Consider the following 119,145-nt stretch of genomic DNA (forward strand, 5'->3'; position numbering starts at 1 on the left):
CATGATGCACAAAAGATTAGGCCAAGCTTACCTGGGGACCTCAGCCGGCTCTTGCAGATTGGTGGCTTTGACGAAGGTAGAGAGCATTTTCAAGTCTCTATTTTGTTCTCATCTATCAAATCAGTTCATAACAATTAAACCATTTGAAATTGTAACCAGTTTGACTGTAACTTGACAATTTCAAAAGTCCATTAAACTAACAAGGATCTGGTGGCTCATGCCTATATCTGAGCTACTCAGGAGGCTGAGATCTGAGGATGGCCGTTTGAAGCCAGCTTGGGCAGAAAAGTCCCCATGAGACTTTGATCTCCAGCTGACCACTCAAAAACTGGAAGTGATGCTGTGGCTCAAGTGGTAGAGCACTAGACTTGAACACAAAGAGGCTCAGGGACAGTGCCCAAGGCCTGAGTTTGAGCCCCACAACTGACAAAAAATAAATAAAAATATAAAACAACCAACCAAACAAAAGCCCAAGGAAAAAGCTGGAAATGGAACTGTGGCTCAAGTGGTAGAGTACCAGGGTTGAGCAAAAAAGGCTAAGGGATAGTTTCAGGGCCTGCATTCAAGCCCCAATAGTAACAATCCCCCCCCCCCCCCACACACACACACACACAGTAACAATTTCTTATGGGTCAGTGCCCAACATCCAATGATTTGGTGTCAATTAAAATTAATCTACACCAAGTACATCACTATTCAGACATTCAAATGTGGTATTATGGAGAGTAATAATAGGAGTATCTTTATGCCTAAAAGAAGTCTATATCTCAAGATAAGAGGCTGTGAAGTGATTTCAGTCATCCATGCTTACCTAGAGCTAATAATTAATTAATCAACTGGGAAGGTATCAAGGACTTTGATGGGTCCAATAAGCCTCAGGTCCCATTGACTAATAGTCTAAAAAGTTATCCCAGTAATGTTTGGTCTGAGTATTCCTGAGAAATATGTGGTAACCAGCTTCTCATGCCTGGAAGGCCACCAAGTAGAAAACAGATTCATATCTCTTTGTTTGGCTATGAAAGACAGATATAGAAATACAGAGATAGAAATTACATGGAGAGGGGCTGGGAAGATGGCTCAGTGGTAGAGCGCTTGCTTGCTCTAGCTAGCATTCCACTACTTTAGCTGATTGCAGGCATCAGCCACCACTGCCTGGCTCCCAATATATTCTTAAAGAGCTATTTTGAGGTCACAGCTAGAATTTTTTTATATCTCAGCAAGCTTTTCTAAGAATAGGCCACTGGAATTTATATTGCTAATAGGGAAAGAAATAATTTTCCTAAAAGACAAGATTAAAAAGAAGCAAGAACCATTTGAGGGAGAGTGATGACCATTTCACTCACAGGTGGATTGAACAGAAATGAAATGGAAGAAGATGAGTACTGGTATTTAGATGATTTCTGTCCAGGTTCAGTACAGCAAGTTGTAAAACAAAAGAAATATTCCCCTTTAAAAGAGAAAATAAGGGCCTGGGAAGGTGGCTCAGTGGTAGAGTGCTTGCCTCGCATGCATGAGGACCTGGGATCAATTCCTCAGCACCACATAAGCAGAAGAAGCCAGAAGTGGCACCATGGCTCTAGTGGTAGAGCGCTAGCCTTAAGCTGAAGAGCTGAGGGACAGTGCCCAGGCCCAGAGTTCAGGCCCCACAACTGACAGAAAGAGAGAGAGAGAGAGACAGAGACAGAGAGAGACAGAGAGAGACAGAGAAGGAGAATAGGAAACTTGGCAAATAACAGAAGTTTTTAAGTTACCAGAAGTGATAAGACTTACTCATCCCAAGTAAATGATAGTAGAGAATGATTGAAATTCCTTCAGTTTCCAGATCCCTGCATTGAGGAGTTTTGTGCTCCAATCAGGTACTAAAATAGACAGGTTTCATGAGACTTTTGTCCCATGGCCTTTCTCTTCAGTGACCTTGGACAGGTTACCTAAGCATCTGAACCTGATAATGATACTGACTGGGTCTAACTGACGCCATCTTGGCAACATGATGGATGATAGGGAATTGGGTCTACTTGGCTCCATTTTGGCTTCTTTGGTGGGTGAAGGTGAAGTCCCGCCACCAGGTGATGAGTGTGTCTGAATTCCTACAGTCAAGGGCAGGGGCTCGGACAATAGGCTACTGGACCTGCTAAACTGTTACCATGAACTCAAAAGACTATTTGGACTCTCAAGCTACCTGTGACCTTGCCCAGGCCATAACCCTATTTAGGCTGAGACCAGCTCAGCCATGCCTCCTGTCTCCTGATCTCCTTAGGTCACCTTGCTGTCTCTCTTCATCTCTCCATTAGGGTTGATCTGGTTTGTTGAGACTGTTTTCTGCTCTCTCTTTACTATCCTCATGGCTCAGTTTCCTAACAGTATTCAGTGTATTCAAGGCTGCAAGTGTTTGGGGGACATATGCCCACACACAGTTGCTGGCTTTCCAATAAAGACTCCTGATTTGACCTCTCAAAATGTGGCTTCTCTGCATCTTATGATCAAATTCCTGTATAACAGTATCTCACTCATAAGTAGAGATCATACAATACTGGATTTTTCCTGGGCAATATTATTCCAGTATTTAAGAAACCTTAAGGGCAAGTCAAGAAGAATTAAATTTCTGGTTGCAGAATATACTAGAAATGACTCTGTGTGTGTGTGTGTGTGTGTGTGTGTGTGTGTGTGTGTGTGTGTGTGTGTGTGTGTGTGTGTTTGCCAGTCGTGGGACTTGAATTCTGGGCCTGGGTACTTGTACCTCAGCATTCTTGCTCAAAACTAGCACTCTACCCCTTGAGCCACAGCTCTACCTCCAGCTTTGTGTGGTTAACTGGAGTCTTACAGACTCTTCCTGCCCAAGCTGGCTTCAAACCTCAATCTTTAGATCTCAGCTTCCTGAGTAACAAGAACTATGGGCATGAGCCAGAAATAGAGATTACTATTTCTAGAATCCCACGGTCAGAAAGTCAGGGAACCAAGCAAAAGGGAAAGGGTGACTATGAAGGGACTTTCCAGCATCCTCTTGTCAGGAATGTAGCCCCGCCCAATTGCTGAATATGGCCCAGTGGGGCTATGGCTGGAATGCACTAGGCAGAGCCATCTGAGTGGATAGAAGGAAGCTCACACGGCATTATTTTTTTTCAGTAATTCAGAAGGGGTAGTAACAGTTGTGTCATAATTTTTGCACAACTGCCTACCTGGCCAAAGTTGATATCAACTTTCCTGACCTTTTGTATTATCTGATTAATGACTATTTTTTATACGTAACCAGTTTGCATAAAAACTCTGGGTTTCCCCCCCTCAGAATCCAAACTTGTTTCCGGCACTAGCCTAGTTCAGATCACCAGCAATAAACTCTTTGAAAGCCAGGTGCCAGTGTTTCATGCTTGAACTCCTAGCTACTCAGGAGGCTGAGATGTAAGGATCGCAGTTCAGAGTGAGCCCAGGAAGAAGAGCCCATGAGGATCTTTTCTCCAATTGATCACAAGAAAAAGCCAGAAGTAGTGCTGCAGCTCAAGTGGTAAGTGCTAGCCTTGAGCAAAAAGGAATAGCACTGCAGACAGAGTTCAAGGCCCAAGACAGGCAAAAAAATAAAAATTAATGATATACTCCTGTATCCTCTCTAAAAAATGGTCTTGATCTTTGCTGGTCTGCATTGTCATAACAAGACAACAAATTTGAAGGCTTTCTCTTTTATGACAAGGCAGGGAGAGGGAAGGGAACCACCAAAAGCTAAGAGCTTGCAAACAATACATAAGAATAAGAGAAAGGAGCAAAACAAGGAGAGACTCCTAAGTAAAGCTTCCTTCTGAAAATTGCCTCCTGAGAGAATCAGGATAGAATTCAACACATCACAAGAAGGCCCAGCTCCTGCAAAGCATCACAAAACAAGCATGTTGTTGTGAAGAAGAAATTCAATGGAATTAAACCTCAAGGCGAGATGTAGACATAATAAGATGGGTACATATGTGAAAATGGAACCACATAACTTGAGGGTATGGATGGGATTGAGAAAGATGGAGGAGACAGATAGATGAGGTATCATTGACCAAGATGCCTTGTACTCATAATCTCTGACTTGTTGAATTGAAACCCTGTGGACAACTCCGTAACAACAATATTAATAATAAAAAATTATTTAAAATCTATAAAGATAATACATAAACTCAAATAAAATAATGAGATGGCTCTATGGAGGCTGATGATAAGCCACAGGAAAATTAAAGGTTGGTAGCAATAAATAAAAGCCAATAAGAGGCAGATATTACCATGATAAATGCAATGCATCATGTGGAGAGCAAATATCAGAAATTCTGAAAGAAAGAAAAAAGACAAAGATGTAGTAAGCAAGATATAGAAGGGGGATTTGGAAAAGTGTTTAATTAATATAATGTCTTCCTCAAGAGAATGTTGAAATAATTAGAAACATTACCAATAATTAGAATAATGAGTCAATAAAATGTTTTTGAAAGCCAGGCACCAGTGGCTCACATCTGTAATCCTAGCTACTCAGGAGTCTGAGATCTGAGGACCAGGGTTCGAAGCCAGCTTGGACAGAAAAGTCCCCATGAGACTCATCTCCAATTAATCACCCAAAAACCAGAAGTGGCACTGTGGCCACTTCTAAGGTGCTAGCCTTGAGCACAAAGAGTCTCAGGGATAGTGCCTAGGCCCTGAGTTCAAGACCCACAACCATTACAAAATAATAATAATAATAATAATGTTTTGTGAACCAAAGAATCCATAGTATATAAACAAAAAAGCATTCCCCATCATTCATAAAATCAATAAATGAATGTATAATCATTCATAGAGCATTCTGAAATTATTTTTTAACTAGAAATGCAAAATCATAGTAGAGACACTGACTCAGAGTGACTTCATATACTTATTTATAATGGTTATATCTCTTCCATTCTTTTAAGAAGAAAAACTTAGAGCCTAAGAATTTTCACCCAAGCAACAGGAAAAACATGTTTTAATATCTAAAGTATAATCTTACTTCTTATAATAGCTTCCTTTAAAAAAACATAATTCAACAAAGCAAATTATAATCACAAACCCGACAACATATTGGAAAATAAATAGTATCAAGAACTAAAATCATCTCAGTAGAAATGCACTCTCAGTCATTACGAAGACAAATGATACAAATCTGAAAGCAAAATATAAAATACAAATTCTTTACAAAAGTTTAAGAATAGTTAAGTAGGTTCGATTATTAATATAGACGCTAAGATGTAATAAATATATCACGTTAGTTTTATTAGAAGCAATGATTGAATTTTCTACGTAATTATAGAAAAATATGCTAAAGACAATATCTTTAAAATGTAAGGCAGTCACTCCTGTAAGGAGACACAGGATGTACAACTCTCAAGTCAAAAACAAAAAGGGAGCAAACAAAATACTTCAAAGTAAGACTATATGAGACAACCAAAATAGATGAATAACCATAATATGATGAATTAGTTTAGGTCAACTATCTAAATGGTGGCATTAAAACATATGGTTTTGTTTGCTTATCTAAAAAGTCAAGACGTTGACAATTTGTGCAAACCTGGTTCTCTGCTTTATTATTCTAAAGACTCCTGATCAAGGCACAGGGTCTGCTCCAGTTTTCTGCTGAGTTCCAGGTTACCTGGGGTAGTCCAGCTCCAAATATCAAATCTTTGTTCTACTCAGAACAGAGGGAAAAGGTACATGATCCCTATCTTTCTACCCCCTCCTTTTCCAGAAGTTATACCTATTTCTTCAGCTTTCCTCTCTGTAACTCAGCCATGTGCCAAACTTTCCCCACAGTGAAGGATGGAAAGTGAATGAAGAGGATTCACTGTGGCCCCTCGGCCTTTGCCCAGATCAAAACTGGGATGTGCCAGGTGCTGAAGGCTCACTCTTGCAATGCCAGTTACTCAAGAGGCTGAGATCTGAGGCTCATGGTTCAGTGCTAGCCCAGGTAGGAAAGTTCATGAGACTTTTATCTCCAATTAATCACCAAAAAGCTGGAAGTAGAGCTATAGCTCAAGGGTAAGAGCATTAGTCTTGAGCATAAAAGCTCAGGGACAGCATCCAGACCCTGAATTCAAGCCCAAATACCAGCAACAAGAAGAAAAAGAAAAAAAATGGAATGCTAAAATGATGTTAGCAATCAAGAAAGAAAAAAAAAGTACAAAGATCAGTGTTGGACAAGCAAACTACTTAGAAAAACCAATTAGCCTGGGTTTCCACTTCACATTAACACCAAAATCAATTTTAACCATGAAATGAAAACAAATAGGCATTAGGAGTGAATCATAGAAGTAAAATTATGAATTAATTAATGAATAATGCTTCTGTATAAGAAGTTTTAAATTAGACAATTTGATGTTAGAAAAATTAAATATATAATTTTAGTGCCTGCAACAAAGATAACAAAAATTTTTAAGTAAATAGAAGGTTAAGGATGTAGCTTATGGTAAAGCATCTGCCCACAATGTGCAAGGCTCTGGATATGAGTCCAGAACCTAAAAGTAAATAAATAAATAAATTAGATAGATTGATCGATCGATAGATCGATAGATAGAGTAAACAGCAATCTGGAAAAATGATATCTTGACTATTTGTGATGACTTTATTTTCTCAATAGATAAAGGTATGTTGTAAATGAAAAGGAAAATATGAGTACCTCAATTTAAATATAAATTAAAAATACATCTAAAAACAAACGCTAAATGACAGAAGTATTTTATTTCAGTAAAAATACAGTAATAGGAGACCCTATCTTTCTCATATTCAACTGAAAACTTCTCATCCTAGGTATTTTGACATATACCTGTAAACCCTTCATTTGGAAAGCTGAGGAGGAGGATGACAAGTTCAAGGCCAGCCTGGCCCACATAGCAAGACCTTGCCACAGAACCAAAATGAAAATGTCAGATTTTTGAATATGATAATACTGATGATAACAAAAAGTTTTAAAGAGGGGACCCATGCTCGGTATTGAAAAACTGTGCTCAAAATAGAGTCATTTGGCAATAAAATTCAAATTCTCTAAAAGTACTCATTTCCAACTGACCCAACAACTCCTCATCCAAAAACCTATTCTAGGGAATATATCTTATTTTATATATATAGTCCGTCTACAAGAATATATAAAGTAGCAAGAAACTGGCAATAATGCCAGCCATTATGGTACACTCTTGTAATCCAAGCCCATGGGAGGCTGAGGATCATGAAATTGAGATTAGCCTGGGCTACATTGTGACACTTTCTCTGTTAGTCTTTGTTAATACGTTTTATCTTCCATGTTTACTTTTCTTTCCTCAAAACCTAGCAAAATGTTTGACATAGTTTAGCTATTCAAGAAATAATTATTTTAAGAAACAAAGTAGCTGGGTGCTCACACCTATAATCCTAGCTTCTCTAGAGGCTGAGCTCTGAGGATCACAGTTCAAAGCCAGCCTAGGCAGGAAAATTCAAGAGACTCTTACCTTCAATTAAACAGCAAAAAAAGCCAGAAGTAGAGCTATAAAACACCACTCTTGAGCCAAAGAAGCTCATGGACAGTGCCCAGACTGTGAGTTCAATACCTAGGACCACCCTCAAAACATAAAATATAAAATAAAATAAATTTTTAAAAGCTTGTCAAGTAAGAGTGAATTTCCCTTTCGTTTGATCAAAAAGTACCTCATACTTTTTTGGATTAATCATACTGTATGATTTTGAATTACATTGCACAAAAGCACTGCTCATGTTGTGTTTTTCTAACATGCACATATAAACACTCAATAGATGCAAACACCTTGTAAACAGGAACATTTTTTTTGTTTAACAATAAGCTCCTATGAGCTCTTTTATTGATTCTGTGACCACTAAGAATTTTAAGACATAGTCATCATAAAAAGTACACCCATTAAAAGCAATAATGTAGAATTCTTTTGCTCACACAACAAATAATTCTAAGAACAAACTATGTGCAAGCTACTGAGCTAAGGCACTGAGATCCAAACAAGGTATTCTCTATGTCATGAAGATTACACCCAGTGTGGACAACAAAATAAACATATAAGTATTTCTTAAGTGCCAAAATGACTACCAATATAATCATCATCAAGATAAAATATAAAGCAACTAAGAGAGAACCACTTTAGCTACAAAGATCAGAAAATGCATCAACAGGACAATATTTAAGCCCATCTCTAATGAATAAGTAGTCCTCAATGCATACATTGTATCTTTATCTTGTTTATCTCTTCCTCATCCCCCATTCTCCCTCCCCCTTTTTATAACAATTTCAATGGGTTTCATTGTTCTTTTTTCTTATGTGTGTATGTAATACTTTGACCATATTCACTAGTATCTTCTCCTTTTGTCACACACACACACACACACACACACACACACACACACACACACACACACACAGAGCACAGGACAGCATAGCATATACACCCTTCCCAAAGAGAATCTGTTTAACATTCCTGTATTTCATTTGTTAGAGTAAGATTCCATATTTGAGAAAGAACACAATTTTTTTAAATTTCTCAGTCTGCTTATTTCACTTAACATGATGATTTCCAATTCCACCTGTTTTCCTGGAAATGATGTGATTGCATTCTTCATGGCTGAATAGTACTTCATTGTGTACATATGCCTCAGTTTCTTATCCGTTCATCTGTTTATGGATACTTAGGTTGATTATGTGTTTTGATTACTATGGATAGTGCTGTTATAAATGTGGGCGTGCAGGCTTCTTGACTGTATGCTGACAACATCCTTCAGATGTATGCCCAGGAATGGTATAGCAGGATCATATGATAGTCCTAGCTTCAGTTTTTTTAACTCAATGTTCTATTAACATCTCTGTCTTGAGCCCTAAGGATCTTAAAGCCCTTTCAGAAGCTTACACCATCTGCCATTTTGCATGACATGAGAACAATCCCAGAATCAATGTGTGTTGTTATTCTCCTGAACTAACATTTGCCTTTTTCCAGGGTAAGTTCTAACATGTATAATTATATGAGCCTTCCAGAAACCTGTGAGGAGCTTTTTACCTCTACCATTTGGCAGAGAAGAGAACAGCTTATTAGAATTGCTAAAGTACCGCTTCAGCCCTGGTCTTTAAGTAGATAATTGGCTATAATCAGATTATGATTCATACCCAATGACTTCATAGCCAGCAACACAACCAAGTGATCCACCACCCAGCTTCCTTAAGATAAAATGGAAAAACAAGGAAACCTAGGTAGAGAGTACCAGTGTGCACTGAGATGTATGAACATTTACTGAGCTTATGGCACCACCACATGCAGTGGAAGCATGTCACCTGAGAGCATAGCATGGAGACATGTGTGAGGCTGCCATGTGGTGCCTGAGCAGGCCTATGGGGGGATCAAACCATCCGTGATTTCACTTGGTAGAAAATGGGAGATGCACTGAGTGGTGGAGATACATCAAATTTTCAGTTCCTTCCTTCCCTGCTCATTTACACCTTTGGGGCTAGGATTATTCCAAAACTTCTGTGCTCTCTCACCATAATCTACACCCACAAGCTTTCCTAGCTAGGTCTTATCCTGGTTAAATCATGCCCCCCACCCCCACTACACATACACACAGAGTTGAATTCTTGTTACCATGCACACAGTTCAATAGCAGAAGATCTGAAAGTACGGACCTAAGACCATCAGAATGAGCATTCCCCAGAGAACTTACATAAACAAACTCAGGCCCATTTCAGAATCAGAAACTTGGAATAAGAGTTAACACTCCATGTTCATCCAGGCCACCAAGCGATGTTGAGGGGAAAAATAGATGAGACTCATGCCTACAAAAAGAAGAGTTGATTTCAGGAAATACAACCAACTCCTTTTTTAAAATTAAATATATATGTTTTATTGTAAAGATACTGTACAGAGGGGTTACAGTGTAGATGAACAAGGTAATGAGTTCATTTTCTATAGAGCATTGTTACCCCCTCCTTTGTTTTTCCCCTACCATCCCTTCCCTCCTACCTCCCCAACTCCTCCCTCCCCCACAAAGTTGTAAAGTTCTTTCAACATAGTGTCTTGCACATCTCATTGTTACAATGGGTCATCCTGTATCCATATTTCAGCATTTTATTTCCCCTCTCCAAATTAGAAAATTGTATATACAAGATGCAGGACCCCAACCAACTCCTTTAAACCCTTAAAACCTAGGATCAGATAAATTATGAAATAATATTATTTATATAAGAAGGAAAGAGAATGATTTTAAAAGGTAAGATAGGTAGTTACCATGAATTAGCTATAGAAAAAGAGCGAAGGAGCCAGGCACTGGTGGCTCAGGCCTACAATCCTAGCTAATCAGGAGGCTGAGATCTGAGGCTGGTGGTTCAAAGCCAGCTCAGGCAGGAAAGTGGTGCTGTGGCTCAAAGTGGTAGAGAGTGCTGGCCTTGAGTGAAAAAACTCAGAGACAGCGCCCAGGCCCGAGTTCAAGCCCCACAATCAACATTTTAAAAAAGAAGAAAAGAAAAGGAGGGAAGAGATGGGTCGGATCATAAAAATAAATGTTAAATAATTGTCATTTCAGCACATTCGTTGTGTCTAACATAAAATTGCTTCCCATATAATCAATTTGCTGGTAAGTATTCATTGACCACCTTGGATAACAACTTCTTCAATATATGCCAATCCGTGGTGACACTGAGAAAGGGTGTGGGTAGCTCAGGGGAATTCTCAAAAGGATTAATTTAAAAAATCATAGCTTAATTAACTGATACTATAATGGACTCTAAAGTGAGGCCTACAAAGTTAAGAAGCATACCACTCTCCACAACATTCTCTCTTCTACCTCTCTGTCTGGAATAAAGAATACTATTTCTAGTTGCAGAAAGATAAATGAAAAATATGTTCAAAGGCTATGAACTTCCAGTATCCATGTCAGTTCAAAAATGAAGTAAATTGTTACCAAATTCGGATTCAAACCAGGTATGTATCTTTGAGGGCTTTGTATTTCCATGGTACTGTTGAGAGGGGCAGGCTAAAGTCCATTTCTTTGGAGTGTCTCCAAGGAGAGAAAGTTCTAGAATGAGGATTCTTGAGAAGGAGTGTGTGTATAATATTACCCATTTCCCAGAATACATACAATTTCACATAACTAAAATGCTCACGTTTTTTCTCTTTTACTTTGATTTCTATTAGGTTATAAAACTACTGGGATAATTATTCATGTTAAAAAGAATTATTTTCAGGATTTAAGCTATCACCATATTTCAAATTCTGTTCATATTATCTTAATTATGGAGAGAGTGTGGAATATTTATAAATGTAGAATAAAGTCACCCAGATGATAATATTTCAAATACTCCCCACATTCTTTTTAATTAATAAACCTCCAAGCCATCATCTTTGCAGAAATAACTGCCTTAAGCTCAAAAAAACAATTTTTCAACTTGAAAGTTAATGAAGTTCAACATTTTAAAGCAAAATGTTTTATTACAAATTTCTGTGGTAACAAGAAAATTAGAAAGGTGACCCATGGGAAAAGAGTCCAAACAGCCTGAAGAGAAGAATCCTTCTTAAACTTTAACCCAAATATAAAAGAGGCTTCTTTTTCTGTCTGTACTGCCAGTTAACTGAGGCCCTCTGCTATTATTTATATTATCTGTATAGAACTAAGTGGATTTCTGTGGATACAAATGAAGATGCACCAAAGGAGAATAGTACGAGCCATTACCAGGGTTTTGGTAGAGACAAAAGCAGGATAGGTGTGGGGAAGTTGAGTGGAAATGGGTAGGGATCTCGTGTGCTCTGATTGGAGCTGACTGACGCACTGGGAAACTGGAGGCAAACTAAGTAGATGCTGGACTTCCCATTGGGCACGTGGCCTTCTTTGGTCCTTAGGTGGAAAACAGGTACAAAAAAATTTAAGCTTCTAGTTATTAATCAAGTCCTGACCAATTATTACAGAAGTTACTGTTAACCTTATGGATTATGAGCAGAGGCAGCAATGTGACTTGCTACAAATCTGCTAATTAGAAATTAGAGGTTGGATCAGGTGCCAGCAGCTCATGCCAGAAACTCTAGCTCCTCAGGAGGCTGAGATCTGAGGATCTCAGTTCGAGGTCAGCCCAAGCAGACAAATTTGAGAGCTTTCCATCTCCACTTAACTAGGAAACATCAAAAATGGAGTTGTGGCTCAAGTGGTAGAGTGCTAGCATTAGGCAGGAAAGTTCAGGGAGAATGCCTTGGTCCTGAGTTTAAGCCCCATTACCGGCAAGGCAGGAGAGAAGGAAGAAAAGGGAGGAAGGGAGGATGGGAGGAAGGGAAGAAGGGAAGAAGGGAGGGAAGGGAGGGAATGGATGGATGGGAGGGAAGGGAGGAAGGAAGAGAGGAAGAAAGGAAGGAAGGAAGGAAGAAAGGAAGGAAGGAAGGAAGGAAGGAAGGAAGGAAGGAAGGAAGGAAGGAAGGAAGGAAGGAACTCACCAAACTCCTAGAAAAATAAAATTCGTCCTGACAGTAATACAGTATGGATTTTTTCATGTTACTTGTATTGGCCAAGAAAGAATTACAAACAAAATGTCATTGCTGGTTCTGGAAAAGGGGAGTTCCAGTTCTTTTATTGTGCAACTTTCATTCCTCTTTGAAAATCTGAAAAATATCCACTAGGAGGCAGTATTGCGACTGTAATATGGACTAGCTACCCTCTCCTGGGCATCCACCTTGCCCAGTCACAATGCTTCTCTGGAGATGAGATACCCTATCTTGTCAGTGTACCCAACCATGTCCACCCATACTTCAGTTCCAGAACCTTCTGACTTAACTCTTCAAGTATGAATCCCTGCACAATCCTATCTGCAGTTGAGGGTTTGCTGTCATCATTACTTGTGGCCTTAAAATCAGTGAGCAGAACCTAAAATAGATTGCAAAGCTATGCGCAGAACACCAGCAAGTGAAGGCCATCAACTCCTGGAGGATAGCTTCATGGGTTGGACATACACAGCTCTATTCCTCTCCCTCATCCTCATCTCCCAACCCTCTACAAGCCGAAGATCAGGAAAGGGGGCAGGGGACAGATGTTAGTCGTGCGCCATCACTGAACCATAGACAGCTTCAGCATTCTCCATGGAGGAAGACAGGGGATCACTCGCAGCCCTTGGAAGTGAGAGACAGCTTCTGGGCTCACAGCCGTACAGCTAACAGACAGACCAAGCCTGGGCCCAACCCCTGTGGTACGTCACTGACCCTGGTCTTGCCTAATCATCAGGTGACAACGTGACCGTGAGTTGGTGGTTGGCAGCCCCACTCCCCCACTCCCCATCTGATCCATCTTGTAATATGTCTGAAACTAATTCATCACAAGAACAGCTTGAGGGAATGAGGATCTTGGTGCCTGCGTTTGGCAGAATTGGGCATACTGCACGAAGAAGAGATTAAGATTAGTTCTGTGTCACATGGGCAAGAGCCTCCCCGTAGAGAAAGCACTCACCAGTCTGCGATCAACTAGAAATGGCCACTAAGTCAGCCTCTGAGCCACCTTCTCGTTATCTATCTTATCAACATGAAGTTCCCTCGTGGCCTTGAATGGGCCTAGCCTGTGTACAGCATCCGTGGACCATTCAGTTAGGGAGTAGACATGTTGATCTACCCATTGGCTCGGCCTTTCCAAGGCAGGGAGCTGAGAACTACGATGACAGCGAGGCCCCTATGGAAGGAGACCAGCGATGGTAGGAGGGAAAGCCAGTCCTCTTCACACTTAGCATTCCAAGGAAGCCCGAATTTCACGGGCTTAGGGGGATACTGAATAGAAAGCAGCTCAGGTTGCTCTATCTTGTTCCTGAAACAAGGACATCGCCCTCCAGGGTGGGAGTCCTCAACCACAGAACACAGCAGGCTGCAGCATTGATAGCGAGACATGTCTTGGCTATTGTAAATGATGTCACCATGTACCTGGGGTATCAATGTTCTTGAAAAATGAACACCCATACTGGGGATTTCGCACACAGTCTCCTATTTTCTAGACAAGCTCTCAGCTACTTTGTGAGTCAAATCCTGAAATCATGTCATCTCACAAAACAAGATTCACGATGGCACATGGATCTTTTCATTGTCTTCTCTCGTTTTCTCTTGGAGTATACATGCAAGGTCTTGGCTCAGTTGGGGTACACCACCAAGGGTATGGGTATCAGGAGCTGACCTCCGGGTTTGCTAGTGTAGAGTGAAGGAGACAGCCTCAAGTTGCACACAAATCCAGTGTGAATTAGAAGGTGGGGGATGCATAATCGTTTTTTATACTCCACCAGAGGGCGCCATTCTCACAAAATTCATTATCAGTGGTCCCTTGCCCCCAGGGATTACCCAAAGGGATGCTCCTGAAACTAAGTCATGACTAAAACCAAACCATATACCGGAACTATCCAATTCCTGAGGAAACATTTAAATTGTATTAATATTTAAAGCTTTACTTGGTGTCTGGAGAAGTCAAGGACATTGTCCTTGCTTCTGAATGGGATTAGCTGCATTTTCTGTCCCATTATTTAGTGTGTGTATTCATCACCACTGGATAGGCAATCTCTCTTTAGATGATTTGTTTTGCTGTTAGGATTTATTGCCAACTCTTCCTAGGTGTCTGCAGATAAGAGATCTCATTCCCGTGAATGTTGATTTGGGTGTCCAGCTCAGCTCCCTGAGCTCTTCTCCATGCAGTGGTATAGTTCCCAAGACCCAGGGCTCATCTCCTGGAACTTATTAAAAATACCAATTCTTAGGCCCCAACATTGGCCTACTGAGTCAGAAATTCTAGCAGCAGGACTAGAAGTCTGCTTTTACTACTCTTACAGTTCATTCCATTCCCTTCCAGCTCATTCCATTCCAAGTACCACTCTGGGAGTCACCTTCTTACAATACACAGTTTGTGACCCACTCAAACTCAGTTCTGCTTTCAATCATAACATATTTTTTTGCAATTCCTGGGGCTTGAACTCTGGGCCTGGGCACTGTCCCTCAGCTCTTCAGCTCAAGGCTAGCACTCTACCACTTGAGCCACAGCATCACTTCCAGCCTTTTCTGCTTATGTGGTACTGAGGAATTGAACCCAGGGCTTCATGCATGCTAGGCAAGCACTCTACCACAAAGCCACCTTCTCAGCCCCAGTCACAGAACTTTCTAAACTATAGGTAGCCTGGTTTCCAGGAGCCACAGAGTATTAAAAAAAAAAAAAGGAATCACATAGAACTGGTTGAAGTTCTAGCTTTATAACTTCCAGTCATGTGCCTTCTGACTGTATTGTCTTCTGCAAAGGGAGAGGACCAGGACCTGACTTACAAAACAGCAAAGTAGCAGGTTACCCCTACAGAGAGGCATACAGCAAGTCTTCGTCCTAGTCTCCGCCACAACTGGAATCATTTTCCCAGACTGTGAATATTCAGCTCTTTTCTTACTCCAGTACCATAAGACAAGCCTACATTGTTAGAACTTGCTTTCTGAATGCTCACAAATAGCTCAACATCTTCACGGCAGCAGAGGTATGGGGTTTTGCCATGAATCAGTGGGAACAGCACAGCCCTGAGATCTGACAACTATTTCAAAATCTAGATTGATGAGTATGGGAATTCCTATAAAGCAATAGGTACCAGCTGAGAGCATTTCACTTGTTAAAGTAGCTTCTCTGAGACAGGAGTAGATACTCACTGACACCAGGAAAGCCAAGAATGACAACAGTTGCCTGGAAATTTTAAAGGAAGCTCTTCAAGTTACCTGCCACACACAGGTTTTGTTTTTCTTTAATTATCTGGGTAACTGCTTTGGTTTTTCCACTTGCCTTACCAAGAGACAGAAGAATGAGGGAATTAAAGTACAAGTACTCGTGGAGGCTGCCTGTCAAGTACAGCTTCAGGCTGCCTGTCTCTCACAGCAACTCCCCAATGATACATCAGTAGGTCATTCCTGTCAACACACAAGTCACTGCAAACTAATGAGGCCTTTCTAATTAAGCTGGGTTCCAGCACTTGTGGAATTGGGAGGATTGTTTTTAATGTAATTTAAATGGTCAATCCACACTCAAATTCTCTCACCTAATATATTCAGATCAGATTCCTAATATAAAAATGGGGGAGTGGTTAAAATCAAGACCTTCATATGTGCCAAGGGTACAACTGTTATCTCCAAGATAGTTTTTGACAAGTAGGTGCAAATTCAACCAGAGTTCATCAAACATACTCTGAAATCTTCTGGATGCAGTATTCACAGACAACTATCACTAGAGTTCCTGACAATGGTGAAGAAACTTCAGAGGCAAAAGTCGAGATTAAAGCTGTTGAGAAGTTACAGAAACACCTGGATTTGGAGGAAATGGTGCTTCAGAGGAGGGTGAATATACATAAAGGTCCAAGTCCAAGAACCCAGAGGGTTCACAGACCTTCAGTGTACAGAAACTCTCCACTGGATAACAACAGTGAGTTCAGTCTCCCATTCTACCTCTTTTGTTTCTATGAAAAATCCCAGTATATAAGCTAGTATAGGTCAGATTATGCTACAGTAACAATGCCTAAGTAACTTGTGTGTTTTACAAAACACACAACTTTACTGCTTTCTTAGGATTGTCTCGAGAAATAAAACCACCGGAGATGGTTATCTTAATCTGATGGAAAGACCTGAAAATCAGGGGAATGAGTAGCATACATCTCGAGAGGAGACCACTATCGCAGGTCATTCAGACAGACAGGAGTGAATTCACCTTCTTCTACCTTTTGTTCTACTCAGCCCCCAACTAATCGATGCTATCCATTCAACTGGGCTTCTGTTTTTATCAAGGCCACTAACTCAAATACTAAGATCATCTTTATCCACAGACACAACTAGAAATAAAGTTTAGTCAAACATCTAAGCACTCCATAATCCATGTTCTCAAATAAAGTTAACCACTACATTCACATAATATGATGATGAACAGAGGCTATGGATATGACATTCCTCTCATCTGAACTCCAGGACCGAGGGTGAGAGATGAGCAATGTGGACAGTTATGAACACTTCTGCCTAGAAGTGATGCACGTCTGCCTTGCTCACATTTCCTTGTCCACTTCAAGTTAAATGGCCACACCAGTGTTTACCACCATAGGAAACTCTTCCATAATCACAGATGAAGGAAAAGTAGAATGTCTGGCGAACAGAAATACAGTCTAGGCTAGGCACCGATGGCTCATGCCTGTAATCCAAGCTACTCAGGAGGCTGAAATCTGAGGATTGTGGTTCAAAGCCAGCCTGGGCAGGAAAGTCTCTGCGACTCTTATCTCCAATTAACTACCTGAAAACCGGAATTAGTGCCATGGCTCCAAGTGATAGAGTACTAGTCTTGAGCAAAAAAGAACTCACGGACAGCACCCAGGTCCCTTGATCAAGCCCACAACTGACAAAGAAAGAAATACAGTCTATCATACCAATGTAATTCTAACATAGTCCACAAATCCTCCTCATTCTGCACCTCTGCTCCAGAGATGTCATTGCTCATCTGGCCACCTTTCCACCCCAGCCAGGCAACTTGTCTTCTCCAAGGAGAGTTGGGGAACGTTCTCCTAATTCCCAAAAGTACAGAAAATACCTGGATGGACATTCATGGAAGCCATGAGAACAATAAGGAAAATTATAATGGAGAATAAAAACAATACAGTATCAGATATGAATAACCACATCTCCTGAAGTATGTCTGTAATTCAAACCCCTCCACTGGCATTCTCTCCATGGCTACACCAGACCCCACAGCATTTTTCCCAGCTCTTTCCTAGTCTACCACTTTCTCACCCAGGGACATGTCATCATAATCCTACAATGAAGTAATTCTACCTATAATAATTTCAGCTCGAGGTAATTTTAGTACATGTGGTTCAAGCGTCTTGGGTCTAAATCTACTCAAATAAGAACTCAGTCATGAATGTTTCCTATTTATGTAAGCGAAAACTGTAAGTAGGTGCAACATATTTTCTTCTATTGCGCACAAAAAAAATACATCCATGTGGCATGTCTAGTAAGAATGCATACCTTTAGGGAGTAATCATATAATTAGTTGGGATTTTTATGTAAGTACTTTTTTTGTCATGTCATAAGCAGATTACTTAATCTTTTTGTTGATGGTGGTGATGGTAGTGGTCGTGGGGCTTGAACTTGGGGTCTGAACTGTCCCTTAGCTTTTTTGCTCAAGACTCTTCCTGTAAGCCACAGTACCACTTATTGTTTTCTGGCAGTTAATTGGAGATAAGAGTGTCACAGACTTTCCTGCCTGAGCTGGCTTTGAACTGACATCCTCAGATCTCAGCTTCTTGGGTAGCTAGCCTGCCATTACTTAACGTAGTTATAAAGTACATCTGGGTAAAGTGAAATAGTTGGTTACAGCATTCCTCTTTATTTAGATGTAACTCATTATAAATGAGTGAAGTTATCCTAAAGCACTCATGTATATGGATCTTTGCTTCTGCAAATTTATTTATATAAATAAATCCCTAGTGATAAAATGTCTGGGTTAAAATGATGAATATTATCACCTTGTGCTAAGTGATTTTAGATGTCTATCCCAATTCACCACAAATCCTCTATAATTTTTGCTACAAATTAGGTAATGGTCTTATTTGATACTCATACAGTCCAGTTTAATAAACTAATAATCTGTGAGATATAGGTAATGATGCTTTCTTCTAGGATATGAAAAAAATATGTATTTCCACAAAAAATATTCATGAAAAACTTGACATTGGGATGGGGAAAGCATCTTTTGATATAAAGTCTCTATGTTCCAGAAAGACAGTACATATGCATCATAACACTCTGGTGGCAAGCAATGGAGACGTTTATACTAATGCACACAACAGAGGGGAGATGGCGGGGTCGAGATTAGCCTGATCTCAGAATAAGGAAACCTAACCAAGCAAACCAACCAAATCTCAGAAGCACAGCACTCTAAGCAGCAAAGATGCAGCTTGCAAGTGGAATATTATCCATATCTTCCCATCCGCTCCACCATTTGCTTCCCTCTCCCCTCTGGCTTTGGTTTCTCCTGCTGTTTTCAGTGTCTTTACATAGAGCTCATTTCTAACACCTCTAAAGAGGGATGCTGGAGGACTCGTTTCAGTGTTTTATTCTACCCTGCTGTAGTCACCCTATGGGTGGTGTTCACTTTAGCGTTGTTGGTTCTGAATGTCTGTCATTCGCTTTACCAGTGTATCACCTCAGAGCCAAGTCTATGTGAGCTTGCAAGTTCTCACCTGTCTCTTTTGGAATTCACCCCAACTAGTCTGCTGGAGGGGGGAAGACACGCGCCTTCGATGTACAAACCTCCCATGGATGGCAGACACACAGCCTCTACCGCCCAAATTGATCAGCCTCCTTCTACTCTGAAGACACAAGAGCAGGTGAAGCTCAAGTCAGCTAAGCTCAGCCACAAGACCTGGGGATGTGTGCACTGATACATGTTTACTTAACAAAGAACATGTGGTTCTTTGTTAAGTAGTAATAACTAACAAATAACAAGGATGTTTCTCTTCTATCCTTAGTTTGATGACTCAAAGAATGGTCTGGCCCAACGCATGTCAGGGTCCCATGTATGTCATAAAGTAATCAGATATCTTTTGAGAGAGAGAAAGAGAAAGAGAGAGAGAGAGAGAGAGAGAGAGAGAGAGAGAGAGAGAGAGAGAGAGAAATAGTGTTAGTTTCAGAGGGAAAAACAAAGACTTTTTTGTCTGTTTGTTTTTTGGTGCCAGTCCTGGGGCTTAAACTTGGGACCTGAGTGCTGTCCCTGAGCTTTTTTTGCTCATGGCTAGCACTCTACCAATTGAACCACAGTCAACTCCTGGCCTTTTTTTTTTTTGGTGTGTGGTAGGTTAGTGGATGTAAGAGTCTCGTAGACTTTTCCTGTCTAGGCTGGCTTTGAAATGCCATCCTCAGACTTCAACTTCCTGAGTAGCTAGGGTTACAGGCTTGAGCCACCAGCACCTGGCTAAGACTTTTCTACTTTATAATACACCATGATTTTTTTTCCCAAGAGGCAAATGCTCAGCTTAATTGCAATCTAAAATGGCTTATTTTTCCTAAGCCAAGAATTGAGTTGCTGTAAGGATAACACGGTCTTGTGAGCCACAGTCTCTCTGTGAAGCTCAGGCCAGCCTCTAACTCACAACTCTCCTGTCTCGGCTGCCCAAGAGTTGAAATTGCAGTCATAAACTACCACAGCCAGTTGGTTCTTTATTTTATTTAATAGACAAATTTAAGATACTAGAGTCATCCATCTTTCTGAACCAACATAGAAAGTGAGTTTTGTTAATACTGTAAATAATAAAATCATATGCATAATTTAAATATATGGCATGCCTAGAGAGTAATGTAAGACACAGGGAGAGAAGAGCAAATAAAAAGCAATATTTGTCAAAACTCTGAGAAGCAGCAATATTTCTTTGGATAAACCATATTAAAAAAAGGATATTTGCTATGGAAAAAAATTGCAAAAATTCACCCAAGTACAAGAGTCATAGAACTTTTTCCAAGCATTCAACCCCATCTGAGAAAAGTATCGCCTGTCTTCCCAGGATAGTAAAATCCATTGTCTCACTTCACACATCTAAATGCTGCCCTTAGTCTCTTCCTATCACCATCTGCTTACCTGCACCCGCTCCCGAGTAAAAGATTGGAATAAGTTATCATATGATGCTAACGCAGAGAGTTCAGGCAAACAGTTAGTTGGAGAAAATGTAAAAGAAAATGAACTAGAAGAAAGTAACGTAAAGGACAACAAAACAGTGAGGTGAGAACAGAGAGGGTAAATCCCAGCCGAGAAGTAGTGTCGTTCTCACCGACTTCAAATGCGTAGGAAGAGCCCTGGCAGGAGCAAGTAGCATGGGGGAATACCAATGAATCTATCCCAGGTTGTTATTGTTTGGATATAAAATGGCCCCAAAGCTTTAGGGGTTGAAGACTTCATCTCAGCCATTGGTGCTGCTGAGATGTGATTAGATCATAAGTGCACAGCTGAGCTGTTAGGTAGTCTGGTTGTAGGATACAGGTCACAAAGAGCATGACTTTGAAGATTATATTCTCTCTCTCTCTCTCTTTCTCTCTCTTTCTCTCTTTCTCTCTCTTTCTCTCTCCTCTCTTTCTTCTCTTTCCCTCTGCTCCCCCCTAGAAGGGAGTTGAAACAAAATGAAGAGTTAAATCTGGGGACTCTACAATTTTGCTGCAAATACTTGTTTATTTGTTTTGGTCAGTCCTGGGCTTGAACTCAGGGCCTGGGTGCTGTGCCTGAACTGTTTTGTTCAAGGTTGGCACTCTACCACTTTGAGCCGAAGTGCCACTTTCAGTTTTCTGGTGGTTAACTGGAGACAAGAGTCTCACACATTTTGGGGGGGAGGGAGGCTGGGCTGGTTTTGAACCTCAATCCTCAGATCTCAGCCTCCCAAGTAGATAGGTTTACAGGTATGAGTCACCAGCACCAGGCTGTTAAAGATGTTTACAAGTAATGTCTTTATTAACTATCAAAATACGTTAATCCAACTTTTGATATTTAAAGTAGAAAATGATAGTAAGCACAACAATCTCCTCCCTTCTTTCTCCTTGCTGTAGTTCTTTTTATGTTTTTGGTGGTACTGCTTACACCTAGGAGCTTAGGCATTCAGAGTTCATGCTCCAGTCTCAGCTCTTCATTCCACTGTTGAGTACTCACTCTGCCGAGTCAAATACCCAAAATGCTGTTCTCACATGGGTCATGACTTCAGGCTCTCAGTCAGCACTTGGCATCAGCAATTCTAGCTGGTGGACAATGCTACATTCATTAGAGATACCAAGCAGGCTGGCTTTCTCCTGCTTAGGAGAAGCCCACTTCATGCTCCATATGATTGAAATACGTCAATTATGGGTATGCTTTGAAAGAAGATACAATCCGATTCCATGAGAGAGCTGGAAGGCGAACTACAGGCAAGCCAAAAAAAGGAAATGTAGGAGAATGAGAAGAGACTTAAAGAAAATGGAGCTGTAGTGTTGTGTGAAAGGAGAGAAGGCTAGCACTCCTCTTGACAAGGACGGATGGAAGAGGCCCTTGGGCCGGACGCCATGCATACTGTGAAGGCATTGCCACCTACTTCCTGGCATCCAACCATTGTTTTTGTAAGCCAGTCCTAAAGAAACATAGGCCCCATGGTTTCCCTTATTTGCAATAATTAGTATACATCTAGGATAATCTTGTCAGAAAAGCTCAAAAGCTATGTACATATGACCATAGAAGATGCTGCTAAGTGAAATGAACCCCGAAATATGGACACAAGAGGTTTTTCTTTGTTGTTTTTAACATACTATGTGATTTTTTTTCCTTGTGTCTTTTGTATGTTCTTCCTCCTATGGTATATCCCTGTTGTCACTGTATTTGATGTGGTACCCTGCATCTTGTATACACATTTATCTAATTGGGGAATAACAAAATGTTGAAACAAGGACACAGGATGATGCACTGCAACAATGAGACTCACAAGACACTATGTTGGAGATGAACCTTACAACTTTGGGGAGGGGATGTGGGAGAGGAAGGGGAGGAACGGATAGTGGGAAAAAAAGCAGGGGGTAACAATGCCCACAAGAAACGTACTCATTACCTTACTGATGTAACTGTAACCTCTTTGTACAGCATCTTTACAAGAAAATAATTTTTTTAATCACAGAAGAGAAAAGAGAGCTGTACAGTTGCAAGGACAGGAAGTCACCTACCCAACAAGTTTTCTAAGTGCTACTGTGACAAAGTATCACATGTTGGGAGGCTTAACCAACAGAAATTCATTGTTTCCTATTTCTGGGGATTGAAAGTCCAGAATCAAGATGTCCACAGCCCTGATTCCTTCAGAAGGAGACGCTAGTCCAGGACAATCCCTTAACTTCTGGCAATCTTAGCCATTCCTTGCTTGGCTTGTAGATGTAGCATTATACTACCTGCTTTCATATACATTTAGTGTTCTCCTATGTGAGTGATTTTGCCTCCAAACTTCCCCAATTTTGTAAGGAGACCAGTTATATTTGAAGATGAATTTGAAGATGACATAATACACCTCTAACAGATACAAAATCCCTAGAGATGTCTAGGTCCTATAGTGGCCTCTGGCCACACATAGCTTCTGATTACTTACTTAAGATGAGTTTTAACCAAGATGATCCATGAGTATAAAACACATAGCAGATTTCACACACTAACCAAAAAGATCGCTCAGTAGCTCCATCATTTGTAATATGATGCTAAAAAGTGTTAGGGCTATATTAGGCTAAGAAAAACATATACCTATGCTCAGATAACTTCACTCCATTGTTGTTGTTTTACTTTTGAAAGTGTAGTGTCTAATAATATTTCACACGTGTGTTATCAATTTTCCTTGCGGTGACAAGTATCAGAGGCGAACAGAAGGAGGAACGGGATTGGGGGCTGGCAGCTGCAGCTGCTACCGGTTTCAGAGGTGCACACATCCATGATTCCTTGGCCACCTCAATGCCTTGGGGCCTGTGGTGAGGCAGAGCACCATGGGAGAGCGCTGTGTGGAAGAAACCTGCACATCTCATGCATCCCAGAAGCAGACAGAGAGGAGGAAGGACCATCATCCCAATATCCCCTTCCAGAACTCATCCCCCAGCACCTAACTTCTTCCCACTAAGCCCCACCTACCCAAGGTCCAGATACCTCTTAATAGCACACCACACTGGTGACTAAGGCTTTGACATACGGCTTCTGGGGACCATTCATTATAACACACAACTTACACATGTGGCTCACTTTATGTGAGTATTGGACAACATTCATCTAGAACTGGGAATTTACTGAGGCCCTTGACTCCTGAACGCTTTGTGAGAACAGTTTCTGAAGGTGCAACCTGTGTGAGCTACTCAAAACATTAAAGACATTAAATAAGTAGCAAATAGATTTGACGGATAAAAATCACACTTCATGAGATCTGAGGATCGTGGTTCAAAGCCAACCCCAGGCTGGAATGCTCATGAGACTCTTATCTCCAATTAACCACCAGAAAACCATAAATGGTGCTGTGGCTCAAAGTAGTATAGCACTAGCCTTGAGCTGAAGAGCTTGGGACAGCGCCCAGGCCCAGAGTTCAAGCCCCACAACCAACAACAACAAGAACAACAACAACAACAAAATCACACTTCATTTCTATTACTAAGAATTCAGCTTAGAATTCGGTATCCTATTACAAGATGGGTTTCTATTTAAAGCAATCACTTTGCCACTTACCTCGTATGGGAAAAATGAGGGGATGAATCCTTACAATTTCTATTAACAATTACATTTGGATAATACCAGCACCAATGTTTTCCAAATGAGGTTTTGCACATGCCTCATACAGACCAGAAGCGAGAAACCTTTTTACTTCTACCAACAGTCATTTGGATATTATTAATACCACTGATAGGCCATCTACATTATCCATTTTAATGAACTCACCTCTGTTGTGCAGACTGGGATTCCTCCTCTCTGGTGAGGTGTGTGGCGTTCGCAGGTCTCCATAGTTGACTCCTCGCACTGGTAAGTTTTGTAGAGAACTGTTTGGAGCAGCAAGTTGTTCAAAACATAGATGCACATTTTATTTCATATCTCCTCAGAGTGAGACATTCATCGCTACTAATGTAATGCTTATAGTTTTCAGGCAGGGTTGTTGTACCTGGCTTTCAGCTCCTCGTTGCTTTGCAGTTGAATGATTTCACATTGTAGGTGAGCAGACGTATCAGCTGGCTCCACATTGAAGAGTGTTCAATTCTATTTGTTTACTTTTCCGATCCTTGCCTCATTAAATGTCTCAGTTACTGTCACACATTCACACTCGAGTGTTGTAGAAGGCTTTTGTCCTTCCCCGGCTAAGTCTGAGTTGCACTTTCCATGGCTCTAATTTACCTTCAAATGATTTCACATTTGAAAGCAAGGAGCTGAGACGCAAGTTAAGCCCTACAGCTTGACGTTCAGTTCTGAAAGGGGTTGGAATTGGCCACCATCAACACCAAATCTCATGGAATTCCCAGACTGGTCTCCTTCATCTCTATAAACTGCTTGACTCCATTCCATCGTTCATAAAACCTCAAGAGCCAACGTCCTGCCACTCAGCCTCTACCCTTCATGGTGGTAAACAAGATCACCGTGCTCAGAGTCAAGATCACTCAGTAACTCCTTAAACCAGCGGCTATTAAAATCGCCTGCTTTTGACAAGATTTATGCATACTGTTATCACATTGTTGAGCACACTGCCTGTAGTGACATTTTCAGTGTGTAATGCAGTGGCAAATAATAAAATCCGTCAGATCAAAACTTAGATCATTTAGTTCTTTCTCGATGAGTGCAAGTCACACTTTTTGCAAGCCAATCAGTGCTAAAGCCCCATCTGCAGTAAGATCATTTAGCTTTTCCCATGCTAGCTCAACTGTTTTCCCTGTAAAGTCTCCAAACAAGTTCTCACCCATTCTTGTGCTATGGTGTCCAGTGACAGCAGTCCCTCTCTCCTGTCAAACTCGGAAGTATCCCAGGAATGAAAGCCGCCAGTTGGGCAGTATATGAAACTGGGAGGCGGGATGGGGATTGGGGCAGGGTGGGCGGAGGGAGAAGGGATTTCCTGTCGAATCCTTCCAGGTTCTTTTCATTATGGTGCTGATCAGCTCTGAGACGGCACTCTGAAACAAGCTAACACTCAGACCCTTGTAATTTTTGGCTAACAACTCTGTAGTAACCACCACGCAGCTTTGCAAAGTCTCCTTCTGCGTGAGGCCTCCGCTTCTGTGTGATGAGCTCACTCCCTACACAACTCACCTGTGGAACATTGCCTCTGTCACGAGGTCTGGTGAAAGCAGCTGAACATCACTGACTTTTACCCAGACACACGTGCTTCCCAGTTCACAGAGCTTGCTTAGCATACTTGGAGCTGTAGGGATGCTCCGGCGTGGCTTTTTCTGTTACTGCTAATGCATGACCACAGATGGCACACACGGGTTTGCCCGTGGCTTTTATCCATTTCTATTGAAATGATCCACACTCTACATCAATCTTTCTTCTCTTTGTGTCAGCCCTTGGTAGGATGTCCCACCTCTTCAGTTTTAACAATGATCCTGTGTGTGTGTGTGTGTAGTTATTTTGCTTTGATGGCCACTGCAAATGCCACTTGTGGATATGGAACATAGTCAATGTTGTACCAGGGACTCTTGAGGTCTTTTGTGTGTACTGTAATTTCCTTAATCTGAGAATCTGTTTTCACAATGATTGTTGATAGGGAACATGTGGCTAAAAGGTGGTTGGAGTTATCATTTGAATCAGTAAAGTGGACAACAGAATCATCCATTTTGAGAAGCAAGGTTGGCAGCATCCCAAAGAATCATCTCCCTGGCCCTGGCTCCACCCTGGTTCCACTAGACCATTGTGCATTCACCATGTTGTGTGAACACTTCTGCAACATGGACATGACCAGCCTTCCCTGGCACCCTCCCAAATCACTACAACACAGGAAGACAAGCCGCGGGGCAGCTGACAAGAAACACACACTTCCAGCCTGTCAGGTACTCATCTGGATGTCCTGTCTATCCCATAAGAGACTCTTGTCCCTCAAAATGCACACACTTTCTCATTTATTTCACATACATCTGTGTTGTTATGATAAATCTTCCAGGTTTATTGATTTTTGAGTGGTTACATTGGCAGGGCCAGGCCAAATGATTTTGAGTGTCTTACATACAAGGCTGGACCTTTCCCAGCCCTGACACTGCTAAATCCTGTACGCTCCAGTGAAATCACACAAATATGGGTGTGTTGTGCTTTGTGAGATGCACTGGATATAAATGCTCTGACCTTGTTTACAATGGTGACATTAATCTGCCATTCCATTTGGACTGATGACTCATTAGCTGCCCTTCCCCTCACCAACAGCTCTGACTTACAGCTGGAGCCTCTGGATGTGATCGTAGGCAGTGGTGTGCTGCCATCTACGGACAGAAAGAAATAAATAAGATGCTGTGCCCAGCAAGGTCCCACAACACTGTTAACTATCGGGAGAATTCCAGTGCAAAATCCTATCAATCATGATAATGATCATAATTAGTAATTGAGGAAAAAAAGTACATTTCCAGGGATGCAACTCTGGCCCTTTCCTCTTATTAAAATTATTGCAAGTCATTGATTCATGTGCAAGAAAAAGAAAAGCTAAATGAACCAAGCTATAAACCAATCAGCTACAAAGCCTTAACCTACTTATTCTTGATGGGACACATGCGAAAATTTCCACGATACTGGTAATGCAAATATTGCAAGATCTTTTCTCAATGAGCTCTTCGATTACATTTTGTCAAATTCACATTAGAATTCTCTCTCTCTCTCTCTCTCTCTTTCTCTCTCTCTCTCTCTCTCTTTTCCTCTCTGCCTCTGGCAATCTTTCTCTTGTCTATAAGTCTATGGTGTGTTGTAATCGCATCCTCAGTCTACCCAATCCAAAGATGCTTTCTCATCAATAAATAGGTTTTCAAGTTCTAGCCATTTCCCAACAGAATTGTTTCCAGAAATGGCTGAGTATTTTTGTCATGATATATGAGGATACAGATATATATTTCATCCAGATATTTTGTGATTATTCCTTATAAATAGAAGACTGTTCATTATATGTGTGTTTTATATATTTATGTGTATATAAAATGACATTTTCTATTCATTAGAAATATATATTCATCAGATAGAGAGAGAGAGATCAGTAATATATATGGGCAGTTTTTTTAAAGTAGTATGTGATAAATTAATGCAAAAAAATAAAGATTAACCAGAAAGTAAACTTAAAGTCAGTTGAAATCATGTAAAACCACATTGTTGCCAGTACTACTGGTTCATCCCAATAATCAGCTATTCAGGACACTGAGATCTGAAGATCATAGTTCAAAGCCTGCTGGAGCAAGAAAGTCCATGAGACTCTTTACCAAAAAGCTGGAAGTGGAGCTGGGACCCAAGTGGTAGAGAATTAGCCTTGAGCAAAAAAAAGCTCAGGAACAGTGTGCAGGTCCTGAGTTCAAATCCCAGGACCTACATACACACACACACACATACACACAAAACCTACCACATTGCTCTCTAAAGTCCAAGTAGTGAGAAATGGATCTCAAATCTCTGTGCTCATGGAAGCAGTAACAGGAGAAGCATTGCAGTCCCCAGCAGCTGACGCTAGGGATTCACTCCTCCTACTTCTCAGGCCTTTCCTCCTTCTCAATGGCTTTTCTCCTACAATCTCATAAAGAGGACTCAGATTACTACAAAGAGGCTACTGTGATCTTCACTAGACCATGACCTAAACAATCTGACCCTTCAAACAAAAGCACTGCAGTATCTGTTTTCCAGTCTTGGAGTAGGGGGGTGGGGGACTGGACTCAATCTTTTTTTTTTTTTTTTTCTGCAATAGCACGTTTTCTACAACTTGGATTTACAAATAGCTTACTTGGTCCCTGAGGGGGCGGGAGGGATTCTAGAAATCTCAGCTAATTAGCCCACAAGATGAACTTGTCTATAACCCAGTCTCTTTCTCCTGTGGTCATGAACTTCATGATCAATTCTCCTCAGCCCCTAAAAGACCAAACCATACCCCTTCCTTTTCACAAAAGGGAGAACTCAAGCTTGTATATATTCTGATCATCACCTGGAATCCTTCTGCATTCTCAGGAGGTGTTTCCATGGAGACAGGAAGCAGGCAGGTGCAGTTAGTCTTCCTACAGAGACTTCTCAAGGTGTGTACCAGGTGTGCCGCCTACAAATGGACATAAACCTCTCCCTGAAAGAACATAGTAGCTAATGGACAATGGGCACTGATGATGCTTGCAGAACATTGCAGTATACTTAATGTCAATGAATTGTATACTTAAAGGATGGAAACGGTAAATAACCGACGTCTGACAATGCTGCTGCTCCACCCAGACTCACGCTCTCCAGTGTACAAACATAGACTTTGTTCCTTGCCCTGAAGTCAGGTGCTTTTATAGCTTTGGATTAACTGACCCCTGTAGCATTCACACAAGTGGCACCAATATGGCGTCCCCTGGGGTGCCACGACTTGCAAGACAGGCTCTCTGCCCGGCCACTCTCCCACCTCAGTCTCCCTCACTGACAACTCTACCATTTTGATTCTTCCAATAGGAAGCAAGATTTCAAGCTTTCTACAGAGCCACATTCCAAATTGTTCCAAAAGCACATCCCTTTCACCAGGAGCGGTTTTCTTCTCGTCTCTCAGAGCAGCAGTGGGGGACTTACTAGTTTCTGCTGGACAGGCACGTTCAGCCAGGATTAAGATGTTGGCAGCCCCTTACACAACCCCATCCTCATGAGGGGTTCTCTTGGGGTTCCATTACTGGATATATAGGAACAGAAGTCCCCTCTCCTGCCTGTCCAGGTCTCTACTCATACTCTTTGAAAGAATGTAGACTTTCAGGGCCAGGAGGGTGGCTCCATGGTAGAGCATTTGCCTTGCATGCATGAGACCCTGGGTTCGATTCCTCAGCAACACATAAGCAGAAAAAGCTGGAAGTGGCACAGTGGCTCATGTGGTAGAGTGCTAGCCTCGAGCTGCAGAGCTGAGGAACAGCACCCAGGCCCAGAGTTCAGGCCCCATAACAGACAAAACAAACAAACAAACAAAGATTGTAGACTTTCAATGAATTGTGAACTTTCTCATATATAGGCTAGATTAATCTAGCTTAAAGAGTAATTTGCAAATCCTATATATGTGGGGAGAGGGGCTAAGTATGGGGGTGTCTTTGTTGATATCTCTCTTTAATATGTGAGATACTTGTCTCCCATTGTCCTAAGTGTGAGGTTTGAACTGAAAAAAATCCAAGACAGCAAAACCCCTTTACAATATACAGTTATACAATAACATTCTCTTTGATGTATCAGTGGTAGACATTCTGTTTCCCACTCTCCAGTAGAACATTCTACAATAATGGAGTGTTCTATATGTCCTGTAGAAAAACTGCCACTTCGTCACAGAGTAGGCTAGTGATACTGAGAAATGATGTTTGTAATATCAAATTATCATGATGGAAATGGAAATAGCTCCATGTGTCTGTCCAGTTTGGACTATACTGAATGTCACTGTTCCACATAATAAGATGAATACACACTCTTGGCGTGTAGTACCGTGCAGGCCTTCTGAAAGGAACTCTTCCACACATTCATTCTTCCATGATTACATTACATCAGATTGATATTTTTTCCTGTTTTCATTTGATTTGGTCAGAAATGCTTTTCAACATTTAATTGTCAGACCAAAACTCTCTTCAAATCCCAGCTTCCCAGTGAGCCCTTGCGTGGACACGTTTGCTTGCAGCTGCAGCCACCGTTCCTCCTGAGTGCTCATTCCTTCTGTCACTTTTGACCATCTGCAATACCACGTGTTTTATGGTTCTATTAATTGCCCATTGATCCCAATTAAAACATAAAACAGGGAAGGCAGATGTTCCTGTCTCCCTTTCTCTAAAGATAAAACGCAGTACGCAGTTCCTCCTGAGATTTTTTTTTATGAATTAACGAACGAGTAGCTCTCTGTAGGGGGTCAGAATCTGTCCATGGAAAGCCCTTCTGGCCTTATGAATTTTATAGAGTGAAGGGTGGCTCAGAGGCTGAGTCTGAACTCTAATCCAGAAAGAAAAAAAAAAAAAGGAGTAGGGAGAAGGGAGAAGAGGTGGTGAGCTGGATGCAGCATGTGTTGGGTGGCCTGGAGAATTTCCCCATGGGAAAGGAAGCTCTTCACACAGGTCTTCACCTGAAATTCTCTATAGTACTGTGACATCAATATAGTATTTTCCAAATGTTCAACAAAGTATAATAGACTCATAAAACCCTAGGGCCAAGGTACATTCTTACAGCCTTGACACTAGTTGGGTTGAATGGTTCCATCAACAAGGTAATAAACCCAAAGCAACACAAGCTATCCACTGGGCAAATTTGACAGAGGCAGACCCCACAGATAGAATGGCCAGGAGATGCTAAGCTAGTCATGCCACACTAATCAGTATGTTTATACGCCTGCTGCCAGCACGTATTAAGTGTGTGTGTGTGTGTGTGTGTGTGTGTGTGTGTGTGTGTGTGTGTGCGCGCGTGCATACCTATGTTGGATTTTCACAGGGCAGGAATAGAAATTTGGGCTGGTCTTCTGTTTGCTCTCAAGGGCCAGAAGAAACAATATGAAAAAAAAAAAGACATGTAAGGCTAGGCAACAGTAGCTCAGGCCTGTAATCCTAGCTACTCAGGATGCTGAGAGCTGAAGATCATGGTTCAAAGCCAGTCCAGTCAGGAAAGTCTGTGAAACTTTTATCTTCAATAAACTACTCACTTTCTGAGCTGTGCCTCAAGTGGAACAGAGTGCTAGCCTTGAGCAAAAGAAGCTCAGGGATAGCATCTAGGCCCTGAGTTCCAGGACTGCCCCTCCTCCCCTCCCAAAAAGACATGTAAGGAAACTATGTGTGAGAAAATAGTTTTCTATGATCCATACTGTCATTAAGTATCAAAACAAACCTTCAAAATTAAGTCTGTCGATAAAGTCAGATCCATGAACTTTCTTTTTAGCACATAGTAATTGTATAGATACGGTTTTATCATGTTTTCATACATGTAAATAATGTAATTTGGTCATGTTTATAGCCCCATCTCCCCCTCTCCGTGCCCCTTATAACCTGTTGATCTCTTTCACATTTTCAAATAGTCCCTCTTTTACTTTCATTCCATTTTTAGTTTTCATATAGGAGTAAAAAAAATATGGTATTTGTCTTTTCCAGTCTGGCTTTTGTTCAGTTAACATGCTGAGCTCCATTCCATCCATTTTCCCACAAATGGCATAATTTCATTTTTCTTTATGGCTCAATACGTCTCCACTGTGTATAAAACACTTATCTATTGATCCACTGATTCTGAAACTTGGCTACTGTGAATATTTTACAACAAACATGAGTGTGCAGGTCACTCTACACTCACAAATGACACACTAGATCACCTGCCTTTTTTTTTACAGTAAGTTTTTTATTGTGAAAATACTGTACAGAGGGGTTACAGTTACGTGAGCAAGGTAAGGAGTACATTTCTTATCAAGCATTGTTGTCTCCTCCTTTGTTTTTCCCCTACCATCCCTTCCCTCCCACCTCAACTATACTCCCCCCACCCCTCCACCCCACCCCTCTGCGTAAATTGTAAAGTTCATTTTTCAACATGGCGTCCTGTACATCTCATTGTTGCAATGGGTCAACAATGAGAAGAGCCCGGGTGAAATCACATACCTTTTATAGTTGCTGTTTTGAAAGTACGTGGACTAATTTACATTCCCCCCAGCAATGTAGGAGAGTTCTCTCTTACCTCCTTACCGGCATCTGTTGCTTCTTGATGATGGCTACTCTGGCTGGAATGAGATGGAATCTGTCATTTTGATTTGCATTTCCTTCGTGGCTAAGGATGTGGAACATGTCTTCACACACTTATCGGTCATGTGTTCATTCCTCCTCTAATAAAAGGCCTTAGATTTGTGACTGGGTCATTGCCTCTCCAATTCTTTAGTTCTTACTCTTACTTATTCAAGTATGCTACCACTAACTGCCCTCCTAAATCCTGATGGACATAAGACCTGTCTATTAAATAATATGATCCAGCCAATTTCTCCTGCCTTATCTTAACCCCATGCTCCAATCCGCAGTGTTGTCAAATTTCAAACTCTACCTTGACTCCACATTAAGCCTCGATTCCTCATGCTACTTATCTGTTCCGCCAAAGCAAAACACCCTGAGCTGGTCTTCTAGGAATGTTCTAGATTTCTCATCAGATTAAATTTTCTACAGATTGCAGAAACGGGTCCCTCAAACATCAGAGATGTTCTAAAAACCAGAGGAAAAGCTCAAGACAAGGCCAAAGCATGTGGAAGAAAAAAAAAAAAAAAACTTTTTTAAAGAAAACATGCTAGGGGCTGGGAAGGTGGCTCGGTGGTAGAGCGCTTGCCTTGTATGCATGATGGCCTGGGTTCGATTCCTCAGCACCACATAAACAGAAAAAGCCAGCAGTGAGGCTGTGGCTCAAGTGGAAAAGTGCTAGCCTTGAGATGAAGAGCTGAGGGACAGCACCCAGGCCCAGAGTTCAGGCCCCATGACCGACAAAAAGAAAGAAAGAAAGAAAGAAAGAAAGAAAGAAAGAAAGAAAGAAAGAAAGAAAGAAAGAAAGAAAGAAAGAAAGAAAGAAAGAAAGAAAGAAAGAAAGAAAGAAAGGAAGAAAGAGAGAAAGAAAGAAAGAAAGAAAACATGCTAAAGATACTAACATAGTCCTGTATATTTAAAGCTGCCATTTAAATTAGAGTAACTAATGTATAAGCAAGCTTTTTTCACAAAGGAAAATTGAGATGAAAGCAGTCAATAGCAAAAAAAAAAAAAAAAAAGCTATTTTCTTAGGTAGATCAAAGAAGTCTTTCTTTAGAAAGATCAAACTACAGTGGATATTTTAATATTTAATCATGTTCTAGTACAAGTAACAGGCCCTCCTTGAACCAAATCAATATCACATCAGCAACTTACATATCAAAATGTTAATTAGATATTTACGTCCTGTCTCTTGAAGTGGGAAATTAACTGTTTAGGAAACAGCTGACTTTCTAAACTGTGATGAAATTGAAATTAAGAAGGAAAAAAGTAGAAAAGATCAAAATGTTTAAATGAAAATGTGCTCTACTCAATTATTAAAATCTTATGTCTCATCTCTTCATCTGTGTCTGAAGAACAATATTGTTGGAGATGGAGAAAAACAAATATTCTCAGATAATAGTTTTAAAGTTGAACCTATGCTCCCTCAAGGTGGAATGTGAAGATGGAGGACTAGACCATACCTTTCACAGGGACTAGTAACTGTCCCCCCCCCCCCCAGCCCCCCCCACCCCGCTGCCAGTCTTAGGGCTTGAGGCCAGGGCTTAGGCGCTGTCCCTGAGCTTTTAGCTCAAGGTTAGTGCTCTACTACTTAAGCCACAGCTCTACTTCCAGGTTTTGGGTGGTTAACTGGAGATACAAGTCTCACAAACTTTCCGGCCTGTTGCTGGCTTGGAATTATGGTCCTCAAATCTCAGCCTCCTGAGTAGACAGGATTACAGGAGTGAGCTACCATGACCAGCTGGGACAAGCAAGTTTTGTTGTTTCACTTGCAAACTTCTTAAATGTAGCAGATTCATCGCCTCCACGAAATTCCTGTCCACATGGATCCCTAACACTGTAGGCAGAGTTCTTCCCTTAACGCCATCACTTTATATGACTGACACTGCCTTGCCGTAATTCTCTCTCCCTCCCTCTCTCTTTCTCGGCATTCTCTACCCTCATGCTACTGAGTAGAAGGGGAAGGCTAGGCAGTGCTATGCTGCTTACGGGAAACTCTCTGTGGAAACCAGGAATAGGGCAAATTATTTCTGTCCTGCAACAGGAAGCAAACTGTTCTAATTGGTCAACTGGCCTACTGTGGAATTTGCCAATTGGCTCTCACCTTAAGCATCAGCAAATGAAGGGATTTTTTTGTTTTGTTTCATTTTCCATTACTTCATTTCTCTTAATTGTTCATCATGTAGGGAGCACTTTTGGGCAGGTTGAAGATTAAGAACAGAATCTGAAAGGAACAGATGTGATTAGGAATCATGCTGTCTCAGGATGATTCAGACACTGGGTGACATTAGGCCCAGTGTCAAGTCTAAAGTAACTCAGCATTAATGATTACCACAGCATTTGTTCCACCTGTTTTGTAAACATGCCTATGTTCAGCCATTAAAAAAGTCCTCTCAGGGACATTTATGTTCCCAGAACATGGGGCCTGTGGTAGAAGCTCAATGGTACCAGAGGGAAGGAAATGACACAGATAATACCTGCCAATGTCTCCTCTGTGCAATCTATTACCTACGACCTTCAAACCCATCCGGCATAAGTACCACTTCTTCTTTCCCACCTCTGTGGAAAACAAGTTGTTTTTTAAAGTGCAGACAACCACACACTGAATCACTGCTCAAAACACTGAATCACTGCTCAAAACACTGAATCACTGCTCATAGCTTTAACACGAGCCTTGAGGAGACTGGAATGTAACCTGACAGTTGACTCCACAGACATACCTTTAAAAAATCAGTGGCTGACAGAAATGCCGTCACTTAAAACTCCCTCAATCCAAAGACAAAAATTAAGCAAATAAGGTGAAAGGCTATAATCTGTACATCCTAAAACACTGGGGAATACTGAGTGGGGGAGGGGTGATAATCAAAGTTTCTCCCTTATCAATGTCCTAGTCTGACTTCTGAGAATTGATCACACGGCTAGAATTAGCAAATGTATGAGGTGGTAAATGGAATACATAACTCTAGCTGATTAGAAGCAATTTAAGAAAAATTTTATTTAAGTGACAACTTATCATCAACATTTAATAGTTTCGATACATTTGATAAGCAGATTAGGAAATGTGTAAATTAAATACTATGAAAGTAATTTTCGTGAAACATGATTTTAATCAGACATGGATATATAAGTTTAGTGGTTTTATTGCAGTAACAAAATATTATGAAAGGTACAAAAACATTAATGTTATTTATTTTACAATCAGGATGACATCTTTTTGCCATTATGGCTTTCAATTTCATTCTCTCCAACAAGTTTCAAGGAAATAGTTTATTACATGCCTTAATAAAGCATTTAAAATATTTACAAGTTCAAAATAGATGTTTTTCATAACTGAAAAAGTTCACCTGAGAATTCTTTGTCACATTGCCATTTGTTTCTGGGTTGTTTTTTTTTTTTTTCCAAGTTGTTGATGTGCTGAGTGTCCGGACACAATCTATATCATCCACTTCCTCAAATATATTTCATCTTTATCCTAAATTAGCTAAGCTATGATAACTTGTTACAAAACTTATAGATGGAGATCCAATATTATAATATGCATTTGTTTTGCCTATCACAACTTAACAAATTATTTGCTGCAACTTTGATCTTCAAGTAAGGGAAAGTTTCAAAGTAAAGTTATTTTACTGAGTCAGACATATCAGCTTCATAAATGTCATCACACACTGAGAAGACTGAAGTTCATAGGACAAAGGACAATGATCATGTCAATATGAGATACACAAGCTGAAACTTCAAATTTCTGCATGAAGGAAAGGCATACATTGTATACACAGAATCCTATCATTTGTCTTCAGCAGCCTCAAAAAAAATATTACCTGGGAGCACATTTTCTTAGAAAAAAAGAACTTCTTTAGAAGTTAATGTTAAAATAGGCATAAATGTAATGCTATGCAATATATAAAAGATGTCCCTGCCTTATGGTCAAGAGACAAACTTTCTTTTGTCCATCTATATTACAACTTGAAAGTCATGAAGGTATGAGGTAGTGTAGTTACTTGTATTACATGCTGGCTATTAAAACTAATGCTAAATTTTAAGCAATATTACACTTGGCCAATGATCAGATGCCATTAAACCCTTAATGCTAATGTTTGTAGGTAGAGAGACATTTTAAACCAAGTGCTTTAAAAACTATGGACTGTGGAAACAGCTAGATTTATCACAAAATAGTCACTTTTCAAAGCAAATATTTACACTTGCAATTAAAGCAAAAGCTTTGACACTTGTACATACACAAACTGATGACAGACAGTTGAGTGTCCTCTGAGGTAGGAAATTAAGAATTCCATTGGTTTGGAGATTTTACAGTTTGTAAACCACAGAAGTTTTTGTTGTTGTTGTTGAATATTATTTCATATTGTGAAGGTGAAATTTACATGAAAGAAGTAACTGGGGGGTGGGAGGGACATGACAACAACTCTTCCGTAATTCAGGATGCATCTCACAGAAAGATCAGTCTCCCTGAAAAAACAACGAACGTAGTGGTGAAAGCTTCTAGAAAAGAATCACAATGAATTTCCCCTTCCACCAAAGTCAGCAATGAAGATGACACACAAACAGCGGAAATAAACAAGTACAGTCTTCCCTCCGGCCCGCCGTGCACCCCAAAGCAAAGGACAGACAACATGTGACACGCTATGTTGAAAGACAGTCTGGTCCCCAAAGGTCTCAAAGCGAAGGTCTACTTGCTTCCCACTGGCTCCCACACTGTGACGGGCGGTGCCTCCAGAGCCAGACCCTGCACTACGGATGCAGTCTCTTCCCAGCACTGGACCGGATTAAGTGAAGTACTTCCTATTCAGAATACCATCAAGCACTCCTTTGTACCATTCAAAACTGGGTTCCTTCGACATGCATACAGGCTGAGTTGCCCTAATCTGAAATGCTTAGGACCAGAAGGTTTTTGGAGATTTCCATATACACAATGAAATATCTTAGAGCTGACACCTAAGTCTCTTAACATCAAGTTCATCTAAATGGGTTTCATATGTCACTTGCCCATGTACCTAAAGTAATTCAAATATTTTTAGGGGGTGCCTGTGTTTGGGCTACAGCCTGTCACCTGATCATGTGACCTATGGTCACTTGGGGTGATTTGTCAGTACTCCAAAAGTTTCAGATTATGAAGCATTTCAGATTTGTCTACTAGGGATACTGAACCTGTATTTATAGTTTCTTCTTCTTCTTCTTTTTTCTTCTTCTTTTTTAGAATTGCTGTAGTCCAATAGCTTTTCCTTGCCTCTCGATTATGTCGTGTTTCAGCAGCTAGAGTCACTGCCATGCATTATTGGGTAAGTACTCAGATTATAAATACATCTTTCAAGAGGATCAAATAAACACAAAGACTGATTTTTTAAATGCCCAAGTCAAAATATGCTGTGTGTACCTTTACATCACTCTAAATTGGGGCAAGAAAGCAAGAATGAAACTTGGCTCTCTGATGTAAACCTTAATGGAAGAAGACCCCCAAGTTTCATCCTTTTTCAAAACTCTGCAGAGTTGTTATAAATACATTTTTTAAAAATCCACAATAGTGCCTTTTGTAGTTTAAAAATAGGATTTAAAAAATGAGCTGCACTCCTGTTATTTAAAAAAAAAAAGTTCATTTCCTCAATCTCTGGCACCTGTGACCAGCATGAGGAGGAAGCCATGCATGCTGGGAGGCGTTCCCAAGGCCCAGGCAGGGGAGTAGGGTGGGGGAGGGGGGGTAGGACAGTGACAGTGCCCAGTGCCATCAGCGTGTGTGCTCGGCCCCCTACATCCTGAGGCCAGGAAACTGAAGTAAGAGGCCAAGATGGGCCTGAGACTGAAGAAGGAAAATGCTTTCACTAGCTACTATTCAGCTAGAAATTCTAGAGGCAATACTGAGAAGCCACTGAAGCCTCCACTGGAGGCCATCCCTGCCCATTCACAAAATGCAGCCAGGCGCGTGGCCAGGAGTCACAGGAAGTCTCTTGGATGACTGGCTGTGGTAGGAGCTGAAGAGCAAAGCTCTAGGATTTGGGAAAAATAACTGATGTTTTTCATACCGCAGCTCTATGCAGCGATTCCCAGTGTAGACACACTCTCCTGAGTAGACAGGATCAATACAGCTTGGGGAGGAACTGGCTGTTAAATCCATAGATGGAAAGCAGGTAGATCATTCATCCTCTCCTGTCCGGATGATACGCGGCGGTTCAAGCTTTTCAGATTGTTTGACAGGTTGTAGTCATTCTTGTCGTTGCTTTAAATACTGGAAAGTGATTACTGACAGTGATTCATAAAAGCACAAGTTCTGGCTACATTTTTCACATGTGCTTTTTTTTTTTTTTCTGGTACCCAGGAGATAAATCATCTTGGTGTTTTCTTGTAGGAGCCAAGAACCAAGTCAGGGTTGGCTTAAAGAGGATTTCCCTGAACAGAAGGCTGTGTATTAATAAGCAGGAGACGGCCACGAGGCTTTCAAGATAATGCCAAATCTTCAGTAGCAGATTGCATGGCAGGCGGGCGGGCGGGCGCGAGAGAGCAGAGTCTACTCGTCAGTAGTGCATTTGTCCGTCATCTGCTGGCAGAACTCGGAGATGGCGCCACTCTGCCGCCCCTGCTCCCCTAGCTGCTGCTCCCGGGGGTCCACGGAGCTGGGGGGGGCCTCGCAGACACCCCGCTCACAGCTGGCCACCCCACTTCCCCGTCCGCTGGAAGGCAGCACTGAAGACACATGGGCTAAATTGAAAATGGACGGGAGTGTCAGTTCACCTTCAGTGGCACTTTTTCCTTTTTCTGAAAGTAAGAAGGAAAGGGGGCAATCTGAAGCTGAGTACTTGGCGAGTATCTGGATTTGCTCTTGACTCAAGGCAGCTTCTTTACAGACTTGCTGGCAAAGTCCAGTTAGGTTCTGCTTTGTTTCCCCCAGAGTGGACAAAATGTGATCTCGCTCCTTCAGCAAACTCTCCTTTTCATTTTGCTGTGAGGAGAGAGAGAACATGATGACTGGTGTTAATTTAGTGCAATCAATGTGTAGGAGATGATCAACATTCAGTATCTTGGGTGCGATCTCATTAGATGAGAGTGTGTGGCATTCTCCAAAATATAGGGAAACTACCAAAGGTCCAAAACTCTTACAATCCAGACGTTCCCACTTTAGAAAGCTAGTTCTGGTAAACACGCAAATCTTCCAGCAGGTCTGGGGCCAAGCCTCCACTCTGAAACATTGCACACTCCGTGGGAAACACTGAATATCAAATATGCAAAGTAGGAAAGGAAACTATATAGTCACTTTAGGGGACAACCTGGCAATTTTCCAGAGTCTAGATTTACAGATTGCAGAGAAATGAGTATGAACTAGACATGTGGGGTGGATTACAAAAAAAAAAGTTACAACAGTACACATAGCTTAATTACTGAGACTCACTCTGTTGCTAGATTTAATTAAGGCCACTTTCAAGGCCCAGTACCACGACTTGAATTCAGGGCCTCCAAGGGCTGAAGCCACACACACCCAGCCTGTCTGGCTTAAGATTATCTTTCCGATAGGGTCTGCAGTCCTCCTGTCTCCACGAAGATCACAAAGATGTGACGACTACTTTTCTGGAGCAGTTACTTTGTGCCAGCTCTGAACTAAATGTTTTCAATATGTCATCTCAGTTTTATAATCTACACAATGACTGTTGATCTACGTCAGATTAAACCCACAGAACAGAATGAAGAATTTAACATGTTCAGAGATTACAAAGCTAGTAAATAAGTTAGTAAAACTATGAAGAATGTGAGGTTAGCCCGGTTTTTATTTTTTTATTACTCCAACTTAATGATGTTGCCCCTTTAAGAAAGCCTACCTCAGAATTTTTCCCCAAAGTTGTCCCGATCCTTCTCTTCCTCCCCTGTCACACATCACAGCTAAGGGTGCGCTGGCTTCTTGCCTCGCCTGCCCCATCCTTCCAGTTCTACTGTTTCATTGCTCCCAACCTACCATGAGCTAGGAAGCTTAATAAGCTGTTTATAAGGTTAAGAGTTAATAAATGCTGATAGGAAGCCCAAGGCTTCTGTTTGTTCTCTTGCTTTCTGCTTGCTAACAGGTCAAGGTTACATTGAAAAGGATTATTTCACAGAGCTAATCTCTGTCAGGCTTTTAGACTCTCTTCTTGGCATCAAAGTAGCTAAAAAGTAATATGAACTTTGATCTGTACAAATGCTGTTATAATCTTATAAAAATATTTCTACAAAATTAGGTGATAATCTAATGTTTGGTGGCTTTCTGGATTATTTTTAGGCCAGATAACAACTTGAGGAGATACACAATAAATAGTTTATTTTATCATGTATACAATATAGGCTTTTATTGCAAAGTGTTTCTCAGATTTGTTTAGGTTTCTAGAAAAATCATTCTGTTCTAAACAGTAATAAGTACAGGTCAAGAATGAACACATATGTATGTAGGATGTGTGTGTGTGTGTGTGTGTGTGTGTAGACCCACAATCATTGTTCAGTCTATATGTTTGTTCTGACACAGAGTTTGTCAGTAACAGTCTTCAGATGCACTAGACTAGATCCACAGGCTCCCAGTGGACAAGACTAGTAACTGCTGTTACCTCCTAGGTATACATTAATATGATGTGTGCCCTTTCTTTTCTGTGGACTCTCAGAAACCAATCCAAATGAAGATGCAAAAAAAGCTCCCAGGAGAAAGTGGAAAGGCCCTTCCTTCAGTCACAGCAATATTCAATCATGAATTCTGGTACCATAGTTGAAAGAATCTCTTCTAAATAGCCTTTGACAAAATGTCAACTGCTGGTTGGTCTCTTAAATTAAATATGAATAAGGAAAATAATGAATATTTTATTTCTTGCAAATCGCTTACAGATGGTATGAGGACTAGAAATACTTTGTAATTTCTGCTCTTCATGTAAATATGCATGATCAGCAGACAGTCCTACTCCACCCACCCCATACTACATGAGGGATGACTTCATTCTTTAAGGAGATTTGCTTCTTCACAATAACTGAAACAAACAAACAGCCAAGGTTCCCCACCACACCACTTCCACACATTCAAATGCTCCCACCTGCTCCTCTACACTGCAAGCTGACTCCAGCTGACTCCTACAGGGCCAAGGTTCTGAGCAGTTAGCTGATTGCTATTTCCATTTCACTCTATTTTTCTTGTTTTTGATGCTGGTCCTGGGACCTGAACTCAAAACCTGGGCATTGCTCCTGAGCTTTTGTACTCAAGGCTAGCATTCTACCACTTGAGACCACTTCTGGCTTTTTGGTGGGAGAATAGTCATCTTATTGGTTTTGAGCTGCAATCCTCAGATTGCAGCCTCCTCAGTAGATAGGATTACAGGCATGAGCCACTGGTACCCAGCCATTTTACAAATTTACTATGGTAGTACTCAGAGAAACAGCTATTCTGCACTTCATGACAACAAAAATACTCTACAGCCCTCCTTTGAATAGCTGGCATATGATATTCATTCAAATGTAAGGTTGTTCTTTTTTTAAAATTTAAATTGTTTTTTAAAATTTAAATATGACTCAGCCAATAAAGATAGTAGCCCACAGATCTAGGACCAAAAGAGCTAGGTAAGAAGCCTGTTTGTTTTTTGTTTGTTTTTTGTTGTTGTTGTTTTTAATGGCAATTTTAAATGCTAGTTTTTACTTACTGGTAATTGTGCAAAAACACCAATTTAAAACTGCACAGTAAAACAGTCATGTAAATCAAAAATTAAGCAGTAAATATGGAATAAATTTTAAGCCAAGAACCATGTTCCTTCAAAACTAATATCACAGAATACAACCCCAATCATTTAATTAAAATAAATCCGGAGAACTCTCTCAGTTAGTATTTAGTACCTAGAATCAAAGGCTTTCTCTGCCTTGATACTTTACTTTCCAGGAAAGTGTAAATAATTCTAATTTTGAGCAGTTTACTAAGCTCAAAATAACAAAGGAAATAATTGGTATAATTTATTCCATTTTTCAACTGGCATCATCAACTAATACAATGTTAACAAGCTCTCTGCTAGAAAATGGTCACTCAAGAAACAGTTCAGAGAAATCTACAAGTGGTCATTGCAAACAAAAATCACTCAATTTTACTCATAAAAGATAAAATGAAGCTACCAGGAGAAACCACTTCTCATTATGAGACTGAGTAAAATCCAGAGGTGGACAGTAACTTTTGGCAATGAACAAAGACGGGCTCACTGCTGGAGGGAAGGCAAAGCAGTTCCCCGCTCTTGACGGGTCCATTAGTATTTCACAGCCTTACACCGGTGCTTGTCACACATCCAACAATCCAATTTTAAACCTCTCTCTCTCTGTGCATCACACTACCCAAGGAAACAGTATGAAAAAAGAAGAGCCAGTAAGAGACTGGACTGACCACTGCATGACAGAGCAGGAGACCACGGGGGAAACTGGTCCCCACAAACTTCTGAAGAATAAGTGTGCACTCAGTGTATATAAAATACTTCACATGGCAGCAAGGGAACTCTGTGTACACACAAAATCTCAACTTGTTTCTAGGAAGCCAAATTCAGAGACAAATGTGCACTTCCAGCTTAGTATATGTAAAAATTAAATAGAAGGAGTAAATACACAGAGAAATAAACTAAAAAGGTGTCAGACCAATTTAAATTAAAAGAATAAGCTTAATGCCAAACGCTGGTGGATCACACCTGTAATCCTAGTTAGTCAGGAGGCTGAGGTCTGAGGATCACAGTGCCAAGCCGGCCTGGGCAGGAAAGTCTGAGAGACTCTTATCTCCAAGTAATCCTCAAAAAGTGGAAGGTGGCACTGTGGTTCAAGCAGTAGAATACCTTGAGCAAAAGAAGCTCAGAGACAGGCCTGAGGCCCTGAGTTCAAGCCCCAGGACAAAAAAGAAAGTAGAGAGGTTTGGAGAAATGGGCAAGTCCAAATCTTGGGAGAAAATAATCAAAGATAAGCCACAGGGTAATGTGCTAGATGGCATAGAAACTCTAACATGGTCTGTCAAAAAGAAAGCGAGGGCTACAAGGGGTCCCCCTAGCCAAAAGGGTTTTGGAGGCAAAATCGAACAGACTAATGACTACTATTAATTATAAGAAATGGATTGAGGCAAGCACTGGTTGCTCATACCTGTAATCTTAGCTATTCAGGAGGCTGAGATATAAGGATCACAGTTCAAAGCTAGCCTGGGCAGAAAAGTCCCTGTGAGACTCTTATCTCCAATTAACCACTCAAAAAACAAAAGTGGTGCTGTGGCTCTAGCCTTGAGCACAAAAAGCCTCAGGGACAGCACCTGGGCCCAGAGTTCAAGTCCCAAAACTGCCGGAAGGAAGTGAAGGAGGGAGGGAAGGAGGGAGGGAGGGAGGGAGAGAAAGGAAGGAAGGAAGGAAGGAAGGAAGGAGGAAAGAAAGAAGGAAAGAGAAAGAAAGGGATTAGAAAAAAATTATCCAGGAGTCAACAGGGCAGTAAATGGAAAAGTAAAAAAGGGGGGACACAATAACAAAGATAAAAAGAGGAATTCAAGAACAAAGATAAATGACGTGAAAGAATTAGAAAAATCATTATTCTATAACCCTCATTATTCTATAATCCTCATTCATGCAAGCTAATAAGAGGTGGAAAGCCAGATTTTCACAAAGTATCTGAGAAACAATTCACAGCTCGCTGAGCAATGAGAAGAGCAAACAAATAACTGAAGAAACCTGGCAGGTCCCACCCCTGCCTGGAGACCCTGTGACACCATATGTCCCTGGTGACATCACATGAAGGACAGAACACCAAGGAATTCAGATAACTCAATTCAGGTAACTCAAACAGCTCCACCATCCATAGAATTAGAGGATGGAGGAACGAGCTAAAGTCATGCAGAAGCAATCGGACAATGCTAAAAATAAGACAAAAATCTGATCTAGGGTCTTTCAAAACTATTACCATTTTAAAAATCGGGAAGGGGTAGGGAGGAGTTAGGGAGGGAAAAATTGGGAGAAAATGAGGGAAGAAGTTAACACTGTTCAAAAAGTAATGTACTCATTACCTGATCTGTGTAACTGCAATCCCTCTGTACATCACCTTTACAATAAAAATTGATTAAAAAAACTGATTTAAGAGGGCTGGGAAGGTGGCTCAGTGGTAGAGTGCTTGCCTTGCACGCATGGGACCCTCAGTTCGATTCCTCAGCACCACATAAGCAGAAAAAGCAGAAAATGGCACTGTAGCTCAAGTGGTAGAGCACTAGCCTTGAGCTGAAGAGTTGAGGGACAGTGTCCAGGCTTAAGAGTTCAGGCCCCATGACCCATCAAAAAAAAATTGATTTTAAACTGACAAAGCATTAATTATGTGATGCTTGGATTTTAATGTGGAAAAAATAAAACAGTTATCTTTATTTAGGATAACTTAAATAAGGACTTTATCCTTAGTTTATATAATACCAAGCATTTGTACATTTCCTCAAACATGATAAAAATTTTATGCATAGGTATGAATGTCTATTTTCAGAAAATGCACACTTAAGCATTCAGGGATGAAGTATCATAATGTGGTAGTTTTCAAACAGTTCCTGAAATAAAAATGAAAGAAAGAGTCAGAGAAGACAGACAGCAAGTGGCAGAACAAGACTGACAGTGAGACACATCGGGCTTCTGTTTTCACCAAAATAGCCGAGAAACCAATTACCTTGTGATGGAAAGCCACAAGCAAGTGTTCTGTTGGCTTTTATTAAAGTGAGAGAGGCAGAATTTTCAGTTTAGGCAGAGACACTAGGAAGGAAGCCAGCAGAGGGAGAAAAATCTCAACAAAAATTAATAATATGGTTATAAGAAATGCATAGTAAAAGGTGTGCACTGGTGGGTCATAATTATAATCCTAGCTATTCAGGAGGCTGAGGTCTGAGGATCCTGGTTCAAAGCCAGCCAGGGCAGGAAAGTCTGTGAGACTCTCACCTCCAATCAACTACCAGAAAACCAGAAGTGGAGCTATGGCTCAATGTGCTCAATGTAGCATTGAGCAAAAGATCTCAAAGACAGCACCCAGACCCTGAGTTCAAGCACCACAGCCAAAAGAAAAAGGAAGAGAGGAAGAGAGAGGAGGGGAGGGGAGGAGAGATGCATGGTATTTGCTATTTTAAGTTCTTTAGACATATGAACTCATTTATTCTTCCTAAATGAGCACCCTGTCTGTAAGGAAGGAAACATCGTCCACTTACAGATGAGAAATCAAGTAGCCATTCCAAAGGGACTCTGTGCCCCATCCCAAAAATTCCACACGTTTAACCATGCCAACTTCCACCTTTTCTCTTTAGCAAAGGTAGCAAAGCCTTTTCATCCTAGATGTACACATGAAATTTATGAACTATACCCAAGCAATCTTATGTCTACCTTCAATCAAGAAACATAAATGAGCCTTGGAACTAGGGAATATAGTAATGGTAAGAGATAATACAAGTAGAGCTGTGGCTCAAATGAGAGTGCCAGCCTCAAGCTGGAGAGTGAAGTCCTGAGTTCAAGCCCTGGTACCAGCGTATGAGAGAGAGAAAGAGAGAGAGAGAGAGAGAGAGAGAGGAAAAGAGAGAGGGAGAGAGGGAGGAAGAGAGAGAGGGGGGAAGCAGAAGAGGAAGAGGAAGAGAGAAGAGAGAAGATAATAGTTATTCTCAAATAGAACCACATAGAATTCATGTATAAAATGGAACAAAACTGGATGTTCTTCTTTTTTTTTTTAAGAAGAGTAAGAGACACAGATATATTGTACTGACAACTATAAACTGTATCTAGGAAAATCAAGGGAATATAAGAAGTTGAACTCAGCACAACTTCAAACTGCTCCATGCAACACAGCAGCAGGCACGCACGTGTGTGCTACAACACAAGCTCTGAATGTCTATGTCATGCTAGGCCCCATCTAAAGGCGGTGTGAAGGTGCCAGAGTGACAGTGTGCATTACAACATGGCTACCACATCTTCTTTGATCCTAACTTCAATTCCTCAGTATTATCAGATCGATTTTTTTTTTGTTTTTCTGCCAGCATGTGGGCTTGAACTCAAGACCTGAGTGCCGTCCCTTAGCTTTTCTCCTCAAGGCTGGCACTCTGCCACTTGAGCCACAGCTCAACTTGTGGCTTTTTGGTGGTCCACTGGAGATAAGAATCTCATTCTTTCTTTCCCTGAGCTGGTTTTGAACTGTAATCCTCAGATCTCAGCCTCCTAAGAAGCTAGGATTACAGCTGTGAAACACAAGCTCAGATCAGCTTCCCTGAATCTCTCTCCTGCCTCCATCTTTTTGTTTGAGACTCCAACTTGGTACCTGATGCTTTCGCTCACTGGCTAGTGCTCTACCAATTGAGCCATGCCTCTACCCTCATCTTTCATCTTTTTCCTAACTGAACATACATGATATACATATATATATAATAAAATCTAAAACTTTTCTTGAAAGCTTTAGCTAAAGGGACACTTCTGAATTGTACTATATAACTGCCCCTCTCCTAGAATGTTTACAGCTGGAGACTCGTTACCATCACAACCTGAAGTCTGCACCACTAAGAAAGAAAGACACAAAGCTGAACCCTGGAGAATGTGTTCTCTGCTCCAAGGCTGTCCTGGGCTCCATGTGGACACTGCCCTGAGCTGGCTGTCCTATCACCGTTCTCTTCTAATACGACCTGCCTTCCTTTCACTAATCGTGAGGACAAGGAGAAAAGGGAGCAAATTAACTGACGTTTTAGTTCCTTCGGGTATTAATGGAAGGTACAGTAAGTGTTGATAAGCAAGCACTGTTCTCACTTGATCTCAGTCTATCCTCAAATTTTCTATTTAGACCACCATCATCTCAGACTTGTTTTTGTTTTTGTTTTTCCCTCAGAAGAAAGAAACTGGCTAGGTTGGTCTGTTTTTTTTTTTTTTTTTGGTACCCACCAAAAAATGCAATGCAAGTGTATTAAACTACTGAGCTAGAAATTTTAGCTTTTACAGATGCCAAATACATCATAGAGACAATAAATTTTTTTAATCAGGCTGTAGTGAACCACTAACAATTGGACAGTAAAAAGTCATTCTTAATTTGAAAATCTTTCTTTAAAAAAAACTACTCAGAAATACTTCTCGAGTTACCAATCATAGTGTATCACTTTAACAATGTAGAAGAGTCACAAGTGAAATAGCCCACGAAATCCTCACTTTCTTACTTGCTCATCTTCCTTGGAAATGTCATATCAAGTTTCTGAAGATTATAAATTTCACAAGAACATGAAACTGAGTGTTATGTCTTACCTAAGAATCTAGCAATTTCCACAAAAGAGGTTGGGGGCGGGGGACGGGGGAGGAGTCTCCTCCGCAAAGAAAGGAAGTGTTGGAATTCTAATGACCATGACAAGAAGAAAGCCCGGCGCTCACCAGCTTCTCGATCTCAGATTCGAGGTTCTGGATGCAGTCCAGCTTCCTCTTGCGGCAGCGCTGGGCAGCAATCCTGTTCTTACTCCTTCTGCGGATATCGTGAATGCAGTCCAGTTGTTCCGGGGTCAACTTGTGCATCTTCAGCAGGGACTGGAAGTCATTCCTCGAGAGGGAGATGATTCGCTGTGCGTTAAACGGAAGTTTTACCTGGAATGTGCAATAAACCTTAGTATTCATAGTGGTGTTTTGTGGTGATATTCTGGGAAGATAAAAATTATACATCTAGATATCTTAGAGATCTTAACGTGGGATTTCTAAAAGTAAAAAGAGGACTCAATTTTCCAACTGCCATATAGAGAGTACAAATTTCTATTTCTAGTCACCAAGAGAGAATTCGGAGACAAATTGAGAAGTAATTACTTTTTTTCATGCAACTAGACATATCCGTCCAAATATTAATGGGTTCAAAATGGAAAGATGGAATTTAAGTTATTTAATACCTCAGAGATTTAAGCTTCTTTCTAAAGTATTTTTAATATGCTCCTTCTTAACCCAAATGTAAGATCTATTTCATTCTCTGAATAGTGTTACTACATAGCACTGATTTAATAGGATATAATTATCCTAGAACCTTCTAAAGCATTTGGAAATTTTATTTTTGTGTCTCAAAAAAATGACAGTTTCATATTATTCATTTTAAAAACTATACTTCTTACTTGCCAGGTAGAAAAGGCTTGAGAAGTCATTTTTAACTTACTTAAATTTGAAAAGAGAAGACAACCTTTCTTTTTCAATAACAAAAATATTGGTCAGTCTGGCAGTATACTACACTTACCCTTCAAGACCACAGAAATTAGTCATGCAAAAAAGTCTAAAAATTTTACCATCTTATGGTACCTAATGTGAAATGCTTAAATGTCATATATATCTACACATACCACCCGTGTTATACATATGATTTTTTTTTTTTTTTTTTTGGTCAGTCCTGAGGCCTGAACTCTGGGCCTGGGCGCTGTCCCTCAGCTCTTTAGCTCAAGGTTAGCACTCTACCACTTGAGCCACAGCGCCACTTCCAGCTTTTTTTCTGCTTATGTGGTTCTGAGGATTGAACCCAGGGCCTCATGCATGCAAGGCAAGCACTCTACCACTGAGCCACCTTCCCAGCCCCCAATTTGCCTGCTTCCAAAGCCAAGAAAGTAGCATCCTCTTTCAAACTTATTGTAAAGGCCGCTCCAGGATGGCGAGCAGACTCCACCCTCCTCTCAGCAAAGTTTCCGCCCAGTACCTAGGCAACTGGCACCTGGAAGAGGTCATAGCTAAGTTCAAGTCTCAGAACTGGCAAAGAAAGAAAGAAAGAAAGAAAGAAAGAAAGAAAGAAAGAAAGAAAGAAAGAAAGAAAGAAAGAAAGAAAGAAAGAAAGAAAGAAAGAAAGAAAGAAAGAAAGAAAGAAAGAAAGAAAGAGAGAGAGAGAAAGAAAGAGAAAGAAAGAAAGAAAGAAAGAAAGGAAGGAAGGAAGGAAGGAAAGAAAGAGAAAGGAAGGAAAGAAAGAAGGAAGGAAGGAAGGAAGGAAGGAAGGTAGGTAGGAGAAAAGAGAAAAGGAGGGAAATTCTTTATTTGCTACAACATGGGCAAACTTGGAGGACATTATGCTAAGTAAAATAATCCAAATACTGGTGAGCCAAGCCCATATGATCTTTCCTCCTTTATGAGGTAAGTAAACTAGTTAAACCTACAGAACCTGGGTATGGGGGTATTTACTAGAAGGAAAGAAAGCAGATAGTTGTTGTTCAGTGGATATTTGCTAAAATATTGTGTAGTTAACAATACTGCATGATGCCCTTCAATTGTTACAGAGGTAGAACTCACGTCACCACAGTTTTATGAAAAGTCAATAAAATGCAAGAAAGGGGAAAATACAGGCTAGGACAAAATAATCCATAAAACAAAATTACAGCTGGGCATCGGTAGGCCATCCATGCCTGCAATCCTAGCTACTTGGGAGGCTTAGTTTATGAGGATCCACTGTTCAAGGCCACGCTGGGTTGAAAAGTTCACGTAAGTCTTTCTCAACAGAGAGCTGGAGTTGACCATGCCTGTTTCCCCTGTTCAGCAGGAAAAGTAACATAGATGGGTCACACCTAGACAGAAAGCTAGACTCCACCTCAACAACGAAACAGCAAAATCAGGGCTACAGGTACAGCTTGACAGTAAGACCTGCCTTGCAAATATCAGGACCCAACTAAAAATCAAAACATTAAATTATGTAACTGTGACTCCTCTGTACATCACCTTTACAATAAAAATTAAATAGCAAGCAAAATACGAATTCCAATGATAAAAGAAATTCAGTGTCTGAAAAACATGAACCCTGACTTCTGATTTTTTTTTTAAAGAAAGAACTGGCTCTGGTCACTACTAAATATTAACCTTTTACAAGGAGTAGCTGCTAGAGACATACCCGTGCACACTCAGGGTACACAGGTCAGCCTGGCAGGAATAACGGGACACCAGCCATCCGCGTGTTGGCTTCAAGCTAGCACAGGACATTCATTCAACCAGTGCCTGAGAAGGCTAAGGGGGATTTTAAACACCAACGAAAGACTTGACATCAGAAGCCACATTCCCACAGCCAGCAGCTGCGAAGCCTCGGTTCTGGAACCAGACCATGGGGGGGGGGGGGGGGGGTGTCCGAGGCCTGGGGCGGAGAGGCCGCGCGGCCCGAGCCTCCTGGGACCGACACCTCACAGCCCAGCCGCGTGCGCTCTCCCCCGAGCTTGGCCTGACTACCACTACTTGAAATGTTGGGACATCCACGTCTCTCCAACTCAGGTGGAAGAGAAAAACCAACGACAACAACGACAACACCGGGTTCCGGTGCCTCCCAGCTACTCGGGAGGCTGAGATCTGAGGATCGCGGTTCAAAGCCAGCCCGGGCTGGAAAGTCCGTGAGACTCTTATGTCCAATAAACCACCAGAAAACCGGAAGTGACCCTGTGGTTCAAGCGGTAGAGCGCTCGGCCTTGAGCTGAAGAGCACAGGGGCAGCGCCCAGGCCCGGAGTTCAAGCCCCACCTCCGACCAAAGCAAATAAATAAGAAGGCAGAAAATGAAAAAAGCTACCATGCCGGGCGCTCGCCCTCGGCATGTGTCCCGGTGTCCGGGTATCCCGGTGACCGGGTATCCCGGTGACCGGGTGTCCCTGTGACCAGGTATCCGAGTGTCCCGGTGACCGGGTGCCCAGGTGTCCGGGTGCCCCGGTGTCCCGGTGTCCCTGTGTCCCGGTGTCCGGGTGCCCCGGTGTCCCTGTGTCCCGGTGTCCGGGTGCCCCGGTGTCCCGGTGTCCCAGTGTCCCTGTGTCCAGGTGCCCCGGTGTCCCTGTGTCCCGGTGTCCGGGTGCCCCGGTGTCCCTGTGTCCCGGTGTCCCGGTGTACCGGTGTCACGGTGTCCAGGTGTCCCGGTGTCCGGGTGCCCCGGTGTCCCTGTGTCCCTGTGTCCAGGTGCCCCGGTGTCCCTGTGTCCCGGTGTCCGGGTGCCCCGGTGTCCCTGTGTCCCGGTGTCCCGGTGTACCGGTGTCACGGTGTCCGGGTGTCCCGGTGTCCGGGTGCTCCGGTGTCCCGGTGGCCCGGTGTCCCTGTGTCCCGGTGTCCGGGTGCCCCGGTGTCCCTGTGTCCCGGTGTCCCAGTGTCCCTGTGTCCCGGTGTCCGGGTGCTCCGGTGTCCCTGTGTCCCGGTGTCCGGGTGCTCCGGTGTCCCTGTGTCCCGGTGTCCGGGTGCCCCGGTGTCCCTGTGTCCCGGTGTCCCAGTGTCCCTGTGTCCCGGTGTCCGGGTGCTCCGGTGTCCCTGTGTCCCGGTGTCCGGGTGCTCTGGTGTCCCGGTGTCCCAGTGTCCCTGTGTCCCGGTGTCCGGGTGTCCCTGTGTCCCTGTGTCCCGGTGCTCCGGTGTCCCGGTGTCCCTGTGTCCCTGTGTCCCGGTGTCCCGGTGTACCGGTGTACCGGTGTCACGGTGTCCGGGTGCCCCGGTGTCCGGGTGCCCCGGTGTCCGGGTGCCCGGGTGCCCCGGTGTCCGGGTGCCCCGGTGTCCCCGTGCCCCGGTGTCCCCGTGCCTCGGTGTCCCCGTGCCCAGGCGTTCCGAGGACCCCCGCCGCGGCGCTCACCTCGCACTCCTGCTCTCTGGCCGAGCAGGACTCGCTGTCGCCCTCCGTGTCCGTCTCCGAGTCGTCGCCCAGGCTGATCACGCAGGCGTAGGGGCAGGGCTCCTGCTGGGGCTCGGACGCGTAGCCGTCGTTCCCCGCCTCCAAGCCGCCGGCGCAGCCCTCGGCACCCAGGGTGCTGATGAAGGGGCAGTGGACGGAGCTCAGCGTGGCGAAGGTCCGCGGGCCCGGCTCCGGGCTCTCGCTGATCCGGATGCCCAGCCAGGGGCACTCGGGGCGCTTCTGGGCGTGGCTGGGCTCGGGGCCCTCCCCGGCCGGCGCCGGGGACGGCCGCGTGTGGCCAGGCGGCTCCGGGGGGCACACGTCGCTCCAGAAGCCCTTGGCCAGGTGCTCGGCCACCTCCCGCTCCACGCTGCTGCGGTCGCCGGGCGCCAGGCCGCCCTCGTCCTGCGGGGCGCCCAGGTCCGGCTCCGGGTAGGGTTCCTGCGGGTCGCGGTCCGCGCCCGCCCCAGGCGCCTCTGCCTTCACCGCGGGGCCCTGCGGGCCGGCGAAGTTCGAGTCGCAGGGTGGGTCGTACGGGGGGTGCAGGAGGGACAGGGCGAAGAGCCCGGGCGCCCCCTCCGCCGGGCCGTCGCTCCCGGCCGCGGGGCCGCCGCGGGGGAGGGCGGCCCCCTGCGCATGCGCGGGCTCCGCGGCGGGCGTCCGCCCATCCGGGGCCGCCGCCCGCGGGCACCCGTTCTCGGGCAGCTCGTTTGGCTGACCGGCGCCGGCTTCCACCACCCGGCCTCGGTCCGTTCCGAAGGCTTTCTGGAATTTTCTGTACTTAGGGCATAAGGACGGCAGGCCCGGGGCGGCCGCGGCGTCCTGGTCCGGGCACGGGGATTCGAAGGCGTGGCCGGCGCCGTCCTCCGCGCTCCCGGGGCACCTCTGGAGTGCGCACGGCGGGGTCTGGGCACTGTTCGTCTCCAGGAGTTCGTGGCCGTCGTCAGCAGCCAGGTCTTTGGGGTCGGTGTGGGGGTCGTGCGGTGCGCAGCCGGGGCTGGGCGGGCTCGGGGGCCGCTGGGCGGCGTTGGCGGGGGCGGAGGCGGCGTGGGGGGCGGCGGAGGCGGAGGCGGAGGCGGCGGCGGCCGAGTCCATGAACTTGAACCTGAGGAACTGGAAGCAGGACTCCTCCACGTCGTGCACGCGGAGCAGAGCCACGCACCTGCAGACCTCCTCCACGTTGTCCCCGCTCAGGACCAGCTTGGCCGTGTAGGCGAACTGGATCAGGGGTTCAAAGCCCTTGACCGTCACCTGGGAACGCACAGGACAAGGACAGACCTGTGAGGGGGAAGGGCGGCCATTCCTTGGTGCAATAACAACACTAACAGGAATAACAACAGCGGAGACCTTGGGTTTCCGTGCAGCCGCATGTGACCGTCCGTGGACGGCTTGCAGTCACCCTCGGGGTCCTCCTGCCTCCCTCCTAGGATGCTGTCAGGATGGGATTCGAGGTCCACCGCCCAGTGACTAAAGCTAAGGTTCCGGGAGGTGACGAGCCAGCGCCGGGCCGCGTGCCCAGACCGAGATGATAAACCAGAGTCCGGCGCCTGTGTGTAGCTGTCGGTCCCGGGGCTTGAACCCGGGGCCTCGGCGCCGTCCCCGAGCTCTTCAGCTCGAGGCCAGCGCCTGAGTGGTTTCTTGGCGATCAGGGGCTCACGGCCTTTCCTGCCCGGGCTGGCTTTGAACCGCGATCCTCAGAGCCCTCCGCCCTCCCGAGTGGCCTGGAACCCCCACGGGCGCCAGGGGTGGGCGGAGGGGCGCTCACCTCCTCGGGCAGCGTGATGCTCAGCTCGGCCTCGGCGTGGCCCACGACCCGCGCGTGGAAGTAGCTGCTGCAGGCCGCCAGCACGGCGCGGTGCGCGCGGAAGCGCCGGCCCTGCACCAGCACCGTGAGGTCGCACAGCACGTCCTTCTGGCGCTGCTCGTTGAGGCCGAGCAGCACGTGGGTGCTGTGCACCGACGACTCGTAGGCGAACACCGCGCTCTCGCTCACCGACATCCTGCACGACACACGGCCTTGGGACGGGCAGCGAGGTGCATGCTTCAACCGTCATTCGCCTGCAAGACACCGCGGGGGGTGGGGGGGAAGGGGCTGTAGTCTTGTCATTCGCCTGCAAGACACCGCGGGGGGTGGGGGGGAAGGGGCTGTAGTCTTGCTTTCAAGGGTGCAGGAGACATTGCAACCAAGCACCAGCACCACGGCCTCCAGAGACGCCACTGGGGTCCTATGTGTGCACGTGCTGGCTCTGGGGCTTGAGCTCAGGGCCCTGCACTGTCCCCGGCACCCACCCAGGTCAAAGCTTGTGCCCTGCCACCCCTCCACTTCCAGCTTTTTGCTGGGTAAGCAGTGTTTCATGAATGTGTTCCTGCCCAGACTGGCTTCAGTCCTCAGCCTCCTGAAAAGCTAGGCTTAGAGGCTTTTTTTAACCCCCCCCCCCCCAGTATTATGCCTGTGGGGTTACCATATATTGGGGTTTTTTGTTTTTTGTCGGCTATGGGGCTTGAACTCAGGGCTGGGGCACTGTCCCTGAGCTCTTTGAACTGGGCTGGCTTTGAACCAAACTGATTCTCAGATCTCAGCCTCTTGAGTAGCTCAAATTACAGGCAATGAGCCACCAGTGCCCAACTGGTATGTATTTTTTGGCTAAACATTTCTGATAACTCCTATGTTTCAACAGTTTGAGAAAGCAAGAGTTTGCCTGTGTGATGAATGATAAAGGGTGTTTTGATGACGAGGCAGTTTTGCTTGTGGCCTGTCTCTATAGCGTGGTCAGCCCTGGTGTGTAGAAAGGCTCGTGACTGCTAAGCAAGTGTGTGCTTGTTTCTTCTGTATTGCAGGAACTTGGGACTGAGATGTAGCTCACTGGCAAAGCACTTGCCTAGCAAAGGAAATGTCCTGGGTTTGATTCTCAGTACCAAATAGGAAAAAAAAAAAAAAAAAACAGCTAAAAAAAAAATAGGAAGTTGACTGTGCAGAACTGCGCTCCAGAGTAAAGCAGTAAACTTCCTGTCAGTTGTTGGGAGTAGGAATGGAGGGTGTGGGTGGCCATAAACTCAGCAAAGGAGCAAATGTCACTGCAGAGGGATCTGCTCCATTCCACACGAAAGTGAAAGGAGAAAGGAGGTAATGAAAGTTCTGGAAGACCAGTCTCTGATCAGGCTGAGTCAAAACACATGAAATCCATCTAGTTTACTTACTACTTACTTTTAATGTGTGTGTGTGTGTGTCCTGAGGCTTGAACTAAGTGCTTGGGCACTGTTCCTGAGCTTTTTTGTGCTCTACCACTTGAGCCACAGTGCCACTTCTGGCATGTCAGTAGTTTATTGAAGGTAAGAGGCTCACAACTTTCCTGCCCAGGCTGCTTCAAACCACAATCCTCAGATCTCAAGCTCCTGAGCAGCCGAGATTACAGGTGTCAGCCACTGTCACCAACACGACCTATTTTTAAAGATCTCAAAACAGCTGAAATATTAAGCTCTTCCAAAGCAGGCCATGAGAACACACTCTCTCCCTGGGTGGTGAACTTGCCCTCAGGTGAATTGGTCTGCACACATCTTCCACTGGTTCTGCATGCCACATGACATCATAGGTCACTTCAAAAAAACGTTTATTATGTTTTTAAGTATTTGTACAACAAAGGGGTAGTTACTTCAAAATTAAATACGAGAATGAATACAACATCTTGAGTTGTGTGTACTCTTACAAAGCAAGAATAAGGTCCTTTTTGAGATTCCCTCTCACTTTTAACTTGTCAGCCAAAGGAATGCCTGTTAGGAATAGGAGAGGCACCTTCACTAAAAGAAATACCCCCAGCCCCACCCCATCTTCTGCAGGAAGAACCATAGGCCCATCTTCTCCAGGGTGCTCAACCACAAGGGTCTTAGTCCCCAAGCCTCCTTATGCTTTCCTGGCATTGGCTTGGAAATCCTTCAAAGCATGCTAGTTTTGTGTTAAAGGCTGCCACTGCTGGAACTGTCACAGGCAGGAAGAGCCATGCAAGCATGCAGAGCAGGATGGCTCAACGTGTATGGCAAGGCACCCAAGCCAGGCTCGGACTGCCAAGTTCCACGCCAGTCCTGTGGCCTCTCTCTGCACAGGTCTTCTGTCTGCACTGCCACAGTGCTGACCTATACCACCATCAATCAGCCCCTGCCTGCAGACACGCTCTTTGACCTTTGCAATGGTTGCATTCACACATGTACAAATATGTTTATCAAATGCATTCCACACATCATTATTTAGCCTTACGACGTGAAAAGTTCTCTGGGTATTTTCTACTCTATTAAAAAAAAAATAATTGACCCTATCCCCACCTCCAAACAGTGTGATTCAGTTACTATTTTCTATCACTTGGCCTGTTTGTTTCTGGATTTTGTTTGGTTTGTCTGTTTTGCTTATATCAGACAATGCTTGAGTTAAATTTAATTTGGCCAAGGAAAGGTTAATGAGATGGACCCCAGAAGCTCAGAATCCTGCCTTCCTGTGTCATTTGCTTTGGATACCTGTGTCCTCACCAGGACAGGAGAATAACAGAATGGGGGTGTGGCCAGTCCATCTCCAAGTGATGGCCAGTTGAAGACAGGGGGCGGGTCTAACAGAATCACTTCGCAGCCTGCATTCCTCAAAAGCGCTGGTTTAGCTCCGTGCTGGTGTCTCACGCCTGTAATCCTAACTACTCAGGAGGCTGTGATCTAAGGATCATGTTTAAAGCCAGCCTGGGCTGGGAAGTCCAGGAGAATTATCTTCAATTAACCACCAAAAACAAAAGCTGGAAGTGGAACTACGGCACAAGTGGTAGAACATTAGCCTTGAACATAAAAAGCTCAGAAACAGCACCAAGGTCCTGAGTTCAAGCTCCAAGACCAGCGCATGTGTGTGCACGCGCGCACACACACAGCACTGGATTGATTTGAAAGAAAATTACCTGGTATTGCTTTGTTACGAAAAAGAAAAAAATCCCGGTCATGATCCACTCAACGGTTAGAGCAGTCACCATCCACCACCATTGAACACAGGTGTGGCGGATCCACGGATTCAGGTTTGGAACCTGTACTGTCTGGGTTCACATCTCAGCTCTGCCATTTCCTTGGCCAAGCCCGTCAGCCCCACTGCGGGTTCCCGCACACAGGTGCAGCAAAACCGCCGCACAGGCATGGTGTGAAGCTGACAGGATGAGGGAGAAGGGCACAGCACAGTGTCCAGCCCATGGCAAGCAAACACCAAACAGGAGCTGCTACTTCCTACGGTGACAATATTCACCAAAGCCTTCCACCTGGCAGGCGCTCTCAGATCTCCAAATGACTGGCTCCCTATGCAAGTCATTTCTCTGATCAACTTTTCATCTATTTACTCTAGACTCCTCTCATCTGTCTCCCTCGCTTGCTACTCTCTGGCCCCACCATCTCTTCCTCCCTGCCCCTGGCCAACACACTTCCTACAGATCTCAGGGCCTTTGCACACACTCTGCCCTGCTGCCTGGACTTCTCCCCAGCTGAAGCTGGCTAGCTAACTCCTCACCTTTTTAGGTCCTTGGCATACATGTTCCAGTCTTGTGTGGCTTGTTCCCTGCCAGAATCCAAGTAAAACAGAGTACTTGGCCCAGTTCCAGGCACTTGTGCTGAATGAATGACTACAAAGCCAGATCGTCGAGATCTTCCAAACACACAGTCCAGTTGGTTACTCCAATATAAACGGAAATGCCACAGAGCCAAGCATGCAGAAAGAAGCTTGTGAATGACTTTTTCAGGACTACAGAGGGCACATGGGAGCCTGGCCCACTTCTTTGGGCGCTACACACATTCCTACAAGACAACTGGCCAAAGACCCAGTGCTGGCTGCTACACACTGAGCAGGCACAAAGGCCACACAGGAAGGAAAGCATCTGGCCTTACTGCCCAGCACTAGGCAACACCTAAATTCTAAGGTGTTCCGGCTGGGCACTGGTAACTCATGCCTGCAATCCTAGCTACTCAGAAGGCTGAGATCCGAGGATCGAGGTTCGAAGCCAAACAGAACAGGAAAGTGTGAGACTATTACACCCAAAAAGGCAGAAGTGGAGCTGTGGTTCAAGTGGTAGCAAAAAAAAAAGCAGCTCAGGGACAGCGCTCAGGCCCTCAGGGACAGCGCTCAGGCCCTGAGTTCAAACCCTAGGATGGGCACCAAAAATTAAATAAATAAAAAGAGAAAAGGAAAATGTTCTAAAACCCCATTTTCCTAGTTATTGAAGTGAGGTGGCTATAAGGAGCCCATTTTCACCCACTAACCTAATTAAGAGATGACCACACAGTTCCTACCACCAGCAATATGGCACCAAGACACCACTCAGCCCTGAAAAGTAGAACAAAACACCCCAGCCCTCTACACCTAAAACTGCTTTTGACTCAGGAATGTCAAGATTAGCTTCTTTGTTACACCTGATTCTCCCCCCTTTATTGTTAAGTGTTCGTACTGTTATTATACTTCAAAAGGAAAGTGTGGTGCCCAGGCCAGATAGCATTCACCAATGCGTTTTTAGGTCTCCCTGCCTGAATTTGGAAATAATGTCAGCTATTTTTTCTTTCTCTCTTTTTTTAAGTATTATAGATTGAACTCGGGATCTTTGGCTCACTAGGTGAGTGCTCTGCCACTTAACCATAACTCTACCACCTTTTTTTCTTTAAGTTTGTTTTGAATAGGATCTTGTACTTCTGCCTGGCATTTGAGGAGCTGGGATTACAGGAGCTTACTACCACACTAGGCCCTGCTAAGTATATTGGCCTTTATAAAAAGGTAGTGTCTTAGAGATAGGAAGCCTGGTTAACTCCTCAGAAGCTGCCTTCCTCTCCTTCTACTGTCAGTGCATTTCTGTGACTTTCTTCTGGATACTGAAGTCAGCACCCTGTCTGCTACTCCTGCATCACCCTGACAGAGGGCGGCGTCTTTAAAGGCACAAAACTCAGGCAAATTCCTCTCATCACATTTTCCCTTAGTTCTCACCAAAGTTTCAAATCCTCTAAGTCACTTCCTGTTACAACACATTCAAGATACCCAGAATTTGAGTGTTCTTCTGAAATTAGTGAACCCTTTATCTTCAATATTTCAAGATGATGATGCTGGGGGCCAGTGGCTCAGCCTGTCATCCTGGATACCCAGGAGGCTGAGATCTGAGGATCACAATTCAAAGCCAGCCCAGGCAGGAAAAGTCCATGAGACTCTTATCTCCAATAAACCACTCAGAAAACCGCAAGTGGTGTTGTGGCTCAAGTGGTAGAGCACTAGCCTTGAGCTAAAGAGCTGAGGGACAGCATCCAAGCCCAGAGTTCAAGCCTCCCTATGGACAAAAAAAAAAAAGATGATGGCAAAGACCTAACATTATCATGTGTGTACACCTTTGGTCTCCTTTAGTCCTTTTAAGATCTTATATTTAAAAAGAAAAAATGTAAATTTCAGGTAGAAATGCCCATGAAAGAATCTTCTCAAAGCCATAGTTATTCTTTACATGACATTCAATTGTTAAAGAAACTCTCCTTGAAACATCAAAAATTCTTTGGAGGGCTGGGAATGTGGCTCAGTGGTAGAATTGTTGCCTGGCTTGCATGAAGTTCGATTCCTCAGTACTATATAAACAGAAAAAGCTAGAAGTGTTACTGCGGCTCAAGTGGTAGAGTGCTAGCCTTGAGCAAAAAAGCATTCAGGGAAAGTGACCAGGCCCTGAGTTCAAGCCCCAGGACTGGAAGAAAAGGAGAATGTTTAAGATAGTATTCTTGGGCTGGGAAGGTGGCTCAGTGGTAGAGTGCTTGCCTTGCATGCATGAGGCCCTGGGTTCAATTACTCAGCACCACATAAACAGAAAAAGCCAGAAGTGGCGCTGTGGCTCAAGTGATAGAGTGCTAGCCTTGAGTTCAACCCCTACAACCAACCAAAAAAGATAGTATTCTTCCCTAAAACCTAAAATTGGAATCACCTGCTGGGAAACAGAAATAGAGGAGTAACTTGCCATACTCCAGTGACTCATGCCTTAATCCTAGCTCCTTTGGAGGTTAAAATCTGAGGATCATGATTCAAATCTAGCCCAGGCAAAAAAAACCTGTGAGACTCGTATCTTCAATAAACTATCAAAAGGCTGGAAGTGGAGCTGTGGCACACGTGGTAGAGTGCTAGCCTTGAACAAAAGACAGCTCAGGGACAATGCCTAGGCCCTGAGTTCAAGTACCAGAAAAGGCGCGCATGCGCACACACACACACGCACGCACGCACGCACGCACGCACGCACGCACGCACAAATTATAGTAACTTAAGGACCAAGAGTTTCTATTTTCTTGAACTTCTTGAAGGTTTGAAGACCACAATTGTTTAAACATCCATAGTAAAATCATTTCTTTTAACCTTAAGCAAATCTTTAGATAAGATTGAATAAGATACACTGACAGATCTGGCCTCTTAACAGTGATCCTAAGATCTCAGCCTCCTGAGTAGCTAGAATTACAGATATGAGCCACTGGTGCCCGGCTGGTTTTTTATTGTTGTTGTGTTTTTGTTTTTCTTAATGCAGTCATGGTATTCAGTGTATACTATGTGAAAAATGATCTATGCAACCTGTGGACAAGAGGAGAACTGGGGGAAAATGAAGGGTGACAATGTTCAAGAAGAACCGTGCTCATAACATGACTTATGAAATGATAGCCTTTCTGTACAACACCTTAATAATAACAATAAAATTGTATTTTTTTAATCTACTATTTTACAACAGTGGATGAGAAAAAACATGACCTGGTAACTTTGCTTAATACAATACAAGGAAATACAATAGTACACTTTTTAAAACTAGAAGAAAAGAAATTTTTGCAGCTTGGAGTGATTTCAGAACCACAGAGGTGCCACCGAGGTAAAGTCGGTATGTTTTCTACTTTTCCACAAGTGAAGGCCTTGCTATTTCCCTTGTGATATAGTTACTACTACATCTAATTCCGTATCTGAGAGCTGACAACACATTAAGCTTCGAGGGGGAAGATTTTGAATTGTTAGCAGTTTCTAACACGTTTACTTCTCAACCAATCCAACTTTGAAAATTCTGGGTCATAGTTTGAAAAGGCTTAGAATTCCGGAATGAAGATGAGAAAACTCCAAACTTTGTAAGCTTGGAAATCCAAACTCCAGAGCCAAAACAAGAGGAAGGAACCTACTTCTCACTAAGAGGAATCTAACAATGAGGTCTTTCACTCTCCCAACCTTGGCAGTGAGTTCATTTTTTTTTAAAGATTGTTACAGCTCTATGATATGAAAATATGAACTGCAACTCTAACTGGATCACATCAACAATACTGATTTACTGCTTTGCTGAAGCTGTCTTGGCTTCTGTCTGTTTTATCAACGTGGGGGTATGTTTTCTGGAGTGTGAACAGCAGGTGTGTAATGTGCACAATTGTATATGCATATGAAACCATGGCCACTATAACCAGTGTATATGAACTCCCATCATAGCTTAAAGCTCCCTGGCCTTTAAGATCACTTCTTCCTGGTTGCCCGGGCCAATATTTTGCTTTATGACACTTGAAATTTTATGTAAATAGTCACAATGTGTGCTCTTGTTTGGGGTTTCTTTTCACAGCAGAATGCTTTCGATGTCCCTTTGTGTTGTATTTCACAGATGTTTCTTCCTTTTAATTGCTAAATAATATTCCATCATACAGATATGCTATAATTGGTGTGTCCATTTAACTTTATTGTAGTAACTGCATTGCTATCAGTTTGGAGGTATTACAATAAAGCCTCAACAAAATGTCTGCAGAAGACATATTCTTGTAGGAGTCCAAGATCTAGGCAATACACTGGGTGCCATGTTCAACTATCTAGAGATTGCTAAGTACTTTTCCTCTAAAGAATCGTGTCATTTTACATTGCTACCAGCAGTGCACGACAATTCCAGCTACTGGGCGCTGCCGTCAACCCTCGCATCTTATCTCTCCTAATCCACGTGTAATGGTATTTCACTGTGGTTTTAGTTCGTACTTCCTGGTGATAGTTTTGTATGAGCTCACGTTCATTTTGTGTTCGTTCTCTTGTGAAATGGCTGCTTCGCTCTTTGATGCTCCCGGGCCCTGCTTTATTCAGCCGAACTTTACCATGCACCCCGTCCCTTTCCTCCTCCATCCTCTGCCTCCCTTTCTCCCCTGCCAGCAGGGACTAGGCAGGGCAGGCAGGGACCAAGGGTCCTTGTCCCACTTCCATGCAAGGAAGTGTTCAGACTTTCCCCCCAAACGGGGTGGAACGGTAAGTTTGCTGAGATGAACGGACGAGATGCCACAGTGGGTTGGAGGCTGGACGGGTGAGGCCCAGCCCCAGCCCAGGCCACCCTCGCCTCGGGGCGGCATGCAGCAGCACTTTTTGCCTGGTTTCCAGGTATCACCCACCTGAGGTCCCCCACACCTACCTGAGGGCCAAGCAAGCAACCCATGCCAGTGTCCCTCCCTCCCTCCCAGACCGCCAGAGGCTCTCCTTCTGGAGGAGCATCACAGGGCATCCAGGGGTGGGAGATAATTCCTAATCTCACAGCGCTGGTTAGTGCTGATGAGTGTCTCATCAGGGTGACCTGCTTCGGCTATAGATAAGGAGACTGAGCTCTGACAGGGGCAGAAACTCAAAGGTTAACCGAGATCCAAAGGGGGGATTTCAGTCCTGCCACAGGACTCCAGGGCTATGAGTGCCCAGGGCAGGAGAAAGGAGAGGAGGATTGCGGAGCCTTAAATTAGCACTTTTGGCCAGGCACTGCAATCCCAGCTGCTCAAGAGGCTGAGCTCAGGAGATGGAGGTTCAAAGTCAACCCAGGCAGGAAAGCCTCTGAGACTCCTATCTCCAATTAACCACCAGAAAACCAGAAGTGGAGCTGGGGCTCAAGTGGTAGAGTGCTAGCCTTGAGCTGAAATGCTGAGGGACAGCGCCCAGGCCCAGAGTTCAAGCCTCACGACCGACAAAAATAAATAAATAAATATAAAATACTAGTCCAAGGGTTGGGAATGTGGCTTAGTGGTAGAGTGCTTGCTTGCCTTGCATGCATGAAGCCCTGGGTTCGATCCCTCAGTACCCCATAATCAGAAAAAGGGGGAAGTAGCACTGTGACTCAAGTGGTAGTGTGCTAGCCTTGAACAAATGAAGCTCAGGGAGAGTTCTCAGCCCTGAGTTCAAGCCCTAGGACTAGAAGGGGAAAAAAAAAAACTACTCTAGCCAGGCACTGTGGGCTCAGGCCCATAATCTGAGCTACTCAGGAAGATGAGATCCAAAGGATCAAGGATCCAAACCAATCTGAGCAGAAAAGTCTTCAAGACTCTCATCTCCAATTAAACAGCAAAAACACTAGCCGGAATTGGTCACTCAAGTGGCCCGTGCTAACACTCATGGCAGGGCACCAGCCATGGGCACAACAGCCAAGAAAGAGCTGGAGGCCCTGAGTGCAAGCCCCAGTACTGGCATCAAAAAAACAAAAACAAAAACACAACCACAAAACCGCTAGCCAAAGACAACAGCCATCACTGCCAATGGGCTCTTTCTACAGAGCTAACACCAAAACATTGAGGTCCATATTTCATGATTTATGTCAACTTGGGAGCTGAAATAATCATCTCTATGAGCTTTCTAAGCTACAGGTTTGTCCAACAGCCTCAACTCATTTTACTGAATGATAATCACAAATCATAGTTGATAAATAATTTCTGGCATGTTCATAAAGCTGGACTAGCCGGGCACCGGTGGCTCACACCTGGAATCCCATTTTCTCAGGAGGCTGAGATCTGAGGATCACTGTTAAGAGGCCAGATCTGGCAGGAAAGTCCATAAGACTCTTATCTCTAATTAACTACCCCCAAAAAAGCTGGATGTGGAGCTGTAGCTCACATGGTAGAAGCTTGAGCACCAAAGCTCAGGACAGGACCCAGGCCCTGAGCTCTAGAACTGGCACTAAATCAATAAACAAACAAATAAAAAGCTGGAAATACAACTGGGTAGGTAAACATTACAGCAACAACTATCTTAGGCAACATTGGTCTTTATTTAATCAAGGTTAAAACTACTTCAGAAGCCTGCACTGTTCATTTCTCAGTGTCTTGGTCCTCTCAAACAGATTCAAATATTAGTGATTAATGTCTATATTGTGAGTTTAGAGCATTTATGCATTTAGCTATACGTTTGCTTTTTACACTGCAAACACAATGCCAAGATCTGTGACACTGAAGGAGGACAAAGAATGACGTATAAAAGTTGAGCTACTCAGGAGCTGTGAAGGTGGCTCAGTGGTAAGAGCGCTTGCCTTGCATGCATGAGGCCCTGGGTTCGATTCCTCAGCACCACATAAGCAGAAAAAGCCGGAAGTGCTGCTGTGGCTCAAATGGTAGAGCACTCACCTTGAGCTGAAGAGATGAGGGACAGCGCCCAGGCCCAGAGTTAAGGCCTCACAACCGGCAAAACAAAGGCAGACAGGAGAAGGATTCGAGGCTAGCCCAGGCACAAGGCTACTAAGACCCTCTCTCTCAACAAATATGCTAGGCTGGTGGTACAAAGCTATAATCCGAGATAGGTAGAAGGCATAGGTAGGAGGACTGTACTCTAAGGTTGGCTCCCAAGGGGAAAACTTGAGACCCTATATAAAAAATAACTAAAGCAAAAGAGGGATATGGCAGAGAAGGAGTCACAACAAGAGAAGGGACAACCTCACTCTACCTTCAGCCCCCGAGTTCGGCTTCTGAAGAGTCTGGACCCATAAGCCAAAACGGAACCAAACACTGCTGCAGCGGCCGCGTTGCAGGCCGGAGCCTTCCAGATCACAAGGGAGCTGGGGCCCCCTCCACAGACCTGACCACAGCTACCTGAGTGACAGAGACACAGCTGTTCACTGTGCTGGAGGACACATATTCCTACTCTCTAAGTTTTTTGGGTTTTTTGTTGTTTATTGTGTTTTGTTTGTTTGTTTGGCAGAAAGGGCAGTTTCCACTTGTAACTAATTTATTTGACCTGGCTGCTAAAGTACTACTTGATTATAGTAGGACAGAGGATCAAGATCAAGTTGCAAACAAGCCACTGAACATTCCAGAAGCAAACACGAGTGTGCACCTGTCACCTGGCCTACATGGACAAGGGTGACGTGGTACCCACCAGCACCACTCACCCATTGTTCTAACCAAACACTCACTGTGCTCAAGAATCTACTTGGTTTGTCAAATCTCACCATGTAGCCCAAGTTGCCCTTGAACTCACTACATTTAGCCCACACTGTTCCAGAACTTTCTATCCTTCCCAGTGCTGGATTACAGGCATGTGCCACCATACCTAGCTGCTTACCCACTTCTGACTTGACACTATGTGCTCCTGGGGAAGTAGCCTCCAGGCCCAATCCAAGGGGAACTGTGACGCATTTCAGCCAATCCGGAGCGGTCTCCTTGACTGCTAGAGACTGGGGTTGCATGCATGCGTGTGCACCCTAAATAGAAACAGGAGGGACAGGGTAGGAAAAGTTTCACCCACTGGTAAGGAAACCACTGGGGTGGGGAGGGTGGAGTCCTCTTTTTAGAAGACGTAATCCTTTTTTACTTGAAACACATGATGAACTTGTGGCTGCCATCTTCTAAGCTTAAGGACAGAAAAAGAATGTTGCCTTCCTCATCAACTCTCCAGATTCTTACACACACACACACACACACACACACACACACACACACACACACACACACACACACACACACACACACACACACACACACACACACACCCTTTCTGACAACTTTCCCCCTATCAAAACCTGTTTCCTTCTACTCTAGTCTTCTTTACTGTTAATAGCTTTTCAACAGAGATGTCAGAAACTAAAAATAGACCTACCTTATGACCTGCTCGTGCCATTATGGGCACACGTGCAAAGGAGATGAAGTGAATGCCCAAGAAAGATGCCTGCATGCCCATGTTTAGTGCAGTTCTGTTCAATGATCCAACAGTGGAATTAGCCTATGTGCCCAATAACAAACAAAGGGATCTGTAAAATACAGTACATATATATATATATATATATGTATATATATATATATATATGTACACACACACACATATATATGTACATATACACATATAAACCAAGGACTATTACACCAACAAAAAGAAAAATGAAATCATGTCATTTGCAGGAAAAAAAAAGATGAAACTAGAGATCATGTTGAGTGGGATAAGTAAAGCTCAAAATGCAAAGTATTTTGTATTTTTGCTCATTTATGGAAGCTAGTCTTTAAAAAACACTCAGGTTGGAGGCATAGCTCATGTAGTAGAGTGCCAGCCAATGAGCGAAACTGAAAGCATAGCAAATCTTGGTCTTGGACAAAAAAAAAAAAGAAAATAGAAGAGAAAATAACCTTTATGGGTTGGAGCTCAGGTGGTAGAGCACCAGCCAGTGAGTGTAATTGTAAGTCAGACACTGAGTTGAAGTCCTTGTCTCACAAAATAAACAAATACGCTCATACATATGCACATCTATACATATATTTACACAAAGTTGACTTAACTATAGGACTGTTTAGGGGACGAGAGTAAGGGAGAAGAGGGAAAAGAGGACCTGAATAAAAAGAGAAGGTGACTAGTATTGAAATATATTGCATCTGTGTGAACATGAATAACTGCCAACACAAGTTGTTCCCCCACTAAACTACACAACCATTTCAACATCTGAGGCTTTGGCAACTTTCTAGAGCTTAGGCTCCCCAACATGTAACTTAGGAAAAGTTCTGTACTTCTAGCACCTAAAGAATTCCCAGTCTAAAGACATTACAGATAAATAATTGTTTTGTATGTTAAAAATAAACCCATTTCCTAAAAAACAGGCATGCCACAAATGTTGAAATGAACTTGGCCTACTTATCTACATCAAGCAAACATTGGGGGTGAGGGTTTGGGGCGAGGAGAGCAGAAAGCATAAGAAGATAAGAGAGCTCTGAGCCAGGAAAGGTGAAACACAATGAGTCCTCACTCTTCAAGCTGACCAGCAGTTCTGAGCATGCTCAGGAAGAGAGGAGAGGGCTAGGGCTGGGCAGGAGAACATACTGCTTAGTATCTGAACTTCTGTGCCACGAATGATGGCTGCTCCAGAGAATGAAAGGTGGGTGGGCCCCCGAGGGCCTTGAACAGACAACCTAGGTAGGGGATGCCCACAGAGGCAAACACCTTTTTACACAACCTGACAAATTACATGTAGCACTTAGAAGGTAATTTGCTGGGTACCAGTGGCTTGTGCCTGTAATTCTAGCTACTCAGGAAGCTGAGACATGAGGATCAAGGTTCAAAGCCAGCCCAGGCAGGTAAATATGTGAGACTCTTATCTAAAATTGACCACTTAATAGTTTGGAAGTAGAGTTGTGGCTCAAGTGATAGAGCATCAGCCTTGAGGAAAAAATGCTCAGGGACAGTACCTATGCCCTGAGTTCAAGCCCCAGAACTAATGTGTGCACGCGTGTGCACATATACATATACATACACACACACACACACACACACACACACACACACACGCACGCACGCACGCACGCACGCAAAAAGGAAAGCTGATAGTAGCAGCCAGATTCAGTCTAACCAGCATCACTTTGATTTCTCTGAACAGCTAGAACTGAAGGTAGGGAACAGGGAAGAATGCTTTCTACTTATGTGTCTTGTTCATGTGAAAAAGAATTAACAGATTCAATAGATACATGGTCTAGGAATATGGCTCAGTGGCAGAGTGCTTGACTTGCATACATGAAGCCCTGGGTTTGATTCCTCAGTACCATATAAACAGAAAAAGCCAGAAGTGGCGCTGTGGCTCAAGTGGTAGAGTGCTAGCCTTGAGCACAAAGAGGCTCAGGGACAGCACCCAGGCCCTGAGTTCAAGCCCCAGTACAGGCAAAAAATAAAAAATAAAAAAAGATACAGGCATACTGGATCACACCTGTTCTGGAGGAAGCAATCAGGAGAACTGAGGTTTAAGATTAGCTCCAAAGTCATGAAGATTCTATCTCAACGTATGATGGTATATATCTTTAATCCCAGATATCATATTAGAAAGCATAGCTAAGAAAATCAAAGTTCAAGGATGGCCAGCCAAGACACTGAAAAATAACTACAGAAAAAGGGGCTAGATGCATAGCTCTGTGGAAAGCCCTGCCTTCAAATCCCAACACCAACCAAATAGAAAAACAAACAAACAATTGGCTCATTCTCCTCTTTTAAATTCTTATATAGGACAGAATCACGAGCCATGCAGAAAACACTCCACAGAAACCACAGTAATTAAAAGAGGCTTCAGGTTCCTTGCAAATGAAGACACCTGGTCTAGATATGATGACAGCTTTTCATTTCTAAAAGTAATCTCTAAATATATAATATGCACTAATAAAATCACTGATCTTACCAAAAACAACTGACTCTGAAATGACAGACCTCATAAATGTATTAAAAAAATGTTAATCAGTCTTTTACAGCTACATATTTTTATGGCCAGTTCCATAACAGATGAATGAGAAGTCACTGCACTGAATTAACTTCAGAATACCCTAGTCCTTGCAAAGGAGACAGAGGCAGGAGAAAATGATAGCAGAAAATCAGGGGGTCAGGGCTGGGAAGGTGACTCAGTGGTAGAGTGTTTGCCTCACATGCATGAGGCCCTCAGCACCATATCAACAGAAAAAGCCAGAAGTGGCTCTGTGGCTCAAGTGGGAGAGCACTAGGCCTGAGCAAAAGAAGCTCAGGAACAGGGCCCAACCCCGAATTCAAGCCCCAGGACCGGGAGGGGGGGGGGGGGAGTGAGAAAAAGGAAGGAAGAAGAAAGGGTGGGTGGGAAGGAAGGAGGGAGGGAGGGAGGAAGGAAATCAGGGGGTCAGAGGTGTGCATCCCCATGTCTTCATCTGGACGCTGAAAGCTTGACCTCCTTTGGCCAAAAATACCAACAGTCTCTTATGGCTGATTAACCAAACAACTGACCCGAGAATGACTCTACCAAGTAGAAACTGCAAAGAATTACTTTATTTAAAAAGTAACCACTCTCTAGGACACTTTTCACAGGGAAATCTTAAGAGAAAGAGACTTTCAGGGCTGAATTTAATCTAAGTACGTTATATGCATGTATGGCAATATAGCAATGAAAGTCCTTCATGTAACTCATATATGCCAATAAAAATTGACAATTTAAAAGAAACAAAAAGGCTTTGAGTTCACTTTCTTGAAAGAATGGATGCAGGGTTGGGAAGGTGGCTCAGTGGTAGAGTGCTTGCCTAGCATGCACGAAGCCCTGGGTTCCATTCCTCAGTACCGCATAGGCAGAAAAAGGCAGACATGGTGTATGGTTCAAGTGGCAGTGTGCTAGCCTTGAGCAAAAAAGAAACTCAGGGATAATGCCCCAGCCCCTGAGTTCAAGCCCAGGCCAGAAAGGAAGGAAGGAAGGAAGGAAGGAAGGGAGGAAGGGAGGAAGGGAGGAAGGGAGGAAGGGAGGAAGGGAGGAAGGGAAGAAGGAAGGGAGGAAGGGAGGAAGGGAGGGAGGGAGGGAGGGAGGGAGGGAGGGAGGGCAGGCACAGCTTTAGCTGCATTAATTTTAAACTTCAGCAAATGCTGAGAGAGGACTCCAGAGCCACAAAACTCCAGGCACACCCAGCAGTCACCAGCAACCACCAACTATTTTTATTAGGGTTTCCTATGACAATTTTTATTATCCTATTAACATTTCTAAAGTCATCTTGACTGGAAATTAAACTAGGGATCTGCTCTGTAGGAAGAACAGCATGAAAAGTAGAAGAAAGTCAACATCTAAACAACCTGAACTGCATTTGCTCCATCCAATCTAAGTCAACTACTGGTAAAAATAGGTCACCAAGCCTGTAATCCTAGCTACTCAGGAGGCTGAAATCTGAGGATCAAAGTTCAAAGCCAGCTCAGGCAGGAAAGTCCATGAGACTCTTATCTCCAATTAACCACCAGAAAACTGGAAGTGACACTGTGGCTCAAAGTGGTAGAGTACTAGCCTTGAGCAAAAGATCTCAGGAACAGTGCCTGGATTCTGAGTTCAAGCCCCACCACGCGCGCGCGCGCACACACACACACACACACACACACACACACACACACACACACACACACACACACACACACACACACACACACACACACACACACACACACACACACACACTTCAATTAATTGGCATTGCCTGGGAACAATCTGCTGGGGGAGGGGAGGGGAGGGAAACTCTTTTGAGACTGATAGACCACTTCACATAAAAGCTGTTCCTGAGTTCCTTGCCCCTCAGAAGCCAAGTGTATGGGACATGGTACTAATTTATCAGTTCAGCACTCACTTCAGTTTTCCCAGTAGCAGGGATCTGCTGCCTGGAACTCCTCATTCTAATTTGTCAATGGCCAAATGCTCCAAAATGAGTAAGTGAGCGATTTCCTCATTGTGGACAACAGAAAATAACACCAAACATTTAGCAATAATTCAAATAAAGCCTGCACTCTTCAGTTTATCACCTTAGTTAACACATTGAATCCTCACAGCTGTCTAGGATGACCCAGCCAGAACTTGACCTTCAGAGGTCTGGTTCCTACTTCAAACCACTTAGCTCACTGCTTCTGTCAAGTGTATAAGAACCAAGCCACAGTTTCAGTTCTGTTACTTCTGTACTCCGAGTAAGACTGGCACCCAGGCCTAGTGGGGATGTAAACCAATATTTTATCTGTCATCCTGAAATGTTCACTCTCTCCAAGGAGCCCAGATTCTGGCAAATAGTACTCAAATTACCCATACCTTGGACATTGGTAGATTACCATATTTGGCATCATACTTAACCAAAATAGCCTCATAAATCTTTTTTTTTTTCCTCACACACAGCATAAGCCCTCCATTCTGTAGAAGCATTAGGAGAAGCAATTCTCCCTCAAGTAGAATATCCTGGGAAAACTGAAGGGAGGAGGATGTTCCTAAAACGTAAGTCCTGTCATTTACAAAGACACCTGGTCATTGTACATAGTTTTGCAATTGGTATTTTAAGTGTCACTTTTTTTCCCCAGTCCTAGGGCTTGAACTCAAGGGCTTGTTTTGCTCAAGGCTAGCTCTCTACCACTTGGGCCCAGCACCACTTCTGGCTTTTCTGCTTATGTGGTATACTGAGGAATCGAACCCAGGGCTTTATGCATGCTAGGCAAGCACTCTACCACTGAGCCACCTTCCCAGTTCTGTCACCTCTTTATTAGGGGTATGGAGGCAGGCCTCAGCACAGAGGTGCTGGGCACAGGAGATTTGGCTGCATGGTAAATACCACCAGCACTCCTGGGAAATCGTTTTTTCTAATAAATGCTACCTCCTAAGAAAACTGTTGACGTCCTAGTCTTATTAGTTGTCATTAGAATATATACGCATGGATAAAAGGAAAAGGAAGGAAGGGAAAGAAGAGAAGAGGGAGGGTTGAGGGCGTAAGGGAGGCAACAGGCTGTCAAGAAGTAACAAGAAGTATGTATCTTAGGAAGATGCATCATATTACATGCAATGTGTAAATTGTCTTCAAATGTTCCAATTACACCTTCTCTGCCACACTTCAAATCACATACATTAAGTAAGCCTGCTGCTAAGTTTATCCCAAATTCAAAATAGCATAGTATCAAATGTAACTAAATGAATATTTTTTACTTTCTATTCCTACTTTCCAAAATATAATAGAGGAGCTGGGAAGGTGGCTCAGTGGTAGAGCGCTTGCCTTGAATGTATGAGGCCCTGGGTTCGATTCCTCAGCACCACATAAGCAGAAAAAGCTACAAGTGGCACCGTGGCTCAAGTAGTAGAGCACTAGCCTTGAGCTAAAGAGCTGAGGGACAGCGCCCAGGCCCAGAGTTCAGGCCCCATGATCACCACCACCACCAACAACAACAAGAAGACATGTATACATATTTATATATATATAATATATATAATAGAGTGGGAGAAGAGGTGACATTGTCCAAAAACAAACTACTCTTCCCCTGACATGTAACTATGTACATCACCTTCATAATAACAATAAAAACTTTAACGGTAATAGGAAATGTAGTTATAGTGAAGGTTCTAATCTTTAAAATACAGTAATCTTTTTTTTGTTTTGTGTTTTGTGTTTTGTTTTTGTTTTTTTTTTTGCCAGTCATGGGACCTGAGCTCTGGGCCTGGGCGCTGTCCCTCAGCTCTTCAGCTCAAGGCTAGCACTCTACCACTTGAGCCGCAGTGCCACTTCTGGCTTTTTCTGCTTATGTGGTACTGAGGAATCGAACCCAGGGCCTCATGCATGCAAGGCAAGCACTCTACCACTGTAATCTTTAAAATACATATAAAAGATAAATATTATAAAATCTTCTGAAATAACTGCAGCTCTAAATCAAGTCATTAAAAGCTGGTCCTTTTTTATATATTTTTAAGGGAGTTAGTTTTTTTGGTGGTTTTTGTTTTAGATTCCAGTTCTGGAAAATAGCATGTACTTTTAACAATCTTCTTACATTACCTAACAGAAAAAGAATGAAGGCCATACACTCATATTACTCAACATGCAAGCCTTGTTTTTCATCTGTATCTTTAGGCTTTATATTTTCCTTATTTTTACATAAAATTAATCTTGTACACCACCTTAGAAATCCAAGTACATTTAAAAAAAAAAAATGGTTGCTAATCTGCTCTAGTCCCACACTTAAAGCAAGAGTAACTGTTTGGTTGTTTGTTTCTTCTATTACAAAATGTTTCAACAAACTACTTTCCATCAATAAGGATCATTATTTCTGTTGGGGGTCGGGGAAGGGCAAAGGTAAGAAGCCAGATATTCTGTTTATGTGTCTGCACACGTGTAGGTGCACGCGTGTGCACCATACACACACTCACCATTTTCCATGCCTACACAGTGAATAGAGGACTTGTTTTTAAAGCAAAAACACGAGGGCCTAGGGTGCAAAGATTACACCACCAAAGACCAGGAGAGTAAGACAGATTCGTGTAAACAGTTCTTTAGAAACTTCACTCAAGTTAGAGACCGGCTCAGTCCATGCGGGTTCGGTTGCGCGACTCGGGGAAACTACTCAGGTATTCCTGAAAAGCCCAAGGGCCAAGAAAAAGCAACAACAACAACAAATGAGATCAACCCCCTTTTGTGAAGTCACAAAGACATTTCCACGAATAACACATATGGCTCACTTTTGACCTGGATTAGCCACAGATTAACCACCAACTGGCAACAACCACCACCATTCCAGAAAAGAGGGACACAATCAACTGAGTAGAAGCCACCCGGGCTTTTTTTGTTGTTGTTCCCAGGTTGCTGGACCTGGTGCCTCGGGGTAGCAAATTTCTCCCCTAGCTATGGCTCTCTCCGGCCCCAGTCCGGTTCACTGTCCCGCAGGAGGCGGGGGTGACCAGCGGCGAGGCCGGCGGCCCGGGACCCCCGCCGCGGGGACCGGCCGGTGTCTGCAGCAGCCCCGGGGCTGCTCCGGCGGCCGCCCCTCGGCCGGGCGCCCGGGCCTTTGAAGGTGGAGGCGTGTGCTGAACTCCTCGGCCCAGGCTGTTCCTAATTACCTCTCCGTCTGGGGTGAGTGACTCAGCAACCCAACTTTTTTCAAGAGTCACCCTACCTCGTTACCCAACCCCGCGGCGGGCGGCACCGGGCGCGGTGAACCCCCCGACAGTCGCTGGGGGGTTCAACCCCCCCCCCCGCCCCCGACCCCGTGCCATCTCGCCTCCGACGCCGAACTGACTCACCCAGGGCCCCCTCTGCTCCCCGGAGGCGTCTCGGAGAGGTCCACCGGGCAGAAGTGGCCAAGTCCGGCCCCCAACCCTGGCAACACCAACCCGCAAGGAGCCAGGCGCGGGGTGGGGACCCGGCGCGGGGGGGAGGCCGGCCCCGCAACCTCTCCGTGCTCCCTTCCTCTTCGGGACCGAGCCGATGGCACGCAACCAGGCCGGCCACGGCCGCACCGGGGGCTTCCCGGGAAAGGGACGTTACATCCAAATCAGCAAATTAAATAACTGAAAACGTGTCCAGAAGCCCCAACAAAGACCTAGACCGGAACGGGAGAACCCTGTGCCCCCCACGACCGCCGTCTTTGTTCTCTCTCGCAGGCGTGACGCGCGGCGCGCTGGCCACACGCGCTCTTCCACACTGACTTACTCCCGTCCACCTTGACTCAGCCCAAGGGAAGCACACCCCGGGGAAGGGGGTGGGGCGGGGGGGGCATTCGGAGCGATTCGAACTCGGGGACGCGGAGCTGCCGGGTCGGAGGGAGAAGGCGATGCGCCCCGACCGCCCCGATCGCCCCCACCGACCCCCAGCCCCACGCGGGTTCCGCGGCCATCCACACCCCACTCTCGCCCCTGTGGGGGCACAGCTCCAACACAAAGACCAGCCCGGGGGTACCGGGACGGGGAGACTCAGATCCTCCCCAGCTCCGGGCCACCGTCTCGGCCTGTCCTGCGTGGTTGGACCCCGGCGGCCTGGGCGCAGGGGGACGCGCGGGAACCACACCGGGCCCGGGCGGCCGCCGGGGCGGTGCTGATGTGTCAGCCCCGGGCGGGCCGGGGGTGGGGTGGGAGTGCGGGGTGGGGGTGGGGGGCGGGATCGGGCCTGGGACCGGGGACGCGCACCCCGCGGCGCCCCCCCTCCCCGCCCCGGGTGAAGGACCGCGCGGCGGCGGCGGCGGGTAAACAACGGCGCGGGCCGGGCTGCCAGCACCGCGCGCGCGGGGCGTCCCTTCCAGAGAACACGGCCGCTTCCAGGAACCGGGGGACCGCCGGCAGCCGTTCTCCCCACACACACACTCCCACGATCCCCGCTGCGCCCCACCCCAGACCCCTCCGCCGCCCGCCTCCCCGGACGCCACCCCTGCCGGCTGAACCGCCCCGGGACGGAAGGGCGGACAGGACGACCGAGGCCACTCACCCAGCCGAGACGCGGTGGCGAGGCCCGACTGACGGCAGCCAGCGAGCTCCGGGCGGCGCGGGCAGCGGTCAGGTGACTCACTCCCTCCGCGCGGCCGGCCGCTCTGTCCCCTCCCCTCCGCCCGGCCCCGCCACCCGCCCGCCCGCCCGCCCGCCGCGGCCGCCCGAGCCTCCCGGACCCGAAACCCCGCCCCGCCGGGGGCCACGCCCCCGTGGCACGAGGCCACGCCCCTCCTGCCCGGGCCCTTCACGGTGTAGGCCACGCCCCTTCGTGGGATAGGTCACACCCCTGGAGGCGGGGTACCCGCTCCCGCCACGCGCGCGCGCGCGCGCGCCCCAGCGCTCGGAGGCTGGGTGTCCCACCTGTGCGCACGGCGGCGGAGCGCACCAGCGTTTCTGCTGAAGGCGGGGAGGGAAGGCTGACCCCTGTACTCTGCGTCCCAGGTGTGGCCGGACCCCAACAGAGCCCCTCGCTACCCGAGCCCACCCGCCACCGTAGGAAGGTGTCGCGAACGCCAGCTCCCGGCGCCCTGCCCTGGAGACCCCACAAGTGGTCGCTTCCGAGCCCCCTTCCGTGCAGCGCCTGGGCGGCGTGCTCTGGACCTGGCCCCAGCCCAAGTGTGAAGGGTGGTGGAGCTGGCTGGAAGAAACAGGTCAAGCTGGCAGAGTTGCCAGCTTTGGGGAGGGGAAGGTGGCTGCACCTTTCAACCTCCCAGTCGTTTGTTTCTGACAAGGAGGAAACCATTAGGAGTGTGCTCCGGTGGTAAACTTTTCTCGTTATAATTTCATTAATATGCATGATTTCCCTAATAAAATCCCTTTGGGATTTTGCTTTGGGACTTATTCCCCAGGGCCCTTCTGACTTGCATGACTAATCTTTCTTCACTCTTTTGTCTGCTTGCCTGTGCGTATGTAGGGCCTTTGCGCTCACCGATGGGCAAAGCCGTGGTATTTATGGGATTACACATCCAGAATTTTGTAGAAAGCATCTGGCAGCCTTTCGCTGCCCACGGTGAAAAACAGTAGTGCCCATTGACAGGTGTTCCATTTATGCCAGTGGCTGCCAGGTTCAGTGCCCAGCAGTGCCCAGCGCTCATTCCAAGTCCTGTTTATCTTTCATCCCCTGTTGTTCATCCAATTGTACGGTTGGTTTTTTTTTTTTTTTAATTATGTTCCTAAGACATTTAACAAGTCTGTAGTTCAAAGTACTGCCTGTCTCTTCGTGGAGCCCAAAGCACACAGGGCAAAGCTTACCAATCGAGAGAATGAGCAGGCTGTGCTAGCCAACCCGATCAGAGTTCTGACAAAGGTGGCCCCCGGCCCTGCAGCCATGGAAGGATTTGTGTGAAAAAGATTTTTGTTTTGAGTTCAAGTGGGGAGAAGAAGAGACATTAGAAATTGAATACCAGCAGCACCAAGGGTGTGTGCATTGGAGCTTGGGGAGGGGGGGAGGATACAGCCAGTATAATAAAGATCACTCACATGACAGCAGAGTTTGCACAGTTTATAAGCTGGAGAAATTAGGAACATATGTGTTGCATTCAAAGTCCATGAGAACAGCACCTGGGGTGACAAGAATCTATCAACTAGAAACAGAGGCTTTCTGAATGATCAATATTCACACTCAGTCTTCACAACAGTGGGGGCCAACAGTCCAGGACAGGTCTACAAGTACAAAGCAGTGGCACTGAAGCCCAAGTTCATGGTAGAAGCAAAGACATTTAATGAAAATTGAGGAAAGGCTATCTGAGAACAGACTGTGAGGGAAGGATGATGACTCTCACACAGCTAAAGTTTTTGAGATTTTGATCACCTTCCATCCTGAGCCAATGGAATCATGTTGTTCTGTGTTCCCCCAGCTCTGCCGACTTTTCTGGGGGACAAGCACACCCTCCTCTTTGGAAGGAACACTTCTTTCCTGTAGATAATAATGGCGATATTTTCTAGCCTAGAGAAGATGACATATACTATGATAGGTTTAATTACTTGACTTCCTACAAAGACATACCAAGAGGCTGAGACCATAAGACAGTTAAGAGTGACTCAGCTTTCAGTGAGTAAGAAGGAGGGAGGGTAGATGAGGGGAAATGAGGCATGGGAAATTGCAGTAAGAATCCAGAGACTATGTTAACACTATCAACAGTGAGTAGCTCTTAGAAACACAGAAGCACTGTCTCCCTTGATTTATGCCTTACACTCCCTCACAAGTTACAGGATTGGTGACAAAGGGAGTTTGGGGGCGGGGAGGGGGAGGAAAGTCTCTCTCTCTCCCTCTGACCTTGCCTACTTGCCCAAAATAGTTAGTGTGCTCTGGAAACTGAGCAAAGACATTTATCCTGAAAAAACAAACACGTGGGAAAATGATTGCTTTGGGCATACAATGTGTTTAAATTATGTATTTCAAGGATGGCTAGCTGTCCTGAAAGAAATATATTGTAGAAGCTATCCTTTCTTTGATGAGCTGTCTAGACATTAGACTCAAGTTTGATGATCAAGTGAATCTTAAAGTCCCTGGATCCAATTGATAAAAATGATACAACAATCTGGGAGCTGATGGCTTATACCTGTAATCCTAGCTACTCAGAAGGTTGAGTGAGATCTGAGGGTCACAGTTCAAAGCCAGCCCAGGCAGGAAAAAAAAAAATCCGTGAGACTCTTATCTCCAATTATCTAGCAAAACACTTCAGAAATGGAGTAGTAGCTCAAGTGAAAGAGCACTTGTGAAAATGAAAAACACAGAATTACTTAAGAGTGTGAAGCCCTGAATTCAAGCTCTAGTATGAGCAACCAAGCACAAAACAATTTGTAACAAGACTGCTAAACATGCCAAGTGTGAGAATAAAGTGGAGAACTCACCATAAGGTGAATAATTTTAGCCAACTCCCAAACTATTTTTTCACCATAAGTGGCTGTGATATTAAATCACTTGTTACACCTGTTATCAGATGAGTCCATACTCACCTCTAGGTCTTGTACTATCTCTCTACCTTGCCTTGTTTTACCAATAAACTTTTATGGTCTAGGCCTTTATGTGTCCTGGAATTCCTTTTTGCCACAACATCCCAAACTCACCACCCAATACCAGGCAGAGGCCTCTTTACTTTTTTGAAGACCTCCCAGGATCGGACCAATCCAGTAACTAGGATGTAGGAACTCATTACCATGCAGATTTCTTGGCCCCACCTCCTTACCATTCTAATCTTACTGATCTAAGAACTCCAGGGAGGAGTTTTTATTGTTGGTATACACGTGGTCTTCAGATCGCAGTTGAGAAGCAGAGGATTAGAACTCACTGCTTGTAGTATGGGAAGGACAGAGTGGAAAATGGATTGCAAATGAAACAAATTCTTTTTGTTATATAATATTTTTATTTTTTATTGTGAAAATACTGTACAGAGGGGTTACAATTACATGGGCAAGATAATGAGTACATTTTTTTTTATCAAACATTGTAGCCTCGTCCTTTCTTTCCCCTTCCCATCCCTTCCCACCTCCCTCCCTCCTCCCCTCCACCCAATCCTCCTCCCCCAACACCAAAGTTGTAAAAGTTTTTCCACATAACGACTTGTACATCTCATTGTTGCAATGGATCCACCTGTATCCCTATTAAAACGATTTGTTTTTTCCCTTCCCCTCCACAAATTATACCAACCTCAAATACAGTGAAAGCAGGGGTTATACCATGGGGGAGGGACATACAAAGCAACAAAGAAATAATCTTATAAATGTGTTAGAAACAATCACCTGAAAGAAAAAAACATTTGAATACATATCTTAGGGAAATAAAATCTTATGCACTGTGCCTGAGTTTCAGCTTTAGATCCTGAGTTGAGGAAAATAAATAGAAATCTTTTAAGTCATGCTGAAACAAGGACACTGGATCTAACCAGCACCATCTTGGCAACGTGGTGGATGAAGAGAATTGAGTTTAACAGATGCCATCTTGTCTAACTGGTGGATGAAGTTGAAGTCGCATGCCCAGTTAATGGCATGCCCAGTCTTAGCCACCAATTTCACCAGTGGGCAAAGTCTCCATGCCAGGGCCTTCAGTGAAATATATATATATATATATATATATATATTTTTTTTTTTTTTTTTTTTTTGGTTAGTCATGGGGCCTGAACTCTAGGCCTGGGTGCTGTCCCTCAGCTCTTCAGCTCAAGGCAAGCACTCTACCACTGAGCCACCTTCTCAGCCCCAGAATTTTTTTTTTTAAAGAAAACACTAATCCTAGCTACTCAGGAGGTTGAGATCTAAGGATTGAGGTTCAAAGCTAGCTGGGGCAGGAAAGTCCATGAGACTCTTATCTCCAATAAACCACCTGAAAACTGGAAGTGGCGCTGTGACTCAAAGTGGTAGAGCGCTTGCCTTGAGCTGAAGAGTTCAGGGACGGCGCCCAGGCCCAGAATTCAAGTCCCACTACCAACAGAAAAAAAAAAGCAAAAGAAAACACAATAAACCATCAATGACCAAAAAAGAGAAAAATAACAATTCTTTGTACAGAATGTACATGATAACAAGCTTGACACCCACTAAGATACCAAGAGGCTCCAGGCCTGGCCACCAGTGGGCAGGCTGTGGATTGGAATTCACTTTCAATACTGGGTCAGTTACTGTCCCAGACTTGCGGGGGGGGGGGGGGGGGGGGGGGGGGGTCACTGAATTAGACTGCACTAATTGCATTAACACATGCTTTACAATCTGGGTAGGTAAATTGGAGATAAGTTGTTCCAGGAAATATTTGTTGATCCACCTTTAACTGGGACAAAGCCGTTCCTGAATTCTTAGGTAGGTGGGGCACTCAAAAAGTCTACTTTCTGACTTTCCATGACCTTGAAGGATTATAGTCTTGCCACCTTTAAGTTAATTACAATGTGTTCTCTCTGAGACCTTGCAATGTGTCATCCTGCATTTTAAGGTCCCCTTGCATTTCCCATCATGAGCTCAGGACTCTCTACTTAACTCTCTCTCTCTCCTTAAATTGTTATTATAAAGGCAATGTACCAAGGAGTTACAGTTATAAAGTCAGATCCTATAACAATGTTGAAAAATATTAGTCTTAGTGGTATGAGCTGACAGATAGCTCATGCCTGCCTCTAATCCTAGCTACTCAAGAGAGGCTGAGTTCTGCAGATCCAGGCTCAAAGCAGCCTGGGCAAAAAAGGCCCAAGAGACTCAAGTCCAATTTTTAAAAAGTCAGAAGTGGAGGTGTGGCTCATATGGGAGAGCTCTAGAGTGAAAAGGCCAAGCCAAGGCAAAATACCCTCAGTTCAAGCCCCAATAGTGGAGCGCACATTGAAAAATAAATACTAGTCCCAGAATCTTTTAAATGAATTCATACACTTCTTGAACCATCTTACTAAAATGGATTAAAAACAAATTTGGATTAGGTACATTGGTACACACCTACTGTTAGGACCCATAATCACAGTACTTAAGAGGTTGAGGTAGAAGAATTTTGAATTCCAAATCCTAGAACTACATAACAAGACTTTTTCTCCAAACCAGAATTATCTTTGGCTATGAGATTTGGTGTCTCTTCCACATTTTTTAAAATTTTCTCCCTCCCCCTTCACATGTAACATGTAACATCATACATGTACGTCTCTCTGGTTCTTAATGAAAAAGCAAGAACAGCCAGCTACCAGAGGCTCACACTATAATCCTAACTTTCCAGGAGCCAAAGATCTGAGGATCGTGATTTGAAGCCAACCTGGGAATAAAATTCAATGAGACCCTTATCTCCAAATAAACACCCAAAAGACCAGAAGTAGAGCTGTGGATCAAGCAGTAGGGTACCAGCCTTGAGGGGGGAAAAAAAAAGAAAAGAAAAGGGATAGTACCTAGGTCCTGAGTTCAAGCCTTAGGATAAGAAAGAAAGAGAGGAAAAGAAAGAAAGGAAAGAAAGAAAGAAAGAAAGAAAGAAAGAAAGAAAGAAAGAAAGAAAGAAAGAAAGAAAGAAAGAAAGAAAGAAAGAAAGAGGAAGGAAGGAAGGAAGGAAGGAAGGAAGGAAGGAAGGAAGGAAGGAAGGAAGGAAGGAAGGAAGGAAGGAAGGAAGGAAGGGTTAGGTTTTTAAAAAGAGGTGGTTGAGTAAGAACAGCAGCGCGCACGTGGTATTCAGATAAGGGGTAGGCTGGCACCAGGCCATCTTGGTCCTCCACACGGTGGGGAAAGGCCTGGGAAAGAGAGCTGGGAGAGCTGGGAAAGAGAGAGAGCTGGGAAAGAGAGAGAGAAGAGCTAGAAAAGAACAGAGAGAGAGAGAGAGCAGAGAGAGAGGAGAGAGCAGAGAGAGCTAGAAAAGAGCAGAGAGAGCAGAGAGAGCTAGAAAAGAGCAGAGAGAGAGCTAGAAAAGAGAAGGGAGCTGGGAAAGAGAAAAGAAGAAAAAAGCTGAGAGCTAGAAAAGAGCAGAGAGACAGCATCTGGGCCTGCACTAGGCCTTATCTAGGGTATGGGTGGGGAAAGGTGTGGCCACATCAAATTCAGATGTGACCTCAGTGGATGCAGATGTGACCTCTTCCAGGTGTCCCAGTTGTCTAGGTAACACAGGTACTGGGTGGAGACTTTGCTGCGAGGAGGGTGGAGTCTGCTAGCCATCCAGGAGCGGACCTTACCGGAAGAAAGGGAGGGAGGGAGGGAGGGAGGAAGGAAAAGAAAGAAATGACAGAAAAGAAAAGAAGAAAGGAAGGAAAAGTCAGGCACCAGTGGCTCACACCTGTAATCCTAGCTACTCAAGAGGCTGAGATCTGAGGATCAAGGTTCAAAGCAAGCTCAGGCAGGAAAGTCCATGAGACTCTTATCTGCAATTAACCACCAGAAAACCAAAAGTGATACTGTGACTCAAGTGGTAGAGCACTCGCCTTGAGTTGAAGAGCCCAGGGACAGAGCCTAATCCTAGAGTTCAAGCCCTATGACTAACAAAAAATGAACAAACAAACAAACATAGGAAGCTGTTGTGGACCAAAAATGGCTTCCTTCCTGTTGAGAATGGAAGCTAATATTCCATCATCTTGAATCTGGCCTTGGGACTATGTAAATATTTGGGACGATGAAAATATTTAGATACATCACTAGTGTTTTAGAAAAGTCCAGCTTCTACTTCCTTGGGCCAGTTCCTCTCAGAACCAAGCCACTAGGCTCTGAGAAGCCCAGCAAGGACACATGTAGCCCCTCCCATCCAATCCCAGCAAAGCCACCAGGCAATAGGCACCACCAACTAACCTTCGTGTGACGTGCACCATTTTGGAAATTCTCTGATTTTGTTGAATCAGGAGAACATGTAGTGCATCCCAGTGCCATAATGAGCTAACTGCATGTTGGAATGGAATGTATCACAGGGGGAAGAAGAACTACTGACCTCCAAGAGAAGAAAAGATGATAGGCACAAGGCTGTGACCTTATCTCAGCAGTCCATTCCCTACAAGAAAGTACCATGTGTAGGAAATAGTTTGGGAGCAAAGGAAAACAATTGACTTCTGGGATTTACAAGTTGTAAAATAAAATCTGTTACTTTAGAGGAGAATGATGAAGGGATAGAACAACAGATGAATTTGGAGTTAGTACATTTTCATCATTGGGCACTCTAGATTCCTCTCTCCATCCTTCTCTACCCTAGGTAGGGTTCTGGGGCTCCTGGGCAGCTATCTCTTTTGTTCCCATGATCCTTCATGTATCTATGGATTTGATAATGACAGATGTTAGCAATAGCTTAGCTGTCTCCTCCTCTCCCAAAGGCCCCAGCCCCTGCCAGTCCATCCTCACCTAGAATTACAGCCCAATCAACAGCACCTTCGGGGGTAGTGCCACCTACCACTTGGGTTTGCCTAAGTATGCATGTATCATTACTTCTCGGTATGTCTGTCATCATTCTGATGAGTGGTCCCATCTCTTGCCTGCCAGTTCCCTGATTTATCAGATTTAAAGTTGGGAGTGATCACACTGAATATCTCTGAACACATCTAAGAAAAGAATGTGACTGTAGTAAAAAGAAATTAATCATTTCCTGAAGCCCAGGGGTGAGGGAACATAGCCAAGGACATAGTGTTTCACTTCCAGGCACTGTAAGTTACCTGAGGGTGTGAGGAGAATGGGAGTATAGACTATTGGGTTCAGCTAGACCTTAGCCATCAGGGCCAGGAACATTAGACAAATAACATCTAGTCACTGAAGCTTTTAAAGTTGAGTTTCTATTACATGAAGACACATGCTTGATAATAATGCTTCTCCTAATACCTGGGCTTAATCTCAAGTTTCCCATATTATATCATTCCAGATATATCTCAGGTTAAGCAAAATTCAATTCAATAGACTGGATACGCTTACCACTCTGAGACTGGTATGTTGAAATACTGCCTCTCAGTATGATGATGATATAATGACATGGGATTGGGGGGACTCAGCAGGGCATGAGGATGGAACCCTTAGAGAAGAATTCTGAAATGGATAGGTGCTGGTGGCTCAAGCCTGTCATCCTAGCCATTCAGGAGGCTGAGATCTGAGGATTGTGGTTCAAAGCCAGCTCTAAGAAGAAAAGTCCATGAGACTTTTATTTCCAGTGACCCACCAGAAAACCAGAAGTGGCATGGTGGCTCAAAGTGGTATAGAGTGCTAACTTTGAGAACAGAAGCTCAGGGATAGTGACCAGGTCCTGAGTTTAAACCCCATGACCGACAAAAGAAAGAATTCCCAGAGAATTTTTTGCTAGACTCCTCCAATCTTGGAAGTCCAGCCTACAGAGCTGTGAGGAGTAAATGCTCAAACCATTCAGTCTGTTGTATTCTGATATAGCAGTGTCACTAAAATAGCCAATATAGATAGATAGGCAGGAAGATAGGTAGATAGACAGACAGACAGATAGATAGATTAGATAGATAGATAGATAGATAGATAGATAGATAGATAGATAGATAGATAGATAGATAGATAGATAGATAGATAGATAGATAGATGATAGATAGATAGATAGATAGATAGATAGATAGATAGATAGATAGATAGATAGATGAGAGAGAGATCAGCAGGCTAGCAAATGAGTAGTACTACAGCAATGCTGAGAAGGACAGAAGAGCAGAAAAATGTACCATACTGTGAAATTATGAAGACTACTACTTCTCTTTGGATCTATTTAAGTGACAAAGAAGAAAACAGAGATACAGTGAAAGCCAGCACAATAAAGTTTCAGGAAATAGCTCTTTTGAAATATGGGGCAACAGCCAAAGGGAGGGGGGAAAAAAAGAAAGGAAATAGAAATCTTTCAAAACAATTTCACGCATCTTCGCTCTGCCAAAACATTGGGAGAACATGAGAGATTCTACGGAATCATGCTGCTATTTCCAACTCTTTCTCTTTTACTATGCATATTGTAACAGACTAGTTTTTAGAAATCTGCATTCTAAACTAATACATTACATGAATTTTAAAAGGAAGATCTGCCACAAACTGGTGGCTCATTCCGGTCATCCTACTACTTCAGAGACTAAGATTGGAAGATTGTGGTTCAAAGCCAGCCCAGGTAGGAAAGGTCATGAAACTCTTTTCTCCATTTAACCATGAAAAAGCCAAAATTAGAGCTGTGGCTAGCCTTGAGCAAAAAAGTGGAGCATTAACCTTGAGCAAAAAAGCTCAGGGACAGTGCCGAGGCCCTGAGTTTGAGCCCCAGGACCAGCACAAAAATAAATAACTAATTTAAATAAATAAACATAAAGGCAGATCTACTTAAAGTGAATAAAACAGAGAAACGGAATTACATTAAATCTATATCTGTAAAATGAGTTCATAGAAAGGATCAAGATGTTGAATTACATTTTGGAAAAGGAAATACCTTTTTCTTTTTCTTTCTTTCTTTTTTTTGTGTATGTCAGTTTCAGGGCTTGAATTCAAGGTCTGGTCACTGTCCCTGAGCTCTTTTGCTCAAAGTTATCACTCCACAACTTTGAGCCACAGTACCACTTCTGGTTTTGGAGTGGTTATTTGGAGATAAGAGTCTCATGGGGACTTTTCTGCCCAGATTGGCCTTGAACTGTGATCCTCAGATCTCAGTTTCCTGAGTAGCTAGAATTACAGGTGTGAGCCACTGGTGCCCACCTTGGAAATACCTTGTTAAGCTAACATTTTGAATTTTTATCTAAGTAAAAAGAGCACTTTAGAATTAATAAAATCTTAAGTTCTAAAAGCATCAATTTAAGTTGATTAGAAAGAAAAATGCCCATTAGCTAAAGATGATTTTCCTAAGAAATACTACAAGGAATACTTTCCATATCCCTCAAGATAAACAGAAAAGGAAAAAGAGAGTTTGTCTCTAATTAACCACATATACCCCCATGGGTTTCCAAAAACAGTCTCCAATATAATCTGACTCTTTATCTGTAGTAATGAGAAGTCAAGCAGCATAGCTATTTGCAAATATCACATACTGGGGTCTAAGAAAGAAAACGTTAATCGTATACATTTTAACTTTTCTTTTTGGAGAACAGCTTGCCATGTAACCCAGAAGGGCCTTAAACATAGAATCCTCCTTCCTCAGCCTCTAGAGTGCTGGAATTACAGACATACACCACTACACTTAGGTATTTCTGGTTGTTTGTTTTTTTTAAAGAGATTAAAAATCATTTTACTACTAGCAGATAAACTTTTTTGGACCTTGCTCTTATTATTTCTCTAGTTGGTACCTGAATCCCTTGAAGATGAGTACTTTAGTAAAAGATTTGTGTATTCAGAAGGAAAAATAGAAACTCTTTTGCAAGTCAAACACATCAAGTCACCTTGAGAATAATAACCAGTCGCTGCAGTAAAATGCTCCTGAAGATACTCATGACACATAGAATGTAAGGGTGTTTTGACAGGGACATGAAAGGTAAACAAGAAAACTATGAAGACCTGGGACTAGGGTGCTGGGAATATGGCTTAGTGGTAGAGTGCTTGCCTAACATGCATGAAGCCCTGGGTTCAATTCCTCAGTACCACACAGAAACAGAAAAAAGATGGAAGTGGCATTGTGGCTCCAGTAGTAGAGTGCTAGCCTTGAGCAAAAGAAGCTCAGGAACAGTGCCCAGGCCCAGAGTTTAAGCCGCAGGGCCAGCAAAATAATAATAAATAATAACAACAACAACCTGGGGACTGGAAAAGGCAGTAAAAGAGCACTAAGTGCTAAATAGTAGGAGGGTGAGAAACAACAATTTAGAATCATTGCTAAGCTAGCATTGCTTTGGGAAATGGCATGACGTATTTGGTAAGTTCAATACCCATCTCTTAAGTAGGCGATTAGTAAGAAGATCCTGAAAAATTGAAACTTCATCATGATTAGTAAATCAATAAATAAGTAAATAAATAATAAAAGCATGTCATAAAAGCACAAAAAACAGACACGATCCCAACACATCTACCCACCCTTTCACAATCTAAATGTACTTTTATGTATTTTGTGCCTATTAAGTTACAAACTATTTTCATAGATTTTGTTTCTGGAAACTGTCTTCTGAGGCAGATCTAATAGGAATTATTCCAAGCATGGAGATGTAGTTTTGAAGCAGGTCTCACAGTGGTTGCCAAACCATCTCTTTGGGGCTCATTGACCAAGAGCCTTTCCTCTTCCAGGACTTCCCTGATGATCCAGTAGATAAATACAGGAGAGCAAACGTCCCTGCATGGATTTCAATATTGTCCTTTCACACTGAATGACAGGGATATCAAAAAGAAAGCTCTATAATGTGCACTGTGGTTTGTGATTATTTTTATAGAAGTTGACCTGTGTTTTATTACAAGGAGCATTATGATCGATTTTATCTATGTAACATTCAAAAATGGTAAAATCCTGGCCCCAAAAAGAAGCTAATTGGAGATTCTTACCACTGAGTTTCCAAGTTCAGTGACTGTCCTGAGTACTTAGCCCAATTCAAGATGGCAGTGAGTCTCAAAGAGAACATAGACAGACACAAACCACTGAAGACTGTAGTTTTAAAATCATTATTGATATTATAAAATCATTATTGATATGATATAAAGAGCAGTTACAGTTACATAAGTCAGGTGAAGAGAATATTTCTTTTTGGACAATGTCACCTCTTCCCTCGCTCTCTCCCAGTTTTTCCTTCTATCCCCATCCACAAATTGTATAGTTCGTTTGCCACCTAGTATCTAGTGAGTACCACTTCTGAATTTGTTCACCGTTTGTCCTCCATTTCTGTTCCACCCCCTTACCTTCCCATAGACACAGAAATGAATGAACAAAGCAAAAAGAAAACAACAACAGTAACAAAGGAAAAACCTATTGTTTCCATTTCCTAAAGGTCATTTTATTTATTTATTTATTTATTTGGGGGGTCCGGTTGTGAGGCCTGAGCTCTGGGCCTGGGCACTGTCCCTCAGCTCTTCATCTCAAGGCTAGCGCTCTACCACTTGAGCCACAGCGCCACTTCCGGCTTTTTTTCTTTTTGCTTATGTGGTGCTGAGGAATCGAACCCAGGGCCTCAGGCATGCAAGGCAAGCGCTCTACCACTGAGCCACTTTCCCAGCCCCTTAAAGGTCATTTTAATTAATATTATTTTGTATGGTCAGATGCACATAGGCATTGTGCCTTTTTGTTGCTCTCCTAAGAGTATCATCCTTTGTAGACTGCTTTAAAGTTTTGTCCTTATACAAAGCTATTTCGGGATGATCGTGATGAGCATGAGCCAGAATCTTTGAATACCGCCACTTGCCACTGCTCACTCATTGGTGTTTATTTCTTTGTCCACCAATAGAAATTATATTGGTGCTTATCACAACAGTCATTGTCAACACTAAATGTATTAATGTACAGAGAACATTTAGAAGATCATAGAGTAAGAATTATAACAGTGCTACCTTCATAATTATGTAAGCCAAGAATATCTTATGCAAAGTAGAAGCAGCTAGGGTATCTCAGACATTAAGTCCTGCACAATGCCAGTCCACTGACTCATGAGAAAAACTGTCTTTCCTATAGAACTGTATTGCTTAAAAGTTCCTGCTTTGGCCTGGTGGCTTGGCTCTTGTTAAGGAAAAGGGAAATTGCCTTGGGATAAGAAAGGGTTTATAAAATACAAGGTTTTCTCTTTAACTGGTTTCTTTCCAAGATGGAATTACAACATGCCCTCAGACTGTTCAAGAAATAGCAGAGGGTATGGGTATATTTTGAAATTATTTTTGAATTGTTAATCTTATTTCAAAATCTCCCAACCCCCACATAAATACATTTTACCCCGTTCAAACTAGCCAATCACAGATTATGAACCTGAGCTCAACCAATCTGAGCAAAGGGGAGGGGCCTGCTGTGTTAGGAATAAATACCTGAGCAGACTGCCTGCTCAGAGTGCTTGCTTGCCGGATTTGTGGCTGACAATGCAACCTTCTGTGCAGAAGTAAATTTTGCCGTGCTGAGACAATTATTTTCATGTCTATCATTATGACTCCAATGGTTCTTGGAAAGTATATTTATAACACTCTGAGAAAGGACTAGAGAGCATGAAGAACATGGCATGGAGGATTTTGTCATTTCTGAAGTCATATAATTATAATTGTCGCATTAGTGGGATAGATTCCAAAAGAGCTTACTGTACTCTAAATCTCAGCTATAAACTAGTTTGATGGTGGCTTTCAGAATAGTGAATAGATACCTGTAATTTGAATGAGCATCAGATTAAATGAAAAGACTGCCAGGAGAATAACTTCACAAAGTTGTATGTGTTGTAAGTCATGCTGATGGTCTGCCCAGGCTCTTCAAAGCCCCTGTACCATCTATATTATTTTTGTGTAGCTCACTAGCTTCCATGGCTTTTGCTCTCAGGGTTCAGTACCTGCCCATCCTTCTCGAGCTTAGAATTCCAAAGCTCCAGAACTTGGAGCCAAACAAATTTCTGTTTATTTGAAAGTACCTAATCTGGGGCTGGGAAGATGGCTCAATGGTAGAGTGCTTGCCTTGCATGCATGAGGCCCTGGGTTCGATTCCTCAGCACCACATAAGCAGAAAAAGCTGGAAGTGGTGTTGTGGCTCAAGTGGTAGGATGCTAGCCCTGAGCTGAAGAGCTGAGGGACAGCGCCCAGGCCCAGAGTTCAGGCCCCATGATTGAACAAAAAAAAAAAAAAAAAAGAAAGAAAGAAAGAAAGAAAAAGAAAGAAAGAAAGAAAAAGAAAAGAAAAGAAAGTACTTAATCTGCGACAGTCTGTTATAGTAGTATAAAAATAGACTAATCAGGCTGGGAAGGTGGCTCAGTGGTAGAGCGCTTGCCTTGCATGCCTGAGGCCCTGGGTTCGATTCCTCAGCACCACATAAGCAAAAAGAAAAACGCCGGAAGTGGCGCTGTGGCTCAAGTGGTAGAGCGCTAGCCTTGAGCTGAAGAGCTGAGGGACAGCACCCAGGCCCAGAGTTCAGGCCCCACGACCGGACCCAAAAACATAAAAATAAAAATAAATAAAAATAGACTAATCAATCTGTCAGATTCTTGATCTGGCAATATCTGCTGTTTATAACTCACTGAGCTTATGGTGTGTGTGTGAGTGTGTGTGTGTGTGTGTGTGTGTGTGTGTGTGTGTGCTGGTACTGCAGCTTAAACCTGAGCTCTTTTGCTCAAGGCTAGCACTCTGACATTTGAGCCACTTCCTGCTTTTTTGGTGATTAGAGATAAGAGTCACACAGACTTTCTTTCTCATGTTGGCTTCCAACCACAATCGTCAGTAGCTAGGATTGCAGGTGTAAACCACTGGACCCATTTATGCATAATCTTGCATAAAATCGATTGTATTAATTTGTGTGTGTGTGTGTGTGTTCCAGTATTGGGGCTTGAACTTGGGGCTTCTGTTTTTGCTCAAAGCTGGCACTCTACCACTTAAGTCACACCTTCACTTCCAGCTTTTTTCTAGTTAATTGCAGATAAAAGTTTCATGGACTTTTCTGCCCAACTGGCTTCCAATTGTGAATTTCAGATTATCAGGCTCCTGAGTAGCTAAGATTACAGACGTGAACCCCCAACGCCCAATAGTCTCCTTTTATTGAGCATGTATCTGAACTAATCATTGTACTAAACATTTTGGGTATTATTTTCTCTTATAGCATCATGAAGAAGGTATTATTACCATCTCACAGATAAATAATACAAGGCATAGAGAGGCAAAGAACTCATAATACAATGTGAATAAGGAGTGATATCAGGATTCAACTTAGGCATTGTGACTCCCAAATCAAATTTTTATACGATAACATACAATAATACCAACTTTGGTATTAGGTGAGGTGCTTGTGAGAATTACAGGAAATAGTCCACATAAGAGCCAAGAACACATTGGCTGGCCATATAGAAAGAGCTCAAGAAATGCAATGGTTGAGCCAACATTCAACTCCAGCTCTGATGGATGCCAAAGACTATGCTCGTGGCCAAGGTGCTGAATATCTCTCCATGCAAATGTAGCATTTCTGCCAGATAATATTGGGAGTAGCTGAAAAACATTAAAAAGAAAATGCTATTCTTCTTTTCAAAAGGGCTGGAACTATATTTTCCTTCAATAAGTCATATCAGTCACACAGATAGAACTCAGTGATAAGGAGATTCTAGAAATGTCAGGTGCGTTTCCTTTTATTCCCCAGGGATGAAAGTCATACAGGTGTGGCCTGTTTCCTGCTGATTCATAAAGAGAATTATGCAAGATTTATGTGACCAAATACTAGTGAGAAAAAGGATGAGACAAACTACTTTCTATACAACTTTAACAGAAAGCAGAAAGATGAAAAGTCTCTTGTGGAAGAAGGTATCTAGATGTCTACTTAGGATCCCTGTTTCCATCCTATAAACAGTGGAATACAACAGAGCAAGAGCTGTTTTGAAATAACTTGTTATTCATAGCTTGATTAGATATGAAAATATAAGCCCACTGGAAGCATGAGTATGAAGAACAGCAACTAGTCAATGTTTATGCGGTTGTAGTTAATTAACAAATCAAGCCACATCAAACCAGGTGAAAATCGCACTTACATTCTTACTGTTTCTGTCAGTGAGGAATTCAGGAGTAGTGAGCTAAGAGGCTCTGATTGCTCTTCTAGCTGGGACACAAACTTGGGTTCCTATGATTCTTGGCTCTCTGTGTTGTAACAAATACCTGTGATTAGTAACTTATAAAGAAAGCCATTCAGTTTGCCTTGGAGCTGTAGAAGTTTTTGTCCACGATCATTGTGTCCTGCCATTGTGGCCTGTAGAAAGGCAGTACATCATGGGGAGGGAGGGGGGCACAGCAGCGCAAAACACCTCACGTCATGGTCAAGCAGCAAAAGCGATATGGGGAGAGGTACAGGGAGGGAGGAAGAGTCTGAATGTTGCTTGTTAGAGGAAACTATCCTCAGAGGAAAAAGCTTAGGTAGTTTTTTTTGTTTTTTTAAGTGGTGTGGACAATTACGAATCTGCTTTTCAAAAATGAAGTAATTTAGTTAATTACTTTCATAATACTTATAATTGACATACTAAGTAGGGGAGAGGGAAGGGGAAGGAGAGAGAAAGGTAGAGGGACAAGGGGAGAGAGAGAGAGAAGGGGAAGAGGTATAGAGAAGGGAAGAGGAAAGGAGGATCAGGAGGCAGAGGGGGAGAGAAGAGAGAGGAGAAAGAGGGAGAAAAGAAGAGGAGGGGTAGAGGAAAGAGGGAGAGGGGAGGAAGAGATCCCACTGACTCAAGTGTGTGCTCCCAGTAACCTAAAGACCTCCCATTAGGTCAATTTCCAAAAGGTTCCACAGTCATCCAACATTGTCACACTGAGAGCCACGGGTACAATACAAGAGCCCTTGGGTCCATTGTAGATCCCAAACACAGAAGTACCAGGTATTTCTTTTTTGTCTTGTGGCCTTTGTTTAAACTTTTCTGTACAAGAGCTCTTAGAAAACTGAGAAGGTTGAGGAGAAGTTAATTTTTCCTCTAGGAGAGAAAAATTGGAAAACAAATGGCTCATGCTTTCATCTCTCATGCAAAGGTCTAGACTTCATTTATTAACTTATTCTGAGTTGAACGTGTTCTGGAGAAGCTTATTCTGAGCTCTGGTGTCTTGTTTTTATTGCAGTAATCTTGAATGAATTCCTTGCCTACTATAAAAAACAAAAAAAGAAAACTGAGCAGATTGGCAGGGTGATGTAGAAGAATGTTGGGTAATTTCTAGTTTTATAAATGTTCTTACTATGAAAAATGCCACAAAATTTACTGAAATAATACCTCAGTATTTCTGAGTAGTAGGTTCTTAAAACTCTAAAACGAGATGATTCTGAATGTTGCTTATTATAGGAAACTGTCCTCAGAGGAAAAGGTTATATCCCCTTAAATAAAAGTGTGTGGTTTTTTAAAAAAACTAGTGTGGACAATTATGAATATGTTCTTCAAAAATGCAGTAATTTAGTTAATTTACACAGTAATTTAGTTAATTGCTTTCACAATGCTTATAATTGACATACTAATTAAGAGAAAATTTATGTTTGAATCATATTTTCCTATAGTTTCTACTTTTTTAGCAAATGGCTGCTTGCCATATATTTTTAAGAACATTCTTATTTATTGTATTGGAGTCCAAAGGTTAAATTTTATATTTTACGAGGATGTATAGAAATTTTACTTAGTTTCTCTTTTATGATGTTTGTCAAAGCTATGAATAATTTCACGTTGAAGCAACAATAACTATCTGCACCGAAAAAATGCTTATGAGATTATAGGAAGTGAAGTTCACTTCAGAATGTTTTGCATGCCAATATTGGGTCCACTTTATTGGCAGATAGGAAACTACAGTACTTGTTAGCATATCACATGATTTTCAAATACATCCCATATCTAAATTCTCACATGACCTGCTGACACCCATTAAATAGGAAGTTACGAGCCCAGTGCGGGTGACTCCCACCTATAATCCTCGCTACTTGGAAAGCTGAGATTGCAGTTTGAAGGCAGACAGGGCAGGAAAGTCTGTGAGACTCTTATTTCTAATTAAATACCAACAATAGCTAGAAGTGGAGCTGTGGCTCAAGTAGTAGAGAGCTAGCTTTGGGCTCAAAAGCTCAGGGACAGCACCCAGGCCCAGTTCAAGCCCCAGAGCCACAACCACTACATATATACATATATACATGAAGTTATGACAGGTATAAAATGGAGTCTCCTCTCAGTTGTTAGATTTGATTTTATACATATAGTATTAGAAAAGATCATTAAATTACTGACTTACGGTGGGACCCAGGCCTGGGCAATCTAACTGAAACTACACACTTCTTCAAGTGCAGGGCAGAAACTCATTTATCTTTCCTGTAACTGACATTGCCACCTCTTCATCCAATCTCCATCCTTGAGAAGCTGTTTTCCATAGACAGAAGTAGCTAAGTCCATGGCTCATGCTTGTAATCCTAGCTACTCAGGAGGCTGAGATCTAAGGATTTAGGTTAAAAGCCAGGTTGAGCAGGAAAGTCCATGGGACTCTTATCTCCAATTAATCATAGAAAAAGCCAGAAGTGGAGCTGTGCTTCCATTGGCAGAGCACTAGCAATGAGCCAGATTTGCTCAGGGACAGTGCCCAGGCCCAGAGGTCAAGCCCCAGGATGTAGAAGAAAAAAAAAAGTAGCTAAGTCCAAGAAGTCATCAAAGACATCATCCATTATTATTTCCAATTAAGTATTGGCACTTTATAAATAAATAAACCAAGAGGAGATTAAACTCAAAAGAATCAAATGTTATTTTATTATTACCTAAGTATACTTACCTTGGTCACTAACTAACCTATAATATTTCTGAATTACTATTGGACACTCTAATGTGATTTTTCCTGTCATTGAAGAAAGTCTAATTTATGCTCTTTTAACTTGGAGATTGCATTTTCCCAAGACTATCTAGCATCTTGTGTCCTGAGATCCCACAGGTACGTTCACCCAACCTTTAGTTTCTTTGAAAAGTGGGAGTTTTAGGGATTTCCTACTTACCATAGAGACTATTGTTTCCAATTTTCCCTTCCCTGTCCTTCCCCTTTCCTCTCTACTTCTCTTTCCTCTCAATTTTGGACCCAATAAAAGAAGAAGCATGAATCATTACTGTTGATTTGAATGAAAACTCATCTTTCCCCAATTTATGACTTCCCAACATCTTTCTTCTGTCTTTTTTTTTTTTTTTTTGGTCAGTCATGGGGCTTCAACTCTGAGCCTGGGTGCTGTTCCTGATCTCTTCAGCTCAAGGCGGTCATTTTCAGTTTTCTGGTGGTTTTTGGAGATAAGAGTCTCAGACTTTCCTGCCTGGGCTGGCTTTGAATCACTATCCTCAGATCTCAGCCTCCTTAGTAGCTAGGATTATAGGCATGAGCCACCAGCACTCAGCTTCTTCTAAGTCTTTTTTTTTTTTTGTCGGATGTGGGGCTTGAACTCTGGGCCTCAGCTCTTCAGCTCAAGGCGAGCACTCTACCACTTGAGCTACAGCTCTGCTTCCAGTATTCTAGTGGTTTATTGGAGATAGGAGTCTCACGGTCTTTCCTGCCTGGGCTAGCTTTGAACTGTGATCCTCAGATCTCAGCCTTCTGAGTAGCTAGGATTACAGGCGTCAGCCACTGGCGTCCAGCTTCTTCTAAGTCTTAACCAGTGTTTTAATCTAATTTTAGATCAGTATCTCCAATACAGTTTTTAAGAAAATAACTTTTTTTTGAGGGGGGGAGTGTTGGGTCCAGTTGTGGGGCCTGAACTCTGGGCCTGGGTGCTGTCCCTCAGCTTTTCAGTTCAAGGATAGGGCTCTACCACTTGAGCCACAGCGCCACTTCCGGCTTTTTTTCTTTTTGCTTATGTGGTGCTGGGGAATCAAACCCAGGGCCTCATGCATGCAAGGCAAGCACTCTACCACTGAGCCACCTTCCCAGCTCCCAAGAAAATAACTTTCTGATGTATGTGTGTGTTCGTGTTTGTGTGTGAGTGTGTGTGTGTGTGTGTGTGCATTGTGCAGGTCCTTGGGGTTGAATTCATGGTCTGGGAGGTGTCCTTAAGCTTTTTTGGTCAAGGATAGCATTCTATCACTTGAATGACAACTGCATTTCAGCTTTATGGAGATTACTGGGAGATAAGAACCTCACAGATTTTTCCTTCCTTGGCTGGTTTCAAACTTTGATCCTTAGATCAGTCTCCTGAGTAGCTAGGGTTAAAGGAATGAGAATTGTGTTAAAGGCTTTTTAAAGAATAACTTTTTTTTCCTTTTGATTTGTTGTAGGCTTGAACTCAGGGCCTGGGCACTGTCCCTGAGCTCTTTTGCTCATTTGCTCAAGGCTTTCTACCTCTTGAATCATAGCACCACTTCCAGTTTTCTGGTGGTTAATTGGAGATAAGAGTTTCATGAACTTTCCTGCCCAAACTGGCTTTGAACCATGATCCTCAGATCTCAGCTTCCTGAATAGCTAGGATAACAGATGTGAGCCACCAACATCCAGTCTGAGAAAAACTTCTAAATTAAGTATTCAGCTTACCCTAGATTTTAACTTTTGTTAAACATATCTAGCCAGCAAATATTAAAACTTGGATATAACTATATGTAAATAATCCATAGGATGTTATACTGTCTATTTTGTCAGATGAATATTCATTCAAAAGTAATAACATGCCTGCAGATGCTATGCCAATGGATTACCTCTACTATCATGCAAACTATTTCCTATCCAGATATATATTTGTTATTATCTTCTATAATTTATAGAGTAAGAAACTAAGGTGAGGGGAGTCATGGCTCAATGGTAGAGCTCTTGTGGCTCAGTGAGCAAGAATGTAAGGCACTAGTTCAAGCCCAGTACCAAAAAACAAAAACAAAAAACCTAAGTAAAGTCACTTGCCAATGGTCACATAGTTAAGAATAAAGCAAGGATCCAGACTCAGCACATCTAGCAGTAGTTTCCTTAACCATTAGGCAACTGCCTGAAGACTGTGTCTTCATTCATTTACTTACTCACTCAACAAGTATGTGTTGAATGACTGCTCCTCAAGCAGAGTAGCTGTCTTAACAGAACAGTTCAATAATGTGAAACAGGGTAGCATCATGATCCACACAGCAAAGAGGACAAGGAGACAGCAAAAAGAAGTCATACCTCACTTGAGTCTCACTATAGTATGAATATTTAGCTTCTCCAAGACCAATGTCAAAATTTAACTTACAGCCCTGGTTACGCAGGAAGCTGACCTCTGAGGATCATGGTTCAAAGCCAGCCTGGGCAGGAAAGTCTGTGAGACTCTTATCTACACCAAATTACCAAAAAAGCTGGAAGTGGAGCTATGGCTCTAGTGGTAGAGTGCTAGCCTTGAACAAAAGAAGTTCAGGGATAGTGCCCAGGCTCTGAGCTTTGAGTTCAAGCCCCAGGTCCAACACGTGCACAGGTGTGCACACATGCACATACAAAGAATAATTATGACCTGAAAGCGCTGTCTTCAATGTGTTGCTGCTGTGACATCCATGGAATTAAGTTTATTACACAAACCTGAACTTGGTCCCTTTCTTCCTCTCTTTTCTTCCCTCTGTTCTCTCCTTCCTTATCACCCCTCCTTTCTTCCTCTCCTCTCCTTTCTGCTCCCCTCTCCTCTCTCCTTCTCTCTTCTACTTTCCTTTCTTTTCCTCTCCTTCTTTCCCCTTTCCTCCCCTCCCCCTTCCCCTCCCCCCTCTTCCCCTCTCTCTTCCCCTTCCTGCTTCCTTCCCTTCCCTTTCTATCTCTGTCTCTCTCATTCTCTCTCACATACCCACACACCCATTCTCATTCTATCTCCTATGGTATGAGGATGCAAAGAAGCCCCTCACCAAGTCCCAGCCTCCACACCTCTAAGAAATCAATTTCTGTTCTTTGTCAGTCACCCAGCCTACCCTACATTCCAGCCAAGAGAGACCACGCAGAACCCTGAGCAACTCGTGACAATTGTACAGTCACAAAGAAGCTATGGATGAGCTTCCCTAGACGGAGAGAATGACACATCAAGGATTGGAGGGGAAAGAGAGCAAAGGTCTTAGTGTACCGCCTCAGTCCACAGAGGGACAGGGCCCAGGGGAGAGAGTACCCTAGAGCTGGAGGGAGGGCCGGCTCAGAGAGACCAGGTTGCTCAGAACCTGAGGATACCTTGGAAGGTCTAGGCAGATAGGATCAGACTTCCTCTTTAGAAATACATTCTTGGCCTATGGATTCAGCATGTGGGAAAACTGGAAAGCAAGACGAGGGGGCCAGAAGATTAGACAGGGTGTCAATCTGGTCATCAGAGCAAGAGATTAAATAATCTGAACTGTGCTAGCCATCTCCTGAGTGGTGGGGATGGGAAGAAGGATAGACTGTCATTTTATGATATAGCAGAAAAATCAGAACGCATAAATACTATGTGCTTCATAAAAAAGTGTGTGTGTGTGTGTGTGTGTGTGTGTGTGTGTGTGTGTGTGTGTGTATGCCAGTCCAGGGGCTTGAACCCAGGGCCTGGGCACTGTCCCTGAGATTCTTTTCTCAAGACTAGCACTCTACCACACCTGAGCCACAGCTCTACTTACTTCCAGCTTTTTCTGAGTAGTTTATTGGAGATGAGAATCTCACACTTTCCGTCCTGGGCTGGGTTCAAATTGTGATCTTCAGATCTCAGCCTTCTGAGTAGATCGGATTATAGGCGTGAGCCACCAGTGCCTGGCTTGAAAAAACACTTCTAACATACAGTATATATCAATATGCATATGATATTCCTAAGTACCTTAGAAAGGTTTTAGTAAGAAGACATATATAGAGGCTGAAAGTACTTTCCAAACAAATGATTCAAAACACCCAAGGGACATGGCGGACAGGGTCGGGGTGAGGGGAACAGCCTAAAAAAGGAATGAAAAAGGATAAATTACAAAGAAATCCTCAAGAACTCATTACACAGTAGTAACTGTAAATAATCATGTTCCAGAAGAAATCTCAAGGGATAAGTTTTTCCTGCCAGAGATAAAAGGAAGGAAATCCTAACTAAAACAAACAAGAAAGGATTGCACAATTTTCTATAATTACAAAAAGAGAAGTAGCAGGCAAAAGCACATTGTTGCCTCCAGGAATTGGAAATCTAAGTAGGATAAGCATTGTGCCAGGAAGCTGCACCCAGATTCCATCTCCTCCCAAGATGTGAATTTGCTTCCACATCTCTGCTCCTGCCAGCAAGAAATCAGAATTCAAGGACTAGGTCATGAGTCCAACATTTGTCTGTTCCTCCATCATTCTGTCTTTTCAGGTGGTTTTCCCTCTTGTATTTTGGAATGGATTTTAAATATCCAGTCAAATTGATTTGGGATGTCCCACATTTGTGAAACCCTTTGTTGACATCACTTTATATGTAAATGGTCAAACTATCCCAGTAGAAGACTCGCTTGGCACATCTCCTAGATAGCACCTTTACAGCCTCACTTCAGTATCTCAATGTAAGCAAGAGAACCATGGCTGCAGAAAGAGCATGGGAAGCACTTTCAGTCACAGAGTATCTACTACAAAGCAGCTCTCTGATAGATGCTGTCTGTGTGGGATCTTATTGATTTAATGATCACATCCTCTGAAGGAAAGAGTATTTCGAATTTAGAGTTAGGGGGAGTGGCTAGCAATGTTTCCCAAAGTACTCAGGAATTTAGCATCCAAGTCAGCATTAAAGTCTCAGTCTGAATCTAAAGTCTACACTTCTTCTATTACATCACGTTCTGAAAGTATAAAGTCCTTGCAAATACATCCTGACATTTTCTTCTTTCTCTTCCCACAGATGCTGTGAGGATTAATAGAAGTCGATCCTCAAAAGAAAAAAAAGGCAGAATAAGGACATTTTTTCCCCCTGCAGTTTATTTTCCCAGGAACATTGACTTGCTTACCCACTCACAAATGAAATAACTCAGAATTCTTTTAAGTTTATATTAAGATTCTTTTTTTGGGGGGAGGGGGGTTCGGTCGTGGGGCCTGAACTCTGGGCCTGGGCGCTGTCCCTCAGCTCTTCAGCTCAAGGCTAGCGCTCTACCACTTGAGCCACAGCGCCACTTCCGGCTTTTTTTTTTTTTTTTTTTGCTTATGTGGTGTTGAGGAATCGAACCCAGGGCCTCACGCATGCTAGGCAAGCACTCTACCACTAAGCCACATTCCCAGCCTGAGCTGCCATTTTTGAAGAGTGATAATGCTTTTCTTAATGATTGTAAAACACCAATTTCTGGTGCACCTCGCTTCTCCAAGAAATTCTGATACAAAGGAGTCTCTCCCTTAGTAGTAGTAGTAGTAGAATTTTATTTTGGTGTCAGTCTTGGGGCTTGAATTCAGGGTAGGGGTACTGTCCCTGATGTTTTTTGCTCAAGGTTAGTGTTCTACCATTTGAACCACAGCTCTACTTCTGGCTTTTTTGTGGCTTAATGTAGATAAGAGTCTCATGGACTTTCCTGCTTGGGCTGGCTTTAAACAACAATCCTCAGATCTCAGCCTCCTGAGTAGCTAGGATTACAGGCTTGAGCCACCAGCACCCAATCCCTCCTTCTTTAAGTGGATCTGTTCTGAGAGGTGCAGCGGATGTTTGAAACCATATACTCAGTTTTGTTCTCCTCATATGCACATACGCAAACGTAATGCCATTAGCAGCTTAACTCAGCACTTAGAGCCTGCACTTCGAGGTCAGACACCAAAACTAGAGGTCTGGGCCAGGTGGGAGGAAGGCAGGAAGAAGGAAGGCAGGCAGGAAGGAAGGAAAGCAGGCAGGCAGGCAGGCAGAGAGGGAGGGAAAACTGTCCTTCCTCTTTCTTTCTTTCTTTCTCTCTCTTCCTTCCTTCCATCCTTCCTTCCTTCCTTCCTTCTTTCCTTCCCTCCTTTCTTTCTCTTTCTTTCTTTCTTTCTTTCTTTCTTTCTTTCTTTCTTTCTTTCTTTCTTTCTTTCTTTCTTTCTTTCTTTCTTTCTTCCTTTCTTTCTTTCTTTCTTTCTTTCTTCCTTTCTTCCTTTCTTCCTTTCTTTTGTCAGTCATGGGGCTAGAACTCTAGGCCTGGGCGCTGCCCCTGAGCTCTTCAGCTCAAGGCTAGCGCTCTACCACTTGAGCCACAGTGCCACTTCTGGCCTCTTCTGTTTATGTGATGCTGAGGAATCTAACCCAGGGCCTCATGTGTGGGAGGCAAGCACTATATTCTTGAACCACCTTCCCAGTGTCTTTTTTATCAAAGTGAACACACTTAAAAATTCCTGCTTTGAACTGGTAGTGAGGCTACCAGAGGAACTGCTTTGGGATAAGGAAAGGTTTTTGAAATGTAAGTTTTTGTCTTAAACCGGTTTCTTTTCGAGATGGAATTAAGACACACCTCAGACTTTCCAAGAAATAGCAGAGATTGTGTACTATTACTTGTGTACTGTTACTCCTATTTCAGAGTCACCTGATGTAAATATGTTTTACCCTAGCCAGTCATGAACAGATTGTGAACCTGACTTCAACCAATCCAAGCATGGTGGGGGGGGCTGCTGCATTAGGGATTAATAGGGGAGCAGCCTGTCTGCTCTGTGTGCTTGCTTGCCAGATTTTTGGCTGATGTTATATCCTCTGCAGAAGTAAATTTTGCCTTGCAGAAACAATTCTTTATTTTTATGTCTATCATTGTGATTTCAATGATTTTAGAGAGCATATTTATAGCAGAAGGAAAAAAAGAGAAGGAAGGAGAGGACAAGGAAGGGGAAAGAAAGGAAAGGAATAGAACGGAAAGAAAAGGAAAAGAATGAAGGAGACATTAAAACTCTGAAGAAATGATAACAAGGCGCTGTGGTTCAAGATGTGAGTTGTAGCCTTGAGCAAAACAGCTCGGGACAGTTGCCCAGACCCTGTGTTTAAGCTCCAGGCTTGGTGCACATGCAATGATATGTCTCCTAATTTCAGAAAATTAATTAAATGAGGTGTAAGAAAATACTCTCCTTACTTTAGATCACAAAATAAACTTATACAAATTTTGTGACCAGAAACTCCTTAGACAGACGTTACTTAGAGAACGGTGGTCACTTCCAAAAATCACCTCTCCTGGGCTGGGAAGGTGGCTCAGTGGTAGAGCGCTTGCCTTGCATGCATGAGGCCCTGGGTTCGATTCCTTAGCACCACATAAGCAAAAAGAAAAAAAGCCGGGAAATGGCACTGTGGCTCAAGTGGTAGAGCGCTAGCCTTGAGCTGAAGAGCTGAGGGACAGCGGCCAGGCCCAGAGTTCAGGCCCCACAACTGGACCAAAAAAAAAAAAAAAAAAAAATCACCTCTCCTGGAACAAATCACTGAGGTGTGCTTGTAGCTAGACTAGGTTGGCCAAGCAATAGGGATGGCATCTTCAGTCAGTTGCATTTGCTTTTTCCTAGAGAGATAGTGGCTATACATCATACCAGCTCCAGCCTTGAAAACAGCCGGTGGACACAGGGAGCAGATGGGCTTCTTGGCAGTGTACACCTCTTTTCTGTCTGGAACAGGTGAGGAGTGGCCGGTGACCTTCAATCAACCATAACTCCTAACTCCAGCCAGCAGATCACACACATGGCAGCCAAGAAGGAATCAGCTCCACATGTTTGGTCCTTGAGCTTTTTTTTTTTTTTGTCAATCATAAGGCTTGAACTCTGGGCCTGGACACTGTCCCTCAGCTCTTCAGCTCAAGGCTAGTGCTCTATACTTGAGCCACAGTGCCACTTCCAGCTTTTTCTGCATATGTGGTGTTGAGGAATCGAACCCAGGGCCTCATGCATGGGAGGCAAGCACTCTACCACTGAGCCACCTTCCAGCCCTGTTCTTGGGCTTTATGTAAAGGAGTTTGTATCTATTAGAAAATATAGCTAAGCCAGGTCTGGTGGTTAACACTTCTAATCCTAGCTATTCAGGAGGCTAAGAGCTGAGGATCAAGGTTCAAAGCAGGCTGGGCAGGAAAGTCCGTGACATTTATCTCCAATTAACCACCAAAAAAAGCAAAATAGAGTTGTAGTAGAGAACCAGCCTTGAGGGACAGCACCTAAGCCCTGAGTTCAAGCCTCAGTGCTAGCTCAGAAAGAGAGAGAGAGAAAGAGAGAAAAAGAAAAGGAGTGAAGGAAGGAAGGAATGGAAGAGGGGAAGAGAGAGAAGGGGAAGAAAGAAAAGAAAATGATAGCCAAGTATCACCAGTTTTCATAGTTGTAGATATCTAGAAAATAAAGCTATCAAATAGGCAAACATGACCAAACATGAGACAGTTGGATTTTCAAGTTTGATGATCTCAGAAGACAGTAGGATATAACAAAGGAAAGAATTAGAAATGGGAGAAAACTCTGACTCAAAGAGACAACAGGCCATGCCAAGTTCATCCAGGTTTGTGGGAAGAACCACAGCCCACCTGTGAGGAGACATAAACTCCCCTCGAATTCAAACACACAGAAGGATCAAATGGAGAATTTGAACTACAAGTTGTGAGGTATATGCATGAAAGGGAATGGGGAGCAGATGGCAGAGAAAAGATGGAGGAACCATTGCTTTTGGGAACAGAACCCATTGCTTTAAAAACTTCTGGAGAAGCTGGGTGCCAGTGGCTCAAGCCTGTAGTCCTAGCTATTCAAGAGGCTGAGATCTAAGGATCAAAGTTTGAAACCAGTCCAGGCACGAAAGTTCATGAGACTCTTATCTCCAATGAACTACTCAGAAAAAGCCGGAAGTAGAACTGTGGCTCAAGTCATAGAGTGCTTGCCTTGAACAAAAGAAGCTTGGGGACAATACCTAGGCCCTGAGCTCCAACCCCCAGGACTAGCACATACTTACACAAAAAACCTTCTAGAGAATGTGAAGAAAATGGAATAGAGCACATGCTGGTGTAGCCACTTTGGAAAAAAATGTGGATTTTTTTTCCTTAAAAACTTAAATATCTCCTTACTATGGGTTCAGAAATTCTCCTCTTAGTATTTACCCAAGAGGAATGGTTACGTTTGCACTAAAGTTCATAAAAGACATTACTCAGAATAGCTCTGAGCTGGAAACAACCCAGCTGTCCCCAAATGGTAAAGGGGAAATGGAAAAAAAATAGTAAATTTATATGATGGAATGCTACTCAGAAATGAAAGGGGGAACTAAGGATACATGAAGATAGACCTCAAAACTATCTTGCTAAGGAAGAGAAGTTAAATCCTAATTGTGATGAAGTATAGTTCCATTCGTGTGAAATTCATGACAGCACACAGGCAGCAGTGAACTTTTTATCAGTAAAAATAAGGCCTACATTTTACATTGGTACATAACAATTGTACCTATTTTTTTAGTATAATAATTCAAAACATAGATCCTGCTTCTGTCTTCCACATAGGTGGGATTATAGTGATCACCACATCTGACCTAGATCTAAATCTAGGTTTAAATAAGAAAAAAAATTAGACCAAGATTCACTAAGAACTTCAATTGAATGAAAAAGGCAGTCTGAAACAAGTACTTAAAATTTCCAGTGGTATCTTACATATTTTACAGGAGAAATTCAATAGAAGAGTTGCTTTGAGAATTTTGAAATTAACACATCATTTTAGATGTATTAATATCAAGTGTCTGCTTTAACTTAGGCTGGAGAGGATCATATTACACTTGATCTTAACTAAAAATAAAAAAATCAAGGCCAGGTGCTGGTGGCTCACACCTGTAGTCCTAGCTACTCAGGAGGCTGAGATCTGAGGATCACGGTTTGAAGCCAGCCTGGGCAGGAAAGTCTATGAGCCTCTTACTGTCAATAAGCCACTAGAAAACCGGAAGGGGTGCTGTGGTTCAAGTGGTAGAGCGCTCACCTTAAGCTGAGGAACACAGGGACAGCACCCAAGCCCAGAGTTCAAGCCCCACACTGACAAAAGAAAAAAGAAAAAAAAATCAAGAGAGTAATAATGAAGTAAAAGAAATTTTTTCTATACCTATTTCTTTACCCAAAGAGAAATAAAACATAGGTCCATAAAACAAATGTATACAAATATATTCACAGAATTTATATTCACAATGGCCAAAAGTGAGACCACCAAATATGAGTGATTAAGTGAATAAACAAATCATGGCAAAGCCGCACGGTAGAATACTACTTGACAATGAAAAGGAACGAGCTGGTGATATGTGGAACATTATTATGTCAAGCTAAAGAAAGTGAGCATAAAAGAAGTCAAGCAATGTCATTCTATTTGTACAAAGTCCAAATATGCATGGTAATATTTATTTCATAAGGTAATCATACTTGTTTTTTAAAATGAGTAAATAGATGGGTGTTGGTGGCTCACACCTGTAATCCTACTGAGGATCCCAGTTCAAAGCCAGCCTGGGAAGGAAAGTCCCTAACACTCTTATCTCCAATTAATCACCAGAAAACTGGAAGTGGTGTTGTGGCTCAAAGTGGTAAATAAAGGAGCTCAAGGACAGTGCCCAGGCCCCAAGTTCAAGTCTCATGCCCAACAAAAATAAGTAAATAAATGAATAATAAAAATGAATTCGTGAATAGGAAGGAGTTAGAGTACCTAACATAAAAATTTCTATATGTGTTAGTATTACTGCTATTGCTAAAAAATGAACTTAGATGTAGGTACCCATGGAAATACAAGCTACAATGTTTTCACCTGATGGAATATTATGCTATCATCCACTATTCTGCTGACTATTAGAGAATCTTTTAGCATACTTTGTGGTATTGCTTCCATAAGAAAAACAATTCACTGTCACAATAATGAAATAATGAAATGACATAAAACATAACAGTTCTAGTACAAAACAAAACTAATCAATTCTCTTTTTTTTAACATATGAAAAGCCAGAATTTTTTTCTTCTAGTCCTTGGGCTTGAATTCAGGACATTGGCATGGTCCCTGAGCTAGGACTCTACCACTTGAGTCACGTTCCAACTTCCAGCTTTTTTGGTGGCTAATTGGAGATGTGGTCTCATAGACTTTCCTGCCTGGGCTGGCTTTGAGCCAGAGTTCTCAGAGCTCAGCCTCCTGAGTAGCTCAGATTACTGGCATGACAACCAGTGCCTAGCATGGAAATGTGATTTTAAACGTGAAAATTAATTTTTAAAAATGTAAGTCTTGGTCCAAGCTAAACAATGAATTTAATTCTAAACAAACAAACAAACAAACCGCTAACCATTGTCCACATAGCCTTCCTGGGAAGAGAAACATAGATGCAAATCACATGATTTCAAGAAGATGGAAAGATGTGTCCACTCTGGACAATGACAGAAGAATGTGTGTCCTTCTGTTAAACAAGTGTTACTGACACCCACCCATGTGGCTCTTGGTGCAGAAGGAAACCCTTATTGTAATTAATGCTGTTTTTTATATTTTACTCAATGAAACATTAAACCTTCCTGTACAGTCTAGCTTTTACAAGAAGGTTAGCCAACTTTCTTCTTGGAAGAAGATATAAAATGGTAAAAACAAAATATACAACACTTTGGAGACTTGATGTAAACAGAAAAAGAAACCTTTCTTCTTGTGAATAATGGTTCAGTGTTACTACATCCACGCATGAAGAAACTAAAAATAGAAAGCATTGAGTAGGGAAACTTAAGAAACTAAAAGAAATCTATGATAAAGAAAAGTCTCTGAATACACAGAAGAATATGAGGGCAAAAGGCAAAAGTTTTGTTAGGAAAAAAAAATCATCATCTGACAACATGTATATTGTATTTTCTAGCTATGAACAAGAATCATTAAATAGTCAAGGGGAAGTGCAAGTGGATGGTGAATGGACTAACACTGAATTTTATTTTTAATTAATTCAAGAAATGTAGTTATAAAAGAATTGAGAGGTAGAGTAGGCCAGTTTCTCCATTTAGAAAGTGGTGTACAGCCCACATTTATTTACAAGTCAAATAAGCATTCATTACCAATCTTCTGTTTTACAAGGATTTTGAGATATGAGAAATCTTCATGTGAGCATCTCCTTTTTTTTTTTTTTTTTTGGTTTTGGTCAGTTGTGGAGCTTAAACTCTGGGCCTGGGCACTGTCCCTTAGCTCTTCAACTCAAGGCTAGCACTCTACTACTTGAGCCACAGCACCACTTCCGGTTTTCTGGTGGTTAATTGGAGATAAGAGTCTCACAGACTTTCCTGCCCGGACTGGCTTTGAACTATGATCCTCAGATCTCGGCCTCCTGAGTAGCTAGGATTACAGGCGTGAGCCACTAGTGCCCGGCATGAATATTTCTTAAAGAGATGGAGAAATGTTTCCTACTTATCACCCTGTACAAAAAATTCAAAATGTGTTGGGGCTGGGAAGGTGGCTGAGTGGTAGAGCGCTTGCCTTGCATGCCTGAGGCCCTGGGTTTGATTCCTCAGCACCACATAAGTAAAAAAGAAAAAAGCCGGAAGTGGCGCTGTGGCTCAAGTGGTAGAGCGCTAGCCTTGAGCTGAAGAGCTGAGGGACAGCGCCCAGGCCCAGGGTTCAGGCCCCACGACTGGACCCAAACAAAAAAAAACAAACAAAAAAGCCCAAAAATTCGAAATGTGAACCTTAAGTGTGAATATGACTAGAATTTCTTGTGTTATTTGTTCTCTTTGTTTAGGTAGAACAAAAATTTTGAACTCACATCCCAACACTTTGCATTCTGCCACTTGAGCCTATCCCCAAGCCCTTTTGGCTTTATTACATAGGGTCTCATGCTTTTTGCCTTAGATGGTAATCCTTCTACTTAATGTCAGATAGATAGGATTACAAGTGTGTGCCACCACACTGGGCCAGTGTGTTCTTTCCTAATGGGGAAATATTCTCCAGGAGCCTATTAAGTTCTCTTCCCTTCCTCCCTTTTTTTTAATTATAGTTTTTTTTATAGTTATAGCTTGAAGAGACCAAATGAATTTTCTGCCATGAACTTTGCAGTGCTGTCAGGCAATTAGAGGAAAACCTTGCCTATGTGGAGAATCTTGGACCCAGCAAGTTGTTTGCAGTCAGAAAATCCACATCCAGGCTGAACTCTTGCTTGAATGCTCTGAGTAACACAGAGCTTCAGTTGGCCTTAGTCACTTCCTCTGTAAAACCAGCAGGTGCCAAACACACACACACTCACATCTGGAGAGTCCCAGCGAACAAACCTGGGCTGCTCCTTTTCCTATCACACTCAGGTCCAAGTGATGACTGACCTCTGGCTCTTTCCTCTCTGCCTCCTCTCAGGATCACTCATTTAGACATTACAGCTTACCCAGGATGATGTCCTCTGATAAACCTATAAAATAATCATTTCTCTCATAACCGAGCATTATAGTGAATAGACATCCTTAAGCTAGCAAACATGCCTCCGTATGACTGGTTCTCAAGAAATATTTTTGGATATGTTCAAAAGTATGTAGAGGAAGGGTGAGAAAATAGTCATTATAGTAAATGTACATTATGGAAAAATGAGCCAGGTAACTAAGGACAAAGATGGGAGGGAGAAAATGGGGGAGAATGCTGGAAGGGGTGGCATTGATCAAGATGTATTATGTTCATAAATGGCAACTGCTTTTTCCAACTGGTTTTGAGGCTTGAACTCAGGGCCTAGGCACTGACCCTGAGCTTCCTTGTGCTCAAGGTTAGCACTCTACCACTCTACCACTTGAGCCCTAACGCCACTTCTGGGTTTTTCTGAGTAATTCATTGGAGTTTTAGTAGACTTTTCTGCCCAGACTGGCTTTGAACCATGATCCTCAGATCTCAGCTTCCTGAGTAGGATTACAGGTGTGAGCCACCCGTACCCAGCTTAATAGTAAATTGTGTGTGTGTGTGTGTGTGTGTGTGTTGGTCATGGGACCTGAACTCTAGGCCTCGCTGCTGTCCCTCAGCTCTTCAGCTGTAGACTAGCACTCTACCACTTGAGCCTCAGCCCCACTTCCAGCTTTTTCTGCTTATGTGGTGCTGAGGAATCGAACCGAGGGCCTCATGCATGCAAGGCAAGTGCTCTACCACTGAGCCACCTTCCCAGCCCTTAATAGTAACTTTTATATAAGTATATTCTGTATACTCCTTTCATCAGCTTATATCTTTCTGGATATGCCTTATTTTGTTTAATATGTTGATCCATTTTTCTTTCATTTTAATTTTTTTTGAATTTCATTCTTCTTTACATTGTATAATACTCCCTTGTATATGTACCATATTTTCTTTATCCACTCATTTGTTTAAGGAGTGCCTAGGCTGATTCTTTAGGCTAGCTATCATGAATAGTGGCTTACATTCATTCAGTTATATGCCCAGGCCTGATATTAGCTCATATAGTAGCTCTATTTTTAGTTGTTTCTTTTTCTCTGAAGTGTTGGGAAATGATGCTTGCAGGGCAGTCACTACAGCCATGCCTCCAGACCCTTTTTTGCCTTGAATATTTATGAGATAGAATGTTGCAATATACCTGGTTGAACTAGTCTGTGGATCCTTTCTTTGTACTTTCCTGTACCACTGTTTTTAACAGGTATATGCCATGGTGCCCAACCATCTGTGATACAGACTCTCAGCCAATGAACTCCCCTTAATCATGTCTCCCTGGGTAGCTGGGATTATAGGCTTGAACCACCATGTCAGTCTTGGGTTTAGAGGTTTAAGGACTCTCCATACTGATTTCCATAGTGGCTGCATGAGTTTACATTCCCACCAACAGTTTTTAGAAGTTCCTTTTTCCCCCTACCTCCTTGCCACCCTCTGTTGAGTATTTTCCTGATGACTGCCATCCTGACTACATTGAGCTGAAATCTTAGTGTCGTTTTCATTTCCATTGCCTTTATGGCTAGGGAGGCTGAACATTGCTTCATGAACTTATCAGCCATTTGTATTTCTTTCAAGAAATGTCTGTTCCATTCATTTGGAGCAGTTTATTTTCATCTTGGCTTTATAGATCATCCTACCTACACAGCTCTCGGTGTGGTCTATGGATAAGTGAGAAAAATACACACAACCTCCACTTCACAACCAAAATATTGAGGTCTCGGCTCAGGAAGCTTGATTCTATGGTCCCAGCCAACTTCATGGCAGAGAAACAACTAAAAAGGGCATCACATGCTGAGGTTCCTTCTGTTGTTACAGTGGTTGTAGCTTCAGGGATTGCGTTGCAGAGAGGAAGAAGAGAGCTAGAAGTTCACTGAAGCACATCTTACCAAGATCTGCTGTACAGTGAAAGTGCTTAACTTCCCGCTGCAGTTCCAAAAGAGACAGAGACTTTGCAGTAATGGCATATTTGGGTCTCAAATATGCATACAAGAGTTGATCTTTTGTTTATAGAAACATACGCCTAAAATGAGTTCACTCTCTTTAGCTGTCCAGATTTATGCCCCTGTGGAGCAGGTCGGATCTGTTTTTAGGGGCAAGGCACAGGCAAGCTATTGAGAAATATGGCCTAGTGTGCACAGGATTCCCGACATAAGTAATTAGAGCTGATGGTCCAGTTTCCAGAATGAACCAAAATTATAGAGGAGGCTCATGTGGAGCCTGGGCTTGCCCAGCTCTGCCATCATTGTTTCCTGTGTCTCTGGTGAAGGGCCTGAGAACTACCTTGCCAAGATGAGCTCATGCGCAGACCAACCTGCCTTGGGAGTCTAGCAGATCAGAAACAGAAACTCAGTTGCCTGAGCTGTAATCGAGTATATTTCCCAACCACACATAGGGAAAGTAAACATACCATGACTATTTTAATCATTTGACTAGGAAAAGAACATTTCCAGCTCTCCAGTTAGATTGAGGCTGACTCAAAACAGTGCCCTTGGTCACGGGCTCCAATTTGTGAACAGTTTGGGACCACAGATTTATTTTAGGGACTCTTAAGTTTGACTTCTTTTGACTTAGAAGACACATCAAGTTTCGTATAAAACAGTTTGCCTCTACTGAAACTGATTTATATTTTTCATACCATGAAACTATAAGAACCCAATAATTTTGAATTCTGGAAACTCTGTTTGTTGGTTGGTTGGTTTTGTTGGTCATGGGGCTTGAACTCTGGGTCTGGGCACTGTCCCTCAGCATTTCAGCTCAAGGCGAGTGCTCTGCCAATTGAGCCACAGCACCACTTCCATTGTTTGTTTACTTGCTAAGCCTGGGACTTGAACTCTAGATCTGGGCATTGTTCCTCTTGAGCCTTTGTGCTCAAGACTAGTGCTCTACTACTTGAGCCACTTCTGGGTGTTTTTGTCTTTGTTTTTGTTTTTGATTTTGTAGTTCAGTGCAGATAAGAGTCTCATGGACTTTCCTGCCTGGGCTGGCTGTGAACCACTATCTTTAGCTCTCAGCCTCTTGAGTAGTTAGAATTAAAGGCATGAGCCACCTGCACCCAGCTTGGAAACTCTATTTTATAAAAATGCTCACAATGTTTTTGAGAGGTTAAAGTGCTGAATAAGTGAATGCTACAAAATATCACCTAAAAGTACTGAGCTACCATGCTTATTCTCCCCGTATGATTGGTCATTCAGACAACTGCCAATAGGTTAAAGGAGAGTTTCTTGACTTGCTAATCTTTATTCACAAAACACTCAAAGGTTAACAAAAGAATATCACCATTAAAAGGACATGAGATATGGGTAAAAATACTCAAAAAGGAGGGGAAAATAAAAACCCTTCAGGTTCACAGGTATGCTTCTGTAAAATAGAAGCATACAAAGTCAGCACAAGAAAGGACTTCATTAACTATCCCAACTCTTCATTTTACACACACACACACACACACACACACACACACACACACACACACACACACACACACCATTGTTTGTGGCTGATGAAAACCAAAATAGAGGTCCTCTCCTTTTTCTGGAGACTATATCTCCCTTGCTTAAATCTAAGTCAATAATGTTCTAAAAACACATTGGCTTTCTATGTCACTGTTTAGCAAATAGCATCCTATCTCTGCCTCTGTTTTACGACTTGGAAAGAACAAATGGAGTATAAAATTCCTCACTGCAGTGAGTTTAAAGGTAAAGTATAGGCTGCTTCATAAAATCAAGAAAGAAGATAAATTCACATTCACTAATGTATCAATTATATTTCGGACATGATCTGCATTTCTTAATGACCCCTTCCAACATATCATGAATATTCTAGGTTCTTGAGCTTTCAAAATTTTGGAACAGTCAATAATGTCTGATAGGATATATGAGGCATTTTCTCCAGGTGAGCAATAAAGCCCATTGTTTGAAATCTAAGCAAATCTACTTCATCTGAAAGCATTTTGTATATATTGTTCAAATGTAACTAAGAAATAGTTTTGATGGCTTTGCAGATACTTAATAATATGCGGATGGAAGACAAACAAGAAACTCTGTCGTAAGTGGGACTGTGGCTAAAGCGGTAAAGAGCTAGCCTTGAGTGAAAAAAAACTAAGAGACAGTGCCGAGGCCCAGAGTTCAAGCCCCAAGACTGTCACAAAAGAGAAAGAAAGAGAGAAAGAAGTAAATAAACACAGTCAGTTATGGGACTAGCTAAGTGTCTAAGGCCTGTCAGAAGATTCTATTCTGCCCTTAAAAAATATCAAAGTCACTTTCAGCCTGGGCTGTGATATGCTAAAACCAGATTAGAAGCTCCTCAAGAGTAGAGGTATGCATTGAATTTGTCCACAGATTCTCCCAGCACTTAGAGATATACATGTATAAAAAGCATTCAACACACTGACGTACACGGAAAGAGGATTAACTTGATTTGGGTAGACAATCAGTAACTTATCTGAATATTACCGATTGAGCAAACTCCCCAGTGCTTCTTGCTGAAGGATGGTTTGCATAATCAGACTCTCTCTGATCATGTAACCTGTCTGGGATTACAGCATATGAAAGCTGAAAGATGTTAGCTTAACAAAGACACATCAATGAGCTATCATGAGAAAACAACATCTGTTTGTCTAAGGAAACATGGCACCTCATGATAGAAAAATCTCTTCTTTTTTTGTGATATTATTGATATAACTATGACATTTAGAGCAAATTTTTCATGTTCATTTTTAAAAAGAGGATATAAATAACAAGCACATATGTAATCATAAAGTATAGTAGCATTGCTTTATAGAGACACATTTTCATTTTAAGCATCTCATTATCAAATTCTGCCAGGTGCTGGTAGCTCATGCCTGTAATCTAAACTATTCAGGAGGCTGAGATCTGAGGATCATGGTTCAAAGTTAGCTTGGGCAGGAAAGTTCATGAGATTCTTATCTCCAATAAACTATTTAGAAAAAGCCAGAAGTGATGCTGTGGTTCAAGCAGTAGAGCACTAGCCTTGACCAATAAATGATCAGGTACAGCATCCAGGCCCTGAGTTCAAGCCCCAGGACTGGCACAAAAAAAAAACCAAAAACAAAAACAAAAACAAACCTTCCTTCCAACAGACTACTTTCACTTTGAGAGTAGAAGAAAGGAGATAAGAAATCCCTGTAGAGGGTGGGGGGAGGATGGGAAGGGATGGGAAGGGGAAACAAAGGAGGAGGCTACAATGCTTGATAAGAAATGTACTCATTATCTTGTGCATGTAATTGTAACCCCTCTGTACAGTATTTTCACAATAAAAAAAAAAAGAAATCCCTATAGAAAGTGAGAAAAGTAGAATATTTTAGGAATTAAGATGACACAGATCATTGGTCATTTATCACAGAAATGATCATCACTACCCTGCAACTGAAAGTACAAACTTGACCTGCCTGACATAATGTGTGTGTGTGTGTGTGTGTGTGTGTGTGTGTGTGTGTGTGTGCGCGCGTGTGTGTGTGTACCATCCTGGGCTTGAACTCAGGACCTAGACACTGTCCCTAAGCTTTTTGTTCAAAGCTAATAGTTGACCACTTGAATAAAAGCTCCACTTCTGGAGCTTTTCATTGGAGCTCAGAGTCTCACCAACTTTCCTGGCTTTGAATCATGATCCTCAGATCTCAACCTCTTTTATTTGGCGGGGGGGGGGGGGGGGGGGGGGGGGGGGGGGGGGGGGGAGGTCCGGTCGTGGGGCCTGAACTCGGCCTGGGTGCTGTCCCTCAGCTCTTCAGCTCAAGGCTAGCGCACTACACTGAGCCACCTTCCCAGCCCCTCAGATCTCAACCTCCTGTGTAGCTGGGATTACAAGTGTGAGCCACAGGCATCCAACATGACATAACTTTTTAGAAAGGCCTACTTGGAGAGAAGTAGGAAGGGAAGTAAGGTAGGCACTGGCAAAGGGGGTCAGCAGGACAAAGGGGAGACCTTAAAAAGAAGAAGAGTTGTGCTCATTTTGAAGCAAACCACTGTATAGATGGCAGAAAAATTACTGCCAGAGGTGTAGAAGAAAATCCAACAAGCCGGGCACCAGTGGCTCACACCTATAATCCTCCCTACGTGGAGGCTGAGATCTGAAGATCACCATTCAAAACCAGCCTGGGAAGGAAAGTCCATGAAGCTCTTACCTCTAATAAACCACTCAGAAAAACTAGAAGTGGATCTGTGGCTCAATTGGTAGAATACTAGCCTTGAGCTGAAGAGCTGAGGGACAGTGTCCAGGCCCAGAGTTCAAGTCCTGTGATTAAATAAATAAATAGAAAGAAAAGAAAAAGAAATCCAACAAATCCACCCATCAATGGCTGCAGGACAACTCACTGAATCTGAGGAAATTTTGTACTAACTCAATCTATTTTTGCCAGCTATCAATGGATAAAAGATTTACTATCCAGAATATACAAAGAGGTCAACAAATTAAGCACCCTTTAAAAGAATAAATAATCCAATTAATAAGTGGGCAAAGAATTTGAACAGACACTTTGCAGAAGAAATACAAATGGCTACTAAACACAGAAGAAATGTTCAATATCACTAGCCATAACGAAATGCAAATCAGAACTACTTTAGATTCCCTCTTACCTACCAAGAATGGCAACTATCAAGAAAACAAACAAGAAATGTTGGTAAGGATGGGGCAGGAGATAAAGAAACCCTCATACATTGTTGGTAGGAATGTAAGCGAGTACAAACACTATGGGAGTTCCAATTAAAAAAACAAACTAAAGCGGGGCAGATGGGTCAGGCCTGTAATCCTAGCTACTCAGGAAGCTGAGATCTGAGGATCACATTTCGAAGGCAGCCCAGGCAATGAGACTCTTACCTCCAATTAACCACCAGAAAATTGGAAATGGCGCTGTGGCTAGAAGTGGTAGAGAGCTAGCCTTGGGCATAAACAGGCTCAGGGACAGAGCCCAGGCCGTGAGTTCAAGCCCCATAACTGACAAAAAAAAAAAAAACTAACAAAAACTGGATCTACCTTTTGTGTAAATCAATATACAAGAAGGATATCTATATACCCATATTTATTGTACCACTGTTCACAATTAGCCAATTAGCTGAAATCAACATGAATGGATAAAGAACATATGGTATTATGCCGTTGATCACAATTTGGCTATCAAGAGAAATCGAAATTATATCATTTGCAGGAAAATAAATGTAATGGAGATCACTATGCTGATTGGGCAAATTTAAAAAGCCAAATATCATTTGTTTTCAACCACTTGTGGAATATGGACCTAAAACAATGATGATGATGACGATGATGACGATGATGACGACAACGATGATGATCATGATCATGATAGCACTGGTACTGGGACATGAATGCAAGAAAAGGACTTTTCTAGGAAGCAATCAGTAGAAGGAGAAGAGGGAAAAAAACAGGTTATTGAGTGATGACACTACATATTCACAGAGATGGCAAAATGAAGCCACCAAAGGAAAGAGGAAAGACATAAAGAATGGGAATATGATGGAAGAGGTGAATTTATTTCAGAGTGTACTGTGTACATGTATGAAAACATGTCAATAAAATCTCCTCTAGAAAGAAATTTAAAAATCTTTCAGTGTGCTGGTGGCTCATGCCTGTAATCTTAGCTACTTAAGAAGCCAAGATCTGAGGAACAAGGTTTGAAGTCAGTCCAGGCAGAAAAAAAAAAAATCATGGGACTCATATCCAATTAATCAATAAACAGCTGGAAGTGGGGGTATTGCTCAATGTGGTAGGTAGAGCACTGGTTTTGAGAGGAAAAAAAAGAACAAAAATTATGACCTAAATTCATGCCCCAGTAATGGCACACAGAGACACAAAAATCTTTATAGAATTATTTTAGATAACAATATCTGAATTTTCTTGAATCTTACTCTATGGGATCAAATAGCCTTTGTGCTCATCCAAGCTTCACCTGACCAGCAAGTCTGAACTTGTTCCATGTGTTCACAACAGACAGCGAAGTTTGCCTCCTTCTGTCTGCAGAAACTTTTCACACAGCCTCTGGCACACAAGGTCATGTGCATAAACATTGGCTGTTATTTTTCATCATTTGAATGGAAGGTACGAGTTGTTTTATTTCTTTTTATATATTTTCTCTTCACACTTTAGTCAACTTTCTTCTGCTAACAAGAATGTAGAGTTAGAAAGAATGATCTTACCATTGCTTGGATACTGAAGAAAATAACCAATGTTAGAATCCTAGCGCCCTGAGTGCAAATCTAAGTCCCTCCTAGTCAGAGCCAACAGAGAAGAAAGCTTGAAACTCTGGAGAGGAACATTTTTCTCTATGGCCTGATCTGTTTTAGGTGGTTTTCTTTCTGAAACAAGACTGTATCTTTTGTTCCTATGTTTCATTGGTTATGCCTTTCATTCAATAGAAGTAGGAAGCCTTTCTGTTGGTGTAAGGAAAAAGAAAATAACTGAAATCTTAACCTCTCTTTAAATCCCAGGTTCTAACATAGGATCACACAATGGGAGGGACAGTCGCAGGATAGTGGTGTAAGAGATGGACTGAAGGAAAATGTTCCCCTGAAGTTCCCTGTGAAGGATCACATGGTTTGGTGTCAGTAAGCACATCAGCAGAGATGGTAAAATGTTTAATGACACTTTGTGAGAGTTTAGTTTACTTCATTAGCAAAGATGTTTTACATATATTGAAAGTCATTTTGATTGATGGAAGGAGAAGAAAATAATCTGATTATAGTTTGCTAATACCAGATTTCCTTCTGCTTCTACATTATGATAAGAATTCATGATTGCCATCGATCGGAAATGTACACTATCTTTTAGAATTTAAAATTTAAAAAGTCAAGATTCTGTCAGGTATCAGTGGCTTAAACCTGTAACCTTAGCTACTCAGAAAGCTGAGCTCATAGTTTAAAGCTAGCCCAGGCATGAGAAAAAGGCTACAGGATTCTTATCTCTAAGTCATCACCAAAAAGCCAGAAGTGGAGCCATGGTTCAAGTTGTAGAGTGCTAATCTTCTGCAAAAATGCTTGGGGACAGCACCCAGGCCCTGAGTTCAAACCCCAGGACAAGTATAAGAATGAAGGAAGGAAAGAAAGAAAGAGAGAGGGGGGAGGGAGGAAGAACGAACGAAAGTTTCATCATCTAATCTACATGTTTTATAAAAATGACTCAGTGATAAAACAAGATAGTTCCAAGATATTAACCAGCAGAAAGTAAGAGAACCTGTAGTCCCTCTAACACTGAAGGAATCAATGTTCTCATATCTAGCAATTCTCTGTCATCTAGTTTCTGAACGTCTGGGGCCAAAAAGCCCAGGTCTGAGCTTGTGTTAAATCCTATGTCTCCTGGCCTGGCTCCAAACCACAACGATGCTGCATCTGCAAGAACATTATTTCAGAGTCAGACTAAAGAAGAACAATGCAGGCATTTATAAATGGCAAAGCCATCAAATGCAATCAAAGATGAAGCCAAACACACAGAATCAGCTCGCAGCAAGGGTCTGGTCTAGGGTAGGAATAAGACTCAGAGAGTTAAAACAAGCCAGATTTTATCTCATAAATAAAAACCTTGGCACGGCCCTTATCAAGCAGGAAAGCTAAAGAACTGTTTTTCTCTGGCTTCTTTCTGTGAAAGGATAAAAGGACAGATTTATAGATTAGACATTTCTGTCCAAAACCTCGCCTTCCTCATGAAATTACACGTCTAACATGTCAGTCTGCTGTGATGGATGATATTGTTGCTATCAATACCGACTTCCTTCCCTCTCTGGCGATTATACAGCCCCACCCATTTTCAGGTGACTTGCAGTACCTCTTTTTTTTTTTTTTAACTTTTAGTTGGTCGTGAGGCTTCAACTCAGGGCTTAGACACTGTCCCTGAGCTCTTTTGCTCAAAGGTGGCACTCTACCATTTGAGCCACAGCTCCTCTTCTGGCTTTTTTGGTAGTTAACTGGAGATAAGAATATCTCACACACACACACAAAAGATTATCACAGATTTTCCTGCCTGGACTGCCTTTGAATCATGATCTTCAGCTCTCAGCCTACTAAGTAGCTAGGAGTACAGGCTTGAGCCACCAGTGCTTGGCAGCAATACCTCTTTCTGTAACATTGTCAGATATGGCCATATGACTTGTGTGGACAAAGTAATATAAGCAGAGATGACAAAGGACGAGTTCCAAGCAAACACATGGCTCAGCCAATTCGTCACCATTGCCTGTGCTGCAAAAACGTCATGTCTGGGGATACACTGCTTACTTGCCGATTCCTGGGAAAAGTAGACATTTGGCACAAAAATGTAGCCACAAATCTGCAACTTTGTTGAAAAAGGCCCTGGAAGTCCCAAGGCTGTACATTACTCAGCTACTGATACACCTCATTTCCCAGAGCAGAAACATGGCTGCTTTCGTAGTAGTCCATCTCTGAGGACTTGGATTTTATTCTGAAGAGGAACTGATAAAAAAAAAAAAAAAGAACTAGACAGTATTAGTCCTCTGTAATAAGAAAGTACGAGGGACAAAATCATTATTTTTTGTCAGTTATGGGGCTTAAACTCAGGGTATGGGTGCTGTCTCTGAGCTTTTTTCCTCAGCCCCACTTCCAGCTTTTTGGTGGTTAATTGGAGATAAGAGTCTCACAGTTTCCTGCGTGGGCTGGCTTCAAACCCTGATCCTCAGATCTCACCCTCCTGAGTAGCTAGTATTAAAGGTGTGAGCCATCAGCGCCCAGTAAAACAAGAATCTTTGGTGGTAGAAATGCTAAGCAAAATGAACCCCAAGATAGGGACACAAGAGGTTTCATCTTTGTTGCTAATCTTTTCAGTATACTTATAATGTACTATGTGTTTTTTTTGTTTCTTTGTATGTTCTTCCCCCGTGGTACAACCCCTGTTTGTCGCTGTATTTGATTCCAGTGTCCTGTATCTTGTATATACATTTTTCTAATTTGGAGAGGGGAAGGGAAATAACAAAATGCTGAAATAAGGATACAGGATGACCTATTGTAACAATGTACAAGACACTATGTTGAAAATGAACTTTACGACTTTGGTGGGGGGAGGGAGGAGGTGGGGAGGAAAAGATGGTAGGGGAAAAACAAAGGAGGGAGTAACAATGCTCGATCGGAAATGTACTCATTACCTCTGTACAGTATCTGTACAAGAAAAAATATATATTAAAAAATGCCAAGTTGCTATATGGCAAACCATAGGTATCTCAGAAGACATGATTTCTACCATGATGGATGTGGCCAAGAAATAGATTCACTTTGACCCTGTGGGGTAAAACAAGGGGTTTATATTTGCCCTATTTTAACTCATTTCTAGTAATAAATGGTTAAATTATATTGTCCTCCATTCCAGGGGTCCAGAGAGTAAGGGCATGCAGAGCTGAGAAGACTAAATAACAACAAAAACAAATGCTGAAGACAAAGTACTCATTGTGGTTCCTAGTTCTGCTAACCAGCTCCCTGGCCCCACCTCTTCTTTTCTATTTGTTTCTGTCTGGGCTCCTGAACAACTCTGTGAGTAAGCCAGTAGCCTCTGGGTATAATTACCAATGCGTTAAAACTCTACCTTAGCATATTTTTCAAATCAATTAAAAGCATTTAAAAATATCAAAACAAGCCAAGAACACCTCAAAGTCCTACCTCCCAGGGCAGGTCCAATGGGGTTCTGACAAACTCAGTCCTGCCAGGGCCAGTGGAGTGGAAATGAGTTGAAGGGAATGGCTCAGAAGCATGGCTGAGGGGAGCAGGAGGGATTTGTTCCCAGAGGCCTGTTACCTAATGCAGAATGGACATACAGAGTCTGGATTCTGGAGCATAGGCTTGGTAATGGGAGAGGGGCCCATCCATGGTAACTTTAACTTTGATAGTAGGACCCAGGTGTATAAGAACCAGTAAGGCGATGAGTACCATAAGCTGACATGATTTCTCTTGTATTTGCTGTGTGTTATTCTTTAGAAGATGGGTAACAGGGAAAATTCACTTTTGGCTAGACCAAGCTCGGATAAGACCAAGCTTAATGAATCTATGGGAATCTACAGACCCTGGGGGGGAAAATAAGCCAAAGGAAGTCACAGGCAAGCAGAACCCACAGGAGGCAGGATTTGTTAGTGAAATTATCTGACTGCTGAGAAGCCACGAGCTGGAAAGGGTGTTGGTAGGCCAGTCTGCTGTTTTTCCAGATGTTAAGTGACCCATCCAAGACCACACAGCCAGCAGGAGCATGGCAGAGTCTGGGC

General features: G+C 43.0%; 1 protein-coding gene, 1 long non-coding RNA gene and 1 other non-coding gene across 3 annotated transcripts; 2 read left to right on the top strand and 1 right to left on the bottom strand.

The window, feature by feature from the left end:
• The first annotated feature begins 16,224 nt into the window (after nt 1-16,224).
• Nucleotides 16,225-38,256, top strand: LOC122105619. Its single transcript, XR_006147055.1, has 3 exons — nt 16,225-16,235; nt 28,320-28,323; nt 38,167-38,256. It is a non-coding gene; the product is annotated as an uncharacterized LOC122105619 (long non-coding RNA).
• Nucleotides 21,948-22,077, top strand: LOC122105725. The gene has a single exon (XR_006147082.1). It is a non-coding gene; the product is annotated as a U6atac minor spliceosomal RNA (small nuclear RNA).
• Nucleotides 38,257-38,643: 387 nt separating the features above from the next.
• On the bottom strand, nt 38,644-74,892 carry Bach1 (BTB domain and CNC homolog 1). The gene is made up of 6 exons (XM_042676936.1): nt 74,797-74,892; nt 53,657-53,949; nt 52,969-53,142; nt 51,853-52,908; nt 47,702-47,908; nt 38,644-39,294 (listed from the first exon to the last, which is right to left on the bottom strand). Exons 2-6 carry the CDS (start codon nt 53,888-53,890, stop codon nt 38,863-38,865), a joined length of 2,103 nt encoding a protein of 700 aa, XP_042532870.1. The 5' UTR covers nt 53,891-53,949; nt 74,797-74,892; the 3' UTR covers nt 38,644-38,862.
• Nucleotides 74,893-119,145: the final 44,253 nt, after the last annotated feature.

This window comes from Dipodomys spectabilis, unplaced genomic scaffold, assembly GCF_019054845.1.
Source record: "Dipodomys spectabilis isolate Male_0828 unplaced genomic scaffold, ASM1905484v1 ptg000032l, whole genome shotgun sequence".
NCBI classification, from domain to species: domain Eukaryota; kingdom Metazoa; phylum Chordata; class Mammalia; order Rodentia; family Heteromyidae; genus Dipodomys; species Dipodomys spectabilis.

Bases quoted from the DNA above. Each gene is read 5' to 3' on its own strand.
- Bach1 (XM_042676936.1), bottom strand. From the start codon at position 53,890: ATGTCGGTGAGCGAGAGCGCGGTGTTCGCCTACGAGTCGTCGGTGCAC. The intron at 52,909-52,968 runs GCCTCCGCCTCC...AACGCCGCCCAG, and splicing joins TCATGGACTCGGCCGCCGCC to CGGCCCCCGAGCCCGCCCAG. The intron at 47,909-51,852 runs GTGAGCGCCGCG...TGCACATTCCAG, and splicing joins CCAGAGAGCAGGAGTGCGAG to GTAAAACTTCCGTTTAACGC.